Source organism: Paroedura picta, chromosome 13, assembly GCF_049243985.1.
Source record: "Paroedura picta isolate Pp20150507F chromosome 13, Ppicta_v3.0, whole genome shotgun sequence".
NCBI lineage: Eukaryota > Metazoa > Chordata > Lepidosauria > Squamata > Gekkonidae > Paroedura > Paroedura picta.
The window spans coordinates 38066696-38188591 of NC_135381.1; the positions used below are offsets into that span (position 1 = coordinate 38066696).

A 121896-nucleotide genomic window follows, 5' to 3' on the forward strand; every position below is an offset into this window, starting at 1 on the left:
AGAGCACGATCAGGGATCTCCTGGGTTTAAGCAGCCTACAAGAGGGAATTTTGACTTATCTTTGCGGGCTGGAGACCTTCTTTCCCCAGCACTGTAGTACTGATCCATCTCAGGCTCCACTGAAGCTCCTTTTTAAAACCATAAATGAAACTCCAATCCTACTTGAAATTTGGCCCCAAGAGATGGACTCTTTCTCACTGAACAAAGGGCCAATTATAGCGTCATCGGTCATCATGAATGATCAACCCAGCATCATAAAAAAAGGAGGGGTATGGTAATGGTCCCTATTAAAACAATTTCTTTAAAATCAAAGAAAAGTCACAGGGATGCCAGCCAACCAGGAATCTGGGGGAAGAAGATGAGAAAAGCAAATCTCCAAGCAATTAATGTCTAGCTCCTTGTATATTCAAAGACTTTATTCAGCTACTCTCTTGCCAGTGTCCTAATTCTTGCAGAGTCAGCGATGGGTAGCCTCTTCCTCGCATGATCATTAACTGCAATGTGCATGCAAAAAAGTAGCTGGAACTTTTCAAATGCAATGTGAGTGGAATCAGAAATCATATCGGTGCCCTCCTTACAGCTGGACTATCTGCATCAGTGACTGAATTAAGGCCTATTAAAATGACTTTGATATATGGTTGGGTATGGTGTGATTTCCCCCCCCTCTCCTGGCTTTTATTAGTCCTCTGACTGCCATTTTCTATTTTTAAATGAGATCTGCTATTATGGAATACGATTAACCTGTCCTTCAGAAGAGTTTAATACCGAGTTCGAGTCTGTTCGGCTTCAGAAAGCTATCTAGGTAGAGGTTTTTTTAAAAAAAAAAAAAGACCCTCAAGTGAGGAAAATCAAAATGATTCTCATTGTTCAGAGGAAGAATTGAGGGTGAATAATGATAACTTGCAGACACAAAACCAGTCAATCATTCCCACTGGGAACTGCCAATGCATTTGTGGTTCTTAAGAAGCCACTTGCTGTACAAGGATGCGGCCTGGTGGTCATTTCAGCAAAGGAAAAGTCCAGTCTTGGGCTGCTGAAATGAGGAATGCCAGGCTCCAGGTGGGACTTGGGGTTCCCAGGTTTTACAGTTCATCTCTAAGTCCGTTTATGCACTGGGAACTTCACTGCCTCAGTTCCCATGCAGGAGCACAAATCGGGGGCAGATGAGGTGCACCAGGCCAAATGCTCCCCATTTTGGGTGCAAGAAGAGGTGGGGCAACCTGCCACGGCTAAGACTGCAGCCTGCAGCCTGGCATGAAATCTCCAGTGAGTAAACAGTCTGACAGAGATCAGTTCCCCCCCCAAAAGAAAACATCTGCTTTGGAGGGTGGGCTCTATACCATTATTGTCCCCTGAGGGCCCTCCCGACCCCCAAATCCAAGATCCACCTCCAAAGTTTTAGGTCTTTCCCGATCTAGAGCTGGCAACCCTAGTTGGGATTCAGATTTTGACTCTGAGTCTAGTGGCTGAAATCTCAGGGCAGCAGATCCCCCATACGTTGAAGCTTCTTTTATGAGCTCCTTGCATATCTGCCGGGGATTACTGCTGCACATGCAAAACATAGAATCAAGAGCACTAACAGTTCAACTCCATGTTGTATATGATGAATAATACTGCAAATACTTGGACACAGCTATGTGTACTAGGCGGGCATCTCCGGATGGGGACGCAATCTGGGCCTGGACGACCAGTTCGACATCACCTGGTCGGGCCGCAGAAGCATGCAGTAGTCGGCTTTCCTGGACTTCGTCACCTCGGAAGTATATCGGGACGAGTCCCCAGCAGCGCTCCTGATTCACCTTGGAGGGAAAGATCTTCCGCAAACTAAGCGAGTGCAGCTAAAGAATTCCATCTTGGCAGATTGGGAAACTTTGCAACGATGGCTACCAAGAACTAAGTTGATGTGCTCATACATGGTCGAGTGGAGGGCACGGCGTGGGGCCATGGACATCGATAGCGTGAATAGATCCATGTGGAAGATTAATGTTGCTGTGGGGTCAGGTGCTGCAACTGGGGGGGCCTGTCATTCCACATTGGGACATGGACAAGTCGGTTGCTGCACTACATCTGTCCAATTGGGGGTTGGACCTTTGGATGTTTAGTCTGCGGACCGCATTTGAGTGGCTGCAAGGGTTGAATGTGTTGGCGGGAACAGGACCAAGGGGCCCTGTTCTTGTGGCGGAGGTTAAGGGGAAAGGGCCTAACAAGGAAAAAGGAATTTAAATATGGGCATTCACCTCTCAAAACATGGGGGGAAGGCCTCTGAAGAGGCTGGATTTCTGCGGGAGGCCGACCCGGCTGGGAAGGCCCAAAATCACCCGCAGAATGCAGGTGGCATGGAATGGGCTGAAGGAGGTTTACGCCTCCTAAGGCATTCCAAGCCATCGTTCAAAGGTACTCCAGGCAGCAAGGGATCCCGTGGCTCAGTGGGGGTCTGGGACGGGATACCCAGGGCGCTGCCAAAAGAGAGAAGGTCGGATGACCTTAGGTTGGAGGGTTAGGCCCCTGTTCCCCTTATTGAGCCAACACCTTAATGTTGAACTGTTGAATAAAGCTGTGTCCTGTTTGCCAAAAGTTGATCTGTGTCATCCCTAAGCCAAGCTGCACACCTGGAAATCAAGGGGCTTGTACAAAGCAATGCTTCTCTGTATGCAGCAGGAAACTCCACTAGGTGTCAGGGAGAGGGGTTCAAACCTGCCTTTTTCTCTAACATTTAGCATATTTTAGTCATTACAATTCGGAGCTATCCTACATACTGGGAGAGCATGATGCCTCCCATCTCCTTAGTATAAAAATCATCAGCGCTTGCAAAGATGTCCCCTCAAAAAACTGGTTTTCCAATTTCATAAACCAGGGTGTAAATTGCACGGAGCTTTTATTCCAACCCCAGATCGATTCAGTCTCTGCCCTCTACACAGAATGCGATTTCCGTTTGGATTCTGGGCGATTTAAAATTTTCTTCTGCAGCAAGAAGGACTGATCCAGAGTGACCCTACCTTTATTGTGCGATATCTTGGAGTGCTTTTAATGCTCAATATTTAAAGACTGTTTTAATCTGGGCTCTCCTCCATGGTAGAGGACCCATGATTGGCCACAGGTGGTCATGTGACAAACTTGCCTTAAAGGAGAAGCTCCTAATTTCTCTCAACTTCTTTCGATCCTGGATTTTTTCTCCCTTCTCTGCCTTTTTCGATCTTCTCCCCCACCCCCTCCAAGAAAAGAAAGAGGCTCCCTGCTTTGCTCCTCTCCCCCCGCCCTTCAAGAAAAGAAAGAAACAGGCTTGGCTCCCCCCCCCCTTCTGAACTACCCAAACCACGCGCAGAAGACTTTCCTGTTTCAATGGGGGGGGGAGAGGAAGATCCGAGTTCAAAGCGATCTGAATTCAACAGGATTGACAATGGAATAAACAAAGTAAGTGCAGACTCTGCCCTGGGCTGGAAAATATGCATGTGGCCACATTCATGTGTAAACTGAGATGATCGTGGCTAGCATTTGCTCCCAGTACTCTACATAGGAGCACCAAGGTCACATGCTTCATAATGGTTTATGTGCAGGAATTGAATTTGGCTGGAGGAGCATTCCATTACCTAACGCTGCCACCTGGGCCACTATGTCATTTCCAGGAAAACCTGGAAGTGACATAGGGTTGCCTCTAGGCATCACTTGAATCTCTGAGGGGGGGGGGGAAACATAGTTTTCAGTGACTCCTAGAACTGTCTGCTTTTTCCTGGAAGTGACCTAGCAGCACAGATACTGCCATTTTTTTTCTCCAGCCACTGTTCAGAGGTGACCAACTAAAGCTGGTGGTGCCTTGAAAAGAGGCCTGGCAGCCCTACTCCCCTAGAAGTGAACCGGCATAGACACAGGTTTGTCAACTCAGACAGAACTAGGCCTATAAGTGGTTTTCTATTTTTTTTAAAAAAAACTGTTTTAAAGGTTTTTTTTTAAGTCTGTAATGTCAACAGGGAGCAGATCTCTGTCCACCTCACTTTTACCACTAGCAAGACAGCACCAGTGCCTGGGGGAGGGGAGAAAGACAGGCTCGTGGCCAAACTGCTGGTTTTCCTTATAGCTGAGTTCTCCACTGTATTTCTGGCAATGCCTCTAGGGAGAAATACAAGTTGGAAGTCAAGTGCCCCCCAAAACAAACAGCACGTCTGATTAGTATCTCATTTTGCAAGCCTTCCTGCTTCATTTGTTTTCCAGATGGGTGAAATAAAAGGTCAACAACCCCAGGGCAGCCAATCTGATTGGAAAGAAATGTGATTTCTGGAAGGGAAATTTGCAAAAACTAGCCACAGCTGAGAAATGAGAAATGTCTTAAGAAAGTGACAGTGTGGGCTAATCTTCCATGTAATTTTTTTTTACTTATAGAATTTCTAACCTTTAAAAAAAAATTAAACAAAAAAATCCCACTCAAGTAAGCTCCAGTTCTCCATCACTGCTTCCGTACGATTGCATTTTTATTACAATGTGGATTATTCTCACCATAATGGCAAACAAAATGATAAACAGGATTATCATACATTGTGTAATTAAAAAAAAAAGAACGCTAACATTTTTGTCCTGCCTTTCCTTGAAGGAATTCACATCGTCCCCACTTCTCCCTTTTACCCTCACAACAGCCTTCTGGGATGAGAGAATGCCCAGGATCACCTAGACCGTTTATGCACTGGAGGATTCATGCCGGGCTGCAGTCTGGAGCTTTAGTCGTGGCAGGTTGCCCCACCTCTTCCTGCACCTACACGGGGGAGCATTTGGCCTGGTGTGCCTCATCCACCCCTGATTTGTGCTCCTGCACAGGAGCTGAAGCAGTGAAGTTCCCAGTGCGGAAACTGTCCCAGTGAGCTTTGTTGCCGAGATCTTTGAACTAGTTCTCCCCAATCTTACTCCAGAAGAACTCCACTATACTGCAAATGGTAAAAGAATATTTCACGTACAACGTCAGACAATGGAGTGTTGTCATAAGACTTTTTCAGCTCTTGCAGGTTTGTGTAGTCCATTCCCCTCCACGTGAACACATTTTAATAATGAAAGACTTCCACCTTCATGGGAAAGTTCCTGTTTTTTGGGGGAGGGGGGCTTTCTGAATATGTTTTGATTCCTCTAGTGGTCAACTTTATCTCCAGTTTGCAAGGAGATAACTGAGCCTCTTGTGGCGCAGAGTGGTAAGCGGCAGAAATGCTGTCTGAAGCTGTCTGTCTATGAGGCTGGGAGTTCGATCCCAGCAGCCGGCTCAAGGTTGACGCAGCCTTCCATCCTTCCAAGGTCGGTAAAATGAGTACCCAGCTTGCTGGGGGGTAAATGGTAATGACTGGGGAAGGGAATGGCAAACCACCCTGTATTGAGTCTGCCAAGAAAACACTAGAGGGCATCACCCCAAGGGTCAGACATGACTCGGTGCTTGCACAGGGGATACCTTTACCTTTAAGCTGGATATAAAGCTGTTTGAAATCTAATTGACCACTAGATGGGAGTCTTCAAACAGCATCTGAACAAAACAAGTGCAGAATGGGGGGGGGAACTCTGAAGAAACAGGAGCTGACAGTGGAACAGGCTTCCTCGGGAAGTGGTGGGTTCTTCTTTGGAAGGCTATCTAAAAGAGGCTAGATAGCCATCCGACAGAAATGCTGATTCTGCGAACGTAGGAAGATTGTAAGTGGGTTAGTAAAAGGGATTGTCTCCATGTAGGGCTCTTGTGGCCTAGGCCAGGATAGCCTACTCTCATCAGACCTCAGAATCTAAGCATGGTCAGTCCTGGTGAGTAACTGGACGTGAGACTACATAGAATAGCAGGATCACTAAGCCTTGGAAATTTACAGGGTCATCATAAGTTGACTGTAACATGAAGGCAAAGGCTGCTTACATCATTCTTCTCCACTTTATCCTTATATCAATCCTATGAGCTAGGGGTGGGCACAAAGGCAGCATCAGAGGTCAGAGGAGGCTCCACTTACTGGGCAAGGGCAGCAGTTGCTCTAGGATAGGGAAGGCACCTCACAAGAAGAGAGTAGAAGCCCTAAGCAGAGTCAGCTGGAGTAAGGCAAGGCAAGTAAGGGGTTAAGAGAGCAACCAGACTCTGAGAAGGGAGAGATAGTGCTGGGCTTGACCAACAAGGCTGGAGCCTCAGGGATAAAAAAGGGTAATGTCAGAAGAGGCAGTGGGGGACAGGAATGCAACATGGCTGAACAAAGCTAAGGTGATGCAAAGAAGGAAGAAAAAGGGACCTAAAAGAGGAGTTGGGAGTTGGTGCAAGATAACGCAACCAAAACTGGGATAGTCTTGGTAGAACTGCTACAAGGCAGCTCAACCCCAAAGGTCTGATGAAGCAGAAATGGGTGGGTGAAAGGAACTGCACTTGTAAGGAAGCCTGTGTGGACTTTGCTGCACCCAATAAAGAGGCAGTTAAGGAACACCATTGCTCTGGGGGTTCTCTGCTTCCTATGGAAGCCAGTTATGCCCTGCTGCACCCTGGGGAAGCAGACCAGTAGGTTATTATGAGATTGTGTGACTGGCCCAAGGTTACCCACTCTACCATTACTCTATGCTGGTTTCTGTAATGATAATATGACGGCCATCAGCTTTCACCATTTACCTTGAAGTTTTCAAAATAAAGTGTCTCCAGACTGGTATTTAGGTGACTCCTTGCAAGTGTCTCCAGACTGGTATTTAGGTGACTCCTTGACTCCTTGCATTTTCCAGAGCTTCATGGAAGGTATTCTTAAGGGAATTCCTGGCATGATACCATATTTCGATGATGTTCTTATTTCCAGTAGACTCACTGAGAAGCTTGTGACTCAAGGGTAATGAAGTTTCTGCACCATGAAAAGTGTGCGTTCAGCATATCCCAGACTGAATTCCTAGGTTATCTTGATGCAAATTGCATTTCTCCTACTCCAGTAAAGGTGAAAGCAATCACTCCCCAACCTCTTATATCCTCTCAGCATAAGGGCACACACGGTATACATTCCTGCATCAGCAGGCCAAGTGCCAGTGGATAGCATAACACAATAAGCCTTTTGATGTTTTGACACACCTATGGTCATACCAGCCATTATGAGGAACAAAGCCTCTTATTCTCAAGCATAATGTTTCCATTCCATATTCTTTTTTTTATTATTCGATTTTTAGCCCGCCATGCCCAAAAGGTTTGTGGTGGGTTATAGCACATAAAAACCCCAATAAAATATATAGTATTTGGGCTGCTCTAACCTGTCAACTGTTCTGAACTACAGTTGGAGTCATCTGCTGACCCATTCCATCCTGTAGATCAGGGGTAGTCAAACTGCGGCCCTCCAGATGTCCATGGACTACAACTCCCAGGAGCCCCTGCCAGCGAATGCTGGCAGGGGCTCCTGGGAATTGTAGTCCATGGACATCTGGACGGCCGCAGTTTGACTACCCCTGCTGTAGATGATATGGCTACTTTGGCCTGTGTTCTCAGCTGGGTTTGGCAGGGGTGGCCGTTAGGAGAGGTTGGGGAGAAATTCTAACCATTTCTCTCAAAACAATGTGAACTGTGCACATGGACTGACCTTTTTAGGGTAATAGAGCCATCATACAGAGAGCTTTGTGTGTTGGGAACTCTACTGCAAAGGGAGGGCTAAAATGGGGTGTTGAGAGGAATTAAGACCGTTGCCTTGCAAGTTTCCTCCTGAAACAACACCATATACTACAAAAGACAACAGTCCGGCTGAGCTATTAATGACAACCTGACTTAGCCAACGACCAAGCAAAGAGTGCTGATAGTGACACCCCCATGTGTATTTTCTCTGTGTCAGGAAGAGTGGGTCTTGCTCAACTGGAATCCAGCCAGTGTGGTGCTGTGGTTAAGAGCAGTGGCTTCTAATCTAGCAAGCCGGGTTTGACTCCCTGCTCCTCTGCATTGTTATTATTATTGTTGTTGTTGTTGTTATTGTTGTTGTTGTTATTGTTATTGTTATTGTTATTGTTATTGTTATTTAATTTTTAGACCGCCCTTCTCCAAATAGGTCTCAGGGCGGTTTACAACATAAATAGTTAAAACACAATAAAATCCCCATTAAAAAACCCAATTAACATCAACAACAAGTCACATATAACATATAGCGGCGGTGGTCACAATTCTGATCTTAGTTACCTGAGTTCCCCCCAACTTCAGCCTGGTGGAGAGAATAATATTCAGTCGAGGGTGGCACCAATACAATAGATCTAACAATGATCTCGATGTTAGAGATCTCAATATTGGGTGACCTGGACCAATTCACAATCCTGATAGTGCTCTGTTCTGGCCAAGCAATCCTTTCTGAGCTCTCTCTGCCTCATGTACCTCACAGGGTGCCTGTTGTGGGGAGAAAAGGAGATTGCTCTTTCTTTGAGACTCCTTCGGACAGTGAAAAGTGGGGTATAAAAACCTACTCTTCTTCTTCTTGCCACTTTGACTCAAGCCTATCCAGCTGGACCACTATCCAGCTGGACCAAAACAATGAATAGCTAGGTGTTGTAGTCACATGTGGAACACATTATTAGGCATGTACTTAGGCTTGCCAACTTCCAGGTGGGACCTGGATTTTCCCCAGAATTGCAATTAGCCTCCAGACCAAAAAAATAACTTCCCCTGGATGAATTTTTTATTTATTTCTTCAATTTCTTACCCGCCACTTCTGAATGGCTCATGGCCTGTATAAAACCCCAATAAAACTTCCCTTAAAGCCCCAGACATAAAATACAATCAAAACATAAAATAAGTAAAATATGATACGGCAGAAAAAAACCCAAATTCCATACTAACTCAATACCACCACCACCACCCCCCGATACAATCTCATAGAGGGACATCATCAGAGGTTAGACTTGGAACTATAATCCCACCCAGCTCTCTCCCCTCTCAAAACTCCACCCTCTGGCCCCACTCTGAAATTTCTAGTGATTTCCTCAGCCAGAGTTGCGAAGCCTTCATGTACGTTGTACAAGCACCAGTGATGCACCTGCTGATCTAATGGCTGTCTTGGAACCTAGCTATGGATATGCGGAGTTTGGTCAAACACTTCCAACTTACCATGATGTCGGCAAAAAACACTATGGTGCTCATTCCCCTTCCCATGGGCACACACATGCTAGAATTAAACCTCAGATTTGTGGGGGAACTTCAGAGGGAATCATTGGTGGGGAGGGGTTGGCAGGGTGTATCATGGCAAACCTGACCACATCTATGGCCTTAATCAGTGCAGCTGCAGTAAGTTGCACAGCATGGAGTCAATAGGAATCCCTCGGTATAAGTAGACCCTGTTTAGGATAGATCTGATCAGATGTTCACCAGGGCAGTCTTGGCAGATCTGAAGGCAAATGTGGTATAGTGGTTAGAGCAGGGATTCTCAACCAGGGGTCTATGAACCCCTGGGGTTCCATGGGAGCTCTGAAGTGGTATGATATAGAGCAGTGGTCCCCAACCTTTTTATCACCGGGGACTGGTCAACGCTTGACAATTTTACTGAGGCCCGGGGGGGGGGGTAGTCTTTTGCAAAGGGATGTTGCTGCCTGAGCCCCCTGCTCCACTTGCTTTCCCACCAGTGCCTCTGACTTCCCACCGCCCGCTGGGGAGCACTGCCAGCAGCAGTTGCACAGTGTCACACCAAGGGGGAGCCCCAGCCATGGCAGCTGCCGGAGAGCACCAAAGGTGAGCCGGCGACAGAGTGGCAGGGCAGCCCCCGAGGCAGCAGCCAGGGAGGACGCCGAGGAGGAGCCGCGGCCCGGTACTGAATAATCCACAGACCGGGACCAGTCCCCGGAATGGGGGTTGGGGACCACTGATATAGAGGGCAGGCTGTCTTCTTAGCTCTTACTCTTCTTTCTGGCCTACATGAGACAAAGCCACCATAGTAGTAGTAAAGGAGGGAAAAGGGAGCAAAAAGATGCAGGTAGTGATGGCACTCCTGGGGGTGTGATAGGGGGCGTGGCCAGTTTTCCATGGTCAAAAGGTTGAAAAAGGGTGGAAAAATATGACTAGAACCTGGGAGACCCAGGTTTGAATCCTCATGGATGCCTGCTAGGTGACCTTGGGCCAAGCATGCCCTCTCAGCTGAACCTTCCTTACAGGGCTCTTGCAAAAATAAGATGGAGAGGAGAAGAATGATATAAGCTGCTTTGGGTCTGCACTGAGGAGAAAGGTGGAATATAAATGGATAAAATAAGTAAATCTTCCCTGCCTATTTTGGTGTTTGCCACACCTCTCTTGGCTGATTTCCAAGATGTCTCAAGTTGAGAGGTTTTGCAACTGAACCATGAAAAGGAGCAACTATCCCTCTTCCTTACTATCATGCAGATTCTACATTTGAAATTTAACATCTACGCTCTAAATTATTAACAAAACCTGCTTTAATGGAATCAAAAATTCTGATCTTAATAGACACGAGAAGCAGATTTTCACTAAATTTTCACTAAATGCTCTCCAGTGGCATTCTTGACATTGCAGTGTATCACTGGAAGATGGGAAATGTATTTTTTTAAATGGAAAAAGACCTTTGGAAGACTACCAAAGGTGGCCTAGATCCAGATTTCTCAGATGTTTTGTGGCTGCCTTTCCCTGGATTTTCTGCTGATTATGCGGGAGCAACATTACGAGACAAAGAATTTATGCATAATAGGTATAAATCTTCCTATATGAGCCACTAGAGAGGTAAGAAAAATGGTTTCTGTCAAGGATCTACATACAGATATGCATTAAACAACAGCCCGCCATAGTTCAGAGGACCTGGTTTTAAATGTAGATTTGGGGGGGATAATGAAGAATGAAATTAGTGCTTTGACAATGCGTTAAACCTTTCCAGGGCTTTCCACTGGCATATTTTTATAGCTTAGGAGGATAAATGGTCGGGATCATAAATTTCTCCAACTTTTCAGCTGATCTTCCAAAGTAAAATGTGAGGAAGGAACTGCGGTGCGGTAGCGCACAACAGAGGTTGTGATTCATTTGGGATTCTGCACTACCATCGTAACTTCCAATTAGGGAAACATACATTAAAAGCCGCTGTACGATGCTACAGGAAGCCTGGCGGTGGCTCGTGATTAATGGCTGTTCATTTACTACAATCACTCACATTTTCTCGCACACAGGTCTTAACAGAGTCATTTGTGAATTGTCAACACCCAAATTTAGGCAACCTCCAGCGATCAATCAAGGAAGAGGGAGTGTGCATTTGGACTTGTGGTGGGATGTTTGTTAATTACACCATGTCTTCTGTTTCTCCTGAAATGAGCACAATATTTTTCAAGGGCTGGAAAGCTGCCAAAAGTTGGCAAAGCTGATTTAAAGAAAAAATGTGTGTGTGTGTGTGGGGGGGGAGGTTATAAAATAAAAATGCACTCAGTTCTTTGTGTGCTATTCCCCCTCCTCAAAACAGGCTTGATGTTATTCAAGTTAGTCATACCTCTTTAACTTTTCTGAAAACGGTTATACAAATTCGGAGAAATTATGCAGCTACAGCAATGCTTTTCCTTACCAAAATATAGAAAATGGTGGTGGGGGGGGGTTTAATCATTTATTTCTCCTCCAGATAACTACCTGTTATACAGTGGTTTTGAGCACAGAGTCTTAAACCGGGGCCTCTAAACTGAATTATCATCATTTGACATTTTGATTATTACAATTATTTCTCAAGCTCAATAGAACCAACAATGTCAGCCTTGTAAGATTTTTTTTTAAAAACTCAACCATACAGCTCTTGGGGTTGAATAAGGACAGGCTGCCAAAAGAAATCAAAGGAAGTATAGGTACCAGGCCCTGACCTAGGTTGGTTATGTAGAACAGGACACCTCACAAAAAGTTGGCAAATAAAGACATTCATTTTTTTTTATTCTGTATGTGGCAGTGGTTTCACCACGGAAAACCATCAGAGTATTTTTAATTATGCGCTGCACACACCCTTCATGGCATTTTCTGCATTGTTTCCTCACAGTATTATAAACTTGCTTTCCTATGATTCTTTCTTATAAGCTGGTTCTAGGGACGCTGTGTATGACATGCATAAACATTGCTGTGTTTTCTGTCTCCTCCCCTGAACTTTCTTACGCCAATGGCTGAACGGAAAGCCCATGAACTACGATTCCCATGAGGCTCTACCAGCAGCATGTGTCGGTCAGGTGACATTGCTGCAGGCCACAGCCTACCAATGAGCTCCTAGTACAATGGACAAATTTGAGGAAGCTTTCTCAAATGCAGAATAGTTTGCTTCGATCTACTATAGTATGCAAAAAAGCTCCAAAAGCACTTTGAAAATGAGGCGATTTTAAAAGGGGTGATTTAACAGCATCGGTGATCTGACCTAGATGAAAAACTGAGTGCATAACTGCCCTAGCCCAGGCTAGCTCAATCTCATCAAATCACAGAAGCTCGGTGAGGTTGGCCCTGGTTAGTGATGGACTGCTGCATGTTCACCTTGGAATGTCTCTTGCCTTGAAAACAAGGGTTCCCATAAGTCATAAGGAAGCAGAGGTTCCATCATCTGATATTTTTTAAGAACAGTACGAGTGAGGATCTTCAGAGACTAGAATTTCATTTTATCTTCTGCTCCAACTGTGAAGTCCGTCGAGCTTGACATCCTGGTTGTTCATTTGTGAAGACTTGAACTGAATCGTCTGCTTTTAGGTGGATTTGGTTGTTTGGGAGATTAAAGCAGGAGCAAAGGGGCAGGTGGTCTTCATCTAGGAAGGAGAGAACATGGAAGCATTGCATAAGAGGTCATAGGGCCTCACAAGACACCATATAGTCTATAGTGCTGGCTCTTTTCCTGGCTAGAAAACTACCCTCCCATGGGTGATCACTGAATAAGAGGGATCCATTTAAGATATAAAGACTTAATTTAGGGGCCAGTTTAGCTAGCCATAGGCCTATGTAGTTTACTCCTTCATCCTTAGAAATACGTGATGATCGAGAATCTTCATTTCCTGCTTCATTTTCTAACTCTCCTGCAGTTAAGCTTCACCTCCAAGGCAGCATCATCTAGACTTTGAGATCACCCACTATTAGCAACCTGAATTTTGGGTGTTCCAGGGAAAGGAAAATTATATACTTCCCAAGAGCTGTCCAGTTGGTTGCTATCTATCTACCTGCTTTCTATTAAGGAGGGCATATTTAGGAGGGGGCATATAAATAAATTTCCCAGTTGTAATGTATGGCTGCGACAGTTGGACCATAAGGAAGGCTGAGCGTCAAAGAATTGAGGCTTTTGAACTCTGGTGCTGGAGAAGACTCTTGCAAGTCCCTTGGACTGCAAGGCGAACAAACCGGTCAGTCCTAGAGGAGATCAGCCCTGACTGCTCCTTAGAAGGCCAGATCCTGAAGATGAAACTCAAATACTTTGGCCACCTCATGAGAAGGAAGGACTCCCTGGAGAAGAGCCTAATGCTGGGAGCGATTGAGGGCAAAAGAAGAAGGGGACGACAGAGAATGAGGTGGCTGGATGGAGTCACTGAAGCAGTAGGTGCAAACTTAAATGGCCTCTGGGGAATGGTAGAGGACAGGAAGGTCTGGAGGATCATTGTCCATCGGGTCGCGATGGGTCGGACACGACTTCGCACCTAACAACAACAAATATAAATAAATAACAAACGCACTCCTTCCCCTCTGAGGAGGACAGCCATAGCCAGGTTGACCAGGGCGGGTAGCTTGACTGTCTTTAATTTGAATTTGAATTAAAATTCCTAATCCTCCTTTTAGCCTGCCTGCCTGCCTCAGACCTTACCTCTAGGAGCTTTCAGGGAGAAAGAACAGTAGCCATCCATCTGTAGGCTTTTAGATGTCCAGATGTCTTGGAGCATTAGAATATCATGAGTCATTTTGCAGGAAAAGAATTTCTGGGCAATTTGAAAGACAGCGATTCCAGCTAGTCACATTCCAAGACATGATTTTTAGGGAAGATGTGTGATTATTGTAGGTGTTCCGTGCTAGTCATGCAGAGGAAAAGGGATGTATGACAGTCCCTTATTCTTGAATCTTGTCCTCAATCACGATCTTCTTGGGGTAGGCTCCCTTCCAGAGCCAACAAACCAACTGGCTTTAGGGGTGGTTTCTGGTCTATTGGTTTATTTTCCACATTCCTTTCCCCCTCAGTTAGGGCAGTTAGTTGTCTCTGTTCTCCTCAGGCTCTCTTCCATTGATGAATAGGGAGTAGACTCTAAAGCGGGTATTGAGCCAAAAGTAGTTTGTCTATCATCTATGGATCTAGAAGAAAGGTCAAGATCACCACCTCTACTGTTCTTTTTTTTAATGCTTGGGCAGGAGATCGATGTAATCTTCCGGAGCGTAAATTTGAATTTATTTTGGGGCTCTGTGGTATTGCGAGCATCCTCTACCTCTTCAGGTTTTGTTTCTGTGGAGCATAATGCATGGATTTCCTGGTCCTACCTTCGCTCCCATTGTGAGCTGCTTTTTATCCTGCATTTACTAGGGAGCAACAATCTAGAAGACTGCCACTGGCTACCTAGTGGTGGTGAAAGTAAACAGATCTAATTAGGATTGTATCTGGAAGCCAGAGGTTACAGTGTTTGATCTTACTTGGATCTGGGCGATAAGCACTAAGTTTCTGATCCTATATGTGAGCACTTGGAATACACTTAAGAATCTTTGAAAGTTTGGGTCACAGTATATGTATAGTCCTTTTTATTCTTTTCATTAGAATACAGCTTCCCTTCCCCAAGAATACCTGCATGTAACTAACTCACAAATGCATGCAGAACTCAGGGCCTTGTAACTGGGTACATCTGAACTGCCTCCCCTGAAATTATTTGATATTAAAGAACATATGTGCATGTGTCCCTAGGGGCGAAACACAAGATTATCTTCATAGTCTTCAGGTCTAGAGGTCTGATTATGGGTGCATGCAGGAGACCAAGGAACTAGGGATACTAGAGAGGGCCCTCAGTGATAATGTGGCATCACTTCCAGGTTTATGACATGTGACACCATGCCTCTTTAGGAATTGTTGGAAACTCTATGATAAAATCATAGAGGTTTCCATGGATGCCTAGAGATAATTGATGTCACTTCCTCTTTTTTTTCCAGGAAGAGACATCTAACCATCACCAATGGCAGTTTTGTAAGCAGCATATTTCTCTCCATGTAGGAAAATGGTACCCCTAGGTGCACAATTTATGTTTACACAAAGCAAGATTTTAAAATAGAGATTCTGTACAGCCCTGCCAGCAAACTCGAAACTGTAGCCTGTTAATTCTCACATGGATTTCCACGTAGGCAACTGAGTCTCTCCCTTAAAATGCAGAGTTTTTAAAGGAGCAAACATATTTCCCCCTCTTATAGTCACCATCAGTTATGTTTAATAAGATTTCCCTCTGTCCCCTGCCTCAGCCTGTTTGCCCTTGCTAATTGCTTTGATTTGTAATGAATAGCCATTTCCTAAGCATAACACTGATGCTGCAGTTTTAAAGAGCTGCCCCTGTTTTGACACACTCCTCTCCCAACACACTGTACTATAAAAACGAATATCACAAGCGCCCTCTCCCGGTAAAATGAGATGCAAACTATTTCCTTTGCTGTAGGTGCCTTGTAAGGAGAAGAGAAAAAGCAAATTCCAAGATTAATCCCCTTCAGAGAGACATTTACTACTTGTCAAGAAGGCCCATCTGGTCTTACAATAGTGACAAAATGCTGTTCATATCAACTGCCTCATTTACACCTAGACTATATTAAACAATTGTTGCTATGATCCTTTTAAGGTTTCTTAAACACGAGTGGCCTCTGCCATGAGAAGATTCTCATCTAGAAAAGAATTTCTTTAAAAACTACTGAAGTCATTCAAAACACAGGGAACTTTAAAATTATTCCTTTTGGAACTTGCAACTGAGAAATTAGCAAATGAAAATCTGAACCAAATTCCGCCGTGCCTTTAATTCATTTAATATGCCACCTCCAATCAGTAAAAATTACAGCAATCTAGAAATCTTCAGAACTTTTCACTGTAACTTTTGGCACCTGCTTGATGTGCTTTTCACAGCTGCCTGAGACAACAGCAGGATGGGCAATCAGAGAGTAGCCCCCCCATTGGGCTACTATCCGTGGATTAAAGAGTAAAGACCAACCCCTCTGTCCACCCCTGGACCGATTATTGCATAGAATTTGGTTGCTTCTTTGCCACGGAGCATCTTGGTGGTTTATGTATAGACGGTTGTGTTTTATTGCTTGGGTTTTTTAATTGTTTTACAGGAATTTTATTGGTTTTTTATAGACATTGTTATCTGCCACGAGGCTTCGTGGGAGTGGCGAGCTAAAAATTCAATAAATAAATGAACCAATAAACAAATAATAATAATGATAATAATAATATGTGTAAACTGCTCTGAGCCGTATGGAAGGGTGGTATAAAAATCTAATGAATGAATGAATGAATGAATGAATGAATGAATGAATGAATGAATGAATGAATGATCCCATCTTTGATTCTATGCAGAAGGAGGTGCACAGTCCCTCCTGCTGCTGGGCATCCTTCAGTTCTGTACCTCATATGTTCTTAGTAGGCTTGCTAGTTCCCAGTTGGGTACTGGGGATTCCCATGGCTTGGAGCCTCTCCTTCCCCCACCCTCTCCTTTAGGGCTCTCAGAAATTGGAGGAACTTACCAGCCATGGGGAGGGAAGAAGCAGGAAATAAATGCAATATGATGACATCACCCAGGTGCAACACAGGCTTATCGATGATGTCAGGGGCAAAACCCTATGGTAAGAAGCTAACTCTACCATAGAGTTTTTGCCCAAAAGCCAGAGCGTCCCCCCTCCAAATTGCTGACAATATCAGCACATCACATTAATTTGCATGCTGCTCCCTGTTTCTGGAATGTACACCCCTGATCCCTCACCAGCAGCTATGAGGGACCAAGCACTACTAGTTCCTAAGTTCTTCCCCCCAATTTTTAAGAATTTCCCAACCTGGGCTTGGTATCACTCGCTGTGCTTCACCCTTTGACTCTGCGGAGGCTTTCTCCATCTTCCCCTACCTACGTGTGTGAACCAGACAAGGCAGGACCAAACGAACCAAATAAAATGGAATTCTGAAGCAATTTTGAGTGAATCGTTAGATGCTTGCTGCCCAATCGGCCTCATCCCTTGCATTGTGGAAAGACTAAACTAAAATAATTGTGCGTCATTTCTGGCAAGTCACCTCTCATGACACTCATGGGCTATAATTATGTGCACACTTACTTGGGAATAATCCCTCTGGACCCTACCAAGAACAGATGCATTGAGTCAAGGGAGGAAAGCGGGGGGGGGGGGCTGATACAAATTGTAGAACTGCCAATATCAGTTGCTCAACAACCAAGTGGTGTTGGCGTGACAGAAGATATGCGGAGGATCCTATGGCTGCACGCTAAAAGGAATCAGGTGTTTGAAGTGCAAGAGTTAAGTGGAAATGCAGGCAAGGGCAGACCTAGAGTACAGGCTGCAGACAGATTGGCTCAAAAGCACAGAAAGATGAGGTTTTGTGGCTTTGCTTTACAGTAAACTGGTCTGACTGAGTACAGCCAATTTGGAATCTTCATCCCAGAGCCTCCAAATGTTCAGAATATTTGAATTTCAACCAATTTTTTTTCCTGGCCTGTCCACAGCGACAACTATTCCCCCTGGGCTAGAAGCTTCTTGCACCTTGGCATCTGTGGGCCTTGCTTTCCAAGACAGGTGTTTCCTCTTCTCTCTTCTGATTCTTCCCAGACTTTGAATATATTATTAGTAGTATTTATACCACCCACCTCTGAGAATGGGCTTCGGGTGGTTCACAGCAGTAGGATAAAACAGTTAAGACAGCACTGCATTACTGAAATTAACAGTTAAATTATCAGCAGCTAACAAGAAACCCTCTCCCTCAGCCATCTTCCATCTGGCCTGCGGGGACGGCATTATGTGCCAGCAGAGGAACAAGAGGAGGGAGACGGAGAGGAGAGGGAGACCTGTATATATCAAATTAAACAATGATCACTCTCCTTTAAACCTTTTAAAAAACAGTAAGATGATGTGAATGTGGCAGGGACTAACTGGTTTACTTCATGTTTCATAAGGAGTGAGTTTCTGAATGTTTATGTCTGTGGACAGTGTTTTGGACTTGATTGGATGATGCAAGTTGGCACTTTGCTTTCTGCATTTGAGCTTTCCATCCCTCTTTTTCCAGGCTGTAATTCAACATATATTTTCTGCATTGGGGTCAGAAGGAAGCAGCCTCCCATAGTGCTTTGATTCCTTCCCTGTTCCAAAGGAATGTGGGGGGGGGGGGGGTTGGGGGGGAGGGGTTAAAATGGTGCCTGCTTGCACCTTTGTTTTAATTGTGTCCCTTCATTCCTCATCCCTCACCACCACCCCTCAGGTTTTTTTTAAAAAATAACATTATTGTGTTACAATGCTGTGGTGTTATAGCAAACAAGACTGTTATTTTGTCCCCGGAGGATTGGAGAATGCAGTGAGATTCTGAAGGGTGATACTTCCCCTTCCTGATGCAATCAGACAGCCTCCCTCTGCTGGATCTGAACAATGGCACATCTAGTCCGGCATCCTGTCTTACATAGTGGCCAACAGCTTCTTCTGGATAGTCAACAACAGGGCATAGAGTCTGACCCATCTAGAAGAGGAGGTAGCAAGTTGAGCCAGAAGCTGATTTTGGATCAAGCAGGGGGGAGGGGGGGAGAAAGAGCCTGACCACTATCTGCCTTCCCTCCCTTCCTTCACAGGGACATACCAGGAAAAAGGAGGAAAGTCATGGGAGGTGGTGTTGAAGATGGAAGTGAGGCTGGGGGAGGGGGAGCAATGCCCTGACTGGGTGTAGCCCATTTGGTGATGTCTAAGTGTATAGGTGACGTTTATGCTGCTTGAACCAAGTGTTCATGAAGCAAAAACAATTTTTGTGACAGAATTGTGCCAAACGATCACATGCATCATTCCTTTCTCCAAATCCAAAATTGCCAGTAATCTCTCTCTGCTCGTGTGCCAACTTTTGCATTAAAGTCACCCACTATGTAAATGACATCCTTCTTGGGTACTTGTTTTAAAGTGTCTTGAATGATGGTATAGAAGTCTTCAATTTCTGCCTCTACTTCATCAGTTGCCGGAGCATATACTTGGACAGCAGTGATATTTATTGGTTTGGCACAAATTCAGATTGTCATGATTCGATCATTGATCGTCAAAAAGCTTTCCATTGCTCGAGAAAATTTTTTTGCTTGCAGTGAAATCCACACCATTCCTTTTTATGGGATTGTGTCCTGAATGAAGATGGTGAAGTCCTCCAACTGAAAGAAATCATCCAATATAATTAGCTAGGTCAATATTCAACCTGACCATTTTTCCTTAGACAATTTCCAATTTTCCTTGAGTCATTCCTTTGACATTCCAAGTTGCTATGCAGCGCATCTTCCAAAAGCACAGACCCTTGCTTTCACCATTGTCAGCATCAGCAAATGGGGTTCCTGATGGATTTGCCCCAGGGACATCATAAAATCCAGGGCTACTTGCTGCAGGTTCTTGCTCTTCCTCAGTCACTTGTTAGGTACCTTCTGGCCTAAGAGACTCACCATTGGGCACCCTTTCAAAATCTTTTGATTTTCTTGGAAAACTTTTTATAAGGTGGGTTGCCAGATCTTTCCTTAACCCACTCAGCCCCCATTTACCCAGGCTTGGGACTGGCATGCTCAGGTGTGCATGGCTGGATTTGGACGGTGATTAGCTTTCAGAGAAAATTTAGGAGCCTTCCCTTCATTCATTTCCCCATCCAATGGGTAACACATTGCTGTGGAATCCGGCATTGTTTTAGAGAGAGTCATAGTAGTCAGCATATTGTCCTGATTATGGCAGAATGCAAATCTTCTGGAATTTTCAGCAAGAATGATCTCTCTCCCCCCCCCCCCTCCAATTTAGATAAAGATCCTGAACTTTCAGCTTCAAAAAATACATCTATTTAAAACCCTTTGTCCCAGACTCTAAACAAAACATGAGATATAATTTGTTCATTGCTTTTTCTTAATAGCATTTTTGATTGGTGGGATGGGCCATGATCCAGAGTCACTCTACATGCCCTTCAAGGCTTTGGAGTTGAGTTCTTTGGGCAGAGGCTGTCTTCTTTGCTGTTTGCAAAATACTGAGTGGACCCTTCTTGAACTGATCAGAGAGTTGCCAAAACAATACAACATTTGTGGGTCTTCCAGTCAAGGAAGAAAGAAAAAGGCTCAGAGTCCCAGGAGGCATTTCTGAATGGCATGAATGTGCATGACTTAGGAACCACCAAACTGAATGGCGCACCAGCCATTCATTGCGACCTGTGATATACTGGCCACTATTTCATAAATAAAAATGGGGAAATAATTGGGCAGGAGTTTGTGGCTCAGTGGTTAAGCATGTCCTTAGAATGTATCTTGCATGGAGAACGTCCCTAGAATCGCCACTTAAAAGTTCCTAGACAGCAGGAGCTGGGAAATATCTTTCTCTGCTGAGGATCCTGCAGACCTGCTAGTTGCCAGAGCAGAGACTGCTGGGGAGCTAGTTTTCAAATGTGCCACAACAGTTGCAAGGAAGGAGAAGAAGAGTTGGTTCTTATATGCTGCTTTTCTCAACCCGAAGGAGTCTCAAAGCGGCTTACAGTCGCCTTCCCTTTCCTCTCCCCACCACAGACACCCTGTGAGGGAGGTGAGGCTGAGAGAGCCCTGATATTACTGAACAAGAAGTGTTGGTTCTTATATGCCGCTTCTCTCTACCCGAAGGAGTCTCAATGCCGCTTACATTTGCCTTCCCTTTCCTCTCCCCACAACAGGCACCCAAGGTGGGCTGAGAGAGCCCTGATATTCCTGCTCGGTTAGAACAGCTTTATCAGTGCTGTGGTGAGCCAAGGTCACCCAGCTGGTTGAATGTGGGGGAGTGCGGATTCAAACCTGGCTCATTAGATTGTAAGTCCACACTTCTAACCAAGCTGGCTCTTAGTGAAGTAATAAAAAACAAACCGATACCCTTCTGAGTCCATTTGATTCCATTAATATAGAAATGTTCCATTCTGCTTAGGAAGCCACTGTTTATGTGGCAGTGGAGGCTACGCAGACCCTCCTCACAAGCAGAGCATTATGGGATTAGGTTTGCCACCCTCCGCAACTGGTTTTCAAGCATGGCAGTTACATTCAGCTAGCAGGGTAGGTACCACTTAGAGCAGGGGTAGTCAAGATGATGTTTTTTTGCTGGCAGGGGCTCATGGGAATTGTAGTCCATGGACATCTGGAGGACCACAGGTTGACTACCCCTGGCTTAGTGAACCATCCCACCACAAACCTCCCTGTCCTTTTAAAAAGTTTATTCCATCTGATGAGAAAAGGTATTTGATGATAAAACCTTAAGAAATTGAAGGAGGCAATATTTCTTTATTTTCTCCATGAAGACAGAGCTCAAAGTGAGCGGTTTCTTTTGCAAACGGCCCTGCAGAATTTGTATTTAAGGATTCATAGGTTAGATGTCAGATTCAAATACATTTATTTCGGTCCGTGTCCAGTACAAAATGCAAAACAGTAAAACACAATCTAAGATTGGTTAAAAGTTCCAAACTACTTCATATATCCAATAGATCCAGCCTAACCCTTGTACGTATTCACTTCTACATTTAATGGCTAATCTTTCATATTTGGCAATAATATAGGATAAATTCTTATTTTTATCCAAAAGGAGTTGCTTTAATTTGGCTTGTCTTGGAGTAGCCCTTAGATGTCTCCACATTGTTTTAACCCTCATTTTAACATTAAAAAGGCAAAAGTATCCCCTGTGCAAGCACCGGGTCATGTCTGACCCTTGGGGTGACGGCAGACTCAATGCGGGGTGGTTTGCCAGTGCCTTCCCCAGTCATTACCGTTTTTACCCCCCAGCAAGCTGGGTACTCATTTTACTGACCTTGGAAGGATGGAAGGCTGAGTCAACCTTGAGCCGGCTGCTGGGATCGAACTCCCAACCTCATGGACAGACAGCTTCAGACAGCATTTCTGCTGCCTTACCACTCTGCGCCACAAGAGGCTCTCATATCCTTTTAACATACTGGGGTGCAATTTCATTCTATTTTAAGCATTGCTGCACTGATATGATCTTCAAGCCAATTAATCTGATTCTGCTCCTTCCCTTTCAAACAGCTCCTGTATGCATTTTTGTCGGTTTCATGGCTTCACATGGCTATGAATTTGACAATACCTCTTGCACTCTCCCCTACGGAGGATTTACTGTCAAGGATATGGTGGTCAAATGTTTCACATATTGCAATCAACCCATTTTTGTTTAGCTTGAGAAATTCCCAAAAAAATCTGCCAGCTAAGAAATGAAGTCACGGTAGCCTGGAGCTTGTGATGCATGTTGATCCAATTACGATCATCCACTCATATCCTTCAGCTTCCCCCCCCCTCAAATCAATTTTCATTTTAGCTCAGGGGGTTTCCCTCCATTCCATTTCCCCTCACCTCACCCCTCATTTTTTGGTAATGCTGAGAAACATCTGTAAGTACAGTTCAAATGCTTTGTTTCAGGATATTTCTTTTGGTTTCTTTTCTTTTTCCAGGATTATTGAACTCTAGCTACACATATTTTATTTTTGTCTGCAATGGACGTAGGTTGGCAATACACAGAAACCAGAATCAAATAATCAGGGTGTTTCCATATGTCTGGCCGAGATGCTGCACCACAAATGGAAAAACTGAGCCACTAGATGAGTTAAACAGGTTTTCTCCACATCTAGCTGGAGATGTATAATGTGTCACCAGTTGCTATTGCTTTGATAACAGTGTCGTGGTTGAGACTGTCAGGATGGAGTGTAGGAGATAAATCCAAAATCAAAATACAATCCATGTAATACATTAGGATCTAAGAGATCCGGGTTTGAATCTAGGTCATGAAGGAAGATCACCTGAGGATCTTGGCCCAATCCCTCTCTCTGCCCTCCGTCACATGTTGCTACCACTGCCAAATTCCTCATGGGGTCTGGAATTCTTCCAGAGTTATAACCAATCTCCAGACAACAGAGATCAGTTCCCCTGGGGAAAATGGCAGTTTGGGATTTTATTGATTCTTGGTGACATGCCTCCTCAAATCCCACCTCCTCTCCATATTCACTGCCCTCAAATTTCCAGGAATTTCCAGGCTAGACTTGGCAGCTCCACAGTGTTCTGAGAATAAAATGGAGGATGTTATTGGATGGATGGATGGATGGGTGGGTGGGTGGGTGGATGGGTGGGTGGGTGAGCGTATGAAGGGGGTGGATGTTCAGTCACTATTCATTTGAACAAAAAACCCTAACTGGGCAAAGAGTTGGCTACAGATTCAAGCCACTAAGGTATCATCCAGGTAAATCTCAGACCTCAGATATCAAATGGTGAAAGCATTCGCTGGGCTTTTATGTCAAGTTGGTATGGTGTAATGGCTAAAGGGCTGGACTGAAAAGTGTGGACCCCAATTCAAATCTTCCCATAGCCCTAAAGGTCACTGGATGATCTTGGGCCAGCCTGAGTGGGTGTTAAGTGCTGAGTGGCACTGAAGCCATGAGACCAGCTCCTCCTCCAAGCCCTTCCCAGAAATATATTATGTGGAACAGATGACTGTTAGGCTTACACTCAAGGAGATTTATTTGGGGGAAATATTGGGATACATTCAAAACTTGCAAATTGAGATTCATTCAAAACTTACTGAGGTCCTATGACCTCAGTAGTGGGGATGTCTCCCATTGTAGCAAAAGACCACCCAGCATTGGCATCCCATTCTCAGCCACCACTGGCACTGCACTGAATTTGATGTCACCTCCAGTGCAAAACTGGAAACCATGTGGGTGACTTTGGCTAGTTACTTACTACTCTCTGCCAATACTACATACCTGAAGATATAAAGATGAAAGAAGAAACCAGGTGTGTAGGGCCATCCTCCTCCAGGTTGGGCCTGGAGATCTCCTAGAATTACAACTGATCTCCAAATGACAAAGATCAGTCATCCTGGTATGGACGGTGGTATGACATTGTATCCAATGGAGGTCCTCCCACCCAAACCTTCCTGTACCTAGGCTCCACTCCCAAAATCTCCAGGAATTTCCAGTTCCTGAGCTGGGAACCCTACATGTATGTTAGCCTGAGTTCCTTTCACAACGGACAGGATAAAAATCACTTGATCGATCATATCTGAGAATATACAAAGAGCTTTTTCTTCCCCACCGCATAACCAAACATCTGGGAAGCACCTTAGAGTTTAGCAAACTTGGCCTTCCAAGCAGACCTAAGTTCCAGCACTCAAGGAGAAATGTAAATTAGACCAACCCATTAAATGAAAGAAAACAAGTCAATATGAAGTTTATTTAAAACACACCATGGAGTATCTACCAAGAAGGACAGCTGGGAGATGAAGTCTAGCCAGTTCAGCAGGGGTCACAGAACAGACCTGTCTGCCAACACCTGACAGATCACCCACATGTACATAAATGAGCAATTAAAAGTTGCAGAGATGTCACAGGTGGGTTCTGATTCCATCAATTTTCTCTGGCTCCAGGTTTCCCTTCAGTGATTGCAATGTAAATTATGAGAAGCTGAAGGTGAAAGTTGTAAATTATCAGATGTTGTCAACTCCAATCTACTCCACCTCTTGGGTCTCTGATTTGACACCAATCGGCTTGTCAGTCAGCCTTGCAAAATATTCACACACAAACACACGCAGTATTATCAAAATGTGATCAGCAACCATTCAAGCCTTATTTCTGAAGTACAGAGAAGCAGTGGATTCTTTCATTCCACTCAATTTGTCCAGTAAAATATCTGATTTTTAAAGAATGAATTATCTTCTTTAAGTAATGATACGAAATTACCCAATGATAACTGTAGCTAGGTATTTTAAGATCCTCTCTCTCTTCTTGAAAGGGTTCCTTTAATATTTCTGCTAGGTGTATAGCTGAAAGTTAAACGTGAGAATGCACCAAAGAGGCTTTTGCAAACATATCTCAGAGGGACACTGGTTGAGCAGCCAGCATTAATGGCAGTTTCCTGGTATGAAAGGACCTTACACCAAGGCAGACAATTGGTCTACCTAGCTTAGGGGTGCCTACCCAGAGGGAGGGACCAGAAGCAATGGGATGAAGTTAATTCAAAAGAAATTCCGTCTAAACATCCAGAAGAAGTTCCTGACAGAGCGGTACCTTACAGAGTGGTTTCTCAGCAGAACAGGCTTCATCAGAAGGTGGTGGAAATTTTTAAACAGAGGCTGGATAGCTATGTGATGGAGAGGCTGATTCTGCGAAGGCTCAAGGGGGTGGCAGGTGACAGTGGATGAGCGATAGGGTTGTGAGCATCTTGCACAGTGCAGGGGGTTGGACTAGATGACCCAGGAGGTACCTTCCAACTCTATAATTCTATAGTTCTATGATTCTACTCTGACTAAGGCTCTCTGAAGGAGAAAAGTCTTTAGTAACTTCTTCTCCCTGTGATATTTTAACTAAAGACCCCATGGGTCAAGCCTGGGACTTTCCACATGCAAAGAACTTGTGATAACATGAAGCCCCAACTCCACAATGGCCATTACTGAGTGTGGAAAATCTGGGTTTATGTGAAATTGGACTTATGGCCTCCAAATTAAAGTCATCATGAATCTTACTTTTAATGTCTTGTGACTGTCTCTTTCAGTCATTTTTAGTCCACACTCCCTCCAAGGAACTCAGGGGAGACCGATTAGATTCTCCCTGCCTCCATGTTGTAGTCACTACTGCCCTGCGAGACAGGTTAGGCCGAGAGACAATCATAGAATCATAGGATCATAGAGTTGGAAGGGGCCATACAGGCCATCTAGTCCCACCCCCTGCTCAACGCAGGATCAGCCCTAAGCATCCTAAAGCAATGATTGGCCCTGGGTTACCCAATGAACTTCATGGCAGGCTGGAACTCTGAATTTAGGTCTCCCAGAACTAATCTGACTCTCTGATAACTATGCCACATTTCCTTTTCATGTATATGTGAGACAGCTATGATGTGCAGCCATTTCCCTTCTTGTGCATGCATAAAATGAACCTCTTCATTTTAGCCTATAATTCTTTGTTTGTTTTAGCTATATCATTTACACCAATTTTAGCCATTGCTTCTGAAATTTTGCAATATCTCGCTTCCTGCTCCTTCTCCCTTTAATCATAATGGTACTGATTAGAAACCGGCTCCAAGTTCCTAAGAGAAAAGGGAAGAGAAATTAGTTGTTTGATTTCAAGAGAATATGGGAAAGCTCACAATCTTCCTGAATCTTCCTATCCTTCCGCTAGGGCAACCCCCCCCCCCCCCCGTAGTGTGTAACATACACCAACTGCAAGGGCTGAAGTTACAAAAGAGAAATCAAAGAGAAAATCTTCTTTCCAAAGAGAATGAGAGAAACCAATGCCTATATTTATAGAAGTGAATTCCAGAAAAAGAAATGCCCCTCTCCAGCACAACTCTACTAGTGATCAGTATGGAAACTTACAATAACTTCTGAAATTAGGTGCTTCAGCACATAATGAGGCATGTTTTCAATCACTGGCCTATTCTGCACACATTGGATAATGCACTTTAGAAGCAGATTTTCCTGTTCTGCACAGGAAAATCCAATTGCCAAAGCACACTGAAAGTGCATTATCCAGTGTGTGCAGAATAGGCCACTGTTTCCCTACAGTGGCAGAAAGGTTCCTGGAGGGTATTTCTGTACTGGCCAGCAGGAAGAGTCAGTTGCCTTAGCTATGGCCTTTTTAACAGTAAACTGTCTTAATTTATTGCAAACATGGTTTGAGTCCTTACCACCTTTACCAGAATGAATTCCCAGGATCCAAACTCATATTTTTTTAGGGGTATTTAACCTGTGGTCCTCCAGATGTCCATGGACTACAATTCCCATGAGCCCCTGCCAGCGAACACTGGCAGGGGCTAATGGTAATTGTAGTCCATGGACATCTGGAGGACCACAGGTTGACTACCCCTGATATAGAAAACACAAAATTGTCACCTGTTACTATTTTTTTAATTGACAAATGGATATGAGATGTAGAAGAGGAAGAGGGAGGAGGAGGAGGAGGAGTTGGTTTTTAGATGCCGTTTTTCTCTACCAGAAGTCTCAAAACAGCTTTCCCTTTCCTCTCCCCACCACAGACCCCCTGTGAGGTAGGTGAGGCTGAGAGAGCCCTGACATTACTGCTCAGTCAGTACAGCCCTATCAGGGCTATGAGGAGCCCAAGGTCACCCAGTTGGCTGCATGTGGGGGAGAGGATTCAAACCTGGTTCACCAGATTAGAAGTTGCTGCTCTTAACCACTACACTACACTGACATATACAGTCCAATCCCGAGCATCATGGCAAAAACTCCTCTAGTTGGACAGGACTTCTTTGCTAGTAAAACAGAGTACAATATTGGCATGAGCCCACAGTGATCCAGCTTGGCAAAGCTGGTGCACATGCCCACTAAAGGTTTCAGAAATGGTAATGAGAGAAACTGTAGAAACAAAAAATGTAAGATTGACAGGATTCAGGACAGCCAGATCATTTATCTGAAGCAGTGCTAAACTTTAGCTCTTGGTGCTAAAGTACAAGAATCATCATCATTTTTAAAATAATTAATTTATACTATGCCTTTCTCCCCAGAAGGGACCCAAAGGAACTGCTGTTCTTTCCCACTCCTTCATTTTACCCTCACAAGAAACCTGTAAGGTACGTTAAGAGGAGAGTGTGTGATTGGTCCAAGGGTTACACAACAAGCTTCCGTGGCACAGCAGGGATTTAAACATGGCTCTCCAACCCCTGGTTCCACACTCTAACCCAGGGAATCACTACAACGGGTCCGTGGACGCCCAGGGGTCCCCAGGGGGTCCACGGCATTTCTCCTTTTGCTTTAATGCAGGGGTAGTCAACCTGTGGTCCTCCAGATGTTCATGCATCTGCTGGCAGGGGCTCGTGGGAATTGTAGTCCATGAACATCTGGAGGACCACAGGTTGACTATCCCTGCTTTAATGGACTCAGACACAAGCCAGGGAACAGGCTGCTCCCATGGCTCTCTTCCCCCCATCTTGAGCATGATTTCTTTTGTGGCTTCTGGTCCTGGGAGGAGGCAGAGCCTGCACACCTGCCTTAAATGGCCTCCTGTCTGTCCTCAGACACACACACCAGTCATCCTCAAGCCTGATTGTTAACGTGGGAGGTGATATAATTTCCAGTGATGTGTCACTTCCATGGGGTGTGACAGGGAGGCATGGTTTGCTGACCATCTCTGGGGTGGCCTGAATCCTGTAAAATTATTTCAGGGGCTCCTTGATGGTCAAAAGGTTGAAAAAGACTGCTCTAACCACTGCACTGCACTGTCTCTCAAAGCCACTATCAGCCGTAAAAGTAAAGAGCTGGGAGGGGGGGTTATACCCTACTTTTTCATGACCCAGTGGAGTTCCAAAATGGTGTACAAACACATTTCCCCTCTTCTCCCCACAATAGATAACCTGTGAGGAAGGTGGGGCTGAGAGAGAACTGCTCTGTGAGAAAAGCTGTAAGAAAACTGTGACCAGCCCAAGGTCACCCAGTTGGCTGCAAGTGAGGAGTGGGGAATCAAACCTGGCTCTCCAGATTAGAGTCTGCTGTTCTTAACCACTACACCATGCATTGTATTCTTTACAAGTAGAAGAGGGGAGAGTCAACTAAGTAGTAAATGCATCAACTTTGCCCTACATGTTGGTTTTACAATAGTGAGGAATTATTTTTAATGAGATTGCATCTGTGATGACATCATTGGTTAAACTTGGTCCAGAAGTCTTAACTGCTATAAATCCAAAAGGGGGAAATGAAATAGTCTGGGATGAACCTGGGACAGCCCTCAAATCTCTCCTGTAAATACATCACAGCTTCCCACTCCCTTTGTCCAGCTATCAGAAGTGAGTCTGTAGACTCTTTCAGAAATAATAGCCAGGAATTCTCTTTTCAGCGGTCACCAATAAGAAAGGGGTGATAATCGGCATGATGTCCCATCTTTCTATTCAGCGCTTAGAAATCAAGGCGCGCCAGTCATTCTCTGTTTTATCCTCTGTGCTGTTGAATCACTCTAATACTGACTCCATCAGAAGTCAGCAGAATAAAGGAGTTGTCTGTGAAGTCAAGAAGAGACGCATGAGGCTAGTATAGTCTAGTAAGGTCAATTATCCACATTATCACATCCATTAAAGCAGGGGTGGCCAAACCATGGCTCTCCAGGTCCTAGTCTGCACACAATAGATAATGCACTTTCACTGCACTTTAGAAGTAGATTTTCCTCTTCTGCACTGGAAGATCCAGCTGCCAAAGCACTTTGAAAGTGCATTATCCTTTATGTGCAGACTAGGCCCAGATGTCCGTGGAGTACTATTACCATGAATGACCAGTTTGCACTAACGTTTGACTTCTCAGAAAAGTTTGACTTCCCCAATGCAGGGGCAAGTTGGACCAATTCCACATTGAGGTGTAAAACACACACTGCCTCCTACTTGCAAATGCATGATAGGAAACCGCACATTTGCATGCATCCTGATGGGAGACCCCGCCCATATTATCCCACTGCCTCTTCACGGATTTTCTTTTCCTGACAAGACGGTAGAGATGATTAAAGCATGGACAATATGCACTCCCCCCCCTCCAGTCCTCGGGTTGTCAATCAACACAAGCCACCCCAGGGTTTCATGAAACCTTGGTTGAGAAAGCCTGCACTAATGAATATCAAAACAAGGTTGTGAGTGTCCTGCATAGTGCAGGGGGTTGGACTAGATGACCCATTAGGTGCCTTCCAACTCTATTATTCTATGATTCTAAAAAAAATGGCAGCCAGACTGGCACATGGCAAACTGCATGTGATGGGAAAAAAATTTACCTGGGGTGTTATTAAAATTGACCTGTTTAGCCCTTTCTTCATAAAAGGGTGACGTCTCTAATAGTTTGTCTTTCCTTGACTACACTGTAAGCTATATCATGGTGGCAACCAGAATTTCAGATAAACACTGTCCTGATTTTTCCAGCTTCTTTGTTTGGCATGCTTCTGAATTTATTGAATTTGTGAAGGTGACCTTAAATATGATTCTGCTAATAATTCCTTCAAATGTTTGAATCAGCAGATATGTTCATATTTTGCAATATATACTGTAAACTGTTTTAATCTGTGTCAGCCATTTCAATGATATTAACACTGTAGGCAAAACTGGTACTAAAACTTTAAATGTCAGAGAGAGGGTTCTCTCCCCCCCCCCACCCCTCCTTCCATATGAGATCTAGTACAAACAAAACATTTTCATTTTCCCAGAGAACTGAGGCATAAAATGCCAGCCAACAACCAAGGAACTATTTGCCCATGAATCTGAAATAAACAAGAGTGAAATTGATGACAATATTTCCAAACTCATGCCCTAATATGGACTAATTCAGCAGCGGAACACTATATAATTAAAACACGGGGGAGGGGGGGAGACGATCATTGCACAATAAATGTTCTTTAGCTGCGTCATAAAATTGTATTTCTGCACATGTCGCTGGCAGCCATTTTGTATTTCTTCCATAGCCTCCCTCAGTTTTTGACAACATGGCCACGCTAAACCTGTAGCCTATCTGGAGCAGAATTTGTGAGACAAATTTAAGTTTGACAATATTTTTCAACTCAAAAATCCTCCAGCATACAGAACAATACAACAAGAATGTATAGTGTTACACACAGAAATTTACAATAGGCATAACCTCCATAAATTCCCATCTGTACAGGCTTCATGCATTGTTTGGTTCTTGTTTGAAGCTACACCTTAATTCTCTGGGTCATCCAACCCAATTTTCTGACCTCAGTGGCACCCTGGGGATCCCATGCTGGTCCCCAGCCAGGCCTATGGGTCCCTTGCCACTGGCATCCTTCCAGTAGAAAGAATCCGAGAATGCTTCAGGAAACGTAAACCTCCTTCAGCCTACCCCCTATTATCTGGCTCTACTGGGGCTCTACTGGGGCCATTGATATGGATTATATAGATTTGTGGGACACAATTGAGTTATACACACACTTTAGCCACAGTCTGTCTATGGTTTATTTTTAGGTCAGGCAGAGTGTATTTTAAGTTCATTACTGGCTTCTGTAACACCATGCATATAAAGTTATTTCTTTGTCCTTCTTCTTCTTCTTCTTCTTCTTCTTCTTCTTCTTCTTCTTATCATTATTATTATTATTATTATTATTAATATTAATGTTGTTGTTGTTGTTGTTGTTGTTGTTTAATTTATATCCCGCCTCCCCCCGGAGGCTCAAGGCGGGTCACATAAAATCAATCCCCTTAAAAGAGTAACAAGAACAATAAAACACAGTGCACCAATCACAACAAGGCAAGACAAGAATGGCGGCCAGGTTGATGCAACTAATCCAATTTCCATAACCCCACTAAAAGGAAGAAAAAAGGGGGGGTTGCTTATCTCCCTTGCTGCCCGGCCTCAACTAAAAGCCTGGCGGAAAAGCTCCATCTTGCAGGCCCTGCAGAATGTTTAAAGTTCCCGCAAGGCCCTCAGCTCTTCCAGGAGCTCATTCCACCAGGTCGGAGCCAAGACCGAAAAGGCCCTGGCCCTGGTCAAGGCCAGGCGAGCCTCCTTGGGGCCAGGAATGACCAATAGGTTAGCCCCCACAGAGTGTAAGGCAATAGGCGGTCCCTCATATACGCTGGGCCCAGACCACGGATGGCCTTGAAGGTCAAAACCAAAACCTTGAACCTGATCCGGAATATAACCGGTAACCAGTGCAGCTGGTAAAGTAACCTTGAATTTGTTAAAAGCAGATAGCTCCTGAATGCAGCATCTCTCCATATAAGGAAATGTACTCTTTGATACAAAGAGAGAGAGAGAAATTGTAATAAGATATATAGCCATCCGTGATAGGTCAGATTGTACGCCCTTTGTCGTCGACATGATTGGTCAAAGGGACAGTGAGGGACTGAGCGTCAGGATACCTCATGATGACGTATCAAGGTCTTAAAAATGAGCTGCACTGATGCAGACTTCAGAGAATGCACCAATTAGCTTTCTCTCCATGCTTGCAAACATGTATCCTAAATAAATCCTCTTGTTGCTTAGCTGTCTTTGTTGTGGTCTTGTAAATTTTACACTGCACAGTCCATAACACCATCCAGGTCGGCCGACTCCAAACTGCAGCCTTTCTTGCAAGGCACCTTATCTGGGGAGTACTTCTACTCACCCCCTCCGTATTCCCCCTCTTTATTATAGGCCCCTTCTCCTTCCCGGCACCCCTGCAGTGATGACAAAGTATCAAAACATAAGCAGCCATTTTAACAGTAAGTGAACACTCCATATCCCAACATCAAACATTTCCATAACATTCAGTAATGAACAACAAACAAGGGTGGGTGGGAGGGAAGCTCCTTGCTCAGCTGCTGAGGGAGAAGAAACTGGCCCCAGCTCACATGGCGCCTTACAAAAGCACTGACTGGCCCACGTCTCTCCCCCTGCCCACGATGCACCTTCCTCCTCTGCTCGCCTGCTGCCACTTGAATGTCGTCATGGCCAGGCCATCATGCCACTTCTCAAAGCCTAAAGAATGTTTCAGGGTTTTTTCAACAGTAAAACAGTTGAGGAAAGCTGCAATAGCAATAACCCCCCAACGCACAACAAAACACATGTGCACACTGTACCCAGTTGTGCAAATATTCAGTGTAATGGGAATACCGGCTGATGAAAAAGCAAAAAGCTCTTTGCTTTGGCTCCTCTTCTCCCCAATTTATCTCTCTCTGCCTCGTCTATTTAATTCAGTTATGCTTTTGCAATTTGAAGGTAGCATATTTCTTTGATTTAGGTTCATGATAGGTAATGGTTTGATTTCTTTTCATCATCAGATCTCGGATTTCATGCGGCCTTTGGAGATTTTCATTCTGGCAAGCCAGTAGAAAGGCAGAGGAGAAAGGCTTTAAAAGCAATCCGTGCTCTAAAAACCATCCGATCAAACCAGTATGTGGAAGATCATGTCTCCCAGTACTTTTGTTAGCATTAAAAGAAGAGGAAAGGTTGGTTTTTATACCCTGCTTTTGACTTGCTGGAAGGTCGGGAGGGGAACAGTGATTTGGGATCAGAAAAATCCCCTCAAGGGGATTTTCTTCCCTTCCCTGTGCCATTTGCCTGGTAAAAATCCCACCCACACCCCAGCAACTACTAACTTAGGGGGGTGAGAGAAGTATATCTGTTCCAGCTTATTTCCTGAACCTGTCTGAAGGCAGTTCAAATACACAATTGAAATTAGGGATGCCACCTTCAGGGTAAAATTTTTTGGACATTCAGAGGTGGGTTTGTGCATTTAGATGGCTTGTGTGAAAGTGGGGGAGGAAATGGTGGGAAATTGAGGACAACACCAGCAGCAACATCTAGCCTCTGTTTTAAAATCTCCAAACATGGAGAACCCACCACCTCCCGAGGAAGCCTGTTCCACTGAGGAACTGCTCTAGCTGTTAGGAGGCCCAGCCAAGGTAAGTGCAGCGGCGCAGGCAGGGGAGGTGGGGAGGGGCCGGGGGAGCAGGGGGTCGCCCCTGCCAGCTCCGTGCCGGCACAGAGCCCGTAGGGGCGAGCGGTGTCCCTTACAAGCCCGGTGGCCCAACAAGCCCGGCGTTGCCGATTATGCACAGCGCCAGGCCGCCGCAGCCCTGGCTTACCCAGGAAGATCCGGAAGATCCCGTATTCACTTAATGCGGGTCTTCCGGAGCCCTGGGCCGGGAGGTGCCCGCACTCACGGCAACAGTGTGCGTTCTCGGTGATTTTAACCGAAACGCTGCTGCCGCCAGTGTGGGCCTTATGACCCGTGCATAATGGGCCTTTGAGATTCTTTTGGGTACTAAAAAGCAGGGTACAAAAAGCTACCTGTTCTTCATCGTTCCTGTGGATAGGAGCACATGCAAATGTATAACCACAAAACTCCCATCCCCAAGGGATTATAGTCTGACTTGTTATAGTCATGAATGATGTTGTAAAGGTGAAACTGGGAGTCGTCATCTTTGGCTGACTTTTCTGAGCACCCTTTCTACATAAGGGCTTTCCTGCTTTCTCATTTAATTCATGTTAAATTCATGTTTCATGAGGATGGGGTGGGGGAGATGTTGTCCCATTCCATATGTGGGGGGGGGAGAGAGAGAGAGAGAGAGAGAGATTGTCCCATTCCATATATGGTGGTCAATTCATTATCAGACAGCTTTGCTTCCAGTTTATCTCCCTCTAGATTTAAACTGCAGGGAGATGACCTGGAAATGAAGCCATTTAATATTGAATCCACCACTGGGGAGGGGGGGGCAAAACGCATGCTGAATGGGGTGGGAGGAGACAAGGAAACATGAACTCAACAGCAAGTCAAATGAGAGTACTGCTGGTTGGAATACATAGTACTACTGACCACAATGGGTAAATGGTTGGATTCAGTATAAGGCAGCTTTGTGTTTGGTCCTGGGTGTTCAGATCAGCCTATACAGATCAGAATGAGTCAATGAAGTTATAGAATCATAGAGTTGGAAGGTGTCATGTCTATGCCACCAAAGACCATGCCTGCATCTGCTCCAGGAGCCCTGGGATTGGAATAAAATCTCCATGCAGATTCAGCCAAGGTTGGCCTCACCTGGCTTATCCAGGGCTGAATCTGCACGGAGCTTTTATTCCAATCCTAGGTCGATTCAGTCCCTGCCATCTCCACTGAATGTGATTTCCATTTTGATTCTGTCCAATTTAAATTTTCCCTCTGCAACAAGCATAATTGATACCCGCAATATCCTAGAGTGGATATAACCCTCAGTATTTGAAAAATCAGCATGAGAAAGCATGCAGATCTCTGCCTGTTCCGAACTTGCTGCTGAGTCACCTTGGTAGAGAAGCCCTGATTGGCGAAGGCTTCAGTTCAAAGTCTTCCTCTTTCCCAAGCTGCAAGCTTGCCTTAAAGGGGAAGCCCTAGCTTCTCTCAGCAGAAGTTCCAGAAGCCCTAACTTCCCTAGGTAGAGATTTGCCTCTTATTTTTATTTCCCCTCCTCTGATGACTCCAATCCTCTCCCCCCCCCCACTTCAAGTAAACAAAGAGGCTCCTGTTGCACTTGGCTCCCCCCTCCCTTCTGAGTTTCCCTAACTACCTGCAGAACACTTTTCTGTTTCAATGGGGAGGGGAAAAAGAAAAATCAATTTGGATTCTGCAGGATCCACAACGAAATAAACAAAGTAAGTGCAGATTCAGCCCAGGTCAGGGCAAGGTATTGCTTAGAAGAGTCGATTCCAGGGTGATCATTTATTGTTTCCAACCATTGTGCATTAAGAAAACCCTCCAAAAGCTCCAGTCCAAAATAAGAGAGAATGGAATGCTGACTTTCTGTTTCAGGTGTGAAAATGCCTATTGCCTGTTGGCGTCATTGCCAAAAGAACCCCGTCCAATCAGTCCTTGTTTCCCCATACTGTGAAGGGAATACAAACCTTTGCCCGCAAACTTGCTAATGGCTGGCTAATGAAGTTTGGGCTGTTAGGATAAACGCAGCCTTACAATCAGCCACTATTGTGTGGCTTCGTCTCTTCCCCCAGCACTTTGCCAATCACCATTATGGCATTCAAGGCAATTGTTCGCCAGCTTCTTTTAACCCCTAAAGGACTCTTCAAAGCTTAAAGGGCATTTTGCTCTATAATGCACTTATAAGGGGAGAGCGAGGAACAAATGTTAGGATTACAGACAAGCAGCTCGAAGGCTCCTAAAATGTTCAAATGATTTCCATAAATTGGGGGAGGGGAGTGTCAAGGAGAACAGAAGGCAAGGGAGAAAATGCCATCGAATGCTTTGTTCACTGGTGGTAATGGATGTGCATCTTTATAATAAGCAGAGGGGGATGCACCAGCAGAGGAGTGTGTGTGTGTAATAAAGATACATTCAAACAATATAACCCTGGCCTGCAGATTCTGCAATAAAGGCCAAGTAAAAGCAGCTCAATCTAACTTTTCAAGATAGTGGATGTACAAGGGTACAATGGCTGGTCCCACTCTGGATCAGTTACCTAGCTGACTTGTTTGGAGTCAGTGGGCTTATATGTCATCAAAAGGTTCCCGGGGTTATCCAGAACTAAACCAGATCCTGAATATCTGAGCTTCGGTTTGGTTTTGTCTCATGGCTCAAAGAAGAAGAAGAAGAAGAAGAAGAAGAAGAAGAAGAAGAAGAAGAAGAAGAAGAAGAAGAAGAAGAAGAAGAAAGGGATTTGCTCTACCCTAAGGAGTCTCAATAGCCTGCAATCACCTTAGAATCATAGAATCATAGAGTTGGAAGGGACCTCCTGGGTCATCTAGCCCAACCCCCTGCACTATGCAGGACACTCACAACCCTCTCGCTCATCCACTGTCACCTACCTCCCCCTTGAACCGCCACAGAATCAGCCTCTCTGTCAGATGGCTATCTAGCCTCTGTTTTAAAATCTCCAAAGATGGAGAACCCACCACCTCCCGAGGAAGCCTGTTCCACTGAGAAACCTTTCTAACTGTCAGGAACTTCTTCCAGATGTTTAGACAGAATTTCTTTTGAATTAATTTGATCCCATTCATTCTGGTTTGTCCGTCTGGAGCAAGAGATAACAACTCTTCTCCCTCCTCAATATGGCAGCCTTTTAAATCCTTGAAGATGGTTATCAAATCTCAATCGTCTCTTCTCAGACCAAGCTCCCCCAACCTTTCCTCATACGTCTTGGTCTCCAAACCCCTCACCAACTGTGTTGCCCTCCTCTGGACACGCTCCAGTTTGTCTACATCCCTCTTCAACTGGGGTGCCCAAAACTGAACACAGTACTCCAAGTGAGGCCAAACCAGAGCAGAGTAAAATGGTACCATCACCTCCCATGATCTGGACACAATACTCCATTTGATATAGCCCAAAATCCCATTTGCCTTTTTAGCCACCGAGTCACACTGTTGACTCCTGTTCAGTGTATAGTCTACTAAGAGCCCCCATATTATCTCCCTATCAGAATGGAGCATACTAATAGGAAAAGAAACACTCCCATGATTGGCTGTGCCCAAGCAGTTCCAGGTATTCAAATGTTTCCATGACAATTTTAGGGGAAATCAGGGGGCAGTCTACCCTTCTGCATGCAGGGTAGACCTCTTTAGACCTCTGCACAAAGCCAAGAGGAAGCAGGGGGAAATAAGGGGGAAATAACACTCCAAGGGAGCGAAGGATGATTTCCTCTTCCGCTGAACCTGCAAATCTCTCCATACCTCTGGGGAAATGAAAAACCTCGGATGCTGCAGAACCTTCACTTCTGTTTCACTGTGGAAGAATCCCTCCCTTCTCCCCACAGGCCTCAGAAGACAAGGGAGCTGCAAGCATTTCTTTAATTTTCAATTGGACTGACACTCTGAAGATCCAATTTAAATTGCATCATGGCCCAATCCCTTGAAGTCAAAACCAATGTAGCAGCATTCCTTGGCGAGGATTACCCAGGCTGTCAGGCTCAGAGAAGGAATAAACAAAGCTCTCTCTGCTGGGCTCAGGGAGGGAGAAACTGCAAATAGGATGCCGTTTGGGGGATTGTGCCTTGATGGGAAAGTAGCCGTCTTGTTCAAAACATATACCAAATAATTTGCAATAATTGCCCTTGCCTAAATAGATGGCAAACCAATAAATAAAGATAAGCACCTATAAAATGATGGATTGGGATAGACTTAATAATTGGAGTCTTTTATGTCTGCCACAACGAACGTGTTTTAATGGGACGGTTACGTGGCACATCTTTGCAACAGTGACAGAAAGGTAAATTAATCTTTATGTACCATCATCAAGCAGTGCAAACATGACCTAGCTTAATTGCAATATAATAGATTGTTAAGTGCCGGCCCCGAAAGAGGTGCACTCTCTTTCATGCAAGTGATTACAGTCCAGATTATCAACACACCAAAGGATTTTCAAAAGGCTCTTGGGCTCGAGAGGCAAATGAGATTCCCGAGACATGTAGAAAGAAGAGCAACTTCAGAGAGCCAGAGTGAGACAAGCATCGTGTTCAAGGTTGAATCCGAGATGCAATATGGTAAATGCGGGTCTATTTAAACGTGGGGGCAAGGGGAGGAAGGCCCTTTAACCAAGGGCTTGAGCTCACAATGGACCTCAGACTTGTTCACTGTTTGGCCTTTGAGGAGTTTTGCAACTTGTTTTTGTGCTTACCCTTATAGGACAATGCTGCGAATGCCATGGACAGCCAAAGTTACCAACAAGATGGTTTTAGAGAGGAGCAAACCAATTATGTCTTTAGAAGGGAAGATATTACAGCTGAAGCTCACTTACTTTGGACACATCATGCGATCAGACTCGCTAGAAAAATCATTAATGTTCAGCATGGTCAGCGGCAAAAGGAAACGTGGTCGCCAAAGGATCAGCTGGCTCGACAGAATCAAAGCCGATACCGGCAGTGGTTCCCAACCTTTTTATCACCGGGGACTGGTCAATGCTTGACAGTTTTACTGAGGCCCGGGGGAGGGGGGTAGTCTTTTGCTGAGGGACGTCATCGCCGCCACCTGAACCCCTGCTCCACTTGCTTTCCTACTGAGGGAGGAGGAGATAGCAAACATTCACTGAGGATCACCTCTCCAAGGGTTTTACTGCAGGAAGATCTTGGCCAACAGCTGTCACTGGACATTCGTTAACACAGTGGTCCCCAACCTTTTCATCACTGGGGACAGATCAACTCTTGACAATTTTACCGAGGTCCGGGGGGGGGTAGTCTTTTGCCGAGGGATGTTGCTGCCGCCTGAGCCCCTGCTCCACTTGCTTTCCCACCGGTTCCCCTGACTTCCCGCCACCCACTGGGGGGCGCTGCCAGCAGTAGCTGCGGAGTGCCACACCGAGAGGGAGCTCCAGCCATGGCAGCCACCGGAGAGCACCAAGGGTGAGCTGGCAGAAGAGTGGCATGGCAGGGCAGCCCCCGAGGCAGCAGCCGGGGAGGAGGACGAGGAGGAGCCGCGGCCCGGTATAGACTGATCCACGGACTAGTACCGGTCCAGGGCCAGGGGTTGGGGACCACAGGATACAGGGATGACCATGAACCAACTAAAAGAAGCGGTCATTGACAGAGACGCATGGCGGAAACTTTTTTATAGGATCGCCGAAGGTCGGACACGATTGAATGGATAACATCATCATCATCATAATAGGACAAAAAATGTGATCCACTCTCTTATCTTAGAGCTGAAAATTAAGCAAAGAAGAGGTGTAATTTATGTAAACACTCTACTTGTTAACTGGTATAGATTGTGTCCATTTTTTGGGTGCTTTTTAAATAAATCATTGTTTTTATTTATTTATTTATTTATTTATTTATTTATTTATTTATTTATTTATTTTCTATAATGGCCTCAAAAGCAGGAACTGGCCAAGGCCTCTTTGGACCTCTAAGGAGGCTTGGTTTAGTGTCTCGGAGTTTTCAGTGGTGCATTGGGCAGTGGTTTCCACAGGGAGAGCTGGAATAATTTCTCCAGAGTGGGAATGCCAGTCTAGATTGGACCTGGGGATCCTCAAGCATTGCAGCTCATCTCCACACTACAGAGATCAGTTCTCCTGGAGAAAATGGATGCTTTGGAGGGTGAAATTCATGACATTGTACTCTATTGAGACTCTTATCCTCCCCAGGCTCCATCCCCAAATCTCTAGGAATTTTCCAGTCTGAATCTGGCAACTCTATCAGCCATAAATGTTCTCTCTACTTTTCCCCGGTAACCTGAGTAGATGTAATCTTAAAGTGGGCAAAGGGCAGCCCAAGACCCTGCATGGTTCCAGGTTGCCATTGAGTAGGCTTCATGTGTTAGGGAATGGCTGCTCATGTACACAATTTATATATTTTTTATAATGTACCCATCAATTATACAATTTTATATATTTTAAATTTTGTACTGGCTCCCTGATTATGCAATTTTCTACTCTAAAATGTTATTTCTTGCTATCTGTTTTATCTGGCCGTAGTGCTGTATTAAATTTGACAGAAGTTGAGAGAAATTAGGGGCTTCTCCTTTAAGGTAAGCTTGTCACATGAGCTGTTTTGGCCAACCAGAGCATCTCTACCATGGAGGAGAGGCCAGATTCAAAGCAGCCAGCTTTCTCAATCCGGATTTTTAACATATTGAGCATTAAAAGCACTCTAAGATATTGCACACTAAAGGTACGGTCACTCCAGATCAATCCTCCTTGCTGCAGAAGGAAAATTTAAATTGCCCCGAATAAAAATGGAAATCGCATTCTGTGTAGACGGCAGGGACTGAATCGACCTGGGATTGGAATGAAAGCTCTGTGCAATTTACACCCTAGAATGTCACCATCGGCCATTTTCTCGATTTTTTTCTCCACTCCTTAGTTTCTCAAGGGTGGGGAATAACAGTCAGGGCTGAGGGTTTGCCTGCAGTGAATGGGAAAATGGCAAACCTAACTCCAGGATATTAGTTAATAGACCCCTGTCCTCGATTCTGATTGGCTGGTCTGGCTAATTGTATCAGTAGCTGGACTTAAGAAAGTTAAGAAGCAATAGCAAGAAACTAGAAAGGACCTGATTTAACTGTGTTAGATGCTTCATCATATCAAAAGTCAGACTTGAAAAGAATGAGAAGCATGAAATGTACCAAAGGACCAATTGTTTAAAATATATTTAAAAGCCTACTTTTCTTTATTTTGGAGTCTTTTGTGTAATAATACATTTTTTAAAAATATACCAGACACACTTTTTTCCCCATCTTCGTTTCTTTAAAGAATAATACCTTTTCCCCTGAGATAAAACTGTTGATTTTAATCAGGAACCAAAATGTCATCGTCCTCTGTGCAAAAAGATTCTAAAAGGCCAATTAAGAAGAAGCCACTTCATCCATCTCAATCAGCTTGATGGTCGTGTAGCGATAGAACTTTGATTATAAAGTTATCTTCAGTAATTCTACAACACTGACCTTCTTTACACCCTATAAGATTGTTCCTGGCATGTTATTTTTCATAGCATGCAATCACTTGTTAGGTTAATTTCTACCGGTCAAGACACCTGTTGCCTTGCCAAGCTTTTCTCCAGGGAGAATGAGAAATGTTAAAAGTAGCCCAAAACAAACAAACCCAGACGCAACAAAATCAGGAAAAATTAGGCTCCAGAGCTGGATCTGTTAATTGTTGCAGATTAATCACCTAAAGTTGCAATGGCATAGTAAAGATTGGTCTTACATGTTTCCCTCTGAGAAGGTATAAAGTTAATTGTTCAGCCTCTGCTTTAAGAAAATACTAACCTTGGTTTCCCAATTGGTTTCCCAATTGCCTGGGAATTTGGTTTCCAAATTGCCTGGACCTTGTGAAGAATATCCTGCCCCTAGCCCCAGTCTCCTACCTCGAGAAGAAAAACTGGCCTCCATACCAACATTCAAGGAATTTCCCCTTATATACGTGGCCTTCGCCACGGAGATTAGGGGACTTTCCTACAGCATCACCAGGGAGTGACAAACTGCACCTTCCTCTGGCACTGCCATTCATGTCTTAGGGGATTTGTCTTAGCAGTGTTGGGAACCCTATTGACTTGCAGGAGGGCATTTTGGGCTCAAAGAAGAAGAAGAAGAAGAAGAAGAGTTGGTTCTTATATGAGGCTTTCCCCTACCCGAAGGAGGCTCAAAGCGGCTTACAGTCACCTTCCCATTCCTCTCCCCAAAACAGACACCCTGTGGGGTGGGTGCTAGGCTGAGAGATATTACTGCTTGGTCAGAACAGTTTTATCAGTGCCGTGGCGAGCCCAAGGTCACCCAGCTGGTTGCATGTGGGGGGGCGCAGAATCGAACCTGGCATACCAGATTAGAAGTCCGCACTCCTAACCACTACACCAAACTGGCTCTCACACACATTTCAGAAGACACACACACATTTCAGTTGGCAGACCACAAGAACTCGGACCCCAGCAGCACCCTGGAGCCCACCTGGTTGACTGCTGGGAAAAGAAAAACCCAGCCGAGACTTACCTCAGATAACCGTTGACGCTGTGGAGGGCTAGCTGGGAGGATGAGACAACCCCCCAGAGTCCCTCTTGTGTGCATGCTGCCAGAATGCAATGCACACAGTGTCAATGGCAGGGGAGGGGGGGTCACCCATGGTGACTATTTAAGTCGCCAGGTGTGTGGGTTTCGCCTCTTTGCCAAGAATGCTGTGGGAGCTGTTTCCCACCTTCCCTATGTTGTCGTATACTATATTCCTCAGGTTTTTGTGGTGGATGATTTGTTCAATAATTGGCACAGCTGTGGGTTTGCATGGGATGGAGCCTGTTGGCAGGGAGTCCGGTGTGCGATCAGACTCCCTGGGGCTTGGGGCCTCTCTTGAGGTGGCGCATATACGAGCGCGGCTTACCCAGCTGGGAGGCCAGGGGCTCGTTTGCCAGGTGGCCTGGGGGCAGTCAAAGCAGGTTGCCGCCTGATGGCTCCCCCACATAGGTCGCTTCCCTTGGTGGCGGACTTCAGTAGGCAAGGGGATCTGCTCTCCCGGCTGGGAACGGTGCGGGTCCCCAGGGCGCCTCTGGACTCCGCAGGTTGTTGGTGCAGTCCACTGACTGCTAGGTCAGGCTCCCTCTCCCATGCTGTGCCAACCCTCCGGGGGGGGGGAGGTAATAAAGCGGAGGCCTTGTTTATCCCAACGTTGGTGTCATGTCTTATTCCAGCACATAATGCTCTCCTGCAAGAGCCAGGCAGGACACAGGAGGAGATAATTTGAAAAATACCAGGAAGTTTCTGATCTAACTATAGTAAATGCACATCTCCTCTGATGTCCCCTGTAGGATATCCTTTTGAATTACGCACACTACAGATCTTGCATATTCCAACATTATGCAATAGAATCCACTCCCCAAAGCTGCCATTTTGTACACTCTACAGATCAGTTATAATTCTGAGAGATCTCTAAGCCCCAACAAGAGTTATGTAAATACTTTTGAGAGCCAATTTGGTGTCATGGTTAGGAGTGCGGACTTCTAATCTGGCGAGTCGGGTTCGATTCTGCGCTCCCCCACATGCAGCCAGCTGGGTGATCTTGGGCTCTTCACAGTCCTGAAAAAGCTGTTCTGACCGAACAGTGATGTCAGGGCTCTCTCAGCCTCACCCACCCCACAGGGTGTCTGTTGTGGGGAGAGGAATGGGAAGGCGACTGTAAGCCGCTTTGAGCCTCCTTTTGGTAGAGAAAAGCGGCATATAAGATCCAACTCTTCTTCTTCTCTTTTTTTTTGGGGGGGAGGGAGGTTATCCTTTAATTTCTTTGATAAATCATGGGAACATATTAACTTGACCCACCCCTTCTTAATTTATGTTATTTCGGGTAGTGGGATTGTACGGTTTTTAATTTCCTGGGCTGAATTTTAATATTTTGTTTTTATATGGCTTGTTTAAGTTTATATCAACAATGATTTTAGGGGACTGTGGCTTTTTCTTGTTATCTGCCTCAAGCAGGAGTTTGGAAACACAGCGTACAAATTTCCTAAAGGGGAAAAAACCCATGTCCACGTTTCAAGATGCTAATAGTAATTGTTTGCGTTCACTCTTCCACATCACTGCATATACAAGATTTGAAGATTCTCTTTCCCGATACAACCTTCTTTTGTCTTAGTTCTGCATGCAGCTATCCTGGGATACACAACTGCAGTCACAGGAACATCTACTGAACGCTCTCTCACTCCCTTTAGCCCTGTTCTCCACCCATATTTTCTCCAATATTTCTGTTCTTTTTTTCTGTCTTTGCACAGGTTGTAAAGTTGCCCATCTTCTGAAATACCGAGGGGAAATTTTGACAGCAGCCTGGTTTTCTGGTAGGCTGAGTTTGCAATGTGTCAGGTGGAACAGAACTTCAAATATCTCAGCATTTAAACAAGAAATTATTTTTGACGCAAAAGACTTTTGTTCCCTGCAAATACTTCACTTTTCTGCAGCTAAAGATGAGGGGGTTTAAGATTTCCTGGGCCTCCCTCAGGCCTTTGACCTTTGGCAAAGGAGAATTATTCCTGTTACCTAAAGCAAGAGGTTCTAAATTAAATCCGCCTGTCGTCACTTGAGGTGCTAGACGAGGGGTAGTCAAACTGCGGCCCTCCAGATGTCCATGGACTACAATTCCCACGAGCCCCTGCCAGCATTTGCTGGCAGGGGCTTGTGGGAATTGTAGTCCATGGACATCTGGAGGGCCGCAGTTTGACTACCCCTGGGCATCGAAGACGCTCAAGGCACCCAGCACCAATTCACATGCATTATGCTCCAGTCAAGGAGAAATGTCTGTGAATAAACAAACCACACTTGTAGAAGCCCAGGAAGAATCTATTAAAGGGACCTAAATCAACAGAGGATTCACCTGTGCTTTTTATTTTCTCTCACTTAAATGCCAAAGCTACACTGTTCACACTGCACTGGGATGGCTGAGGAGCCCATGTGTACATTCTCCTTTAAGAGGCGGGCATGAATAGCCAAAGTATTTGGGCACATCCTTCTTAATTTGGGGACGGAGGAAGTAGAGAAAAGTGCTATTGAATGGAATTTTTGGTCACATTGTTAATATTAGAATGAAACAGTCTGGTCTCTATCAAATATCTCCTGTGAATATTTTATCGCTTTGACCTTAGTAGCCTGATGTGTCTTGTAGGAATGCTTTTTTTTGTGCTTAATTTGGAGAAAGTTTATAGTCTGCTTGCAAAGCCTAGTTTTTTAGTTCTAGCAAGGAAACACCTTGCTCTCTGTTCATTATTTTCTTCAATAAAAGCAATTTCTTTCAACAAACTAATCAGCTTACTGGGAATTTGACAGAAGTTTGATACTGAGTGGGAGAGCACCTGGCTGGCATGCCAAAGGTCTCTGGTTCAATCACTGGCATCTCCAGTTTAAAAGATGAGGTCACATGAAATTGCAAGACCCAGTGCTTTATCCAGGATAGTGCTCAGAGATGATTCCCAAGAGATGCGGGAAGGAGAGGGCAGGGTCTGAGCACCATCCAAGTCATCTGGAGGAGGAGGAGCACCAAAACTGCCAAACTGCCATCAGAGAGAAAATCTAAGCAGCTCAGAACCAAAGGATTGGCAGAAATATGGTAGGCAGTGAAGCAGTAACCAATGTGTGTGAAGGAAGAGAATGCCAGAAAGTCACCAAAAGTGCTTTCCTGCCTTTCTCCGTTTGCATCTCAGAGACCATTTATGCACTGGGCCTCAGTAAAATTGTCAAGCGTTGACCGGTCCACGGGGATAAAAAGGTTGGGGACCACCGTGTTAAAGAATGTCCAGTGACAGCTGTTGGCCAAGATCTTCCTGCACCAAAACCCCTGGAGAGGTGATCCTCAGTGAATGTTTGCTATCTCCTCCTCCCTCAGATAAAATAGGGAATCCACTCTGTGGATTTCAGCTCTGAGCACTCCTATGTGCAACAAATTGCTGAGTCATGGTGAATACATCAAGAACCTGAGTCAGCAGATTGTCTCAGGACCAAATATTTATCCCCGCCAACCTCCACCCTCTGCATTTGACATCTGTTGGAAGATTTCAGTCCTCTTCAGCAAGAGGGAAATACCAGATGACAAACATGACAGGTCTAGAAACACCCGGCTGCTGGACATAAAATCTGGGCAAGCACCCCCCCCTTTCTTCTCCTTCCCCCAGTTTTATACAGTGCTTGCCAATGATGGAGAAATGCATGCAAGACAACTGACACGTTAGTTAAGAGACCTCCCCCCCCCCCTTTTATTCCATTGACAGTTCCCGATAATGGAATTTAATTGGGGGAGGGGGGGAGAAGAAACCTGAATAATTTTTGCTGAATGTCATTCAGTTCATTCAAACTGGGAATCAGGGACATTTCGAACAAAGGTTTTCAAACTTCTTTTGAAATCGGGAAGCTGTGGTGAACAGATAAGAGGAGAGGTTTGAGGATTCTCTATCAGAAATTTCAAGGTCCCCCCCCCCTCCATCTGCTTTTTCACATTAACTGGTAATTATCCAGAAAGGCACATAATAGTAGCAAAATGACAGAAGCTGACAAAGGGTTTCCTAAGATATGTAAATTGTCAGTGATCGGCAAGGTGCTACGCCATGGCTTTCGACGGCACAATCATTTATGCCGGTTTCATTTGCTTTTTAGGTAGCAACGGTGGTGGCACGCAGCTCGCCATCCTCTTATCACATGTGCTGCACATTAGCTTTGCAGCCATGCGCTAAGGAAAGATGGCAAAAACTTCGCTTTAAGGTTGGTGGTCTCCCCTCCCTCCTCCCAGCAATTATGCACATTCAATGCAATATTTAGAGGGGGGGAGGTAAAAATAGTTACTGTAATTTCTCATCTTCTTTTTCTCAAAAGGAGCCTCATCTTTTTATTAACTCTTATTTATTGCACATAACACATGACCCTGCATGCTTGGAACTTCAGTCATTGGGAGTCAGTTGTTTCTGTGATGGCGTTCCAACAGGGAAGAGCTGCCTCTTCTTCAGGTGTTAAGCCACCAGGGTTTGTTAAAGGTGTGTGCATATAGCATGCCCAACTGAACAGAATCTGAAGACTGCCCTAAATGGGGCATCAAAGGAGATGTGTATTTAGCATAGTTAGATCAGGAACTTCCTGGAATTTTTCAAATTCTCCCCTCTAGTGCCCTGATTGGCTCTATGGCAGAACCAGCCCATTAACTATGATTCCCATGAGGCTCTGCCAGCCGCATGTGTCAGTCAGGTGACCTTGCTGCTGACTTCAGCCTACCAATGAGCTCCAAGTACAGGGGATGGAATACTGTCCCACTTGAATACATTCAAATGAGTAGCCGTGTTGGTCTGAAGTAGCACAATAAAATCAAAGTCGGGTAGCACCTTTAAGACCAACAAAGACCCACTTGAGGAAGGCTCTCCTGAATGCAGTAGTAGAGCCAGTGATGTCATTTGCTTCACTCTACTATTGTATGCAAACAAAACACGCACATTTTTTAAAGGGGCTATTTTAAAAGGGGCGACTTACAGTGATCTGGTGTTAAATACAGGGCAGGTGCTGTTGCTTAAAGAGCTTCCAAAGTTTTCATTGCATTATCGGCTCACCTGCAGCCACATGTCCAAGATGGCTGCTCACCTTTTCTCCTAAAATCCTTGCTAAAACTAACAAACCTTGGACTCAGTTCCTTACCAAGCCTATCTCCTAGTAACCCCCCCCCCCCATATGTTGGTTTGGATGCGAAAACCTCCAGCTCCAATCCCATATAATTCTTCTGGAAAACAAAAGTTATTCAGACTTGCCAGTGCCCCAAGATCAGGATGATAATAGGCACCAACAGCTTATGGACTTATGGTTCCTCCAGCCCACCAGAACCCTCAGTGAATTCTACCTTAAGATAAGGTGACCAGGTTGTCCCACTTTTGGAGGGACATCTGAGGGCACCTGGCAAATTGTACTTATGTTGAAATTAAAATGTATATATTACAATACTATTTTTGCATTCTATGAGTTCTATGAAACGTTTTGTTGCTCCATATAGGCCAAATTTTTAATCAAGACCCCCCCCCCCCCGGTCAATGGTGTCCTGCTTTACCAATGTTAAAATCTGGTCACCTTACTTTAAGATTATCAGACACGGGGACACATGGGCATTAATAAAATGAACACACAAATGTAAAAGAATTTAATAAACAAATGAATATATGGATGTGAAAGACATGGCAAAAGTTTGTGGTTACATGATTTTGACATCCAGCTTTCCCAAAGAGTCCGTGTCACACCCAAAGGCTGATCTTGTCGAGAACTGCTACAGATACATGTGGTTCAAAGAAATCAGTCTTCATTGCGGGATTCCATGAGATGTAGCAAGACAGAGCTTGGCAGGAACAGGAGAATTGACAGAGACAAGCACAGGTGGCCCCCTTTGGTCTATATATAGGGGGGTTAGTTTAAGCGGGAGAAACAGTTCTCATAGAGGAGGCTTTTGATGTAAAAGGTGCAAACTCAGGAGACATTCATTCTGCACCTTCTGCCATTCCTGGCAGTAAATTTCCAACCCCTACTATGAGAACCAAGGACAAAGATAGATAAGGAAGAGCTCTTCCCAGTGGGGGAGATGTCTACCAGTCATAAACCGTGGGGTGGAGGAGGGGAGGGAAGGTACAGAAAAAAATTCTCAGGAATGTGGAGTTAGGGATGGGTGAAAGACCCGCAGGCCCACTGAACCTCTAAGTGAACACTCCCAAGGGGGTTGGGAGGGTGATTATGACAGTCTGTTTGTAGGATTCCTTCAATTGCCCAGGCATGTAAACCCTTGACTTGGTGCAAAGAGTTCATTTATTCAGAGCACACAAGTTAACTTGACGATATCTTGTCAGAACTGAGTTATAGGCAAACAAGCATAGCATATAACCCCTTGAAGCGTACCCCTCCCTGTGAGAACCCATACAACGCTGGAAGACTTCAAAGAGAACAACCCAATAGGCAGAGCCCAAAGCCACATTCCAGAGGTAGAATCACAGAACCATAGTCGGAAGGGACCTCCAGAGTCATCTAGTCCAACCCCCTGCACAATGCAGAAACTCACAACTACCTGCCCACCCATAGTGACCACAATTTCATGTCCAAGGGATCCTTCCACCAAAAATCTCCAGAATCCAGCCTAGCCTGGAGGAAATTTACCTACCCACAGCAGCAATTAGCAATTCCCAAAATCCTATGGAAAGCATAAAGAAGGAGCAAGTCCTAGAGCTTGCCCCATTGCAATCCGGTGCTTCTGGGTTGTACCAGAAATAACATTATCACACATCAAAGAAGATCACCATCCCACAGTAAGTACCTGGCTCCTCCATCTCCCTCTGTTTGCCACGCAACTCTAACCAGTATCAGAAGTGTGTAAAATGTGAAAAAGGACTTTCTTTGGTACATAGCTTTGGGGATTCATTTCTCCCAAAACAAAAAATGGTGATACAGAACTGAAAGTGGTGGGTTTAGTCTTACTACCAAACCTGCTTTTGCAACAATATTTTGCCATGTCGTTCCCTTCTAATTCTTTCACTTTGGAGATTATTTGCTATAACTGACAGGCAGGCAAACTTGGTCAGGCAGGGAGGGGGAAACAGATAACATTGCAGTGTGAGTCTAAGAAGAAGAAAAAAGTTCAAGAGGTATAATTTGAAACCTGCAGGAGCTGCCCTGAGCATAGTCCAACATTCTCTCTGGCAGTGAAGAATAACCCGGCCTATCTGTGTGGCCCATTGTTCAGCATATAATGGACTGGCTTGCGGAGTTACTGAACCAACCAGTTTTGCACTTTTCTTTGAAAAAAGAGCTTTGAGATACTCCATGAATGAAAGTCCTCTTGCAAAATCCAACCCTATTGCATTCGGTACAATATAGAACAAACCAGCTGGGCCTCAATCAACTCTGCTGGCTTTCATCTTTTCTCAAAGCACACAGGCAATCTGAGGGAATTCTGATCCATGTTTTCACAGCCTCTTAGAGAATAAAATAACTGGTGGCAAAAGAGAGGGAACAGTCCATGCGGCAGAGGGATTTAAGCATTGGACTAGCAACACCGCTCAGAGACACCATTGTGAGGGGTGGTATATCAATTAAATGAATAAATAAATAAACTCGGAGACTCAGAATTGAATCCCTACTGTTGCTGAAGCAGGGTTTCCAACTTTAGATTGTGAAGCACCTGGAGATTGGTGGGCTGGATGCTGGAGAGGGTGGGGGTTGGGGGCAGAGAGGGACATTCACAGGATACAATGCCATAGAATCTGTTCTCTAAAGCAACCATTTTCTCCATGGGAAATCATCAATATTGCCTGGAGATCAGTTGTAATTCTGGGAGATCTTCAGGCCCTGATTGAAGGTTTGCAAGCCTACATGAAAGCTCACACTACGAAACTAACTTCTATCACAGAGTTGTTGTAGCAAGGATAAAATAGAGATGGGCAAGATAATGTTGTACACCACTTTAGATCCCCACCATTCCAGTGTGAAAAGCAGGGTATAAATCAACAAAAATAAAACACAAATGCTTTGACATGCAAACTTTTACAGAAAATGACTCCTTATGAGATCCCCCCCATGTGATCCTATGAGATCCCTAGAAATGTGAAAAATAATTTATTCATTCATATCTCACCATTACTCCAAAAAGCCTATAAGAAGAATACAGGAGATTTTCATGTTACTACAACTCTGAAAGACAAATTAGACTAAGAGATAGTTGGTTGCTGCATTAGTAACCCTGACCTGGGTGTATTATGCAGCATGGAAAACTCGCAAAAATGACATCTTATTTTTTAATTCTTAATGTCACAACATTTTCACAGTGTGAAACTCATTGTATTATTTTCGTTTTTGTATTGCAAACGCGACCCACGGTTCCAGCAACGTTTTTTCAGTGAGACTTCTGAAACTAGTTTTACGGTGACTTTTCTTGTGTGACAGCACTGAGGATGGACTTTTTAAATTCATAAATGTTAGTATGCTTTTGGTGTCCTCCCCTTTTCCTCTCACAGTCTCTCGTCTGCCAATGGGAGCTCCAGCGCCTGCCGCTGATACTCTGCCCTTGTCAGATCACGTGAACATGCCATTTGCCCTGGCTACCCAGCTAACTTTATTGCTATTTAAATTAGTAGAAATTACCCTGTAGTAAATTGCCTCTTGTGGCGCATAGTGGTAAGCCAGCAGACATGCAGTCTGAAAGCTCTGCCCATGAGGCTGGGTGTTCAATCCCAGCAGCTGGCTCAAGGTGGACTCAGCCTTCCATCCTTCCGAGGTCGGTAAAATGAGTACCCAGTTTGCTGGGGGGTAAACGGTAATGACTGGGGAAAGCACTGGCAAACCACCCCGTATTGAGTCTGCCATGAAAACGCTAGAGGGCGTCACCCCAAGGGTCAGACATGACCCGGTGCTTGCACAGGGGATACCTTTACCTTTACCTTACCCTGTAGTATGTATGGCATTTCTTCCTTACAAAGCTCTACCTCTGATCAATGACCATGGTAAGTGAGGGAGGCTTGTTTGAAAGTTTATCAGGCTGGCAAAGAGGAGGGGTTTGAAATGCCAGTTCCAGATTGCAGGAGAATGAGGAAGCAGAGCTGTTTAAGGCTGTGGCTCCCATTTTGGGTTCACTAGTGACCTGCACAGGGGAAGGGATAGTATGGTGAGAGCTGTAGGTTTGCATGGTAGCCTGCAATCTGCTGTGGTCCATCTTGCCCGCTCTCTACAGGTACATGTCCATGTACTACAATTCCCATAAGACCCCGCCAGCAGAATGTGCCAGAGTGAGAGTCAAGTGACTTTACAGCACAACCAAGGAAGTTCCCCCTCCCACAGTTACAACCAGAACAGTTTAGAATGCATAATCACTATATTAAAAAAAACAGCACAGAATCAGAGCACATGCATAAACGTGAAAGTTTTAAAAATGTTTTTTAAGGGTGATTTAAAATGGTCAGTGAATTGATTGCAAAGAAAAGTTGTTGTTGTTGTTATGTGCGAAGTCGTGTCCGACCCATCGCGACCCCATGGACAATGATCCTCCAGGCCTTCCTGTCCTCTCCCATTCCCTGGAGTCCATTTAAGTTCCCACCGACTGCTTCAAGGACTCCATCCAGCCACCTCATTCTCTGTCGTCCCCTTCTTCTTTTGCCCTCAATCGCTCCCAGCATTAGGCTCTTCTCCAGGGAGTCCTTCCTTCTCATGAGGTGGCCAAAGTATTTGAGTTTCATCTTCAGGATCTGGCCTTCTAAAGAGCAGTCAGGGCTGATCTCCTCTAGGACTGACCGGTTTGTTCGCCTTGGGGTCCAAGGGACTCGCAAGAGTCTTCTCCAGCACCAGAGTTCAAAAGCCTCAATTCTTCGACGCTCGGCCTTCCTTATGGTCCAACTTTCGCAGCCATACATTGCAACTGGGAAGACCATAGCCTTGACTAGACGCACTTTTGTTGGCAGGGTGATGTCTCTGCTTTTTAGGATGCTGTCTAGATTTGCCATAGCTTTCCTCCCCAGGAGCAAGCGTCTTTTAATTTCTTTGCTGCAGTCCCCATCTGCAGTGATCTTGGAGCCCAGGAAAATAAAATCTGTCACTATCTCCATTTCTTCCCCATCTATTTGCCAGGAATTGAGAGGGCCGGATGCCATGATCTTTGTTTTCTTGATGTTGAGTTTCAAGCCAACAGAGAAAAGTAGTATATGCTTAATAGGACCTGGACAGTCTATTCCAGTCCAAGCATATGAAATTTTGAAAGCTAAGCAGGGTTGACCCTGGTTAGTATTGGGATGGGAGACCCAAAAGGATTTAGATGGATTACCTCCAAGGAACAGGAGGGATCATAATGCAAAAGCAGGCAGTGGCAAACCACCTCCCAGCATCCCTTGCCTGGCTCCCACACAATCGTCAGATCTCCTGGCTACACTACACAAACTGACAAATAATAAATATAATAAATACTGTATCAATATCTAGAGGTGTTTTTCAATGAGCAGTGACGTCCTTTGCAATTGTCACTCCTATTAACATGCCGAACATTTTTCACCTTTTAAAAAAAGATCTGTTTAATCAGGGTTTTTAACCTCCAATTGGCATTTCCAAGAAAAAAAAGAATATTAAAAAAATCTTCAGCTGTTTCTTCTTCAGCGTTCTTCCACTTTAATTAATTTAAAATGAATGAAAGGTACTTCATGCTCTAAGATCCTGAAACTACCAGCATCCACTGGCACGAGGTTTTCAGAGGTTTCTTTCGCCTGGGCGATAAGCAGCTCCAGCCTTCAATGTCCTTTGAAGTGCCAGTGGCGTTCGCAGGGTCGCTGCACACAGCAAAGCCAATGTTTTAAAAATTTTATCACGAATCCTCAGAACTTGAAAAGCTGTGAGCTTCCTGGCTGCAAGAAAGGCACTCTCTGTTGGAGATTTCAAGGAGGGCCTTGTAGCTGCCTAAGCCAGGGGTAGTCAAACTGCGGCCCTCCAGATGTCCATGGACTACAATTCCCAGGAGTCCCTGCCAGCTTTCGCTGGCAGGGACTCCTGGGAATTGTAGTCCATGGACATCTGGAGGGCACAGTTTGACTACCCCTGGTCTAAGCCATGTTAGTGGTGGATTTGTAGAAGCACCCAGCTAGGAGGATTCCATATTTCTCATCCCCGCTAATTTCACCTGATTCCTCTTTCCATTTTGCCGCTCACTTGTGCAAAGAGAACTCGTGGTTCTTCATTTTCTTCTGCCAGTTTTCTGTTTCCATACACAGAATCCCCCCTCCCCCCTTAATATGTCACTTTTCCTAACAGCATTTTATGTTTGATAAGGTGGCATTGTATTATGTTGATGTTAGGTGCGAAGTCGTGTCCAACCCATCGCGACCCCATGGGCAATGAGCCTCCAGGCTGTCCTGTCCTCTACCATTTCCCGGAGTCCATTTAAGTTTGCACCGACTGCTTCAGTGATTCCATCCAGCCACCTCATTCTCTGTCGTCCCCTTCTTCTTTTGCCCTCGATCGCTCCCAGCATTAGGCTCTTCTCCAGGGAGCCCTTCCTTCTCATGAGGTGGCCAAAGTATTTGAGTTTCATCTGGCCTTCTAAGGAGCAGGCAGGGCTGATCTCCTCTAGGACTGACCTGTTTGTTCGCCTTGCAGTCCAAGGGACTCGCAAGAGTCTTCTCCAGCACCAGAGTTCAAAAGCCTTTTAATTTCTTTGCTGCAGTCCCCATCTGCAGTGATCTTGGAGTCCAGGAAAATAAAATCTGCCACTACCTCTGTTTCCTCCCCATCTATTTGCCAGGAACTGAGTGGGCCGGATGCCATGATCTTTGTTTTCTTGATGTTGCGTTTCAAGCCAACTTTTGCACTCTCCTCCTTCACCCGCATCAACAGGCTCTTTAGTTCCTCTTCACTTTCTGCCATTAGAGTGGTATCATCTGCATATCTGAGGTTGTTGATATTTCTCCCTGCAATCTTGATCCCAATTTGTGATTCAACTAACCCTGCCTTTTCATGATATGCTCTGCATACAAGTTAAAGAGGCAAGGCGACAGTGTACAGCCTTGCCAAACTCCTTTCTCACATTGTATTATATTCAGTGCAAAAATGAGCCAGTCTGGGCTGGAATGAAGTATTGGACAGAAAATGGCTGAAGGGATATGGCAAATTTTCTGTTTTGAGCCCCTCCAGAGACAATATTGGTATGTATTTTAAAAATTAGATTTTCAATAGATAGCACATATAATGTAACATATGCTCCCAACAACAGAGAGAAATAGAGAAACAGGCCTTTTATGCACTGGTGTTTCCCTTTATTTTTACCATGAATTCCCATTGGGTGTATTTTTCTCTTCTGCATGCCGTATCACTTTAACTTTGCAGGTGGATCAGGCTTTCATTTTGCTTCTGCAAGGATTTAGCTCCCTTCAGGCTTCAGTTCATTTTCCATTTGCAATATGTCTAGTTTTTGTAAAACTACTATAAGTACTACTCCAGTTTTACCCCGTTCTTGACTTGCAAGGTAAAGGAAATTTACAAGCAGAATGATTCCATCAGATTTTCTCTGCCCACCATCCTTTTTCCCCACTTGGCTTTGGGAGGCCATGCCTCTACTACAGACATTGTGTCATGTGCTGTCTCTGTTTATTGATCAGTTTTAGTCATGGCATGTTTTTTTGAAATTGTAAAAAGGTATTCTTCAAGCTGCTTTCACTTTAGGGTAGCCATCTTTAGAAGGATCCCCCCCCCCCCCGCTTCATCACCTAAGCTCCAGTACTGCTTAGGCATTTAATTTTTTTACAAGCCCCCTTAAGTCTACTGGTAATTGGGGTTCAGTGTTAGTGTCAGAGCCATAGAGAAGCCTTTCACGTTGTTCCAAAATTTCCTCCAGCCATGTCCTCACCTCCTTTTCATTCCTCCTAATATGGGGCTCACACAGTGAGGCACTTAGTAACACTAAACTTTCAAGGACTTCCATCTGCCCTTCCCCCTCCCTTTCCCCACCATCTTAACAATTTCCTTTTTCAAGGAAAGTGAAATGAGCGAAACAGCACAGATCCCTGGTTTTTAAAAACAACAATAGGCTAGATAGTGTTTATCTGCCTGAACTCTCAGTATAAGCTTGAACCCAAGGAGGTTCAACCAAGCTAAGATACTAAGCAGTGACACGGGGTCCCCCCTACAGAACCAGTGTTGCAATGCTGCCATAAAGCACACTATTGAAAACTGCAGTTACATACTACTAAGTCTGCGGGTTCAGTGATCACAGACTCCAAATCTTCAGAACAGCTCTTTTTTATTAGCAACTCCAACAAGAGACTACAACTACTGAACAGAGAAAAACAGGCTGCTGCCAGCTGCTGCCAGCTGCTGCCTCTGATTGGCTCTAAGCAGAGTGATCAGGTTCCTTTGATTGGTTAGTTCCTTGGCTGGCAGAAGCCCTCATTTCAATCAGTGGCCAAATGCCCACAGATATAACACACACCACAAAAACTGCCTTGAGTTGGAGGAGTTTCACAATTGCTGGTCTAGAGGAGCTAAGCCAGTTTAGCAGACTCCCAGCCTCAAGGTTTTGTGCTGCACAGCTATCTGAGGGGGCATCCTGAACAATACTGGCAAATGTCAGCCTCCCATTTCAACAACTGCCTCCAATTTGCATTATAAACCCCATGCACAACATATGACATGTAAATGCCCCAATCTGCTTTTCAGATATTAGACAGTAATCAGGTTCGAGGCGCTTCATGTTCTGCAGGCCTGTATCCTGCTCAGAGTATAAATTATGCAAATGTAAAAATAATGCATAAGTGTTTCATTTGCATGATTAATTTTGATTGCCCTATTTAGATTTTTCACAAAAAGTCAAAAAGACTTTGGCAAAGACTTTGGAGGTAATGCATAAAGAAGGAACTGGGGTGGCTGGGAAGGAGGAGAGTGATGAGGAGGAAGGAGCAGACTGATGGAGAGGAAGGAGCAGAGTGAAGGGGAGGAAGGAAGGAGCACAGTGATGGTGATGAAGAGGAAGGAGCAGAGTGATGGAGAGGAAGGAGCAGAATGATGGGGACGAAGGAGCAGAGTGATGGTGTGGAAGGAGCAGAATGATGGGGAGGACACCATTTTTAAAACTCGGGGCTTTCCGCACTCTTCCAAAATTGTACAATGGTTACTAATTGAAAACGCTACAGTTTTGCCATTATGCACAACGTCGTTGACAATCTGCAACACTCCTGAAACTGATCTGCAAAAAGCGCTTCGTTGTAGCGCTTTCAGGGAAATCCCAAAAAGTGGATTCACCCTCCGGAAAGCGCTACACTCCTGCAACCAATCTGCAACACTAGTGGGAAAGTTCTGTGCGTTACCATTGTTGTGGTTTCTACAAAGTCCCTCCCCCTAGTTCTCTCCTCTGATCTTCCGGCGAAGCGATCGCCATTTTTTTTTCTCCGAGCTAGCGGAGATCAACGCACCGGCGAGCCTCCGTTTAGCCAGTGAGGCTTCCCCGTCTGCAGTCCCTCTGTTTAGTCACTAAGCACAAGCAACACAGAAGCCCGTTTGCTGATTTATTTTCCCTTTATTTTTCACACTGTTTTCGGGCGAAAATCGCACCCGTGAGGGGGGGGGGTTTCACTCGGGGGGAGCGTGGCAACGATGAAATGGCAGCTCAAACACCACCTGCTAGCTGGATGGGCCTCTCCGTTGCAACGAATCAACACATATTCGTTGCAACTGTGTGTGTGTTTTTTTTTTTTTTTAAAAACCTTCCTTAAAGGGAAAGGGGCTGTTTGGGAGCATGATAACGGCCGCCCATTGGCTGCTTGACGGCCAGGGGTGGGACGAGCTTGTCAATAGCGCTTCCTGGCTAGTGATTTTTGCCGAGACCGGAAGCCTGTGGGAAACGATAGAAACACAACTGGATTCCTCTACAAAGGCAGGTATGCATAACGACGAATTCCACTATTTTAAATGGCGATTTTTCATTCAGCAAACAATTTGCTACATGGATCCCGGTGTGGAAAGCCCCCTCATCTTCCACCCCAAACTCACTTAGTGGGGAGTCTACACCACATATTTTATTCAGCTTGTTTTTTTCAGATCAGTGAGTTTAAGGTCACAATGGGAAACCAGAAGAATAGGACCCGGTTCCCATTGATTCAAGCAACATGAATGAACATTAAACTTGAGTGAAATTCTAAGGGATGTTTCCAAAATTTTCATCTGAATTTCTCCATGGATTTTTAAATTTCCGAATTACTTGGTCATGTTTTTCAAGTAGCTTTAATAAGTCCACTGTTCCATTTTTTTATTTCCCAATTTTGTACAAAGTTTTGCAGGGTTCAGTACACAGCAGCACCTATGCATACCAGTCAAATACTGTACAAAAAGAATCTCATAGTGATCATATGTACAACCACACTAAGATGTGTATTTTTTAGTCTGCAGTGTTTTATCAGTGCCCATCTATGCACTGGTGAGTAGAGGAATATAAAAATGAATAGAAGGTTTCCATGTCCACACTGGGTGTTAACAGCTGATGGCAGTGTAGGATAGCCAGCCTCCATTTTCTCTTGGAAACTGATCTGTGTAGTCTGGAGATAAGCTGCAACTCCAGGGGATCTCCAGGTTCTAAATGGAGGATGGCATCCCTACTCCCTTAGTTCTTCCCTTTGTCCAACTCTTCTTTTTTATTTGGCACCTCCCCCTCCTTATTTCCTGGCTTCTCTTTGCTGGCTTGCTTGGTTCTCTTGATTGTTCTTTCTATTCATCCCTTTTCCCTTCAGTCTAACTCAGAGGTAGTCAAACTGCAGCCCTCCAGATGTCCATGGACTATAATTCCCATTCGCTGGCAGGGGCTCCTGGGAATTGTAGTCCATGGACATCTGGAGGGCCGCAGTTTGACTACCCCTGGTCTCTCCTGGTCAAGAATAGCTTGCAATGCCTAGATACTGGTATGGGAAACAGTGGCAGCAGTTTTGCCCAGAAATATGTCATACTCTGTTTTGGAACTCTTATCTTTCTTTTTAAAGTATCTAAAGTATCATTGCAGAGATATAAGAGAAAGCATGGAAGCATTTTTTTGTTGTTGTTCTAAAGACAAGGAGAAATAAGGATGGGTCTCTGTAAAAAGCAGGAGTTATTTCCCAACCCTATTCATTCTTCACCATAACACATAGTTGTACCAAAGACTCTGGTTTAAACAATTAGTGCTTTGCAAGTCCAATTTCCCTTTTTAAGCCACATTATTCTTCCTCAGCAGCTTTTAAAACTACTTTTACACAAATATTCTCATTTGAAAGCTCACAGACCCTTAAATTTTTACCTTGGCTCCAGCCTATCATGAAGTGGGTGGGTGTTTGTTTTTGTTTTGTTTTTTAACACTCTGGGCTTATTAGCATTTCTTGCAGACTTTAGAGTGAGTCGCAAATAAGGCTAGAAGTATCCCAGATGTTGGCAAGAAAAAATGGAATTATTCATTGCTTACTAATGTCAAATGCTAATGGGAGAAAGGTATCCTTGAAGGGAACCTTGACTAAAATTCATTAAAGGGAGCTCAAATCACCGTTTTAATTATGCATGTTTGGAAAGTGTATTTATACTAGACCCAATCCAACCTACCTTACACCAGCTGTGCTGAGATTCCACTGGTATGTGTAAAGGATTCAGCTCTAGCAGGAAGGGCGAAAACTGGATCCAGTAGAAGCCGTAATCCATCTCATCATTTACCTGTTCCTCCATTTCTTTAGGACAAGGATCCCCAAATTTAATGAGCCTGTGGTTTCCTTTGGAGTTCTGACTCAGCGTGGTAGGAACAGTCACAAAATGGCTGCCACAAAGGGGTGCAGGAGGTGGAGCCGGCCACAAAATGGCTGCCACAAAGTGGAGATATTTATGCTGTAGTGGCAGCTGATGTCAAAGCAACATTTTTAAAAATCTGCACAGCTATTTGGGTTTTCAGTGGCCTTGCTAAGAAAAAGGCACACCTAAAGGTAAAGGTAAAGGTATCCCCTGTGCAAGCACCGAGTCATGTCTGACCCTTGGGGTGAGGCCCTCTAGCGTTTTCATGGCAGACTCAATACGGGGTGGTTTGCCAGTGCCTTCCCCAGTCATTACCGTTTACCCCCCAGCAAGCTGGGTACTCATTTTACCGACCTCGGAAGGATGGAAGGCTGAGTCAACCTTGAGCCGGCTGCTGGGATCGAACTCCCAGCCTCATGGGCAGAGCTTTCAGACTGCATGTCTGCTGCCTTACCACTCTGCGCCACAAGAGGCTCTTCAGGCACACCTACCCCCTCCCATTTTCTAAAAACTTTGTCAGGTGCCAGGAAAAATATTGGCAACTGTCACATTGGGGACCCCTGCGTTGTGACAACTCAAACCTAAAGCTTCATCTTCCTGCCACGTAACTTAACATCCAGACCTTGCTCCACAAACTGGTAACTAACCTAGGTGCACAGCTGAGTTAGATCAACTTGTTCCTCAGTTGCGGAGATGAGGCCATGGTCATGGTCAAGTCAGCTGATGAGGGGTCTATATACATAGGCAGAAGAAGGCAAGTAAACTAAGCTGAGGCAGATTCAAATGAGCAGCCGTGTTGGTCTGAAGTAGCACAATAAAATCAGAGTCCAGGAGCACCTTTAAGACCAACAAAGATTTATTCAAGGCGTGAGCTTTCGAGTGCTTGCACTCGAAAGCTCACACCTTGAATAAATCTTTGTTGGTCTTAAAGGTGCGGCTGGGCTCTGATTTTATTAAGCAGAGGCAGTTCTTGGCAGGGCGAGTCAAAAGGACTTCTGAAATTTCTATTGCGAAAACAATTGTTTGTGCAGAGGCAGAGGTGGATGAAGAAGCTTCCGGCCAATCAGGGAGCCAAACCAAGAGCCAATTAGAACAAGAATCACACCCAAAAAGATCTGTGAAAGTTGGGAAGTTTAGTGTGGCTTGTTTTTTCCCCATAGGATGAGCAATTGCTAAAATGTTTCTGCCCATGTCTGGCATCAGGGTGAAGGGCACGGAGCAGCTGCCACAGTTTCAAGGCACTGTGGAACTATCATTGGCTAGGCTGAGAGACCAGCAGCAGCCCATAAACTTAGCTCTAGAATCATGGCAGCAGGGAGAGACTTCTAGAGCCATGGCATCACAACAGAGAAAGCCCCGTGTCTTCCTTAACCATCCAACATCAGAAGAAAAGGGCACACAGAGTGAGTCTAGTGGACCAAGGCAGGCACAACACATAAAAATCAAGCATGGTGGGAAAATATATGGAGGAGAAGAAGAGAAGAAGAAGAAGAGTTGGTTCTTATATGCCGCTTTCCCCTACCCGAAGGAGGCTCAAAGCGGCTTATAGTCGCCTTCCCGTTCCTCTCCCTACAACAGACACCCTGTGAGGTGGGTGAGACTGAGAGAGCGCTGATATCACTGCTCGGTCAGAACAGCTTTATCAGTGCTGTGGCGAGCCCAAGGTCACCCAGCTGGCTGCATGTGGGGGAGCGCAGAATCGAACCTGGCTTGCCAGATTAGAAGTCCGCACTCCTAACCACTACACCAAGCTGGAGGGAGAGGGGGATGTTCAGTGCAAATATATTCAGGACAAAAAGGCTTTATGGAGAATCATCAGGCATCTTTTCCCCTCCTCTTTGACCTCCATTTGGACTTTGCTACTTATTGATGGGCACCAGAAAAGGCACCAAGGCACCCATAGGCACATCGTGGACCCCTGTCTTATGTGGCTGACTAGGAAACGGGACTGAAAGACAGTTTGCCCAGAACCACTGATTTCTTGATGCAACAGGCATTAGTTGCCATGTGCGGACAGCGATTTGTATCCTACCATGCTGCTTCAAGCACAGTAGCTTCAAGACTCTTCTTCCAAAGGAGAACTCCTACCTTCAGAGGAAAACCTCACCTCCATAGCTGAATGCAGTGGTAGGGTCTGAGCCAGCACATTCTGAACTTTTGTGCCCATAGCAAGCTTAGGTGCGAAAAAGAGTGGTGTGTGTGTGTGTGAATAAAACCAGCCTTTTATTTTAAGCCACTGCTCACTGGTTCTAGAAAGACAGCCTCCAAGGACCAGCTTTTCCCCAAGGCGTGAATGCATGATTAAACTAAATGTATTCCATAAGTGACTTGATGGCATGAAACTAATTTTTTTTAAAGAACAGATGGAGAAAGTTAATAAATATTTCATTCTCTAATATAAAATTCTCTTCCATATTCACAACTTCTGGGATCCTTGGCTTTGTAGGTATCAATAAGTCTGATGGATTCTTCGTTCCGTTCTCCTACTCCTGTCGGCGTGACTCTTACAAGATCATCATTTGTACATGCTTGGGTTGTTTTATGGGATCGATGAAAGGCACAGGGCTGTAGATCTTGCCCTGTGACCAGATTATCATCTTTTATTCTCCATGACCCATAAGTGTCCATCTTGACATCAAACAGATTATTAAATGACAAAAGTTATCAAATGAGAGAATTTATAAAGTGAAATTATTTCTTGGGGATCTGAGGAGGTACAAGCGTAATCCTAGGGGTTATAATTAAAAAATACTTCAAATGGGGAGGGGGAGGAAATATAGTTGCACTTTAAAATGTCAGATAACGTTTCTCTGAGCAGAGGGGGAATAAGATATATCATTTCTAAAAGCTCTTCTTCAAGTTAATGTTTCATCAAGCAGTTCTGGAAATCTAACACTTATTTATCTGAACAGCCACTCTGTAAATTGGGTGTTCCATTCATTTTGATGGAGGGGGAGCTCTGCCAACATGCGTAGGTATGTATTCAAAGAGCAATCCATTCAGTTAGAATGAATACGTGAATGTTTAGTCCCCAGGATGAAAATATGGTTGTTGTGGAAAATTTGTTCTTTTGTTGTACTTCCGTTGTCATGCACTCTCTGCTTCTCTCCTTCTGAATTTAGGTTGGAAACCAGAAACATTTCTCAAATTAATTCCAGGATTGGTGCATGTACCATGGTCTCCAACTTGGAAACATTCCCCCCGCACCCTATATTAGATATACATTTGTGCATTGATAAAAATGTTCAAGGCGAGGAAGAACGGAAATATTAATCCATGCACATTTTATAGGGGAAACGGTGATATTAAACTAGAAATACTAGGGTTGCCAGCTCTGCTTTGGAGATTTCCTGGAGATTTGGGGTCCTGTAGTTTCAGCCATTATTTAAGGATGTTTATTTAGTTGGACAAAAGGAAGAACTAAGTAAGGGAGTAGGGATGCCATCCTCCAGGTAGAACCTGGAGATCCCCTGGAATTGCAGCTTATCTCCATACCACACAGATCGATGACAATTTTTATTTTCCTGGGCTCCAAGATCACTGCAGATGGGGACTGCAGCAAAGAAATTAAAAGACGCTTGCTCCTGGGGAGGAAAGCTATGGCAAATCTAGACAGCATCCTAAAAAGCAGAGACATCACCCTGCCAACAAAAGTGTGTTTAGTCAAGGCTATGGTCTTCCCAGTTGCAATGTATGACTGAAAGTTGGGCCATAAGGAAGGCCGAGCATCAAAGAATTGAGGCTGTTGAACTCTGGTGCTGGAGAAGACTCTTGCGAGTCCCTTGGACTGCAAGGCGAACAAACTGGTCAGTCCTAGAGGAGATCAGCCCTGACTGCTCCTTAGAAGGCCAGATCCTGAAGATGAAACTGAAATACTTTGGCCACCTTATGAGATGGAAGAACTCCCTGGAGAAGAGCCTAATGCTGGGAGCGATTGAGGGCAAAAGAAGAAGGGGACGACAGAGAATGAGGTGGCTGGATGGAGTCCTTGAAGCAGTAGATGCAAACTTAAATGGACTCCGGGGAGTGGTAGAGGACAGGAAGGCCTGGTAGAGGACAGGAAGGCCCATTGTCCATGGGGTCGCGATGGGTCAGATACGACTTTGCACCTCACAACAACATTTAGCTGGATATTTACGAGTGCTAGCACTCAAAGGCTCATGCCCTGAATAAATCTTTGCTGGTCTTAAAGGTGCTACTTTTTTATTGTGCTACTTCAGATCAACATGGCTACCCATTTAAATATAGCCCTACGGGGGTTGTAGACATCCTGTCTTGTTTGCCATGTTTATTGACCTTATTTTCTCTTTTTTGCCCTGATGCCATTTCCTGCATTCTCCCCCTCCCCTCCATGTACCTATCACCTCTGCATTCCTCCCTCCCCTCCAGAACACAGTCTTGGGATCCCTATAGGGTTGTGGAGACTATCTTGTGTTCTCCCTCTCTCTCTGGATTCCCACGGGATGGGGGATAGCAGGGTCAGGGCTATATGCCATGACCTAGATATTGGCCTCAGTTTTGGCAATTCCCTGCAGGGTGTGTTTTCTTATTCAAGTGAAATCTTTTGCTTCAAATCAAGAGTTTGCTTTTCTGGGTAACTGAAGATTCTCACAGGCACATTTTGGGAAGGGAAAGAATTTCAATGGCGTATAATTCCATTGAGCCCTCCTTTTAAATCAGCCATTTTCTCCAGGTGAATTAACCTCTGTCTGGTAATCGCCTGAGTAGAAATTTCAAAATATTCCTCGATGCAAGACTCCTTCTGTAACAAATGAGCAGGAGTTGACAGAGCCAAGACTTCACCAGGAAAACCAGCAACTTTATTATACAGGATAAGCCGCTTCTAAATTGCTCCATGCAAGATACATGTTGCTTGGTTTCAGCTGAAATCGAGTGGGTCTCCTTCCCTTAGCATTCCTTGTCAGCAGTTCATGTTTGCAAGGCTCAAAACGTCGTTTGGCCAAAACATATAAACACAAAAGTGCATCTTAAAAAGGAAAAATGTTGTCTTTTTCTCAGTATAACATGAGGCTTGAAATATTTAAAGGACATGTTAACAGCCACCCCCTTTCATGTTAGTTACAGTATTATTTTAAAAGATGTTTAATTAGCATTTACAAATAAAGCTGATAAGTGCACTTCCTCTTGGCCAGATTTGATTGCAGTTAGCAAGTTACAAGGTCAACAGGGACTACGTTCTTAATGCTGAATATTTATAAGTTGTGTTTCATATAAATACGGCAGATTCGAGCAGCTTTGGGGTCGGTTTTGCTATTAGATGGAAGCTATTCATCTACTGCAATCTCCCCTCCCCTCCCCTATCTCAATTTACGTTATTTATACTGATTGCCAGGCATCGCTATGACATCCACAGTTCGGTCAAAAGGTTTATAAACCTTGCGTTGTAACATTATAATGTATCTTGTTCACGCATTCCATTCAGGAAAGGTCATAGCCTGGGTAAGAAATTTAATTGGGGCAAAAATCCTTTTCCCATGACACCGCATAACCATTCCGCTCCCAATCTACCCCTTGCATTTTCATCCTGTCTTCACTCAAAGAAGTTCAAGATAAAATATGTGCTTCTCTCCTTTCGAGGCTCACAACAGCCCTCTGAGGTAGGTTTGACAAAAAGGGAGTGCACCAAGTTCATGCTGCTAACCTGGGGGCAGAGTGGCGCATTGAACTCCAGTGTGCCTACTCTGATATCCATTGTTTCATTACACTGACTGTCAATGATGCCAATAAAGATATTTTGATTCTGATGTAATGGGTGAGAGTTGTACACTTTAAGGCCATTCCGCACACACAGTTTACTTCAGATTGTCGCTGAATTTAAGTTGGACTAGCTATCATTACCTTTAATTCAGATCCTGTGACTACATTTTGCACATTGTTATTTTTCTCTTTGCAATCCCATATTATGTGTCTCTCCAACAAGAAAATGCAGATAGAGTTGCTCTCCGTGCCAGTGAGTCTTCCAAACTCTCCCTCCTCCTCCATTAATTAAGCCTGTAAGAACAGCCAATCCAAAAAACTCTCTCTCTCTCTCTCTCTCTCTCTCTCTCTCTCTCTCTCTCTCTCTCTCTCTCAGGTGAGAGTTAAGAGTGGGAGACTCTAATATAGAGAACTGGGTTCCATTTTCTGCTCCTACTTCACATGCAGCCTGCTGGATGACCTTGTGCTAGTCACAGTTCTCTTAGAGCTGTTCTTGCACAGCAGAGCTCTCTTAGCCCGCACCTGCCTTGCAGGGTATCCGTTGCAGGGAGAGGAAGGAAAAGGTACTTGTAAGATGCTTTGGGACTTCTTATTAAAAAAAACCAGCTCTCCTCTGTGCCTGCATGCTCCCGCAGCCGCCAGCTACCTGACACTGCCCATTTAAAATTATGATTCTGTTAAACATGCCCTTCCAAGAAAGAGAGAGAGAGAGAGAGAGAGATTTAGCAGATAGACAACTGGAATGTCAGAGAAGGCAATATGGCACCAATGAGGGCAGAAGGAAGGGTAGTCAAACTGCGGCACTCCAGATGTCCATGGACTACAATTCCCAGGAGCCCCCTGCCAGCATTTGCTGGCAGGGGCTCCTGGGAATTGTAGTCCATGGACATCTGGAGGGCCGCAGTTTGACTACCCCTGGGCTAAAGGCACAGAGTGGGAGGGCCAATGCAAAGGTGGATGGTAGAGTACTGGATGAGTGGCTTCTGGGGGTAGGGAAAGGACAGACTCAAAAGCTCTGAATTAACTTCACCTGGGGGGGCAGGGAAAGGAGAAAAATCAAGGTAAAAGGACTCTTAAATACACTGGGCAAACAGCAAACAGAATGCAAAGTGAATGTTGAAGGGTGGAAAATAAATTGACACACTTCTGCTTGGAAAATGGTGAAATGCAGAAAGGCAGGAAGCACTGGGACTGCTCTGTAAAATGGAAGGAATTTGCCAGTGCAGAAAAGGCTCCTGCTCTCCAAGCAAAAGTGTGTTCGGGATCAAACCCAGTCCTCCAGATTAGAATATGCTGCTCTTAACTACTGAATCACACTGGCCCTCAGAGAAAGAGAGGTTTTGACCGGCTGCTCCTGCAGGCTTAATAAATGAAGGAGGAGGGAGGGTTTGGAAGACTCATCGGTAGGGAGAGGTTTTTCTTGTTGAGGAGCAGAACATATACTCTGGGGTTCCAAAGAGGAAAAAAAACATGTAGAGTGCAGTCACAGGATCTGAATTAAAGCTAATTTATTTTATTTATTATTATATTTATATACTGTCCTCTTCTGAGGCTCAGGGCAGTTTATATGGAACTGGAGAAAAAACAGTACAAATAACATAATAGGTTTAAAAACAGTGATACAGTCATAACAGGAGAACAATAACAAAATGGAACAAACATGGTGAGAATATCCTTTTTAGCTGTAACACACTGATGGCCCTGTGGGGTGGACATGTCAGTGGTGGTTTTCATGGGAGGGGAGGCTCAAGAGCCAACGGGAAGTGATTGAATTTTGGTCGACCTCAACAAAAAGCCTTACAGAAAGCTCCTTTTTGCAGGCCATGCGGAACTGTTTAAGCTTCACTAGGGCTCTGATCTCTCCTGGGAGCTCATTCCACCAGGTGGAGGCCAGGATGGAAAATGCTCTGGCCCTGGCTGAGGACAAGCCAACTTCCTTGGGGTCATGGATCTCTAGCCAGTTGGTAGTAGCAGAGCGTAAGGATCGTTGAGGGGTGTGGGCAGAGAGGCGATCCCTTAGGTACACTGGGCCCAGACCACGGATGACCTTAAAGAACCATAAGCCTGATCTGGAAGCCAGTGCAGTTTTTGCTGGATGGGCTGCATATGGGACCTCCATGGTGCTGTGAGGACCCTGAACGCAGAGGTCTGGACCAGTTTCACTTTGTGTAAGCAGAAAGGGCCTGGGGAGAAGGCGACGGGAAACACACTGTGCAATAGAAGGAAAATACCAGTGTAAAAAAGGCTTAAGTGGCTGAGGAGTAAATACAAATGGATCTGTTGAGCAACCACAGGAATTAGTATTAAGGCAAAGTGATAGAATTTCCCTCAAAATTTCACTTTATTTAAACGCAAGTTTCTAGCTCTTTGCAAATGTACACAGCCTGTTGAAACACCTGGAGCAGTTGACCAGGATGCTGCAAGAAATCTCTGAATTCCGACAGATGGAAGTTATAACAATTTCTAGCCTATTTTAATGCTCACTCTCCCCATAATCAACAAACAGTACTTCTGTGAAGGAGCTTGGAATCTCTAATGAGTCTTAAATATCTGGACAAACCAGGTGATTCCGGGTTCTTCGTGGAAGACAGCAGAAATGCAACAGATTTCAAACCAATTTAGAGCATGCACATCCCCCAAAAAACAGGTTCTGTGGGCATGAATACAAAACTGCAAATCCTTGAGTGAAAACTATGACCACTTTCGCACCAGAGACCGCAGGCTGGAGTTTGAACTGGGGCAGTTTGCCCCATCAATTCCTGCTCCCACACTGGAGAGTATTTGGCCCGGTGCACCTTGTCTGCCCCACATTTTTGATTCCGCATGGGAGCCAGGGCAGTGAAGCTCCCTGCACGAAATAGTCTGTGCTAGTTTTTAAAAAACAGCATGATTAATCTGATTTTAACTTTGTACCCTACCCTACATTACCCCCTAAGGCAATTCCAGCATCTTGATTTTACAGTACCTTTTGTTGATTTAATTTTACGAAGATTTCAATAAATAGGGTTTGCGTTAGCAAGATTTCCCCCCAGATTTCCAGGTGATATCAATGTTCCCTCTGTTGACTGCAGGAAGAGATGCTCTTCTTTTATTCCAGCTCTTTGAGAATGCTATAGCCAACCAGGTAGAAGAGTAGTCCAGAAAGTAAGACTAAGGGGACACCAGCAGCTGCAAAGATGAACGACCATCCGTAATAGACTTTTACAGGAATATTATCTTCACATCGATCACTTCTTTCGAGAAGGATGTACTTGGCGAGATTGACAGCAAGTTCTTTCCACAAGACAAACAGGAAAATCAACAGGGCAAATAGAATTCCTGTGTATGAGAGAGAGGGAAAGTGTTATAATAACACAACATGCCAGCGAGGTGTGGTGGTGTCAGAAGAGGATCTGAAAGACCCAGGTTTGAATCTCCTCTTCTGCCATGAAAGCTTGCTGGGTATCCTTAGGCTCATCTCTCAGCTTACTGTACCTCACAGGGTTGTTTTTGTGAGACTAAATGGACGGGGCAAGAATGTGATGAGTTGTTTTGGGCTCCAATTGAGGTAGGAAATAATTTCCAATAAATACTATGCTCTCAGCAAGCATCCATGCAATGAAAGCTCCTTTCCTAAAATACAAGTGATGTTGAAAACACCTTGCTTCTAACTGTAGCTTCCCAAAGGTCTCTTGGGCAGGAGCCAAGGTGGTGTCTGGGATCTGGAAGATTTGAGTTCAAATCATCCTCCTGCCACAGAAGCTCATTGGGTGGCCAGTTACATTTACTTATTGTTGTTGTTTGTGTTGTTGTGGAGGTCTTTGAACTGAGGCCCTGGCTAACCAGGGAAGACTGCTTTGCTACAAAGCACGGAGCAGTGAGCTAATTAAAAAAAGAGAGAAATCTACACTTATACTGGCTGCTGTTTTTCAAATATCGAGGCTTATATCCACTGCTGGATATCGCGGGGGGAAGGTAGGGTCACCGCGGATCAATCATGCACATTGCAGAAGGAAGATTTAAAGCACCCAAAATCAAAATGGAAATCGAAGTCAGTGTAGATGGGAGGGATTTATTCAGATAGGGAGTGGATAAAAAGCCCCATGCAGACTCGACCCTGGTTGAATAAATTGACAACATGGAACCTTTTTCTTTTCTTTTTTTAACCTACTCTCTGGTCTCCAATCATTAAGGCGTGAGATTAATGACGAGTCTCGTTTTCCATGTTAATATAGGTCAACGGCATCTTCTGGGGTGGGGCTAACTGCGAGGTAATTGAAGTGTGCCAGGAAACCCTTTTCTCCTTTGGAGCCTAGTGACAATTAGGACAGGCCGGCTTTTGACTCCATCTTCCTTCTCAAAGACATGCAACACCGTAATCTGGAGAAAATTGATCACTAAAATCCAGCTCTTCCCTTCTCACTTTGTCACCCAGTGCAACTTGGTTGTCTAATTGTGAGGACAAGTGGATGAACTCCCTGTTCTCTCTCCAAGTGAGGTGGCTTCTCCGTAATTTGCTAATTATAAGAAAAGCGAACTCTCCGCCCTCCTTTTCCTCACCTTCTCGCTTGGCAGAAGCTTCAAGACACTAATGAAAAATAATGAGAGGTTGCAGTCTTTCTTGGCATTTCCTGAATGCAAATGCCTCAAAGGTATGAACAGAAGTTAGCTGCTGCAGCAGAGAAATCCTGTTTAGGAGAACAACTTCCAAGTACACCTGGGTGTAAACTGCACGGAGCTTTTATTCCAACTCCAGATCGATTCAGTCCCTGCCCTCTACACAGAATGCGATTTCCGTTTGGATTTGGGGCGATTTAAATTTTCCTTCTGCAGCAAGAAGGATTGATCCGGAGTGACCCTACCTTTATTGTGCGATATCTCAGAGTGCTGTTAATCCTGAATATCCAGACTGGGAAAGAAAGCTCTGTGGTAGAGAACCTCTGATAGGCTACACCTGATCATGTGACACGCTTGCCTTAAAGGCAAAGCCCCTAATTTCTCTCAACTTCTGTCGGTCCTGGATTTTTCCTCCCTCCTCTGCCTTTTTTGATCCTCTCCTCCTCCCCTCCAAGAAAAGAAAGAGGCTCCCTGCCTGGCTCCTCTCCCCCCCCCTTCAAGAAAAGAAAGAAAGCTTGGCTCCCCCCCCCCACCTTCTGAGCCTCCCTAACCACGTGCAGAGGACTTTCCTGTTTCAATGGGAAGAAGGTGGGGAGAGGAAGACCCGAGTTCAAAGCGATCTGAATTCAACAGGTTTGAAAATGGAATAAACAAAGTAAGTGCAGACTCTGCCCTTGTTTCTACAATTTTTCTGCAACTGGGTGGGGAACCCTGGCAGAATTTGCCACAAAAACTCAAAAGTGCCCCAGACAGTATGACTATGGCTTTGTGTTGCCAGCTCTGGGATCGGAAATACCTGGAGTTTTGGAGGTAGGGCCTTGGGTGGGGGAAATAGTTGCAAAGGGGAGAGAGCTCAGCTGTGCTATGACCCTGCAGAGAAACTCCCCCCGCCACATACTCCACTTTCCTTGGGCCTTCTGTCTAAGGGTTAACTCCCTTCTTATTCATACTCCTTGGTTTGTTGGAATATGCTAGATCTGCAGTGTACACAATTGAGCAGAATATAAAGGGTGACCTGCAGGGGGAATCACAGGAGATGTGTAGTTAGCATAGATAAGATAGGAATTTCCTGATTTTCAAATTATCTCCTCCAGTGTCCTGATTGGTCAACAAGAGACTTCCTGCTCCTTTGAGCATACTTATTTATTTATTTATTTATTTATTTATCATACTTCTATACCACCCTCCCCGGACTTCCTCCCTGCTTGCCACCAGAACAGCAGTTAGACATAAGAATGCCTGAAAACAACAGTGGACAGTTTATTAGAACTCTCTCTGTCTTTTTTCTATACATAGTGTTTCTCTTCTGAATCAAAACTATTTTATTCTTTAAGCATCCATAAGTGAACAGGATGCTGTTTGAAACAGAACAAGGGATCAGACTGGTATGATTGGGGCCAAGGGACCAAGCCCTATGAAGGTAGGTTGAGGGACTTGGGAATGTTCAGCCTGGAGAAAAGGAGGTTGAGAGGGGACATGATAGCCCTCTTTAAGTATCTGAAAGGTTGTCACTTGGAGGAGGGCAGGATGCTGTTCCCATTGGCTGCAGAGGAAAGGACACGCAGTAATGGGTTTAAATTACAAGTACAACGATATAGGCTAGATATCAGGGGGGGGAAATTTCACAGTCAGAGTAGTTCAGCAGTGGAATAGGCTGCCTAAGGAGGTGGTGAGCTCCCCCTCACTGGCAGTCTTCAAGCAAAGGTTGGATACACACTTTTCTTGGATGCTTTAGGATGCTTTGGGCTGATCCTGCGTTGAGCAGGGGGTTGGACTAGATGGCCTGCATGGCCCCTTCCAACTCTATGATTCTATGATTCTATGATCTAGCATGCTATAATTCAAGGGAGGAACTGTGGCTCAGTGGCAGAGCATCTGCCTGGCAAGCAAAAGGTCCCAGGTTCTACCTCCAGCATCCCCAGCTAAAAAGAGACCAGGCAGTGGGAGAAAGACCCCCACCTGAGACGCAGGTGAGCAGCGGCCAGAGATGACAATATTAACTTTGACAGACCAAGCAGCTTCAATGTGTTTGTGTGTATGTGTTCACAGCATGAAGCTGACCATTTTCAATTTTCAAAACATGTTTTTTAAAGGTTCTGGAAATAATTTTGCTGGTGTTGTTTCACTTTGAAAAGGCTGGTAGGCAGCTTCGTGGACTGCCTTGCCCCAGGAAAGACAAAAAGAATGGAAAGACTGCAGCTCTATGGGAAAGGAAAGGCAATGTCCTCTTAGGTCCTGTGTCTCCTAAGGACCAGTAGATGAGCGACTGGGATGTGAGTGTCCTGCATAGTGCAGGGGGTTGGACTAGATCAGTGATTCCCAAAGTGGGCGCTACCGCCCCCTGGTGGGTGCTGCAGCGATCCAGGGGGGCGGCGATGGGCCACAGGTGCATTTGGGGGCGATGAATAACTATTAAAATTTTAAAAAAATTAATTTCCAGGGGGCTGAGTAATATTTTTTTCTGGGAAGGGGGCGGTAGGCCAGATAGGTTTGGGAACCACTGGACTAGATGACCCAGGAGGTCCCTTCCCACTCTATTATTCTATGATTCTATGATTCTATAATCTATCAGTTGTGTAAGGAAAAGTCAATTGCCCCTGAATATCCAGAGAGTGCTGTGACGGAGCCAGCATTGATCCTTGAGACCTGTAGTCCAAGTCCAGCCCATGGTCTACCACACCCCAAATGAAGAAAAAGCAAGAGGAGAAATACTTACCATGTGCTCAAACATTTATCTTTCTTTCTACGCAGTGCTGTGCAGTTTATTACTGGGATGCTTTTCCCTTTTCCTACATTCGTTCAAATACATCCTTCTCTGCCTCACACCCAGAGACATATGCAAAGAGGGACATTCCCTCAGCATTCCCACCCACCTCCCACCCCTGCACCCGATGACCAAGCACTGGCAGCCTACCAGCTGTGATGAGGAATCCGCCTCCCACTTTATAGAAGCGTGCGTTGACAAAGGGCACTCCGCACACCAGCAGAAATCCTCCGACAAGACTGGCGGTGACAGCCAACACAATGAACGCCGTCCAGAAGCCCCTGTACACTGCACCAGAGGAAAAGAAGACAGTTGGGCGGGAGGCAGAGCAAACCCACTCTGCTGGATCTGCTTTCCAAAGTTCACTGGGAACATATTTCTGTGGCTCAGCCCCAGCTCTCTCAGGGTGTCTGTGGTGGGGAGAGGAAGGGAAGGCGATTGGAAGCCCCTTTGAGACTCCTGATAAAGCTGTTCTGACGGAGCAGTAATATCAGGGCTCTCTGAGCCTCACCTACCTCACTGGGTGTCTGTTGTGGGGAGAGGAAGGGAAGGCGATTGGAAGCTGCTTTGAGACTCCTCAGAGAGCTGTTCTGACTGAGCAGTAATATCAGGGCTCTCTCAGCCTCAGCTCCCTCACAGGGTGTCTGTGGTGGGGAGAGGAAGGGAAGGCGATTGTAAGCCCCTTTGAGACTCCTGATAAAGCTGTTCTGACGGAGCAGTAATATCAGGGCTCTCTGAACCTCACCTACCTCACTGGGTGTCTGTTGTGGGGAGAGGAAGGGAAGGCGATTGGAAGCTGCTTTGAGACTCCTGATAGAGGTGTTCGGACCAAGCAGTGATATCAGGGCAGCATATAAGAACCAACTCATCTTCTTCATAACTAGTCGCATTCACTCAGGAATAAGCCCATGTGTCCTAACGTTAGCATAGGATCACAAACTTAATGAGCGCACCAAACAAGCCAATTCTCTTGGTACTTAAAAAAAAATTATTGTGCATTTTTATACTGTCCTACCTCCAATCACAACCCTGTGAGGTAGGATAGACTAAGAGCATGTGACTGGCCCAAGATCACCTATCATGGCTTCCATGGCAATTAAGTTCCAAGTGATTTCAATGCAGACATAAATCTGGTCAGTATTAATTTGAAGCTGATTATGCAGTATGTAAGAGCCTCTTGTGGCGCAGAGTGGTAAGGCAGCGACATGCTGTCTGAAGCTGGGAGTTCGATGAGGTTGGGAGTTCGATCCCAGCAGCCAGCTTAAGGTTGACTCAGCCTTCCATCCTTCCAAGGTCGGTAAAACGAGTACCCAACTTGCTGGGGGGTAAACGGTAATGACTGGGGAAGGCACTGGCAAACCACCCTGTATGGAGTCTGCCATTAAAACGCTAGAGGGCCTCACCCCAAGGGTCAGACATGACCCGGTGCTTGCACAGGGAATACCTATGAGGTATGTGTTGGGGCCGTATTCTTATGTAACCTTAGCCCAGCCTTTCTCAACAATTTACTCTTGAGAACCCCCTGAAACATTCTTCAAGCTTTGAGGAACTCCAGAAGTGGGGTGCTTGGCTGGGAAGCATAGCTGTGTACATGCCCACCCAAGGCTCCTCCCCTTCCCACCCTCTCCAGGCCAGTTGTTGACCATTTTGGGAAAGGTGGGTGGGTCAACGTGACTGCATAGGATCATATCGCCCAATAAACATTTAACACATTTTTAAAATATATTTTAAAAAATTAACTCCCATTCATCCGGGAAACCCTTCAAGAAACCCTAGGGTTTCATGACGCCCTGGCTGAAAAAGCCTGGCTTAGCCCCTTAGAAAATTTACAAACAGCAATAAGTTAGTGGTGCAAGCTAACAAAACAGGTGAATGCATACTATGTTCTCCGCCCCACAGAAAAGACATTAGACAAGAACTTAAATAACCTTGTGGATCATGCAGAACTTGCATTGACCCTTGCATTTCGTTTCCAGTGAAGGCTGCTTAACCTGGGAGGGGAGATTCCTAGGGATGAAAACTGGGATGAGCAGGGTTTGGAAATGGGGGGGGGGGGGGGAACCTCCGCAGAGTATAATGTCATACAATCCACCTTCCAAAGCAGCTGTTTTGTAATGATATGTGTTGTCTGGAGATCAGTTTATAATTCTAGGAGAACTCTGGTCCCCCAAGAAAACCCAAAATGGGATAATGTTACAAAAAAAACCCAAACAAACAAAGCTAATCAACCAGTAGTGAGGAACCACAAGATAGAACTCGGAAACCTTTATTGGCTAATAAACCACAATCCAGAGAGAACAAAACCAAATACCAAAGATTAATTGTATAAAGCTACGCTTCCACCTCAGCAAATAGCGATTATTTACTTTCAGCATATTCCCAAGCATGACAGCAATCCTGGCAGGTTGGATAGGATCCTGTTCAGATAGCATTGATTTTATAATGAGGAACTTAGAACTGCATTTAGGTCTGCCAAATATCTCTGAATAGCGGCACACTGGGCCAAGTCAGCTGGACAATCCAGTGGAATATGTATTAGTGTGTCTGGGACTTCCCAGCTGTGTAAGCAGTAGCTTTCAGATGCAGATATTTGTCGAAACCTTCCCCAAAACACACTAGAGATGAAGGAATTAACTCTTGCTAGTAAGAAGACCCTCCTTGATAAATATAAGCCTCCCTAGGAAATATAGACATGTTGGCAAGGTTTTATCTTTTGGAAGGATATCCCAAAACTGGCGGGAGCAAGTGTTATATGGAGCAGAGAACAACATTAGAATTTCAGTGTCCTCTAATCTTCACCAAATTGTTGTGTCTTAAGTATGTCTTTTGCATTCAAACCCAGAAGCCATCCACTTTGCCCCCTTGTTTCAACTACTGGTGTTCTCCTTATTTCCCTTGCCTGTCAGTCATGAGCAGGGGTGGAGCAAACAGACGTCGTGACCATATTCATTTCTGTTAGAGAACACACTAGTAGATGTGTTTCCACATCAAAATTAAATTTATTCTCTATGAATAAAAACTCAACAAAAACGGAACTGATCGAAGATGTCCATTTATCAAATGTAAGTGTCCTCAACGGCTGCTAAAATAATTCTGTGCATGCATGATAGCTAAAAGTTTAGTCCCCACCTGGAGCCCCGCAACCCAATATCAAGCTGGGAGGCTAGTCACCCAGTGAGGGAGTTGTTCCTGCTGTTTGTTGCCCAGTGACTGGGATGTTTCTGCATTAAAAGGTGGAGGGGCAGGTTAACAAGATTGCCTGCTCCCACTGGGCTGGGAGCGGGATCAGGATTGTGTCCTTGTAGCATTTTTGAAATGACCAAGGTCAATTTCCTCTTTCTCTCGGGCTTCAAACACCAGAGCATACACGGCACAGGAATTATATTTAGCACACCCCAACCTGAAACAAAAGTTATCTGTTGTTCTATCAACAAACACTTACCTGCAGTTGCATCATAGGAAGGGTGTGGATAAGGTCCAAGCGCGATGGGCATGGGAAACAGGTAACCATTCATGCAGTATTTCAGATGACCTTGGCTAGCTGGGGGAAAGAAATGGACAAAAACTAGACTTTCTAGATGTTCTTTCCAATTGCCTAGGATTATGGCCACACTCATGTAGAGCCGCAGCCAACAACATCCCCTTTATGGCTTTAAAGCCATTTATTTGTGCGATCATCACCACATTGGCCTATTATGCACGGCCGCTGAAACAGTGGCATGGAGAACGAGGAGGAAGAAGTGAAGCAAACCGATTACGCACGGGACGGAACGCAACGGCGGCAAAACCCAGAGTATCCGATTATGCACGCGGATACTCCGGAGCCACTTCTGGTTGCGCCCTGGTCCTGGGAAGCTCCACTTTCTTCTGCATCTCGCTAACGCAGCTTTTTCAGCAGCATACATTGACTCTGCACCCGGTTGCTGCCCGTGGCGTGCATAATTAGTGATTTTAGCCGCCGCCATTCCACCCCAAATGCAGACTTTCCACTCTGTGCATAATGGGCCATTCTCTGGCAGTGAATTCCACATTTTAATATTAAGTTTCAATATGGTTCTTTCGAATTGCCTAGGATTATGGCCACACTCATGTAGGGCAGCAGCCAACAACATCCTACCTAGGAAATGGAAGGGCCAACACAGGTGTCCCATCAATATTCCTACTTGTCAGGCGTATCAGAATGAACAGGCAATAGGATTAATGTTAAACAAATTAATTAATGATTATCCACTTTATTTTAAAATGTTTCTCGCAGAATGAGGGCACTTTGTAATAAATGGACATTCATTCACACTAAATGACTAATGACATTTCTACTGCATTAATTATTATATCTGCAAAAGTGGCAAAATGAATTTGCCGCAATCGGTCTCATTAATGCAGACACCAAAAGTAATAAAAGATCTGCCGGTTATCAAGAATATCTTGTGTTATGAGGATGGTTTCAAGTGATCTTTAATTTGAGCATTTGACTTAAGGTAATGTCCAGGGTATTATAATAATTGGTCTTGGAAGCCCTCCATTATTGCATTATGGCTGCAGATCGGGAATTGTTTATATTTTATCAACAAATACTTGAAATAGATAAGGAAGACCATCTTAAGGCATAGGCTTAGGGCAGGCAGGTCTGGGTTGGAAATACTTGGAGATCTCTAGGTGCTGCTTGGATGTGGACAAATCCTACCTAGATTCCATATTTAATTCACCCTCTACTCCCGAGCCAGTCCCTGGTAATCAGCAATCAGCCCCACTCTCTACTGCCCACAAAATATGCTTAGGATTGGGCTGTAAATGAAATCAGATCCCTGGCGAATTTTTAGAATGTGAAATTCAGAAGTGCATGTAGAAAAATCTTAATTGTCTGCCTAGGAAGCACAATCAAACTCTTATGATCCTGGTTGATTCCAGTTCTTCTGGGCAGATTTCCTTGGAAATATAAGAATGTCACTCCTGTGCAAGGTCTATGTGTATGCATCAAGAACTGCCAAGTTGTTTCTTACCTTATGGAGACCCTCTGAATTAATGCCCTCCTTAACAGCCTTGCTCCAGTCTGACAAACTGAAGGGTTCTTTGATTGAGTTAATCCATCTTCTGCTGGGTCTCCCTCTTTCCCTGTTTGCTTTCCCCCTTTCCTAGCATCACTGCCTTTACCAGGGGCTCATCTTCTTGCAGGGCATACAGCTGCCCCATATAGTCCCTAGAAAATCCTGCCCAGCAGCGTATTTAGGAATCCAGTAGTCTGTGTGTTTTAAAACAAAGATGCTAAAAGACAGTCAGATGAATGTACATGATGGTGCCTTGGCAGCTTTCCAGGTTCTCAGGTCTTTCACCTTACCGCCTCACTGATTCTTTCTCACTGGAGAGCATAGGGACTCAACTTGGGACCTTTTACATTCAAAGCATATGCTCCAACACTGGCCCATGGTCTCTTGGTTGAACTTCAGCCAGGGTGGTATAAACATGGAGTGAGTGAGTGAGTGAGTGAGTGAGTGAGTGAGTGAGTGAGTGAGTGAGTGAGTGAGTGAGTGAGTGAGTGGGTGGGTGGGTGGGTGAGTGGGTGGGTGAGTGGGTGGGTGGGTGAGTGGGTCGGTCGGTCGGTCGGTCGGTCGGTCGGTGGGTCGGGTGGATGGATGGATGGATGGATGGATGGCTTCTCTGTGTCATAATGAATGAATGAATGAATGAATGAATGAATGAATGAATGAATGAATGAATGAATGAATGAATGAGATACAGTGTTCAAAATGGCCACCATGCTGCCAAGCTGAGACCCCCTTCATATGCATGCACTCTCCTTTAAAGCAGGATTGCACCCACTCCCACCCCTTTAAAACCGCATGGACTTTCTCAGGCCAAACCTGTGAACCTTTTTAAAAGGCAACCTGTTCAAGAGGTCCTTGACACTCACTAAACCAGAAGGTCCATATGCTCTCCTTGTAGTCTCCAAAAAACCAACACCTCCAAAAGAACCCTTCATGGTGAAAAGTGAGAACTTTTTGGCTGTCGTTCTTCTGCTCTCCCTCTCCGTCCTAAAAATTCAGAAGAAAAATTAGCCAGGACTGCTATGGAACTCACCATCTTGCTGTTATCCTTCAATGCAGCCAAGAGACTGTATGTTTTCATGTAAGTGGGTAATATTGATTCAGCTTCAAGCCCTAATTCCTCCATCTTGTACAAAGAACTGCAGTTAACTTAGAAGGATTCTAGTCCTTCAAGACCAGTGAGGTGCTACTCTACTGAAGACCATCATGGGCTCCCCTCTGAAACTAACATATAAATTTGCCTTCATCTGAATCTGGCTGTTGATCCATCTAGCACAGCTTTCTCTGCTCTCTACTTAGGGTCATTGACCGAGAAGTGTCTTCCCCTACCTGAGGCCCTTTGAACTCAAGATGCCAGCCTGGGGCTGGCTGTGTTCAGAGCCTCTGGTCTCCCACTGATCTTTAGTGCATGGGAGGTCCTGCGCTGGGCTGTTTGAGCAGGGGCAAGTTGCCCCACCTCTTCCCAATCATCCATGGGGGAGCATTTGGCTCACTGCCCCACATCCAGCCCAGATTTGTGCTCCCATACAGCAGCCAGTTCAGCAAGGTTCCACTGCACTGTGCAGCCATGAGGGCCTTTTTTGTTTGTATAAGAACATGGCATTGCAAACACGGTAACCAAAAAAAGACACCAGGCAGCTCTGCCACACTGTACAACAAGGCAGAGCCATGTGAGACATTTTTATTTATTTATTTGATTTCTATCCCGCCATTTTCCGTAGATTCGTAGCAGGTTACATATAAACCAAATAAAACCAACCCTTAAGAATACATCTTCTGGCGCACCCCCTGGGACGGAAATGAGTACGGACGTGATGTCCACACCCCCGCCCCAGCCCCGCTCCAGAAAGTGTAGGGAGGCCACCAGCAGAGGAGGCTGAGGCATCAGAGACAGAGAACTCCCTGAACTGGCATACCCAAGTCATTCCTGCACTGCCTGGCCAAATCATTCAAACACAGGTCAGTTGGCACGGCTGCTTTTTTGCCAGGGAGGCAACAAGCTCTTGACTCACTCCCATGCTGCATGCGTCACTCTGACGGGCCTGCTGCAAGGGTGGCTGCAAGAGAGAGCAGCACTGAGTGGGCATCTCTGGAGTAGGTTGTGGCTTCAAGACATGCCACCCCCCCATTTGGCACTGCTGCCCTCTCTCTGTTGGAGTAAACCTTTGGTTAACTGGCATGTCTGATTAACCGGCACCCCAATTTCCTCATGAACAATGCTTTTAGGGTACAAGGCATCTTCTTTGATTCAGCTGTGTTCAGTTGAAGAGGGATTCGATGCCAAGGAACAGCATTTTCAGAAACAAAAGATCCAGTTCTCACTACACTTGAAAAGAGTTATGTGGGGATAGTGGCCATTCTCTTCTTCCAACTGCAGGCTGATTACTGCTCTCAAACCTAATTTTGCTAACCTTTTTTTAGGCAAGGAGGGGATTGGACGCCTGCAGGGAGGTTGTGGTAATTTCCTGGAGGTTTGGGGGTGGAGCCTGGGAAGGGTGCGGTTTCAGGAGGAAAGAGACGATAGAGTTTATTCACCAAACTTCCATTAAGTGCAGGAGAACTGGACTCTGGAGATGAGATGTAACTCCAGAAAATCTCATGTCCCACCTGGACGCTGAAACCCTAAGTAGGAAGGGACCACCTCAAGGTTGTCCACAACGTTTCTTGGAAGGGTGGGGATTTGAACTCGAGACTCCCAAATCCTACTCTCACCCAATTAACAAGGCTTCAGGCCCACCGCTGGAACCCTAGCATCAGTTGTTCTGGCTCCCCAGCAAATGGACGAATGACAGCAAACATGAATTCTGGAAAAAATTGAATCTGAACACATCAGCAAGCCAAATGAAATGACCACCTTTAAGTTGAAAACTCTACAGCTCCACAGGTGTATGTTTCAAGGAGCATTCCCCCTCCCCCAAACTATGGTATTTTAAAAACCACAGCCATGCAAAGCATTTCTCATGGGGGGGGGTTGTTATTGTTACCTCCTTGGTGTGAAGTGTGTGGTTCTCAGGTCCAAATGCTCCACACGCCTCTGTTGCTAGGAGCCAATAATCGGTCCCAAAGGCAATCAGGAACAGCAGGACACCCAAAACCCCAAGGATTCCAGCAATAAAGGCTGCTATTTTGATCTTCATGGTCGAGAGAGGAGGAACCGGGGCTGAAAACCAAGGGAAGGAGGGAGCGGGGGCAATGGCCCAGTTGGTAGGAGGCAGGGGGAGCCTGAGCAGAAGGCGCCGGTTCTATTTTAAGACGTAGCTCAGCACCCTTTAACAAGAGGTGTTCATTTCACAGGGCAGCGAGGAAAGAACTATGAAAAGCACATGATGATCCGTGCTGGCAGAACAGCTGAGGCATTAGAGCAAAGGCTACGGAGGCAATGCATTTTTAAGAGAGGGTTTTTTGGGGTAATCAAATGTTGTGCCAGTTGGGTCTCCCAAGCCATCCATAAGCAAATGAAGCCAGAGTATTTATATTTGCTCCTTTGTCATTTATTTTAGTTTGCAGGAGGCCGCCCAGCAGGGCAATCCAGCTCCCCCTTCTGCTTGGTTTCCCTGACTTCTGGAGCCAAAGATTCTGTGCTCTCAGGGTAGCACCTCAGCCCGGTGTAAAGGTGAAGTCTGGGATGGGCCCTGGTGCCTTTTAGAAGGTCTGGAGACCAAACATTGGGCGGAGAGATGGGTGGTCTTGCCAGTTTGTGGCCATCTCCTGGAATTACAGCCGATTTCCAGACTACAGAGATCAGTTCTCCTGGAGGAAATGGCTACCTTGTATAAAGGAGCATTATAGCCTGCAGAGAGCCAGTTTGGTGTAGTGGTTAGCAGTGCGGACTTCTAATCTGACGAGTTGGGTTTGATTCCCTGCTCCCCCACATGCAGCCAGCTGGGTGACCTTGGGCTCGCCATGGCTCTGATAAAACTGTTCTGACCAGGCAGTAATATCAGGGCTCTCTCAGCCTCACCCACCTCACAGGGCGTCTGTCATGGGGAGAGGAAAGGGAAGGTGACTGTAAGCCGCTTTGAGCCTCCTTCGGGTAGAGAAAAGCAGCATATAAGAACCAACTCTTCTTTCTCCCCAAACCCTGCTACCCCCAGGCTCCAACCCCAGGAATTCTGCAACCCAGATTTGGCAACTCTAGGAACTCCTGTGAAAAAAATAATCCAGCAGTTTTGAAAGGGGGGGGGGAGAAGACAGTCTTCTGCAAAAGAAGAACCCAAAACACACAGCCAGGTTGGAACTTCTACAGGCCTCTGAGAACAGCACCAGGGTGAAATGGCGACTTGCAGTGGGATGGAGGAACTGTTAAATATTGTCCCTCTCCCCGGATTTAATTCTAGCAATTTACTTTTTGTTTGCAAGCCATTTTGGAGAATATGTATTTCGTTTGGAAGTTTGGTGATAGGAATTTTATTAATTACCAATCATAATGGCATTTTCACACCTTACATTGGTTTGCTACTGTTAGGCTGAATCTACGGAAAGTGGCAGGATAGAAATCAAATATATGGTAGGTAGGTAGGTAGGTAGGTAGGTAGGTAGGTAGGTAGGTAGGTAGATAGATAGATAGATAGATAGATAGATAGATAGATAGATAGATAGATAGATAGATAGATAGATAGATAGATAGATAGATAGATAGATAGAAAAAGAAAAGAAGGAAGGAAGGAAGAAAGGAAGGAAGGAAGATAGATAGATAGATAGATAGATAGATAGATAGATAGATAGATAGATGATAGATAGATAGATAGATAGATAGATAGATAGATAGATAGATAGATAGATAGATAGATAGATAGATAGATAGATAGATAGATAGATAGATAGATAGATAGATAGATAGATAGATAGATAGATAGATAGATAGATAGATAGATAGATAGATAGATAGATAGATAGATAGAAACTTCATGCAAATGCAAACAAAGCCAAAATAATAGAAAAGTTCCAATAATCCAAAATAAGTCAGGCAAGAAAACTGGATGAAGCAAAGAGAAAAGGTTATTTTGCACAAAACGGGGATCAGAACAGCCCAGCAACAATGGCTGAAACGGTGATCTGAGCCCTCGCAAGGTTGGAGAAAAAGTTTTAATACTTCGCGTTCCCACATTTTTACAATATCCATCATTGTTGGTACACAGAGAGATGTTAAAGATTGAGGATGGTCTTGGGTTGGTCAGATCCCAGATCCATTGTTTGGATTCTGTTCCGATAGGTCAGTAGAACTCTCACTCTGGTGCCAGGGGTGGGCATTATAACAGCATTTCCAAAATCATTTGCATGGAAATTGCCCTTGAGCGGGCTCAGCTTTTACTTTCATTTTGTAACAGTGACAATATGAAGGAACGATGACTAGTCTCCCTAAAATCTAATGGGCTTCTTTGTATTAGTGCTACTGGATTCCATGAGGCATGCAGTGTCCGAGCTACCTCTACCTCCCCACAATGGCACCTCCTGACCTTCTGGGTGACCTTTGGTAACTTTGGTCAGCCTGGGCCAGAATCCATGCTGGTTATGATTCAGCTTAACAACTATGCAAAACAACTAAATACAATTAGCATTCTTACTAACTATGAATCTAATAAGAAATAATCCCACAATTTCTACAAGGCTGGCTTTTCTGAAGTATCTTCTCCTAGGCCTATCATTAGGACCCTGCAGCCAATCTGAGCTTTTATGATGAGAATACGTGCCTGATATCCATCTTCCTGAAAATATTTTGCATTCACAGGTTACATTGTAGAGCGATAGGAAAGCTGTTCCCCTGAAAAGCTGAACCTGACAATGTGGTGAGGGAAAAGGTAGACAGAATTTCTGAACTGCAGGAGAATCAAATGGCTATAATTTATTGCCACACAGCCATGGAGTATTCGATGACACAGTGAATTTGAACACTTTTTATAAGCCTAAAAGCCTGAAAAGAATTAATTTGCCATGCATTGAGATCCTGGCCTTGGTTTATTTTCCACTTCACCATAAGATTTTCAAGACCGACACGGGAAACGAAAGGAGATCACTGGAAAGCAACGTTACCAATGGATGGAGACTGTGTTGTCTCTGCATGGTTATATGTCTAGGCCAGGGGTAGTCAAACTGCAGCCCTCCAGATGTCCATGGACTACAATTCCCAGGAGCCCCTGCCAGCATTTGCTGGCAGGGGCTCATGGGAATTGTAGTCCATGGACATCTGGAGGGCCGCAGTTTGACTACCCCTGGCCTAGAGCAACCACAAAAGAACTCAGTGATGGGTCTTTGCATCTTGTATTTTTGGAACTGGTCTAGCTTCATATATGGGATTCCTCTGCAGCCAACCCCCCTCCCCCGAGCTCCTGTCCCCTCCCCCATATACAGAAATTGAGGCTAGCACAACAGCTAAGCACGTGCCTTACCACAAAAAAGACACCGAGTAGATTCTAAATTTAGATGAAATACTTTCCCCATTTCAGACAGGATTATTAGACAGGTGCCTATGGTGGTTACAGCTCACGAAAGATAGGTGTTAGTGAGAACATCTAAGCATGCCTGGACATTAGAGGGTTTGGGTGCTACGTACACTCAAGGAGTATATCCCCTTGAATGGGATGCCTTTCTTTGACCTTTTCCACGCTACCGACTTACTTTTTTAAATCTTAATTTTGGATCCCCCTTGGACGTTGTGAGTTGGCATCAGAGATTCTGCAGGACCTGTCCAGTTCTTTTGTAAATGGACCTGTCCAGTTTTTTGTAAGTGATACGGCACTGTGCACCTGCCATTTTGCGATTTGAACGCATTTAGCTATGACTAAGCAGTATGGGAATGTGGGCCCATTTAGAAAATTACCAGGAGCCATTGAAGATACCTGGAGCCATTGAATACTATAAGGTAAAGAGCCAGTTTGGGGTAGGGGTTAGGAGTGCGGACTTCTAATCTGGCAAGCCGGGTTCGATTCTGCGCTCCCCCACATGCAACCAGCTGGGTGACCTTGGGCTGGCTACGGCACTGATAAAACTGTTCTGACCGGGCAGTGATATCAGGGCTCTCTCAGCCTCACCCACCCCACAGGGTGTCTGTTGTGGAGAGAGGAAAGGGAAGGTGACTGTAAGCCGCTTTGTGCCTCCTTTGGGTAGGGGAAAGCGGCATATAAGAACCAACTCTGCTTCTTCTTCTAAATAAGTAAATTTGGTTTAATACATTGTATTTGAAGAATTATTGTGTTAGGTTTAAGATATGGAAAATTAATAATTTATTTTATAGAATTGTAGGAGAATCTACGTGAAGGAGACTTGAGTATTATTGGATGTAAAACCACAGGTGGGGACTATTTTAGTTATATATAATATGGAATTGTTCAGTATGAGAGATTCAATAATTTATGGAAATGTATTTGTTTGATAGGTATAGGCCACTGAGGAAGGACTGTCAGTTGAAAGTAGAGTATTGAATATCCGGAACACAATTTGTCTTTACCTGATTTTTGAAAAACGAGACATTGAGTATAGTTCATAATAAATAAGACATTATCGATACGCCTTCAGTCAATAATTCTTTAGTCTTGTATATTTGTGGATCGATTGGCCTTCATTCTTTCCTGGTAGACATCCTGAAGTAGGGCTTCCCCCCCCCCCCGAGTTTTCCAATGGTGGAATCCACAGTATGTGTTCCGCATTAGCTTCAGAACAAAATAGCTTCCTGCTATGCCTTTCGCTTATTGTGTTTGTTTTGTACAGACATGGCGATGCAGTAGTACATTCACAATGTCAGAACAACTACTTGGCTCCACACTGTCACTTTATACCCTCCTTTGCTGTATATCTTACTTACCACCACCACCACCCCCGAAATATCCCTGTAAAAAAAAATATTTCTCATTGGATTATAACTTAGCTGTTTGTCAGGCTGTGCAGAAAAGCCCAGTTTGAATGAGCCCTCTCCACATGGGCCAAGCTGATCCCAGGAAGGGACTTGTCTGTGAGGATCACTTGTTTGTGGTAGAGTGTGTGTGTGTGTGAGTTAAACCAGCCATCCCTGCGCAGCCTAAGCCGTTCTGGGGAGCAAAGTCTATCCGTGGGATTGGCCTTTTGCTAGACTACATGTTGGGTAAATATTGTGTAAAAGTAGCAGAGAATATGTAAATGATGAGACCAGGCAAGGCAGTATCGAAGTATATAAAAAGACTATTTTACTAGCTAACAGGGTAGGGGAAACTGGAAGCCAAAACAAGAAAAATGCACTGCTTCCTACGACGCCAATCAGGAGTTCTACTCATAAGCAGTTCCGTGGTAAAGAAACAAGATGTATCTTCCTCTGCCTAACAAACAAAAGGAGGAAGGAGAATCCTTCTCTTCCTGTTACAGTCATAGATGTGAGAAACAGGCATGTCCACAATTGTTACCTGAATTGGGTGTGTCAGGAGACATGTGCCAAGTTTGGCGAATGGCTTGCAAGAGGTCAGGTAGCTTTAAAGCAGGGGTAGTCAAACTGCGGCCCTCCAGATGTCCATGGACTACAATTCCCAGGAGCCCCCTGCCAGCATTGTAGTCCATGGACATCTGGAGGGCCGCAGTTTGACTACCCCTGCTTTAAAAGATCAAAAAGCCTATTTATATCAGGCAATTGCACCCTAGGAACTGAAGGCAGACAATAGATATATGATAAGGTAAATAGCCTTCATCTGTTCCACTTAATATTTCTGGTAAGGGCTAGAAGGAGGAGAAAGATGGATCGGGGTGGTAGAGTTGCTCCTGGGATGGGCTTGATGGCAATAGACCTGGTGCAGTCTGAGATAGCAGCAACAGGAGGCTGCAGGGCCTGGCTTGGATTGGTCTCAAGAGATCAAGAACATACCATTGATGATCCACAGATTCAGGATGAAACTTGGTGTGTTTAAAGCAGTGGTCCCCAACCTTTTTATCACTGGGGACCGGTCAACGCTTGACAATTTTACTGAGGCCCGGGGGGGGGGTTGTAGTCTTTTGCCGAGGGACACCGCTGCCACCGCCGCCTGACCCCTGCTCCACTTGCTTTCCTGCTGGTACCCCTGACTTCCCACCACCCGCTGGGGGGTGCTGCCATGGCGGCCACTGGAGAGTACCAAAGGTGAGCTGGCGGCAGAGTGGCAGGGCAGCCCCCAAGGCAGCAGCCGGGGGAGGAGGAGGAGGAGAGCCGCGGCCCGGTACCGACTGATTCACGGACCGGGACTGGTCGCCGGACCGGGGGTTGGGGACCACTAGTTTAAAGGATTTTGATACCTCTGCATCAAACTAGAAAGACCTGAACAAATGTTGATAGAAAACAATTGCAATTCACTTGGACCCACACAATATTCTTTTGTCTTTTCTTACAGAAAATAAGCAGTATTCAAATCTATATAGTGTTCTCTATGGGATCAAGAACGGGACCCTAAAGGACTACAGAAGACAAGCCACGCCATGGCCTCACTACTCCATGGAGCTTGGCCTTTTGCTAGTTTTTTCTTCAGAAATCCACTGGGTGCTTCCTGGTTGTCCAGGAATAAGAAGGCCAACCGATTTGGACCTGGGGGATTTCACACCCACAGTTTTTCGTGCATCCCCAACTGTAGAAAGAAGCAAAAATAAACAGGTAAGAACATAATAAGAGTCCTGCTGGATAAGACCAATACTCCTCCTAGCCCAGTATCTTGTCTCATACAGTGTTTAGTCACTTCCTCCAGACAGGCAGCAACAGGGCATAGAGGCCAAGGCCTTCCCCGATGTTGCCTTCTGGCAGTGGGATTCAAAGGACTAGTGCCTTTGAATGTGGAGGTTCCCCTCAGTCACCATGGCTAGTAGCCAGTGATAGATTTATCCTCCATGGAGGGGGTTGGAGCACCTTCCCTAGGAGGAAGATTTCTGGGACTTTTCAGCTTAGAAAAGAGACAAATAAGGGGGATATAATAAAGATTTATAAAATTGTACTTGAGGTGGAGAGTGTCTCTCTGGGTGTCTCTCTGGGTGTCATTTTTAAAAAATAAGCTCTGATTCCGAGGAAGCATTGTTTTTACTGCTTGCCTTTGATTAAAATAAAAATGCCTAGAACCACCCTGGGATGCAACCAGCCAAGGGCCATTTGTGTGCCACTTCCATTGGAGAACAAAAAAAATAAAATAAATAAAACAGGGGCCTGCCATGGAATTGGCAGCTGGCTAACTCTGCAGATCATTCATCATCTTACCAGTAAGAGACCGGAACAACTTGGGGTAACGGTTAGCTCCACCATCTGCCGAATAGGAGTCTTCCTTCTGCAATGATGAAAAGACATCACTAAACATTGAGAAATAATGTATGCAAGACATAGATGGAGGGCCTTACTGCATTCCTATACTGCTGCCCCTCATTGATCCATGCCATTTACAACAAAACAAGCAACTTATATCTCCCCTCTCTCCACCATTTTCCTAAATTAGCCCCAGTTGCAGAGTGACTGTATTAGTCCTTCCTTCAGGATGACCGCTCTTTAATGTCCCAAGAGAGAATGAAGCTTCCTTATAATGTGCCAGACCATTACTCCAGATTTCTCAGCATTGTCCACTCTGACTACCAATGGCTCTTCATGGTTTCAGGCACAAAAAGGTCTTGCCAGGACAACTTCCCTGAAATTCTTTCATCAGAGATTCTAGGGTGGCATTTCCCAACCAGGGTTACATGTAACCCCAGGATTACTCCAGAGTCCTGTCGGGGTTATATGGACTGGTGGGGGTTAACTTAAAAAATATATATTTTTAAGGGAGTGGGTAGTTTTCACCTTATTTGACCAGTTCAACCCACCTGCTCCCAAAATTGTTAATATTGACCTTGGAGGGGGGGGGGGTTGGTCATGCAAGCATTTGCCGGCCAAGTATAGTGGTTAGTGGCCATTGGATTCTAGCACAGTGAGTCCACTTGGGGTTGGTTGAAAGGGTCATTTTTCTAACTGGGTTGGAGTGGGTTGGAGGGGGAGCTACCCCAGCCTCAGGCTTGGCCCAGAAGAGCAGGACACTGGGTTGTTTTGGGGCTTGGCAGTGGATGGGTGAGGATTGGGTCTAACGCCCACCCACCACTGCAGCCTGGCTTTTCAGCCCCACTGGTGAGCAGAGCAATCCGCTGTTCTCCAGTTGAGGGAGTCCTCTTGGGCAGGGGTAGTCAACCTGTGGTTCTCCAGATGTTCATGGACTGCAATTCCCATGAGCCCCTGTCAGCATTTGCTGGCAGCGGCTCATGGGGATTGTAGTCCATGAACATCTGGAGGACCACAGGTTGACTACCCCTGCTCTTGGGGATAGTGTGTGTGTGGGGGGGGGGTGTTTCAGATTGTTTTTACTCTGGATGTGAAGATCAGAGGGAAAGGTGACATGTCACTTCCAGGGGCGTGGCAAAGAGATGTGGCCAGCTGTTATCACTTCAGGGTTATCTCAAAGCTTGCAAAATTTTACAGTCAAGAGGTTGAAAAAAAGCTGTAGAGATTGAATCTAGGAATGTCTGTGTGCACAGCATATGTTCTGCCACTGGGACCTGACCCTTCTTCATTGAACAGGTTATTGGGAAGAACTTTCAAATGATAGTAGAAAAGTGGGTCCTTAAGGACAGGTTGGGAAAAGCATTGGGCGGGGTTGGTTCCATAAATTCCAATCCCCGAAGCAAGAACTGTGCCACAGTTGTCTGCTGCTGATTTGAAGGTGCTGGAGATGACCTACATGTTCATCAGGTAGTGGGAAATGCCATCAAGTCGCATCTCACTTAACAGTGCGCATGGGATTTTCTCGGCAAGAGACAAACAGAAATGATTGGGCATTTCCTACCTCTGCATAGCAATCCTGAATATCCTTGGTGGTCTCCCATCCCAGTACCAACCAGGGCTGATCCTGCTTAACTTCTAAGATCTGTAAAATCTTAGAGGAGAGCACTAGCAACCCCCTAAATTGTAGGCTTCTAGTGTATTTTTGCCCTCAGGCTTAAAGCACCTTCTCAAAAACTTATTAGCCTCACTGTTTTATAGACACCATCTATGTGCCAGCGTCAGATGAGAACTCACAGCCCTCCTTCAACTCTGGCAACCCCTTTGTGCCGAGACTCTGCAAAGCCCAAATCTGGATGTCTTCCAGATGCATTGTATGTCCCCTACCAATTGGCATTTGGTCATCAGAGCAAAGGACAAGTGGTTTCAGGCTACATCTGAGGGAATGTTGTGGCTAAAATATTATTACTTTGTGGGGCTCTTGGATAGGGCCAGGCTATTAAATCAAATAAGTAGAAATCATTAAGTATACTTAAAGGTGGTCATCAATGGAAAACTCAGGATTGCTACTTCTGGCCAGGAACCAGGTGCTAAGGCAGGGGTAGTCAAACTGCGGCCCTCCAGATGTCCGTGGACTACAATTCCCAGGAGCCCCTGCCAGCATTCGCACGTCACTTCCAGGTCATGTGGCATATCACTAAAACATCAGATGAAACTCCCTGCTCCCAGTATCCATGACATGTCCATGAACATCTGGAGGGCCGCAGTTTGACTACCCCTGTGCTAAGGCCTTTTATTATTTATTTATTTATTTATTTATTTATCTATTTATTTATTTATTTATTTATTTATTTATTTATTTATTTATTTATTTATTTATTTATTTATTTATTTATTTCTGAGGTTTATGTGCCACCACACCTAGCAAACTGGCTCGGAGTGGTTTTCAAAAGCCTGCTTTTCCTGGCATGAGGAATACCCTGTTCATTTTTGAGGCATCCTGTCTAGTCCATTGTATAGTCCAGGGGTAGTCAAACTGCGGCCCTCCAGATGTCCATGGACTACAATTCCCAGGAGCCCCCTGCCAGCATTCGCTGGCAGGGGGGTCCTGGGAATTGTAGTCCATGGACATCTGGAGGGCCGCAGTTTGACTACCCCTGGTATAGTCACTTGTAATTCTCCCATCTGTCTGGTTTCAATTGATTATGAGGGGCTCTTTGCACGGCTTCAAAATCGCACAATGGTTGCTAATTGGAAACGCTATTGATTTGCCATAACGCACGACGTCGTAGACAATCTGCAACACTCCTGAAACCGATCAGCAAAAAGCGCTTCGTTGTAGCGCTTTCAGGGGAATCCCAAAAAGTGGATTCACCCTCCGGAAAGCGCTACACTCTTGCAAACAATCTGCAACACTAGCGATAAAGACCTGTGCGTTAACATTGTTGCGGTTTCTTCAAAGTCCCTCCTCCTGAGCCTGTCCTCCAAACTTCCGGCGAAGCGATCGCCATTTTTTTTTCTCCGAGCGAGCGGGGATAAACGCACCGACGAGCCTCTTTCTGTTTAGAGGCTTCCCTGGCTTCAGTCCTTCACCTTTAGTCACTAAGCACAAACCACATAAAAGCCCGTTTGCTGAAATAAAGTCCCTTTATTTTTTACACATTAATTCAGCCGAAAATCGGGCCCGTGAGGGGGGGGGATTTTTTTTTTATCACTCGAGGCAGCGTGGCAACGATCATACGATCAAACGACAGCTCACATTAGGCAGCTGGATGGGTCTCTCCGTTGCAACGAATCTACACAGATTCGTTACAATGGGTCTGTTTTTTTTTTTTAAAAAAACCTTTCTTAAAGGGAAAGGGGCTGTTTGGGAGCATGCTAACGGCTGCCCATTGGCTGCTTGACGGCCAGGGGCGGGACGAGCTTGGCAATAGCGCTTCCTTTCTAGCGATTTCTGCCGAGACCGGAAGCTGCGGGAAACGCTACAAAACGCAACTGGATTCCACTACAAAGGCAGGTATGCATAACGACGAATTCCACTATTTTAAATGGCGATTTTTCGTTCAGTGACCAATTTGCAACAAAGATCCCGGTGCGAAAAGCCCCTCAGTTTCGCCACATACAAGAGATGACAAACATCTCTCTCAAGACCAAAAGTTCATCTCTTCCGGACACCAATCTTCCTATGTGGATCAGAAACATGGACTTTACTACAACCTGACATAAACAAACTCGAGACCTTCCAAATGCGATGCCTGAGGCAGATTCTGGGTGTCTCTCTATGGCAGGGGCTCCTGGGAATTGTAGTCCATGGACATCTGGAGGGCCGCAGTTTGACTACCCCTGCTCTATGGGATCATAGTCAAAATGAGGCAATTCAGACAAAATGGGACAACCAGCCACAAAGCAAAGAACACATCCGAAAGCACAGACTGCAATGCTTTGGCCGTGTCTGCAGAATGAACACCAGCAGGCTGCCTCAGAAACTCCTCCGGCGAGAATGACCAACTGAATGGAAGATCCAACGACTGGTGCTCAAGGAAACATGGCTCAAACAGATCGAGGGAGACCTTAGAAACCAGCGATTGACTATCCAGGTGGCCAAAACTCCTGCCACCAATCGCTAAGAGTGGGAACATATTATAAACAAGGACAAACATCCAGCAGCACCTACAGCAGCGTATTGGCTGAGAGGACAACCTGCTCCACCAATCGCCAGCTAACGGATAAAAAGAGACGAAGACAAGAAATGAAGTTTCCAAAAAGGCACAGAACAAGTAGACAGGAGGAGTGAAATGTTTTTTTGGTTGTTGTTGTTGTTGTTGTTGTTGGGTTTTTTTGTGATGAGTTATTATTTCTCTTCTCACCCATGCTTTAGGCTGGAAAACAGAACATCCACTTTACTGGGTCCCAGTCATCCAAGCTAATCTGAAATGAGCAGGTTGACCAGCCAGGTTGGGCAGTAGATATTTGGCAATCCATGCAGGCGTATTCTTTGGCTTCATGCTGAGAAGCCAGCAGAGGGCTTGCTAGGCATAGGCCCCTGCTAGGGAGCCCTCTGCCCTTTCTCTAAAGCACTAATCTCCATTCCTCAAGGGCGCCTGTCTGCACACTGAATGCCTCGATGTGTCTGTTCTCTTTTCCAAGCAGAGAGCAAGTCTCGGATGGATGTGTGATCTGGCAGGTGGGCCCTCCAAGTCCAGGCTGCCAAAAAAAGCTCTGGCCACCTCCCAACTGCCAATTTCCATTTTGCTTTGTTTCTTTCCTCCTTTAACAAGAGATCCTGTGCTCTTCGTCCTTTGTTTCCCCAACATATCTGCCATTGTTAAGAAAACAGGGTTCACGAGTGTACAGATGTTGCCTGCTTTCCGAGAAGGTCATCCAAAATCGGTCCTTAAAAGAATACTCCAAGCATAGCCCATGGAGAATACAAATCCTACGCTCCTTGAGCCACACAAGGGTATGCTCTTTCCAAATGTGATGATTATGGCTTGTCACCTGCAAATAGCTAACTACTGTTCAGGTAGTAACATCGGTCCCCACACGCATTTTCTGGACAAGAAAGGTAGAAAAGGTTATCAAGGATGTTCCAGAAGCATGTTCTGCTGCCAAATGTCACAAGGCCCCAAATGGAAAAATAATCAGCTCTGAAGTTTATGGGGAAATTTATGTTACTCACTGGACAGTTTACAACGGGCTTGCCATTTCTGGGACATTTTCCAGAACTGAAACCAATGTTTGAGTGCCAAGGGCAAATTAACCACTGGCCTGCATGTGGACATTTTCCAATAAAATTTGCACTGTAGTCTTTCGAGACCCCAAAGACACGAGCTGGCCAAAGATTAGAAAGCTTGAAGGGGGGTTGGACATTCTTGGGGAAGTAAGTAGCAGAAGGTCCTTCACAGTTCTTCCCAGAAGGATCCTGCCACCGGAGTCTGCCACACCATGCCGTTCCCAAGTGCTGGCCACCCCCCTTCCATCACCGCCTCCCCCACAGCACTACATCACTTCTGCCAGCACCGTTGCCTTCTAAGTGTCAGGCAGCAATCTCTGTCCTTCTCTCCCAATTCCTCAAGCATCCATAGAGACTGCCTGGCAAGCTGTACACAGCACATCAATTGAGGCTTCCTGGACTCTTGCATCGCACAGGAGTTTGAGACCCCAGTTGCACATGGGTGGCTTGCTACCCTGTCTTTAAAGATACCTGGGGAATCAGGAGTAAAGGGATGCTAGCAGCTTCGCTCCTGGTTTGTGGCAGGAAGCAGGGTAGGCAGATTTCAGGAATACTGGGGCGGGGGGGGGGGGGAGTTGGAGTTCAACAGGAACAGGAGCAGGTGTGAGACAGCAGCAGAGGTTAAGAACATCAGAAGAGCCCTGCTGGATCAGGCCAGTGGTCCATCGAGTCCAGCTTCCTGTCTCGCACAGGGGCCAGCCAGTTCCTCTGGATGGTCAGCAACAGGGCACAGAGGCTGAAGCCTTCCCCTGTTGTTGCCTCCTGGTTCTGGGATTCAGAGGATGAGTGCCCCTGAATGTGGAGGTTCCTCTCAGTCCCCATAAGCTAGTAGCCATGGATAGGCTTATACTCCATGAATCTATCTAATTTCCTTAAAGCTATTTATTATTATTATTATCATTATTATTATCATTATTATCATCATCATCATCATCATCATCATCATCATCATCATCATCATCATCATTATTATTATTATTATTATTATTATTATTATTATTATTATTATTCCTCTGGCAGCAAATTCCACATTTCAATCACTCTCTACGTAAAGTAGTGTTTCCCTTGGTCCATCCTGAACCTCCTGCCCATCAGCTTTATTGGATGCTCGACCCCACCATCTAAAGCCTCATCTGACACTGCACACAATCAGGATCTTGAAGGATGACGGGCAGGCTGCACTATGCTGGGAAACACGGCTTCTCTGGGAAACCCCTCTCAGCTTCAAATTGCTGTCTTCTGCATAACTGGCTCATTGTTGACCATTGTTTGGCCTCCAAGAGATGGGCGGGTGGTTTAAAAGAATAAAAGCATCCAAAAATAATTCTCAATAAAAATGGACTCTCCAGCCCCTTATTGCAGCTCAAAGCAGTGTAATACAACCCTGGAGAGACGTCCATCTCCTATAAATCAACAGATATAGACAGGTTCATATGGACTTATTTTCAGATATTAGGGGACCTTTTATGGAAAGGTGTGTAGATCTGCCACTACTGTTGTTATAGTTTTGTTTCTGCTTCTATATAAAGTATAATTTCCCCCCTTTAATCAGTTCCTGGTTTTGAGGGGTTTTCCCCCTTGTTCTTTAAAAGAATCGCAGAATCATAGATTTGGAAGGGATCTCCAGGGTCATCTAGTCAACCTCCTGCAAAATGCAGGAAATGCACAACTACCTGCCCTCCCACAGTGACCCAGTTCCATGCCCAGATTAAATTTTAAAAGGAGCTCATTGTATTAAATCTTTGGGAATTTTAAGCTATCCCAGCTATGCTGAAAGTAATCATTAAAGACTGCATCTGTATTGTTGAATACCACTCTTAACTTTTTATAATATTCCAAGATCAGATTTTTAAATTATTGTTTCTTTTCTGTTATTTTTTGTCTTTGATTTGCCTCTAGAGTGCGGAGAAAATACAAAATAGTAATAAAGAGACAAATAACTTCTAAATACAAAAAATACTACAACCTTGCAACCTGTATTTCTTTTTTTTTTTACACATGCATTCCTCCTGTCAGTCTATTACACATTGTAGGTTTCCACATTTGTTTACTCTTGCAAATGGAGTTGTAATTGCTCCATCTTGTGGAGGAATGCACAACAGACTTTTGCATGGAAAGCTGGCAGTAAACCTGCATCTCAGCTACACCAACCAATTCATCTACTACATAGGTCGGATCTCGGTTCCCCACCTAGGCCCATTCTGCACATGTTAAATAATGCATTTTCAATGCGCTTTAGAAGTAGATTTTCCTGTTCTGCACAAGAAAATCCAGCTGCCAAAGCACACTGGAAGTACATTATCCAATGTGTGCAGAATGGGCACTAGTGTCAACCGTAACAGTCATATGACTTGTGGATTCTCCTCCAGTCCCACACATGTGGTGCTTGATTCAGACCACAGTGTGAGTGGAGAAGGAACTTCACTCCATCCCTGGGGAAATGCCATTTTCCCAGCCTGAAATAGTCAGGGTATTGGAGGGGGGGGGCTGTTTGGAAATCCCCGTTGTTTCCTAGGATACATATAGGTATTCCCAAAAGTCCAAATGCCACACCCATAATTGATCCTTCCTTTGGATCAAAGTATCCTTCCATGTAGAAAACAAGCGTAAGGGAGGAGTGGCTGAGCCCAACGGCATCCATGACATGCTGGCAGACAGATTTTTTTAAATTAGAAAATTCAGGCACTGAATTGGCACAGGCAGCAGTTGGCTCTAGATAACATATTATAGAGATACTAGTAATAAAGCCCGCTGTATGAGGAATACAGCGGGCGCTAGGAACGAACCTTTGTGTGTGTCCCCCGGTGGCGGTCCTCTGTGTCGGCTCTCTGGGGCGGCGGCTCTTTGAGGGGGCGGCCTGACGCGGCATACCAGTTGAGCCAGAGGGCGCATAAAGATGTTAAATAATGTAGGAGAGAGCACCGAGCCCTGTGGGACCCCACAAGGGAGCCGGTAAGGGTCCGATACTTCCTCTCCTATGGCTACCCTCTGTGTCCGGTTTTGGAGGAAGGAGAGTATCCAGCGTAACGCTGTACCCCTTATCCCCATACCGGCGAGGCGGCTTGCTAGCAGCTCGTGATCGACCACGTCAAACGCGGCCGACAGATCTAAAAGAACTAGCACAGCAGAGCCACCTCGGTCAAGCTGGCGACGGAGGTCATCCAACAAGGAGACCAACACAGTCTCCACCCCATGACCAGGGCGGAAGCCAGACTGGTATGGATCGAGCGCCGAAGTATCTTCCAGGAACGCTAGGAGCTGGTCCGCCGCAGCCCTTTCCACCACCTTACCCAGGAACGCTAAATGCGCTACTGGGCGGTAGCTTGCAGGGTCATGTGGGTCCAGAGATGGCTTCTTGAGGAGAGGGCACACCATCACCTCCTTCAGCACCTCAGGAAACTCCCCCGACTGGAGAGAGCACTTAACAATATCCCTGAGCTGGTCACCTATCTGTCCATCCCTCCCCTTAAGGAGCCAAGACGGACAGGGATCAAGGGGGCAGGTAGTTGCCCTCATCCTCCACAGTTTTAATTCTGAGGGGCATTTTTTTCCCCTCAGCATTTAATTCAGTGATCCGTGTCTATTTTTAAGATGGGTAGCTGTGTCAGTCTGTCTGTGGCAGTAGTAAAGAGCCAGAGTTTAGGAGGACCTGAAAGACTAACCAAATGGGCGGTTGGGGAGGAGCTTTTGTGAGTCACTGCTCTGGACCCACCCATCCATGGGACTTTGTACCTCCTTGCTCAAATGATCACTACTGTTCAAATGGATCTGCCAGCTCTTGTGCCTGAGGATCAACAGCTCCTTGGCTTGGTCAGCCGGTTCCGTTTCTCCAGGAAGGGTATGTCTGTTGTATGCCGGGACCTGTGCAGGCAAAATGAACAGATGTCAACCATTTCTCTGACATAACAGGTTCAACTCATCCATCATTAAATGGCAGGCAACGCCCCCTTCCCATGCAGTTAAGCTGAATTACGTGATGGGGGCCAGGAAATTCATGTAACACTCTTGGTCACTGAGTCCATGAGTTGGAAGAGGTCTTCTGTTTCCTCTAGTTCAGCCACCTATGTAGCCCCACCAGAGAACGACAGATAAATCCAGATGGATTGCCATGTTAGTCTGCCTGGGTCGTAGAAGAGAGACAGAGAGCTTGAAAGACTAACCAAATTTATGGCAGGGGAGGAGCTTTCTGGAGTCACGGCTCACTCTTCAGTGGGGGCAGCAGGACATCCATGCTCAGCAGAGACTGGGGTTGCCAGATGACCCCTGGCAACTGGTTTGGGGGGGGATTTACTGGGGGCAAAAGGAGAACTAAGCTGGTGTCACTGACCATGCAGTGATGTTTGTTCCAGCACGTACTGGAAGTACCAGTGACTGAAAAAATGTTCTGGAATTTGGGCAAAAACTCCATGATAGAAGTTCTTTTTACCCTAGAGTTCTGCCCAAATACTAGAGCATCTCCACACTGCCCATAACGGGATCACATCACCTCTGATACACACCAGAAGTGACATCACCACATTGCTGGGGAGTTTGCAGGGGAAGAGGTACATCCAGAAAATAGTGACACCCCCCCCCCACTGACCAAGGGACCTGGCAACCCTTTTTCCCATGTGCTGAAGGCTCTTTAGCCCTGGAACATCTGTGGTGTACAGACTGATCTAGGCCCCGAGTGTTGCATCTACATCATTTTGCTAGACATCTGGCAATTCTGGATTCATATCCAAGTAGATTTATTATAATTTCACCACATATGTCTGCCCAGAATTGGTTACCAAAGCTGATCACAAAACTCCAGTAAAAGCATTCTCAGGAAGGGATTCTTCCCAGGCTGCTTCCTGACCTTCTTCTGATGGCCCAGTCCATGACATTTGGTAACTGGAGGGAGAAAAACTCTCAAGTAGAGGAACATCCAGGCATAAAGTGTTGGGGAGAGTTGCTAACCAGGTTGGGAAATTCCTGGAGAGTTGGGGGTGACCCTGGAAAAGTCAAGATTTAGGGAGAGGAGTGACCTTGGCATGGTGCAATGCCATACAATCTACCTTACTCTGGAGATGAGTTGTAATCCCAAGCTTTCTCCAGACCCCACCTGGAAGTTGGTAACCCTAAGTTGAGGTGATTCTGTCCATTACTGTGTAAAATAGGGTTGAAACCAGCACGATCCACTCACTAGACAGAAGAAAATCTTACAGTTCTCCTGGTTTTGTACAGGTTCCTTTCCAAAATCTTTTGGATGTCGTCCATTCCATCTAGATTGAGGCTGTCTGAATCGTTGACTGATATAGGTTTATCATTTTTACTACAGGAGGGAGGGAAAAGACATAAAGGTTTCTTGACAATACTCAGAACATTATAAAAATTAAACACATTTGTGAGACAAAGTTCTTGGTAATTGTTAGTAATCCTTTGACATCAAACTTCAAATGGTCACCAAGGTAGTTGGTCAGTCAAACTTTATTACAGTCGTTCAGACCAAGTTATGTGAAGTTAATACATAAAAGACCAAACGAATATGGTCATTTGATATAATGCAGTTTAAAACAGATCATAAAATAGAGCTTAAAATTATGCTACTTTAGTGCATCGGATTTTTATGGTGGCGGCGAGCTGAATTGTCACTTGGGGGGACTCATCACTTAGCAGCCTCTTTGCTCGATTTACATCATGATGTTCTGGCAACCTTTTAAGGAGTGGTTCAATCAAGTGGCTACGAATGTCTACATAAGCAGGGCAGTGGAACAATATATGCTCTCTTGTATCAATTTCGCCACTCCCACAAAAACATTGTCTCAGTGTAAGGGGAATGTTCTCATAGCGACCCACTACAAGAGCCAAAGGCAAGACGGAGCATCTTGCAAGGGTAAATGCCCTTATTTGCTTACTTATTACCAGCTGAGACAGATAAGTGGCAGGGGCCAGAACATATCTTGTTTTAACTCAGGCCAAAAAAGTTGGAGTTTTACTCAGGTCCAGTTGATTACGATTGCCTCGTATCCACTGCTTAACTAATGATGCAACTTGATCATGAGCTAATTTGGATAATAAGTGTATGGAGAAGCCCAGACTTTGGATTCCTCTGTGAACAGCCTTAGTCCAAGAAGACTGGAAGTTGTCATTCAGGGTTAAAGAAACTGTACCCTGTGGGTTGTGTATTAATTTGGTCACCAAGGTAATTATCTCAAAGAAAGATGTCAAAGGCCTGCTGGGGTACACGTTAATTCATTTTGTCCCATGGTGGTCTCTGGCCAAACACATCTGACAGCTTTTTGTGGCTCTCAGCACAAGAGGCATATTTTAGACAAGGCTCAGGGCGATTTACATAAAATGTAGAAAGCAGTACATGGAACTCATTTTTTCATAACAACAATAATGATATTAACCATAAAACTATAACAGAGGTAACAGACTATTTGCTCCATCGAGGCCGTGGCCAGCTATGGCATTTGCCGTTCACGCACTGCTTTTCTCTCCCCTTTTTCTGACTCCTCTCTCTCTTTTCCATTCCTCTTGATCAGGCTTCATTTTAATTTTTAATATAATATTTTATTTTGTAAATTTTTTTAGTGATATGTAAGAGATAGGTGGTGGTTTTTTAGAAGGGAAAATGTTTGTAATGCTTTATTTTTGAAAAGTAATGTAATGTTTTTTCTTTACATAAAAAGAGAGCTTTTTCTTTGTAATTACACAGCAAGTGATAAGTCTGTAATTTAATGTGATTTTGGCATAGAGAAAGTTGGAAATTTATTTTTTCTTTTCTTTTCCCCTTTTGTACATTTTTTCTTTCCCTTTTCTAACTTTTATTAGTTCTTGTTAAATTTTATCTTTTTTCTTTAAAAAAAAACATTCAGATAAACTTTTTAAAAGAACACATTCTTTTAAAAGAGTTGGATTTGAATCCAAAGCACCTTAGAGACCAAGAAGGTTTCCAGTTTCCAGATCAAAGCTCCTTTCATTAGACAGATTTGACTCGCAAAAGCTTCTGCTCCCGAAATCTTGTTGATCTTTCAGGTATAACTGGACTCCAATCGCTTCTACTGCAAACCAACAGGGCTAGACTCTAGAGCAGGGGTAGTCAAACTGCGGCCCTCCAGATGTCCATGGACTACAATTCCCAGGAGCCCCCTGCCAGCATTCGCTGAAGGTTCCGAAGCCTACAGTTTGACTACCCTTGTTTTAGAGGCTTCCTCCACAGCAGGCCTGAAGGGAAGGAGGGAGCAGAATCCTGAGCAACAATTGGCCCTGAGTGGAGGATATTCCACCAATAGGAGGCTTCGGAACCTTCAGCATTTCATCAGAGTGTCCGGTCACAATTGTATGTATATAGAGCAGGGGTAGTCAAACTGCGGCCCTCCAGATGTTCATGGACTACAATTCCCAGGAGCCCCTGCCAGCATTCGCTGGCAGGGGGCTCCTGGGAATTGCAGTCCATGGACATCTGGAGGGCCGCAGTTTGACTACCCCTGCTCTAGAAAAAATGAACACCCCACTTACAGCAATGAGGAATGAGTCGGCCCACAAATGAGCTGTCCAGCTTCAGCTAACTCGATGGCATGCTTCCTTTCCAGTTTCTCGTACAAGAGCACAATACTCGATTTGGGCTGCATGTATTCCCGGAGCAAAAACTTCTGTAGGTATTTGCCATTTAAATATTCCAGTCTGCCCAGGAAATGAAAGAGAATTAATTTTATACAAGCCAGGGACCAGCTAGGAATCACAGAAGGGAGAGACAACTAGGACATCCTAAAAATGCAAGAAGACAAGTGGCCCATGTGGTTAAAAGCATCCTGTCCCACACAGCGGTCAACCAGCTGCTCCGGAGGGCCAACAAACACTGTCCCCTGATGTTGCCTCCTGGCACTGGAAATCAGAGGTTTCCTGTCTTTGGGCCTGGAGATTCGCTTTCATCATCATGGGTAGCAACTGTATGTGGGGTATATAAAGTTGCCAATCTCCAGGTTGTGGATAGAGATCTCCCGCCATTATATATTATTGAAGTTCTTCCCCTCCTCAGGCTCCACTACCAAAATCTCCAGATACTCCCTAACCTGGGGTTTATCTGCACTGGGTTTTTTAAAGCAATTGTAAGCTGCTTTGAAAATCGGGGTAGAGCTGTTCTGACCAAGCAGAAATATCAGGGCTCCTTCAGCCTCACCTCCCTCACAAGGGTGCCTGTTGCAGGGAGAGGAAAGGGAAGGCAAATATAAGCCACTTTGAGATTCCTGGAAGAGCTGTTCTGACCAAGCAGAAATATCAGGGCTCTCTCAGCCCCACCTACTTCACAGGGTGTCTGTTGTGAGGAGAGGAAGGGAAGGCGACTGTCAGCTGCTTTGAGACTCCTTTTTGGCAGAGAAAAGCAGTATATAAGAACCAACTCTTATTCTTCTTCAATAATATCAGGGCTCTCTCAGCATCACCTCCCTCACAGGGTGTCTGTGGTGGGGAGAGGAAGGGAAGGCGACTGTAAGCCACTTGGAGATTCCTTTTAGTAGAGAAAGCAGCATATAAGAACCAGCTCTCCTTCTTTGAAAACCCCAGAGACCAAGTACTAATATTCTGCATAGACCAGGTAGATTGACTTCTCCTGGATGAGGCCATTCTAGGTGTTCATGCATAGCCTCCACCAATGATACAGTGCACCCCTCAGAGGGATTTCTTCACCTAAGAATAGTGACAATCTTCTTTAATTTAGCCATTAAATAATCCAATCCTATCCTTTTGTGTTTAACAAAAAAAAGAATGAAAGGAAAGGAAAATGCTTTTTGTATGCAACAGTTATCTGCTTTGTGACACAAAGATGAATGGCACCGAGCTGTCCCTGGTGAGAGACAGAAATCCAACTCCCTGGTGTCTTCCCCCCCCTCCCTCTACACATGTAGAGACTTGTATTTTTGGCAAATCCTTACTTGTCTTTCCAGTAATACTGTCCCCAGTGTCCCGATATATCTTCTATGCCAGCCAACAAATGATCCAAGAACTAAAAAGAGAGAAAGGGTTTTGCTATTCATGGATGTACCTCTGCTGCAGACAGAATGAACTCAGGCAATTGACCTCCGAGGCCCGCAGTTGAAACAATGGCACATTTTGGGGTGAGAGTCTCAGCTCTCCTAAAGTTGAGGGGAGCTCCCTACGTATTTCCCCTTTAGAGCAGTGGTTCTCCACCTTCCTAATGCCACAACCCTTTAATACAGTTCCTCGTGTTGGGGTGACCCCAACCATAAGATTATGCAAGGGTTCCTTCACAGAAATTAAATCGAAACAGACCAATGGCATGAAGATCCATTGTTCAGGATTGTATATAAATTAGGTTTTTCCCCGGGGTTTCTTAGTTCAGTTCTGCCTCTCGTCCCATGCCAATCTCACTTTTTTCCGCTGCTCCAGACAGACGAACGTTCTATTTCACACACGCACACACACACCAAGCTGCTTACCCTACCACGACCCCTCTGAAAGGGTTGTTGGACCCCCAAAGGGGTCCTGACCCCAAGGCTGAGAACCATTGCTTTAGAGCCTCGTGAAATATTTATTATTTCTTCATTTATGAAACTTCTTGATCGACTCAAAATCCGAAGGTATGTCAATGCAACGATTCAGAGCTTGCCATATAAACTGTTAAAGCAACCAACGCAGTAATGTATATCCCTCTATCAACCATGCCAGAATTTACAGTTGACAACTGGGTTGGATCTTGATATTAGACATAATTGCACCTGAAAAATGACAGTTGCTGGTCCAGTCCCATCCCTCCTCTCCTGATCAAGTAAAGTTCATGTCCTGACATTGTGGCATACTGTGTTTCCACATCCCTGACCATAGTGAAGGCTGTGGATGAAAGGGAGTTGAGGGCATAGCATCACAACATCAGGCCATAAGCAAAATGTTAGAGATGCTCTAGTACTGAACAGGAAGTTGGACACCAGACTGCCACATTTGGTGGTAGCCATGTCTATGGCTGCTTCCACCTTGGGATTGTTCCCTGGGGGGTTGCAGAAAGCTCCTGATTCAAATGGTAAAGGTAAAGGTAAAGGTATCCCCTGTGCAAGCACCGGGTCATGTCTGACCCTTGGGGTGACGCCCTCCAGCGTTTTCATGGCAGACTCAATACGGGGTGGTTTGCCAGTGCCTTCCCCAGTCATTACCGTTTACCCCCCAGCAAGCTGGGTACTCATTTTACCGACCTCGGAAGGATGGAAGGCTGAGTCAACCTTGAGCCGGCTGCTGGGATTGGATGCCCAGCCTCAGGGGCAGAGCTTTCAGACTGCATGTCTGCTGCCTTACCACTCTGCGCCACAAGAGGCTCTGATTCAAATGGTAGCATCCTATAATTGTCCTTCCTGGCTGCCAGTGGGGTGGGAGGGGTAAGATGACCCGCTCCAGGTTAAGTAAAGCATAGAGATTTGGGAGTGAGGATCTCAGCAGGGTACAGTATCATAGATTCCACCCTCCAAAACATCAATTTTCTTTAGGGGAACTGATCTCTGTACTTTGGAGCTGAGCTGTAATTCCAGGGAGCCCCCAGGTCCTATCTGAAGGCTAGCATTCCTATAACATATAGGATATTGCTTTCAGTCCAACCATAATCCATGGGCTTCTTGGGACTTTCCACTTTGAAAGATCAAAGAAAAACCACCTTTGATCAGGTTCAAGAAAGGAATTGCAGGTTGGCCATAGGTGAAGCATCTACTTTATGGTGGTGTGTGGAGCTAAGCTCTACCTTCAGAATGGCAGAGCTAAGTTGCATACTTCTTCATACCCTTTTGGCCCTTTAAAGGCCTTTTTTTCATTTCCCAAATGAGCTATGCTGTATGGAAGTGGCCTATATTGTACCACCTAGTTTCCCCCTTAAAGGCCTGGGGTGATACGAAGAACTTAACCTAGCCAAGGAATTAGTTGGAAAGTAAGGAAAAATAAGTGACAGATGCTCCAATTATCTCCATTTACCAGGGTCAGGCTTATCTTTTGATTAATAATTCCACTCTTTGTTGGTTCAACTCAAACTTTGATGGTTCAGATAAATTCTTCTAAGTTGAAGGACAGAACTGGGCCTGCCAAAAATATTTGTTCTACAGTCCCCAAATCAACAAAATATTGCATCAGTTTTGAATTGGTGGAAAGGACTATACCATCTCAAACTGCAGGTGAGGGAAAAACTTCACAGCAAGTAGAACCATGAGCTGTGGACTGGGCTACGTTTTCCTCATACACTATTTTTTATTATTTGCACAGAGTCTTTGATATGGGGAAACATTCAAAAGGCATTCCTGACCTGTCAGAAGGATGAAATGACATAGTCTGTCCTTACTTCATAAGATTTAGGCTCCTTGCTCAACTGCTTGTGTCGATACCTAGCACCAGCAACATTTTCTTCTCCCATAGCTGTTTTAAGGATGTCATCTAAAGTGTTTCATTTCTGATATTTATTTATGTGTTTATTTGTCTGATTATTAGCCTGCCTCTCTCAAGAGACTCAGAGTTTCCACATCAAGGACAAGCATAGGGCAGTCTAGAAGTGACCGTGGCATGAATCATTGTGGCCAGACGGTCCGGAAGCAGGTAGGGTGCTAGTAGCCTTGCCTAATGAAGATGGTAAAATGCCATACAAGCCACTCCTATGACCTGGGCCTCCATAGGAAGGGATCATCCAGAATAACCCCAAGATTCCTTCCCATGGACAGAATGTTAAGTCATGCCCCGGCTAAGGTGGGGAGATACACTTCCTGTCCTGCCTCTTTCCTGCTCAGCCACAGGACCTCCGTCTTTAAGGAGTTGAGTTTCAGATGACTCTGCTCTAACCATCCAGTAATGGTTTCTAAACATCTGGCAAATGCATCTGGGGGGCAATCCGAGTGGCCGTCCATGAGGAGACAGAGCTGGGTATCATCTGCATATTGATGACACTGCAGCCCATATCTCTGAACCAGCTGTCCTAGAGGGTGCGTAAAGATGTTAATTAATGTGGGGGAGAATACTTGCTCCTGTGGGACCCACAAGAGAGTTGATAGGGGCACGATAAAACCTCCCCCACAGCAACCCTCTGTGTCCTTTTTCATAAAAAGGAGCCCAGTCACTTAAGGGCTGTCCCCTGAATTCCAGGATCGGTGAGGCAGTAGGCCAATTACTCATGGTCGACCACATCGAATGCAGCCGACAGATCAAGCATCATGAGTATGACCAAATCACCACAGTCCAGCTGGTGTTAGAGACCAAGGCGACCAACACTTTCTCCATTCCATGGCCAGGACATAAGCTCAACTGGTATGGGTCAAGTGCCAAAGCTTCCTCCAAGTATGCCAGGAGCTGGTCCACTGTGGTCCTTTCAACTACCTTTCCCAGAAACACAAGATGCAAGACTGGGCAGTAGCTGGCCGGATACCATGGGTCCCATGATGATTTTTTGTCAGCAAAGGGAAGACCACCTCCCCCTTCAGCACCCCAGTAGCCAGGGTAAGGTTGACAATCTCTCTGAGGGCCTCCTACCCACTGGTCATTCGTTTTGAGTAACCAAGATGGACAAGGATCAAGGGGGCAGGTGGCCATTCATACTTTATAAGCCATTTCTCTATGTTCCTTCAGCTTATGAACTTACCCGGATGTGAATTTGTTCTCCCACAGTGGGGGCACTTTCTTGTTTTCTGGTGACAGCTAGCAAGTTGACAAGAGGACGAATGGTCACTCCCTGTGGGGCAAGAGAAAATTAAATAAATAAACCACTAATTTAATGCAAGCCTAACTACTTTATATGAAACTTGCATTTCTGGCCATTTGAGAAAATCATTAAGATCAACAAGAAAAACAAAACACTGAAACTGAAGAGAATCAGAACAAGACGAACCGGTCAGTGCAGAAGTGGATGGGTTTTAAAATAGAACAACATTGGCCCTGATAGAACAGCTGATTAGTTCTGGAGACTGCTCAAAGGGGGAAAACATTAGATGCATCGTGAAGAAGAAGAAGAAGAAGAAGAAGAAGAAGAAGAAGAAGAAGAAGAAGAAGAAGAAGAAGAAGAAGAAGAAGAAGAAGAGTTGGTTCTTATATGCTGCTTTTCTCTACCCAAAGGAATCTCAAAGCGGCTTACAGTCGCCTTCCCTTTTCTCTCCTCACAACAGACACCCTGTGGGGTAGGTGAGGCTGAGAGAGCTTCTGACAGGACTGCTCAGTTAGAACAGATCTATCAGTGCAAGCCCAAGTCTGAAGAATGTTTCAGGGATTTCTCAACAGTAAAAATGGCGAGAAAGGCTGTTCTAATTGATCATTCAGTTATTGGAAATTTATTTTAGTTCAGTACTGGAGACCAAGATCTGCTTGCTTTGTAACCCTTCACCTACAGAGGAATACAGAACAGCTCGAATATAGGTAAGCTAAAGAAATGTGCCCGAAGCAGCCTGAAGATAGTCCTGACATATTTAGACATAGATTCTAGATTTCACCTATACTGAGCGATGCCCAGAATGGGAGGGGTGTGTGTGTGTGGCTATATTAGGTTGCCGCCATTGTCTTTGCCATATGTGTAAACTGTTTTAATCGTTCTATGGGGATTTTAATTGTATGGATGTTTGTATTGTGTTAACCACTGCGGGCCAGTTATGGAAGCAGTGGTATAAAAATATATTGTTATTGTTATTGTTATTGTTATTGTTATTGTTATTGTTATTGTTATTGTTATTGTTATTGTTATTGTTATTGTTATTGTTATTGTTATTGTTATTGTTATTGTTATTGTTATTGTTATTGTTGGCCACTGTAATTTTACATCCTTGATAGTAATTTTTAATAAAGGTTGATAGGAACCTTAGAGGTTGAGCAGTAGAATATACTAAATGTTAAAATACAAATGTTTATTATTATTCATGTGCACATTTAAGATTTTTAAAAAAAAGTGATTTAGGAAGTGTGCATGCACGTGAAGACTTACACCTTGAATAAATCTTTGTTGGTCTTAAAGGTGCCAGTGGACTCTGATTTTGTTGTGTTACAGGGTTGCTGTGAGTATAAAATGGAAGATGGAGAGAACAAGGCTTTAAGCCACTTTTGGCTCCCATTGGGGAGAAAAATCAGGCTGTAAATACTGAAATCATGCGGAAATGTATGTAATTGCACCACTATGCGCCGTTTAAAGCATTGTTCTCATGTTAACCACCAGGTGGCACGAAAATGCAAAGAAACCGGCTGTTTCAGGCACTCTTTCCTCAAAGAAACACATCTGATCACCAGCAGCAACCTGAAATATATTTTTGGCGTGAAAGCCTGTAGACTTCGTCACAGGTTCTCATTGTTGTTGTTTTTTAAGTTGCTGGCAAAATAACAAAAGGAAAGTGCTGCTTTCTCCATGAGATTACATATAAGCCATTTAGGAACTTTTGTAAACCAGCACACGATGAAACTCCATATAGATGTTTTCTTCAACACAGCTTCTTCAGTACTGAGGTTTCCCCATCCATTTTTTGGCTCCACTTCTTTCCTCTCCTTCACCCTGACTGTGGTTGCTGACAAGTGGGTTTCCCCACCAAACACCCACCCACCCAATTAGGGTTGCCAGGTCCAGCTGGGCATCCCATTTGAGAGGAGCTGGGGCATGGGGGCAGGCATCACTGACAGCATGGCATCCCTCCCAGGAAAGCCCAGAAGTGATGTCACACCTCTCTAGGAATCGCCGGAAACTCTATGGTTTTAACTCTGCAGAAGTTAGAACCATCATGTCTTCAACCCAGAAAAAAAAATTTTTTTCTCCTCCTGCTGCTTTGAACTGCTGTCAGTAGATCAAAACATTCTGGCCTCCTCTTCTCTCTCTGCAGCCTCTAGTCTCCCTTTTCAAGGGACTAGAGACTCCCAGGAATGGAATCCAGTTCTGACAATGCCACTCTAAGCAGAGTTTCGCCCTCCTAAGGTCATGAGGTGATCCAGAGAAGCTTTGTCACTGACCCAGCCAGGGTGCTTCTGGAGGAGGCATAAAAATACCTTGACCCATCCTGGTTTCCACCAAAACTCCAGTTCTCCAGCCACTGCTTCCGTGTGTCTCCCACCTCACCAAATGTGATTCTCAAAGCCAATTTTCAAATAACAATAGGTTTGTAGTATGTGTGGGTATTTTTAAAGGTGATTCATATTGTAAGCTCATTGACGGTATGGCGCAGGGAGAGGCAGATCTGGGAAATTTGCAGCTTTTCCAAAAATGAAGTGTCCTTCCACTTCAAAAAAAGTCTACACCTTGTGTTGGTTCCAACCAGCTTTTCTGCTGCTGAAAAACAAAGGAAGGGGACCTCCTTAAGCACCTAACATGGCTAGGCTTGGAATCATGGAAACTGCATGGACCAAGGGTACAGGGAACGGGGGTTTTAGTACTGAGGGGAATTGGGTGAGCGTGGCTCCATTTCTACATGACGACATGGCCTCACTTCAAAGGAAGTGTGGAACACATGGGGAGGGTCAGATCCAAATTCTGAAACAAATTATCCATAATAAATGCCCTTTTGTGGAAGGGGTGTGCAAAGTCAGAGCATCCACTGGGGATTCAACTCTCCAGGAAATAGCAGCAACAACAACATGCAGAGAAGCTGGTTGAATCCAGTAAATAGGGAAGATTCTACCCAAAGGAGTGTAATAATTATTGTCAAATCCATGGGTTCAGAGGTGGACACGGACGCCGGTAGTGATTTGGGCTCTTTATAAGGACTCCAGCATAGTACAGGCAGAACTGAGCTGTACCCAAAACTAAACCAGAACCCCCCAGAAAAAACAACAACTTATAGATATAAGCAAACAATGGATATTGCCACCAATGTGCACTATGGTTGGTTTTAGTTTAAACTGACTGGATCCAGCAGATGGGAGCTATGATCCTGCCTCAGACCTCAAGCTCAGTCCTCAGCAGGTCTACAAACACCAAAATAACCACCTGCATTTACCTGAATAAACACTGTGAAGAGGATGACCACTGTTGTGGCTGCAATGAAGAGCTTCTTTCTCGGCAAGTTTGGGAGCAGGAAAACCAGAGAGAAGCAGATGGCACCTCTCAGTCCCCCATAGGCAATAATGAACTGGTCTTTTGAGGTCACAGTATTCACGTGAGATCTATTGATGATGAAAGTCAGCACAAGGACACCTAAAAGAAAGGAAGAGGGATGGCAAATCATGTGGGATGAAGGGAAAATAAATCAGAAGGATTAAAATGTTTATATATAATATTCATATAAAAACTTCTTGTGAAGAATACACATGAGGAAATGATGTATAATGTCCCGTTCCTGATTCTGCAGTGGAATACATGGGAAGCATCCATGTGAGAATCCCAGGATTGGTGGAAAACATGGCGGCCATACACTGAAGGTCTGTTCGCACGACCTCTCAGGCCTTTTCCATCTTCCTCTGTAACTCGTGTTTCCATATATTCAAATACCCTTGTGCAGGGGTAGTCAAACTGCGGCCCTCCAGATGTCCATGGACTACAATTCCCAGGAGCCCCTGCCAGCATTCGCTGGCAGGGGCTCCTGGGAATTGTAGTCCATGGACATCTGGAGGGCCGCAGTTTGACTACCCCTGCCCTTGTGTCTTAGGTGTTAATATCTTTATTTCCCTTTGTCTCTCCTCTATAGCTTCGGCATCTACACATATATCGGCTGATGAAACGTCTCCCTTTTGACTGTAAGCCATCTTGATCCTTCAATTTAAGGTTGTAATCACCACTAGATGGCACTGCTGCCTTGTGACGTGGAATACCTTTCCCCAAAAAAAGAACCACCCTCCTGCCTGGGAAGCTTGTTCCAGACCGCAGCCTGAGCGTATTCAAAGTTATCGAGCAAAAGTTGACTCTTTAAAGAAGAGGATTGAGTGGCATTTGCATTTCAAAGCGTGGCCTCAGATGCAAAAAGTTGTCCTGGAACCAAGGAGAAAAGAGAATTCCAGGTTGTTCCAATATCTTTTCCTTTACTATCACACGGTAGAGGGGACATCTGTCTGTTTTTCACTATTCCTGGCCAAGAGTCTTCTCATTAAGGTAAGCGTTCAACAAGAATAAGGTTTTATTGGTCTTAAAACCATCACAAAACCTAAGCAGGGTTCTGACTGACTCATACTTCCAACAAACACATTCCAGACATCCTGCTGTTGAAGGTATGTGGCATTCCATGAAAAACAAAATGGCTTCCTATCGCTCCACAACAAAAGGTAAAGCAAAGCTTAAGCGCTTACAAAACCTAAGAGGCAAATGCCCTGAAAACAAGACTACTTAAATCAATCCAATAAGGCATGTTACCTGGAAGTTAGAATCATAGAGTTGGAAGTTACCTCTTGGGTCATCTAGCCCAACCCCCTGCACTATGCAGGACACCCACAGCCCTCTCGCTCATCCACTGTCACCTGCCACCCCCTTGAACCTTCACAGAATCAGCCTCTCTGTCAGATGGCTCTCCAGCCTCTGTTTAGAAATCTCCAAAGATGGAGAACCCACCACCTCCCGAGGAAGCCTGTTCCACTGAGAAACCGCTCTAACTGGCAGGAACTTCTTCCAGATGTTTAGACGGAATTTCTTTTGAATTAATTTCATCCCATTGGTTTTGGTCCGTCCCTCCGGGGCAAGAGAGAACAACTCTGCTCCATCCTCCATATGGCACCCTTTTAAATACTTGAAGATGGTTATCAGATCCCCTCTCAGTCGCCTCCTCTCCAAGCTAAACAGACCAAGCTCCCCCAGCCTTTCTTCATACAACATGGTCTCCAAACTAGGCTCCTCCTTAAAGAGCAAGCACTGTTTACATTTCCCCTTGACATCTAATACATGCAGTTGCTATATATATACAATTTATAATCCTGCCAAGGCAGCACAATGGCTCTGTTTCTAAAAAAGCCTTCTGTGTTGCAGCATTTTTAGGCAATGATTTTAGAATTAGTTCTATGTTCATAATCATAGAATCATAGAGTTGGAAGGGGCCATACAGTCCATCTAGTCCAACCCCTTGCTCTACGCAGGATCAGCCCAAAGCATCCTAAAGCATCCTAATGAATTGGAGAAATATTGTTGTGCCATCTTAGATTCTGTATATTTTGTTTTTAATTGTCAATAAAGGCTTCTGTATTTAACAGAATTCGATTCTGCATCATATGGGTCAGCCTGCTTTCAGCTTAGAGGATGACTTTTCCCCCCCACATCACCCAAAAGAGGAGATCTCAATACCTAGCGCTCTCCAAAGAAGGCAGAAGAGGACTGTGAAGCAAATATATGGCCAGCTCCATTCGTGATTGTCACCGATGGTGGAAACGCCAAGGAAGATAAAGATGAGGGTGTCGCTGACGCTGCTCCACATCTTCATGAAGTATTTAATGGTTGTGTGGGATTTCAGAGAGATGTTAGCCTCCACGTAACGCTTCATGCCCATTGCACAAGCAATGATTCTGAGAAAAGAAAAGAAAAGCCCAGCAAGGCCATCTAGTCCAACCCCCTGCTCAACGCAGGATCAGCCCTAAGCATCCTAAAGCATCCAAGAAAAGTGTGTATCCAACCTTTGCTTGAAGACTGCCAGTGAGGGGGAGCTCACCACCTCCTTAGGCAGCCTATTCCACTGCTGAACTACTCTGACTGTGAATTTTTTCCCCCTGATATCTAGCCTATATCGTTGTACTTGTAGTTTAAACCCATTACTGTGCGTCCATTCCTCTGCAGCCAATGGGAACAGCATCCTGCCCTCCTCCAAATGACAAATACTTAAAGAGGGCTATCATGTCCCCTCTCAAACTCCTTTTCTCCAGGCTGAACATTCCCAAGTCCCTCAACCTATCTTCATAGGGCTTGGTCCCTTGGCCCCAGATCATCCTCGTCGCTCTCCTCTGTACCCTTTCAATTTTATCTATGTCCTTCTTGAAGTGAGGCCTCCAGAACTGCACACAGTACTCCAGGTGTGGTCTGACCAGTGCCGTATACAATGGGACTATGACGTCTTGTGATTTTGATGTGTTGTAACATCGTTTACGGCCGCATGGCCATAAGTGGAGTCACAGAGTTGTGGGATGATCTAGGATTTCCCTGGAACTCTACTGTAAGAACTATGGAGCTCCTTTTTGAGTCTGCAGGCCCCTTTGGAACACTGAAACATGCTAAGGGCACAATCAGAAAATGGCTGCCACAGAGGAAGTACAGAAAATCACAATCACAGTTGCCATAGGAGCCGGAGCCAGCCACAAAACATCAGGGAATGAGGATATGTGCAATTATCATAGTCACAATTCAACATTTCAGGAAGAAGCTGTGATTAAAGGATGCTTTTTAAAATGGACCCCAAAAGTTAGATGTCCTCAAAATACAAATATTCAAATTACTAGAGATTAAGCCCGTTGCACCCAGGGAAACAACGGGTGCTAGGATGCTCACCTGCACATTGGCCTTCCTGAGGACTGGCTCCATGTAAGAAGCTCCTGCCTACCCCTGGACTCTTGAGGCCCTACCTCAAAACCTCAAGGAACATTCCTGACCCATGGTCACCAACCTTCAGGTACAGCCTGGAAATCTCCTGGAATTGGAGGTCATCTGCAGACTATAGAGATCAGCTCCCCGGAGAAAAATGGCTGTTTTTGAGGGGGGACTCTGCCATGACAACTCATCTCCAGGATCCTGGAGGTGAATGGTCTTGCTTGGGAGAGGACAACTCTGTGGCACTGTGCCCGAGAGAGGTTGCACCATGTCAATCTCTAGTTGAGGCCTAGGGATTTGCTGGAATGGCAGGTCATCTCCAGGCAACAAAGTTCAGTCGCTCTGGAGAAAAGGGCTAATTGGGAGGGGGGACTCTCTGGCTTGAGATCCCATGGAGGTGCAGGGTTGCCAGGCTACAGGTGGGAAATAACGTGAAATGCTGGGTGGCAGGAATTGCTAATAATAATAAATATCAACTAATTCATAAACTTGTCACAACTAAAATATGAGCAAGCTTTGGAAAGGCAACAAGTCTTTGTCTTTCTTTGTCTTAGATTATTATGTGATAATGACCATGCTTGAAGAAATGTATGTTCTCCTTTATGCCTAATTATACTAAGGCAAGGAATGTGATCATTTTTGGGCTTTACCTAATTTTTCAAACCTTCCATACTTTCTTTTTGCCTCAGTAAAAATCTCCCTCATAACATTAACAACAGAGCAGTTTGCTTTCTCAGTCCATGGCTTAGGCCAGGGGTAGTCAAACTGCGGCCCTCCAGATGTCCATGGACTACAATTCCCAGAAGCTCCTGCCAGCAAATGCTGGCAGGGGCTTCTGGGAATTGTAGTCCATGGACATCTGGAGGGCCGCAGTTTGACTACCCCTGGCTTAGGCCCTATTCTGTTGAGCATTAAGCTCCAATCGACTTACGCCACGATACCCGAAAGGTGGAGCATTTCTGCTGTGAGGTAAGACAGGTAGCTGTAGAGGAAGACGAAAAGGGGCTCGATCACGAGGATATTCTTGGTGAAGCGAGTGGTAAAGGCGGCTATCATGCCGAAGAGGAGGCCAACCAAGACGCCCCCTATCCCGACCACAAAAAATTTCCCAATTCCTGCAAACACATCCGCCATTTTGATTGATGGCATTTCAGCATAGGAGCGAAACAGCTTGTACAGGACCTAGAAGGCAAACAAGAATTAGAGTGGTTAAAAAGCCAGAAAAGTCATTTCTGTGCAATCCCCGTTAAAGTACATTCCCTGCTCACCATACTATGCCAGAGGGTCACTCCTGCTGTACGTCTCACCCCTTAGTGATAACCTCTTTTCTCCTGTTAGAGCTCTCACAGCCCCACCTCCCCACTACAGTGGGAAGAGGCGGGGAAAGGTGCTTGTTTGGTGTAGTGGTTAGGAGTGCGGACTTCTAATCTGGCATGCCGGGTTCGATTCTGCGCTCCCCCACATGCAACCAGCTGGGTGACCTTGGGATCGCCATGGCACTAATAAAACTGTTCTGACCGAGCAGTGATATCGGGGCTCTCTCAGCCTCACCCACCTCACAGGGTGTGTGTTGTGGGGAGAGGAATGGGAAGGCGACTGTAAGCCGCTTTGACCCTCCTTCGGGTAGGGAAAAGCAGCATATAAGAACCAACTCTTCTTCTTCTTGTTTGCCACTTTGGTACTCCTTTGAGTGATGAAAACCAGATTGTCAAAGAACTGCTCTTCTTCTTTAGGGAGAAAAATAATGATAAATACACTAAAAACATGGGCAGCTATAAGAATTAGGAAAGGTCTTTCTCTGCCTGAGACTTTCGATTCAGCAGCATCCTAAATTCAAGCCTCCAAGCTATACTTACAACAGTTACAGCATCGTTGAGGAGAGATTCTCCGAAAACCAGAATGTGAAGCTTTTCGTTGACATGGATCTCTTCAAACACGGACAGCACAGCAACAGGGTCAACGGCAGCAATCAAGCTACTAAACCAGAGATTATGGAGCAAGGAGATATCACGCAGCTGGAAGGCTTCCACTTGGCATATCCCAAAGAGTGAAAAGCCGATCCCAAAGACGTTCCACATGGTCCCCACCACAGCATACAAGAGGATTGTCCCAATGTTCTCAAAGAAAGGGCGACTGGGCATGAAATAGCCCGCATCTAAGACGATGGGTGGCAAGAGGTAGAGGAAGAAGATATCGCTGTCCATGACTGGAGGAGACTTGTCATTTAGACCATAGATGATCCCTCCCATGATGAGGCCCACAAAGATCAATAAGCAGCTCTCAGGTACAACGGAGGATAGTTTTTCAAATAGATGGAAACCTGCCAAAGACCAAAGGCAACGTTGTTATCTCTGGACATAATTAGTGATTCATACTTCCGACAACGTGGTGATGAAGCTTCTAAACCTCCAGAATGCCCCCCGTTCATGCCTGGAGGCTGAGGACACTCAACTTGGGTGGAAAGGGGGAGCCTGCAGACTTTAAAGCAGGGGTAGTCAAACTGCGGCCCTCCAGATGTCCATGGACTACAATTCCCAGGAGCCCCTGCCAGCGAATAAATGAAATTTTAGATTCTAAGCAAGTGTAGTTTTTGCTATAGTTTATCTGCATGCCTTGAGCCTCTTGTGGTGCAGAGTGGTAAGGCAGCAGAAATGTTGTCTGAAAGCTCTGCCCATGAGGCTAGGAGTTCAGTCCCAGCAGCCGGCTCAAGGTTGACTCAGCCTTCCATCCTTCCGAGGTTGGTAAAATGAGTACCCAGCTTGCTGGGGGGTAAACGGTAATGATTGGGGAAGGCACTGGCAAACCACCCAGTATTGAGTCTGCCATGAAAACGCTGGAGGGTGTCACCCCAAGGGTCAGACTTGACTCGGTGCTTGCACAGGGGATACCTTTACCTTTTTACCTTTATCTGCATGCCAAACATCTCTGGGTTGACAAGCAACCCCAGAACTTTGGATCTCGGACTGGATGTCTCAAAAGCTACCAGGATCTACATTTTCATAGATGCTCATTAAATACCTTGACAGCAATAGGGTCAACTCTGCACTGTCTTTTCAGGGACTGAGAGGTTTTAGAAAGAAAAAGAAATCTCCGTTGATTGTCCGTGTTTCCAGCAAGCTTTCAAGAGCTCATAATCAAAGATTCTATTTTAAACACATGCTGATCACTCAACCCTTAAACGAGTGGAAAATATCAATACAACCCTCTAAATACCACCCCTGGTACATCGGGCCAAGATGGGCAGCTAATTTGCACATCTGAATAATTTATAAGCAAATTCTTTGCAACCTCATTGGGATGATGAGGCCATTTGATAGGGGAAAGGTGTTGGGGGAAGATGACTCTTAAGCACACTGCTCTGGGCCCACAGCAATTGACAGAGCAGCAGACTACAAGTCATTCCAGCACTTGAGAATATCTAGAATCATAGAATCATAGAGTTGGAAGGGGCCATACAGGCCATCTAGTCCAACCCCCTGCTCAACGCAGGATCAGCCCTAAGCATCCTAAAGCATCCAAGAAAAGTGTGTATCCAAGTGTCCCTTTTTATCTGGGATTCTCTTTTTTTCCTGGTTCCCATATCTTTTTAAGGCTGTGCCCCCTTTTTGTTTGTATCTCTTGGGATGTCTTTTAAAAATGTTGTTAGTCTGAAACATTCTGAGAAGAGTGGAATAGGGAATGGACGTCCCTCAGCTCAGGGACAGGATGGGGTGTAGAGGTTGCCATTTTAAGAAAATGCAGCTGCTATTCCTAAACAAGTCTTGGCTAGGTCAGTACTGTGACTGGAGAGCCACAGAAACAAGTGAGCCTTCTGAACCCATTGTGGGACCACTAGGATCTGCTTGCGTTATCTTTAACCCACAGAACAAACACCATCTTGGTTTTGAAATCCACAATTAGATTTCCTTTAACTTTCCTGGAGGAGTCATAGGCTATTTGACTTTCTCAGCAGTGGCAAAAGAATGGCTCCTTTCACAATGTTAGCACTGTTTGCAGTTATAAACCAAAATACAATATTTGCAAAACCCCTAGGATGTTGTGGGTTGCCAATCTCCAGGTGGGGTCTGGAGATCTCCTGGAGCCACAATTGATTTTCAGAATATAGAGCTCAGTTCTCTGGAAGAAAATGGTCATTTCAGTGCGAGGAGTGTATGGCATTAAAGCCAGCTCAAGTCCCTCTTCTCCCAGTTTGGTGTAGTGGTTAGGAGTGCGGACTTCTAATCTGGCATGCTGGGTTTGATTCTGCGCCTCCCCCACATGCAGCCAGCTGGGTGACCTTGGGCTCGCCATGGCACTGGTAAAACTGTTCTGATCGAGCAGGAATATCAGGGCTCTCTCAGCCTCACCCACACCACAGGGTGTCTGTTGTGGGGAGAGGAATGGGAAAGCGACTGTAAGCCGCTTTGAGCCTCCTTTGGGTAGGGAAAAGCGGCATATAAGAACCAACTCTTCTTCTTCTTCTTCTTCTCCCCCAAACCCCACCCTCCAGGCTTTACCCTCAAATCCCCAGGAATTTTCCAGCCCAGAGTTGGCAACCTTAATGCCCTTCCTTAGCACTCTAACAGCACCCTACTGGGACAGCTTTTTGCAAGGATTACGGGGGAAGATGTGTCAAATGGGTTGAGCGTTTCACAAAATATGCTATGTAAACTGTTATTTTGTAGATTATAACCTGCCTGTTGATTCCAAAGATCTTTAAGATTCAAACACGTTGTATACCACTGCCCTCGACAAATTCAAACAAATCTGTTGTAACATGTTACAACAAATTAGAGCGGCCAACCTCCCAGTGGGGCTTGGAGTTCTGGAGTTACAACTGACCAACATAGAAGAAGAAGAAGAAGAAGAAGAAGAAGAAGAAGAAGAAGAAGAAGAAGAAGAAGAAGAAGGAGAAGGAGAAGGAGAAGGAGAAGGAGAAGGAGAAGGAGAAGGAGAAGGAGAAGGAGAAGGAGAAGGAGAAGGAGAAGGAGAAGGAGAAGGAGAAGGAGAAGGAGAAGGAGAAGGAGAAGGAGAAGGAGAAGGAGAAGGAGAAGGAGAAGAAGAAGAAGAAGAAGAAGAAGAAGAAGAAGAAGAAGAAGAAGAAGAAGAAGAAGAAGAAGAAGAAGAAGAAGAAGAGTTGGTTCTTATATGCCGCTTTTCCCTACCCGAAGGAGGCTCAAAGCAGCTTACAGTTGCCTTCCCATTCCTCTCCCCACAACAGACACCCTGTAGGGTGGGTGAGGCTGAGAGAGCCCTGATATCACTGCCCGGTCAGAACAGTTTTATCAGTGCCGTGGCGAGCCCAAGGTCACCCAGCTGGCTGCATGTGGGGGAGCACAGAATCGAACCTGGCATGCCAGATTAGAAGTCCGCACTCCTAACCACTACACCAAACTGGCTCTCATACAGAGACCCATGGATGGAATAGTAGCTTCAGTACCTCTATCGTATACCATAGATTCATGATGAAATCCCTCTCCTCATTCCACCCTCTACAGGCAATGCCCTCAAGTCAGAACTGGAAACTCAATGGATCCATAGTAGTATACCTCCCCCCCCCACACCCCCACACCCCCAAAAAGCACCACAAAATTAGCAGCAGAGGAAATACTAGTCTACCATTGTGGTTCGTACTTATTCACGTAATACAGGGATACAGCCATATTTGAAAATAACTCCCAAAGTTAAGCCTGGCTCATCTAAGGAGAGAAGAGAGGCTATTCTGCCATTCATGTGACAGAATAATTGATTTAGACTAGACTAGCCATCCTACTTCCTGCCAGAAAGTCCATAAGGACATAAGAAGGACATTGCTCGGTCAGACTGAAGGTCCATCCCAGCCCAACTTCCCGCTTCCAGCGAAGAAAGATGTTCTTAGAAAGCTTTGAAGCATGGCATGAATTGTCTCCAACGTTTAGTGGTATACTGCCTCAGAACATGAGGGTTCCATTTAGCCATCATGGCTTTAATTTTATTTATTGTACAGTTCTTTGCTTTTAGAGCGTTTTAGAAATAATAATGGTGATTATGATAATAATAATGGTGATTGTGAGTATCCTGCACAGTGCAGGGGGTTGGACAAGATGACCCAGGAGGTCCCTTCCAACTCTATGATTCCATGAAATCATCATCATCATCATCATCATCATCATCAGCCTATTCTCCACAAATGTTGGTATACATTTAAAACATTTACTGGCCCACCCACCTGTGGAAAATGCTGAACGTGGCCATGGCTCCCAACCTTCCAAACAAGATCTGAAAACTAAAATATAGTTGGCAACATCCATAAAAGCCATGATGATGAATTAAATCAGCTCATGCCATTGCCAACCAAAGGTGTGTTGCCCCAAGCCACCCATCAGAAATGGCCCCACCTGCTGGAGTCACTTTCCCAGCTCAAAGGGTCCCTGTCCAGAGCAGCAAAGATTGGAGCATACCTATTTTGGCCAGAGAAGCCAGCATGATCCACAAGGTTATCTCAAAGGGCACCTGGACATGCTGGTAGTCCAGGGAGAAGAAGGGTGCGTGGGCTGCAGACTCATTCCCTTGACCTTGCTCCAGGTCGAAATCCTCAAGGGACTCCAGCATCGTAGAGTCCTGGAACGCAGCTGCTACTGGAAGAGTGAGGAGAAGGGAAGCCGAAGGTCCCCTCACAACCTCCCTGCTAAGGCTCAGTCTTTCCATTTGCCTGTTGCAGCTCTCTCTCTCTCCTTCTCTGCCTGGGGAGGTTTGCAGCTGGCCACTGCCCGGCTTTTAGCTGCTTCTGCTGTGTCCTTTTGTGTTCCGGAGGCTGCAACAGTTAATGTACCCTGCTGTCTGCCTGCCTGCCTGGCTGCTCCAAGGGATGCTCTCAATTACGTTCAGTGGGTGTGCAATGGACTGATTCCCCACTGGGCTGAGAACACATCCCTGATTCAGCCCTGAGCCCTGTATCCTGAACCATCCAAACCACTGAGTCGTTTCTTCCAGGGTATGAAACCCGCCATCTGGCACCATCATCCTCATGTTCAATGAGGGGGAGCCCAGGGAAGGTGTGAACTCCTCACGGGCTCCATCTCTAGTTCCTCCCAAGGGATTCAGACTGTTTCAATTGCAGATCGAGTCTCCAATGGAGACAAAATGCTGATTCAGGAGGATGGCCAGTGACCAGTTCACACTTGCCTGGCCAACAACGCTGCAGGAGCCTCAAGGTGCAACGTGTCTGGATGGACATTGCTTCAGAGGGGGTGCTTTCACATTCAGACATTCAGGGCCAGACATCAAGTGCAGTGAAGGGTAGGTGCTTGCGGCCTGTTCCCATGGGCCCTTGTTATGGCAGAAAGGCAGTATGTAACTTCTGTAAATAAATAAATACATGCTCTAATGACAGCTCCCTTTTTATCCTATGTATGGTATATCTTCCATTGGAAGACATATAGACTGTACAAATGCAAGAGATATTTCTGGGAGTATACCCAAGCAGGTAATGACTGATGGTTGCCAACCTCCAGGAGGAGAGAGAGAGAGAAAAAGCTTTGTCTTTTACATCCAGCTTTCTGGCACGGTGTTATACTTGTGAGGAAAGAAGAAGAAGAAGAAGAAGAAGAAGAAGAAGAAGAAGAAGAAGAAGAAGAAGAAGAAGAAGAAGAAGAAGAAGAAGAAGAAGAAGAAGAAGAAGAAGAAGAAGAAGAGTTGGTTCTTATATGCCGCTTTTCCCTACCCGAAGGAGTCTCAAAGCAGCTTACAGTCACCTTCCCATTCCTCTCCCCACAACAGACACCCTGTGGGGTGGGTGAGGCTGAGAGAGCCCTGATATCACTGCTCGGTCAGAACAGTTTTATCAGTGCCGTGGCGAGCCCAAGATCACCCAGCTGGATGCATGTGGGGGAGCGCAGAATCGAACCCGGCATGCCAGATTAGAAGTCCGCACTCCTAACCACTACACCAAACTGGCTCTGGAGTGTAAGGCATTCTGAAAAGTGCATTTAGCTGGAGAGCTACTAAAGTATTAGGTTATTATCTCAAGAAGTATATCTGTTATTACTTCAAGAAAACTATTTTGTACTACCTTTGCTTGGGGCTAAAGTTAACATCTAGCTACCTATTTATGGCCCCACCCGCTCAGCTGTCCATCTCTCTATGCATCATTCCACCTGAAATCATCCCATTTTTATAGCAGAATACCCCCACTTGAATGGTCCAGGCTAGTCCAAGTACATCAGATTATGGAACCCAAGCAGGGTTAGCACTTGTTAGCAGTCGGATGAGAGACCACAAAGGAAGTCAAGAGGTTGCTACACATAGGCAAGCGTTGGCCAACCACTTGCCATGAAAATGCCATGGGGGGGGGCAGAAGTCAGCTGTGACAACAGTGCTTCACCTCTACAACACCTCCACCTCTACCTATTGGAATATCCTCTGCACCATTTACTTTTTCCAGGTGAAGGCCGGAAAAGGTCCAACAGAGAACTGCAAAAGGACAATATCTACCTTTATAGACTTTTTGAACAAAAAGGAAGAAAATGAGCTGATGATGTGTGAGTTGGACGAAGGAAGAAAGAATTGAGAGAATGGGGGGGGAGAAAGCTTTTTTCTGTTACAGTTGCAAAGTAAGTGATAAGTTTGAAATTTTACTTATATTGGTCACGGGGGAAAAAGAAGCCTTTATAGATCTGTATTTTTTTTCTTTTTTTCGTTTTAATAGCATAGTTTTTATCTTTTCCCCCATTAAACTTTCAATAGAAGCTTTTTAAAAAGAGAGAAAGAGAGGATTACAAAGCTTTTGTGAAGCTAAGCTGGTCTGAGTCTGTCCAGAAAGAGTGATGGGAATCCCTCAACTTGCCTTCCATGATGAATGAGAAGCAGGACATGAGCTCCAGCTCTCCTTTTAAGATCAAGTTTCTGGCAGGACCCAGAAAGAGCTTTGCTCCACCGAGCCACCAAAAGCTTTGGATTTGCTGGTCTGAACCACCCAAAGTTTTAGATTTGCTGATCTGAAATCATAGCTCTGTGTCCTCCACTTTTCAGAAGATGATCTTTGCTAGTATTAGCCCAAGCTAAGAGACCTATGGGCCAGCACCAGTCTCCTCTGTGAAGTCAGCAAGGTTAGGTCACAGATGGTGTAGGGTGAAAATGCAGACCCTGCAGGCTACAGTTGGACACAAACACACACAATCAATGACTAGCTTTTACTCAGCCTTCCTAATGAGGCCAAACACAAGTGAAGGGCAAACCGGTGATCTATTTTTCTCCTCCGCTAAACCAGGGGTAGTCAAACTGCGGCCCTCCAGATGTCCATGGACTACAATTCCCACAAGCCCCTGCCAGCGAATGCCAGCGAATGCTGGCAGGGGCTCGTGAGAATTGTAGTCCATGGACATCTGGAGGGCCGCAGTTTGACTACCCCTGCTCCAAACCCTCCATTGTTTGTCGCCACCAAAGACACAACTACTTTCTCATTTTAGAATATGGCAAATGAACAATCAGAAGTCCTTATTAAGCAGCAATCTTTCTTTCTAGTTTCTTTTCCGCTCACCTTTTAACTTGCTAAGGCCTAAAGGTGGGCACTGATAGAATCATAGAATCATAGAGTTGGAAGGGACATCAAGGGTCGTCCAGTCCAACCCCCTGCAGAATGCAGGAATTCACAATTACCTGCCCACCCACAGTGACCCCAGTGTCATGCTCAAGTGATCCCTTGACGAAAAATCTCCAGAATTCAGCCTGGCCTAGAGGGAATTCACCTACCATCCCACAGTGTCAATTGGCAATTCCATGGGCCACAAGAGACAAGCACTGGCACATCCCTTCCTGCCTGCCCCCACTCACAATCTGCCTAAGTAAGAATTTTTATCCGATATGTAGCCTCTGCTTAAAAATTTCCAGAGGAGAACCCACCACCTCCCGAGGAAGCCTGTTCCTCTTTAATGATGGCCTTAAAGGTTAACATCAATACCTTGAAACTGATCCGGGCTGCAACCAGCAACCAGCAGCCTCAGCACAGGCTGGATATGGGCCCTCCAAGATGTACCCGTGAGGTCCCTATCAGCTGCATTTTGCAACAGCTGCAATTTCCAGGTCAGGGACAAGGGCAGGCCTGCATAGAGCAAGTTACAGAAGTCCAACCTGGAGGTGAGTGTTGCATGAATCACTGTGGCCAATTGGTAACAACCCAGCCCTTAACTCTGGACCAGATGTGCCAGAGGACACATACAGATGTTAAACAGAGTAGGGGTGAGAACCGCCTCCTGCAGAACCCTGAAGAGGAGATGCACGATAACTGCTCCCTCACTGCAACC

The 121896-nt window shown here is 45.2% G+C and overlaps 2 protein-coding genes across 2 annotated transcripts; both read right to left on the minus strand.

The window, feature by feature from the left end:
• Positions 1-64713: 64713 nt before the first annotated feature.
• Positions 64714-80007, minus strand: LOC143822530 (transmembrane protein 182-like). The gene is made up of 5 exons (XM_077307785.1): positions 79792-80007; positions 77674-77794; positions 75208-75306; positions 71916-72053; positions 64714-67723 (listed from the first exon to the last, which is right to left on the minus strand). The coding sequence occupies exons 1-5, from the start codon at positions 79942-79944 to the stop codon at positions 67494-67496; spliced, it is 741 nt and encodes a 246-aa protein (XP_077163900.1). The 5' UTR covers positions 79945-80007; the 3' UTR covers positions 64714-67493.
• Positions 80008-85364: 5357 nt separating this feature from the next.
• Positions 85365-118437, minus strand: LOC143822478 (sodium/hydrogen exchanger 2-like). Its single transcript, XM_077307666.1, has 12 exons — positions 118057-118437; positions 113494-113957; positions 112569-112819; positions 110408-110625; positions 108144-108340; positions 104828-104917; positions 101148-101218; positions 99736-99900; positions 97435-97543; positions 95980-96108; positions 86976-87042; positions 85365-86358 (listed from the first exon to the last, which is right to left on the minus strand). The coding sequence occupies exons 1-12, from the start codon at positions 118301-118303 to the stop codon at positions 86222-86224; spliced, it is 2145 nt and encodes a 714-aa protein (XP_077163781.1). The 5' UTR covers positions 118304-118437; the 3' UTR covers positions 85365-86221.
• Positions 118438-121896: the final 3459 nt, after the last annotated feature.

Bases quoted from the DNA above. Each gene is read 5' to 3' on its own strand.
- LOC143822530 (XM_077307785.1), bottom strand. From the start codon at position 79,944: ATGAAGATCAAAATAGCAGCCTTTATTGCTGGAATCCTTGGGGTTTTG. The intron at 77,795-79,791 runs GTAACAATAACA...CTGAATTTTTAG, and splicing joins ACACACTTCACACCAAGGAG to GACGGAGAGGGAGAGCAGAA. The intron at 67,724-71,915 runs GTAGGCTGCCAG...TCTCATACACAG, and splicing joins CGGATTCCTCATCACAGCTG to GAATTCTATTTGCCCTGTTG.
- LOC143822478 (XM_077307666.1), bottom strand. From the start codon at position 118,303: ATGGAAAGACTGAGCCTTAGCAGGGAGGTTGTGAGGGGACCTTCGGCT. The intron at 101,219-104,827 runs GTAAGTTCATAA...CTCTCTTTTTAG, and splicing joins GAGAACAAATTCACATCCGG to TTCTTGGATCATTTGTTGGC. The intron at 87,043-95,979 runs GTACAAAGTCCC...TCATCATTGCAG, and splicing joins GTGATCATTTGAGCAAGGAG to AAGGAAGACTCCTATTCGGC.